This window comes from Phodopus roborovskii, unplaced genomic scaffold, assembly GCF_943737965.1.
Source record: "Phodopus roborovskii unplaced genomic scaffold, PHOROB, whole genome shotgun sequence".
Lineage (NCBI taxonomy): Eukaryota > Metazoa > Chordata > Mammalia > Rodentia > Cricetidae > Phodopus > Phodopus roborovskii.
The window spans coordinates 48,153,331-48,297,509 of NW_026126517.1; the positions used below are offsets into that span (position 1 = coordinate 48,153,331).

General features: G+C 38.4%; 1 protein-coding gene across 3 annotated transcripts; it reads left to right on the forward strand.

Moving 5' to 3' along the window:
• Window positions 1-7,100: 7,100 nt before the first annotated feature.
• Window positions 7,101-90,882, forward strand: Znf280d (zinc finger protein 280D). 3 transcript variants are annotated; one of them, XM_051197915.1, is made up of 22 exons: window positions 7,106-7,255; window positions 21,309-21,351; window positions 22,358-22,419; window positions 25,023-25,169; window positions 27,957-28,022; window positions 28,122-28,261; window positions 35,285-35,402; window positions 39,285-39,452; window positions 39,831-39,940; window positions 46,388-46,611; window positions 49,765-49,922; window positions 50,336-50,436; window positions 51,097-51,243; window positions 53,651-53,785; window positions 55,500-55,807; window positions 55,927-56,067; window positions 59,537-59,599; window positions 63,150-63,268; window positions 63,410-63,446; window positions 76,516-76,561; window positions 86,898-86,953; window positions 89,035-90,882. In XM_051197915.1, the coding sequence occupies exons 3-22, from the start codon at window positions 22,392-22,394 to the stop codon at window positions 89,636-89,638; spliced, it is 2,916 nt and encodes a 971-aa protein (XP_051053872.1). In that variant the 5' UTR covers window positions 7,106-7,255; window positions 21,309-21,351; window positions 22,358-22,391; the 3' UTR covers window positions 89,639-90,882. The 3 variants fall into 3 exon arrangements, with proteins under 3 accessions (XP_051053875.1, XP_051053872.1, XP_051053874.1); XM_051197917.1 differs by lacking the exon at window positions 22,358-22,419; XM_051197918.1 differs by lacking the exons at window positions 21,309-21,351; window positions 22,358-22,419 and having other exon boundaries at window positions 7,101-7,255.
• Window positions 90,883-144,179: the final 53,297 nt, after the last annotated feature.

Here is a 144,179-nt window from a genome sequence, read left to right on the forward strand (position 1 = left end):
AAACAAATGCTTTACCAGTTGGGGCAGAGTTCAAACATTTGAATAAAAGTTTTACTAGGTAAGGGAGATAAAAAGATTTGAATTTGAAAGGTTTTAGTGTTTTGATGGGGGCAGAAAAAACAACTACTGTTTAATGTTTCTTACTCTCCTTCAGGCTGAAGGCAGAGGTAAGTCATCATCATTGAATTTCAGGGAGAACAAAGCCTCATTGGATGGACCTTCTGTAGACGAGGGCCTGCCTGCTGGAGGATGAAGCAGTTCCCTGAAATAGAAGTGGCCATCTCCTGAAAAAAAATCAGCTTTCTCTTGCAAGCAGTAAGAGCTTCCTTAGACCATTTTGCAGGACAAATGTTCTCAACCTGTGGGTTGTAACCCCCCCAAAAGGGGTCAAATATTGGATATATTGCATATCAGATATTTACAGTATGATTCATAACATTAGCAAAATTAGAGTTAAGAAGTGGTAACAAAATTTAATTTTTTTTTATTTATATGCTTTGATGTTTTGCCTGCATGTATGTATGTCTGTATGAAAATGTTGGATCCACTAGAACTTGAGTTGTGAGCTACCATGTGGGTGCTGGGAATTGAACCTGGATCCTCTGGAGGAGCAGCCAGTGCTCTTAACTGATGAACCATCTCTCCAGCCCACAATGAAATAATTTTATGGTTTTGGGTAGTGGCAGCTATTCTTTGTTGTAAACCTGACTATATCTGGAATGAACTTCCATCTAGAAATGGAGGGCACACCTATGATCTGGGTCTTGAGTTGGGAAGACAACATGACTTCGATCCAGATCATGAGGCAGGAAGACACACCTTTATTTTGAGCCACACCTTCTGCTGGAAGTCTATGTAAGGTTGGTGGAAGAAGGAAGGGATTGTTGCTTCTTCTCCTGCTTGCCCTTACCTTGTCAGCATATCCATTCCTTCACTGGCTTTAGAGCCTAATTCTTCGGGATTCCAGCATATACAGAAGACCAGCTAAGACATCTGGACTAAGCAACTACTACTAGATTCTTGGACTTTCTGTTCACAGCTAGCCATTGTTGGACTGCAGTCCGTAAGTCATTCCAACAAATAAGTGTGTGTGTGTGTGTGTGTGTGTGTGTGTGTGTGTGTATTCATTTTGTAAGTTCTGTGACTCTAGAGAACCCTGACTAATACAGGGGTCATGACAAAGTAAGGAACTATATTAAAGGGTTACAGCATTAGGAAGGTTGAGAACCATTGAGCTAGATGGAAACAAGGAACAGTAAGACCATACCTAGGACTGCTTAATTGTGTATATACTTTGTCCTTGTCACAGTTCTTCCTCTTTAAGAATTTAAAGCTCATTTAAGTTATATATAGGGAGTGGAGGGCAGTGTCAGGGGTGTTATAATTTAAAAAGTAGGGGAGAGGAGACTCCATGCCACAGGGCTGGCTCACTGGAGGATTTTATTGGGGGAGGGAAAGGTTGTGTTGACCTGCCTCAGTAGACAAAAAGGAAAGAGAGGGAAGGCAGCCGGGGCCTACCTTTTGTGTGTGTGGGGAGGGGGGTGGGGGGGGGACACAGCCCATGTGCGAGACTATGTATGTAGTGACATGATCATAGGACCCTGGGCTAGCCAGGTATCTGCTTGAATGCTGACATTAGTGGCTACAGCTGAGGGTCCTGGGGTCAGGCTAGTGTGATGTCTGAAATGCTAGCAAGCACATACATGTAGGGAGTGGTTGTGGTTGACGTCTCCTGCCAGGTCCCCAAGGGCAGGGCAGCACAATGCCTGAATGCTAACAACTGGACCCCTTGATCTGTTCCTCTTCCCAAATCTTTCTCAGTTTTTCTTATCATTACCCATCTCATTTATTGGCAAACTAGGATGGGTGGTTCAGCCTACCTTGTTGGAGTTGCTGAAGACTAGGTTTTTAACCAAAACCCAGCAGGGTCATCTGTGAAACCTGTTTGGGGCATTAATTCTGCCCTCAAACTACATGGGTGAAGACAAAAGAACTGTGGGATGGAAGCTGGAAAACTGTATTTGTCACAGAGGGAAAGGTGTCCGGCATGACCTCACATAAGAAGAATGCATGTTAGTGGTTAGAGGAAGCAAAGCTCTCAAAACACAAAAGGGAGGTGTGGAAGTGAGTCAAGAGAACCTCCAGAAGAGGTAGTCTAGTGAAGCAAGATCCTGGGGCATGCGAGGGAAAAGAACTTCAGAGTCTGAAGCATTTCACCAACTGAGGCTCAAGAACTGCACAAAATGAACAATGTTTTCTGTGAGGTCTGTCAACACAAATGCAACATTCCTCTTACTTTAAGACATATTCAGGTTAGGAATGTTAAAATGGGAATGAGTCATATGTAAAGTCTAAGGCTGTGTGACCTTCAAGTAAGGGCTTATTCCTTTCCTGGGGGTTATCTGGCATCTGGAAAAAAGTTTAATCCTTTGTTTATAATAAAACTATTTCAGCTTCCCCTACAAGCCAGGTGACACGATTACCTACCTTATCAGCTGTGATCCCATCCAATGTCTATCAGAAACCACCCTGTGATCTCATTTACTAAAAGAAAAGGTTCCTTAACAAGCTCTTGAGATACTTTACCCAAAGTGGTATACATGGCTTCTGTAAAACACTCAACTGTGACTTTCTTGGCCTTTGCTCTTGTCTCTGTGTTAAGAACAGAGGACTGTACAGGCCAGTTTATGTTTAGATCACATAGCAGGTAAAGGCATTCATTATGTGCCAAGATGGCGGGCAAATGCTACACTTTGGCAAGGGGTGTGAGGTGTGAGTGGTAGTAAGTCAGCACAAGAAGATTCATATCAGATGTATGGGGAACCCAAGTGGAAACAGTGATGCTGAAATGTAATGGCATAACTTCCTGGCAGAATGCCATTTTCTTTTGTGTGTGATTCTGTATAAATTTGTCTCGTTGTCTGAGCATTGGCCTTTGCCTTGGCCAGTCTGCCTGTAGGCCTTTATACAAGTCTTTCTCTTTCTGTCTTTTTGAGTGTATGTGTCTACCTTTGCATGGCCCATGTGTGCTTTTCTGTTCCGAGTGCTTGATGTATCTGTGTATCTAGAGACCTGTGTGTGGGCAAATAAGTTATATCTTATGTACCTGCAACTCCTTGAATTCTTTTCAACCTCCCAGCTTTGAATAACACCCTTTCCTGACATTGGAGTGTGGGCTCATAATACATACTACTGTAAGAAGTAAATTGTTGTAGTCCATTTTTTCAATAGGACCTTCCTTCTATAGCTGTGTGTGACTATGGAAGAACTCTGTTAGAAAGTTTTGTGATTGGAGCAGGATTGGAGGAGTGTAGTCTACACTTCAAATTATTCATTGAATGAGGCTTTGTGTCCTAGGCCTTTGATATGGGGAGTGTAAGGAGTAAGGTTTTTCCTCCTGCCGCTGGTCTTGTCCCGCCGCCGCGCCAGCCCCAAATAAAACAGAAACTCTGTATTTGATATAATGCTGTTGGCCAGTTACTAGTTTCTTATTGGCTAGCTCTGTCTTAATTATTAACCCATTTTTATTAATCTAAATATTTCCATCTTACAGGAGAGAGGGGACTGCTCTCTCCAGTCTCTCCATCCTGACTCTTCCTTCCTACTTCCTCCCTGTCTAATAGTTCTGCCTATCTTGCTTTCCTATTGGCCAACAGTGCTTTACTCATTAACCAGCATGAGAAACATATTTACAGAATGACATCTCCCATCAGGGGAGTTTGGGAGAAGTGCATGTTCAGGGTTATAGAACAGGAATTCTTATGATTGGAATATTATAAAATCCACTGTTTAGTGCCTAGAGGTCATTTTTTGGCCTTTTCTCTAAACCAGCATCTCTTCTGCATAAGTGTATGTTAACTGCTTTTTTTCATATTAGTCTCCTGAGCTTGTTATTTTCAATACTAGTATTACCTTTCCCCAAGTCCTACTCTTTCTCTCAAGTCCCATGAATAAACTCCAATTCTGTTTTATACTGGCTCATCCTGAAATCTTTTCAGGGGCAAATTGAGAAATCACATCTTCACCTGACTGTGTCCCCAGTACTCTCTTGCTGCTGCCACTAGAAGCCAAAAAGGAGTTTTCAGGATGCAGTAATCAAAATCATTCAAATGTTGTTTCTTGGAAGATTAATCTGGAAAGGTAATCAGCATATTAGCTACAGTAATGAGGAAAACCTTGGGAAAAGTTTGGGGCTGTACCGAAGAAACTTAATCAACACAGGAAGACAGGTTCCTAAGATCCGGTGTTTGATGGGTGTGGAAATTAAATATGTGGGAGGCGAGAATTTAACAACTGTTCACACTTGAAAATTGGGCCACTACTGTCATTGACATTTCAAGAGCTGTCAGTGTGAAATAGAACTGCTGTCTGATTAGGCTATACCTTGCCCTGATTTGTTCCATCTTGAGTACAAATACAGAAGCAGAATAAAACGGCATTTTATTGGTACATATAAACACTGTTATGAGGCAGACTGATACTTTAAATATTTATTTATCTTGGGGTTTTGAGACAGGGTTTCTCTGTAGCCTTGGCTGTCCTCTTTAGACAGAGTGTACTCAGTCTTCAGACCAGGATGACCTCTAACTCAGATATCCACCTGACTCAGCCTCCCAAGTGTGACCCAACACTGCTGTAGGCTGACCCTGACCCTGAACTCATCTATCTCTTGCCTTGGTCCCAAGTGCCCTACTAGCGCCCATGCTATGATCTGTTCCACGGATCGGGCAAAGGCCTAGAGATTGAAATAAAGACAAGACAGTGGGTCGTTCGTTCAGTGGCAATGTCGGAACGCCAAATGCCGAATACAGATTATTGAGGGGAAAGAATGGGCTTAAATACTGACTTACAGCACAGTGGAAAATTACAGGAATTTTAGGCTTTGCTTCTCCCCACGAGGTGTGTTGTCAGGAGGAATGTGTTATCAAAACAGGAAGAGTACCAACAACAGCCTTGAGGCAAGGAGTTTCAGCCAACAGCTTCAGGCTTGCTCAAGGTGCCTCCCGGGTCCATGCAGGGGCCTACACCATACCACTCTCCAACTGTGGCAGAAAGATAAATAAGTTATATCTGCAAGTAAAATAGCTGGGCAGTGGTGGCACACACCTTTAATCCCAGCATTCAGGAGGCAGAGACAGATGGATCTCTGAGTTTGAGGCCAGCCTGGTCTACAGACTGCATTCTAGGATAGCCAGGGCTATACAGAGAAACCTTATCTCAAAAAAAAAACCCAAAACAAAACAAAACAAAAAACAAACAAAAAAAACTCAAAACAAAACAACCAACCAACCAAACAACAAAACAAAAAACAAACAAACAAACAAAAAAGAGGCAACTCCTATAAATTGGATTAGGAAAGTATGGGTAGATAAGTATATTAAAAATCAATAAAAAATACCAGTCCTGAGGATTTATGGAACACACCAGGTCAATAGGAAGCAGCAATCCATGTAGATCATGTAGTGTAGGGGCACTTGGTTGTCAACTTCACTACATCTGGAATTAAGTAAAAACCAAAAATAGAGGGCATACTTGTGAGCAATGTTTGCTTAGTTTGAAGTAGGAAGATCCACTTCTAATCTTGATCTTTGAGATCTTTGGTCCAGATCATTTGAGCTGGGAAACCCACCTCTACCCTTCTGCTGGAAGCCTATATATGAACATGGAAGAAAAATGCTTTTGCCTGCCTGCCCTTGTCTTGTTAGTGATTTCATCCCTTTACAGCCTATTTCCTTGGAATTCCAGGGTATACTAAAGACCATCCCAGACACCCAGTTGGGCTTGAACAATTAGTGGATTCTTGGGCTTTCTAAAGTTCATACCCAGTTGTTAGATTAGTTGGACCTCTGTAAGTCATTCTAATAAAACCCCTTTCTATATACATTCTAGAAGTTGGGTTACTCTGTAGAGAATCCTGGTTAGTTCAGGCAGCTAACACTGAGATGGTGACTGCACTGACCACCTGTCACTGAGCCACTTGGTGTCTGTTTCACGGTAGACAACTATTCACACTGCTTAGCCCACTTTAAGTGTCATCTTTCTATCTTCCTGATGAGTCTTGCTTCTTGCTTGCTTCTATGCCTAGACTCTGAGGTCCTCCTTCAAGGTTCTACATACCTTTCCTAACACCTGCAGTGACTCAGTTTGCATAGATACTAGCTTTCTGCTTTTGTCTACTTTGAAATCTGCTGTGACCTCTTAAAACCTTTTGTAGCCATTCTCTACGTGTGAAATGTATCGTGTGAGTAATTAAGACTGGAATTAAAGAAGTTGTGATTGCCTACAGACCGCTATCTACAAAATATAGGCTACTTGGTAGGAGGTAGCTAAAAAATCCTCACAGTATTTAAGTCTATTTTACATGCGTTTATGTTTTTCCTGCCTCATTGTTTGTGCCTCACTTTAGTGCCTGTTGCCTACCGAGGCCAGAAGAGGGCGCCAGATCCTCTGGTGCTAAGGACAGTTGTCAGCAGCCATGAGAATGTAGACAAGAACCTTGACCCTCTGGGAGAGCAACACGGATCTTAACCGCTGAGCATCTCCAGCCCTCATGAATTTATTGTTATTCTTAAAAACTGCCATCGTGAAGGCACAAAAACGTCCATCTACGTTTCTGACACAGCACGGGGCCAGCTGCTTTGCAGATCTGACGTGCAAAGTGTTCTTATAAATGCACTGGCCATATTTTCCCCCCTTTGCCAATCACAGGCTACTATTCCTACGACAGGGATGAAAAAGACATCCAAACAAACACGTACGTTAAAAAAAGAAAAGAAACTGGCAACATCGCAGAACCTGAATTTCTTTTCCTCTCAGGTTCACTCTTGCGTGTTTTAACCCTGGCATACCGGAGTCCAGAACTCAAGGCTGAGTGCCCACAGGTTCCAGGGCTGGGGTGGCCGAGGAGCACCACGGCCAACGTCATCCGGGTCCCAGAGTGGCCTCTCCTGCTGCCAGGGCAAGACCGGCTCCGCGGCCTTCGAGAGCCCGCGACACGGAGCACATGGCCGCGCTCGCCTCCCGCGTCGGCGGGAAGGCAAGGCTGGGAGCGCGGACGCGTGAGGCCGACTCAGAGCCTACCCATGAGGCAGCGCGCCGCGGCTCGCGACGCCCCCTCCCCCCGTCGCGGCGCTCGGCAGCCCGCTCCGCGATGGGAGCCGCCGCGGTTGCGGCGCACAGCCCGCGCTCCTCCCTCGCCTCCTCCTCTTTCTCCTCCTCCTCTGGGCTCCAGTCAGGCCGAGCCGCTCCGCTCACGGTAAGCGCCCCCCGCCCCGTGCGGCCGCCCGCCCGCCCGCCATCCCGCCCGCCCGCCCGCGAAGGCCCTCCCGCGCGGCCGCGCCGCCGCACTCCGGGGGCGCAGGGTGGGGGTCTCGGGCCGCAGAGCGTCGGCGGGAGCACCCGGGCCGGGCCGGGCCGGGGCCGGCTGCGCGTGGGGCTGGCCCGCCATCTTGCCGGGCCTGGCGCGGGAGGTATCCCGGTGCGACGAGGCGAGGCGGACGGCTGAGCGGCCGCCCACACGCAGTGCAGGCCGCCCGGCCTCCGCCTCGGCTCGCCGCCGCCTCACCGCCGCGCAGGCCCGCGCGTCGCTCTCCCTCCTCAGCCGGGCTTTGCTCTCAGGAGACGACTGCCCTCGGTTCTTTGTACCTTGTCGGCGGGTGTGTGGCGGAGACCCGAGCTCCTCACAACGCAACCCACTCGGCTTTCACGAAAGAGCTGAACCCCAATGGCGTCGGCAGGAACAGCCACGGAGGCCCTGCCTTTGCTACAGGACCGCTCCTTCCCAGGCTCACATCTTTTTTCTTATTAAAAGGATATCCCCACTTTGTCACACAAGTCCCATTATTGTCTACACCAGAAGGGCTTTGAGGAGAAGCGAGTCGGACAGATTTTGTATTTTGTTTTTTTTCCTCCAGTCAAGCTTTGTAGGTTTCACTTACTAAACCACAAACGAGTGATCGCATTATTTTTTGAGGTTATAGGCTGCTCAAGAGATGGTGTTTTTCACGACTTAACTGTTGTAAAGCATTAGGAAATAGTCTATAGAGAAAAATGGACGTTAACCTGCTGCGAGCCTGGAGACCTTTGACTTTGCGAAGATCTGTTTTTCTATTAAGTCTGCCATACTTAAACATTTGGCTTTATTGTTTGCTAGTCTGGACGAAATCAGTCTAAATCATTGGACGTCTTTTAGTGCCCTCAAGCATAAAACCACACGAAGGAAATAGGAAGTACAATAGCCTTCTTTTGGCATTTGTATAAGGTTGGCATTTGGGAAGTAACTGTACCAACTCAGGCTGTTTGGATGGAAAGAATGGGATGGTGATGGGATTGGTTTGAGGACCTTGTGTTTTTGATTGTCCAGTGCACATAACACCGGTGTCATTTTCTCTTGCATTTGTATCTGTCATTGATGTCACTTAATGTATTCCTTTGGACCCCTTTCCAAAGGGGGAGAGCTATTTTGAAGGTCAGCCTCAGAGATGACTTCAATGAGAACACTTGCCTACCAGGGTCAGTTACAGAACCTTGAGTTTAATGACTCGGGTGTTATTATTCAGTGCTCACCTGTCTATTGTACACCCTATTTTCATGACAGTGAGGTGGTTGAGAATAGGCAAGGAAGCATAGGCCTCCATATTTAAGGAGTTCTCTTTGATTTACCATTCTTTTGCATTTTGATTTTTGAGATCACATATTATCTTTGGATGTTATTAGTAGTGATCATTTTTTTCAAGCATATTGGAAATTTGAATATAGAGCCTACTACCTAGTGTGAATATTTGTAAATATCTTGCCACATTTGCTTTGTCTCAGTCTGCTGAACATGTGAATGTTTGTTGCAGATGTGACAATTCACCCCTAAGTACTGGATATGCACATTAATAAATAAAGAAAAAGGTTGTTTTCCTGTATACCATAATAGAGTACCATGAATAAGAAAGATAAGATGTTTGCTAAAATTCAGTAAATCTGTGTGGTACACATTTTTATACTGTTTTATAATCCATGTAGAATACTTTGTATTTTAAAATGTAGGGAGACTTTTAATAATCCTAGCTTTGATCTCTTAGTTAAAATGTTGACTCTTGAGACTTTTCCATTTGTAATTAGCATGGTTTTAGTGCTTAGTATGAATTTACCTGCATCTGTCTGATTGAGTAGAGGGAGGAGTTCTTTAGGAATAAGTAGGAAGAAGAGGAACAGTTTTGGAGAATAGAATATGCTCAGTTCAAGAAACTTGGAATTGGCCAGATGTGGTAGGGTATGCTTCTAGCACTCTGGGAGTGGATCTTCCTATGGGAACTAGGCCAGCAAGCAGGGTGGTGTAGTCCTTTTCTCAAACAAACAAAAATCTTTGGAATTGTTTCTACCCTGTAAGAGGCAAGGAAAGAACAGTAGGAAACATTTCCATTTGAAAGTTTGGAGTTCTGTAGCAGTAGTGAGCCATAATGGGTTAAAAATGTAAGGTACCTTGCTGTGGGATAGCTATAAATCTTAGTATCTCATTTTTTCTAGTTTAAGAGTAGTATGCACTCCTTCAGGCAAGTGTTTTTCTTCTCAACATTACCTTTTCTAGTAGAGAAGAGTAAAAGAATAAATAGCATACCTGTTATATTTATTCAATAGAAAGTTTATAACTATACATTTTTCTTTTTCTTTTTCTTTTCTTTTTTTTTTTTTGAGACATGGTAGTCCAGGCTGATCTAGAACTCACAGAGAACCTCCTGCCTCTGCCTCCCAAGTGCTGGGATTAAAGGTGTGTACCACCAACCCCTGGCATAGCCTCTCTCTTAAAAAAAATTACTTATTCATTGATGTTAGAATTTGAGAGTTTATCTTGTATGAAGCTTCCAATATTTCCTTTATAAAGTACATTTACATATTACTGTCGGATTCTGTCTTGCTGCTATATTCATTCATCTTCTGATTTATCTAATTGTGAATTGTCAACTTTTTGTCTATTATAGGCAAAGAGTAGTAAAAACAAATCTGAGAGTTTGATCACATCCAGTGAAAACTAAAAGCAGATGAAGATCAGTACATATCACAAAATATGTCACTTTGATGTAAAGAGTATTTTGAGTTAAAGGCAATTGAGAATCAGCAGATGCAGGAAGAATTCTGCTCTTTGCTTGAGGGCAAGACTCGAATTTCTCTCCTCTGAAAGAGGTTAATTAGTATCAACATACCTTACTAATAAAGTAGCTCTTTTATTTTTAGTTTTTTGTTTTGTTCAACAGAATCTTAAGTAGCTCAGGCTGACCTTGTAGCCAGAGGCTTTTATGTGTCCTGCCTGGTCCCTCAGCTGTAAAATAATTGCTCAGCCTCAGTATCAACTATAATCCTTTGGCGATGCCTCAGACTTATTACTAGCTAACTCTTACATATGAATTAACCCATTTCTATTTATCTGTGTATTGCTTACCAGTGGTGCTCTCTCTCCCCCGCCTTCTTTCTCCCTGTTATCTCTGCTTGGATTTGTCTCCTAACTATATTCTGCCCTGCCATAGGGCAAAGCAGTTTTATTCATCAACCAATAAAAGCAACACATATTTGCAGTGTTCATAAGGATGTCCCACATTATGGCCTGGTTTCTGAAGTTTGAGTCATATGACACCATATCCAGCTTTCCAGGGATTTTATTCTTGCTCAGATCCTAAACTCTTTCTGGTAAAATGATACATAAATCCTGAAATCTAGCCATTTTTGTAAGTTTCAGTGTTCTATGAATTCTTGAGCATGAGAATATGGATGAAGTTTATGTACCTTTTATTTTCCTAACTTTAAATTCACAAACCTTTAGGTACTGAATCTGTTTGTGAGTAGAAGAAAAAAAAAGGTTGTGTTCCCTGACACAGACTATAAGGATGATGTCAGTCTTACCTGTTAAATCAATGTGACATTTTGTGAAAACCCAAAAGGAAACTGGAAAGTGAAAGATCTTGTATTAGTCAGATTTACTTCACTTTTTACCCTTTTTCTAAGCAATTGAATCATACTTCAGTTTTAATTTTCTTTGTTTTTAGCATATTAAGATTGAGCATGGTGGAAGTAGAACAAGATTTCAAGATGTAGGGAAAATACAAATCAGTACGGTCTCACAGTATATTTTAATTATGTAAACAGATACTCCTGTAGAACCATGTAAGACAGGATGAGTTTGATTCTATTAAAAGCAGTAAGGGCTGGTGTGATGGCTCAGTGTTTGCTGCCAGGCCTGTTGATGTGAGTTTTATTCCCTGGACCAACATAGTGGAAGGAGAGAACTGACCCTGCTTGTTGTCTTCTGACCCCCACATGTGTGCTATGATGCATGTGCATACACAAAAACAAATGTAATAAGTTTTATTTTAAACCAGTCAGCAAATTTCCCCTTCTTGTTTGAAAGTCTCTAGGAAACAAAAAAGTCATTAAGTACTTGAAGAAGGAAAAAAATTTAAAGTATTCTGTGGACACTAATAATTTGGGACTGATTGGTTAATTATACAGAGTTCTACCTCTAATACATGAATTAAACCTATTTGTCTGACCACCTATGTTAGACTCCCCCCCATTTTTTTTAAACTTACTGTGATTATATTTTTAAGAAATTTAGGCAGTATTAGAAAGTTGTTCTTGAGAGATCTGTTCCAAATTATTTTTCTTGTTAGCAGTTCTTCCTTTCATTTACCTCTGAAAGTAGATGGACTTCACCTTCAGAGATCCTCCATAGTGAAAGATGATAAACTGAAATCTTAGAATCAAGATGCTATATTTAGGCCTTTTGATTGTGCCTAAACCAAAATATCCTTTTTTAAAGTCATTTTTTAATTTAAACAATACTGTTCTTTGACTTAACATACAATAATGAACAGAAATTATTTAATACACACACACACACACACACACACATATGGTTTTACACAGATAATTCTCAGTAAAATGTATTGCTCTTACCACTTGGATATCTGTTTATTTTGGAATTAACTAAATTTATGTACCCTTCTAATGTTTAATAACATGATTGTTTTACTCCTTGGATTTTTGACCATTCTGTATAGTAATTTAGCCTTCCATCTGTTTTTCACAAAGATTTACTTTGTGAAAGTAAAGTATGCAAGCATTGAGACGCTTAAGAGGGGTTTGCTTTCTTCTCTTTTACTACTTGTAAGTAGTTCTCTATAGCTGTGACCAAATTTCAACACAAACAAGAAAAGAAGGATTTATTTTGGCTTATGATTTTGGAGGGTTCAGTCCTATTATGGCCAAGGGATAGTAGCAGAGCATAACATTTCACTTCATGGCAGGAAATTGAGAACATTCAAGTTCTCTTTCTCTATTTCCATCTTTATTCCCAGCACCTGGAATTGCCACCCATGTCTTGGATATGTCTTCCCTACTCTGCTAGTCCTGTCAGATCAGACATACTTAAGAGATTCTGAATCCAGTCAAATTGACAATGGAGATTTAACCATCATGCCCTCCATTTGTTTTATGAGGCTGGATTTTTTGCATTTCATTAATCACAACAGTCTAGTAGTCTGGTAGTATAAACTACCTATGAATATCTGGTCTCTTTGAGTGTGATTTGCTACCACTCACTGCACACCCAAAACTAGCAGTAAGAGAGCCCAGCTGTGCCTGGGTTGGTGTAAAGTTACTCATGTTTGATATTGATTAAGACTCTATTAAATGGCTGAAAATCTTACAGAGTGACATGTATGTCAAGAGACAAAGAATAAAGTCTACCTTAGAAAGTAAACCTGTTTACTTTTGATATAAAGATTCTAAGCACTTGAATGAGACCAAGTAAATACAGACTTTGAAGGAAAGCTATAAGATTGAAAAATTGAAGCTGAAGCTGGGCAGTGGTGGCACACTCCTTTAATCCCAGCACTCAGAGGCATGTAGATCAGGACAGCCAGGGCTACACAGAGAAACCCTGTCTAAAATAAATAAATAAATAAATAAAATAAAATCAGAACATTGGCTAGATAGGCATAAAAAAGAGACTTTGAGAAAAAGTAGAACTCCAGAGATTCATCATGAAGGAGTAGTAGTAGAAAAAGGGAAATACGAGGTGAAACTAATTTCTGTCAAATATAGATTCACATAATACAAAATTAACCATTCTAAAACATACAGTTCAGTGGCATTTAGTGTAGTCATCATGTTATCCAACAATTAATGCCATCTGATTCCAGAATATTTTCAAGTCTTCAAAAGGAAACTTGGTTCCCATTATGTAATCTCCTCAACACCCCCTCCTCCATTCTTAGACATCATTAACTGGCCTTTTTCTCTGAAATTTCCCTAGTTTGAATATTTTAGGTAAATGGAATATGTACATCTAATTTTACTTAGTATGTATTCTTCTTTTGATGTCCTCTAAAAATTATTTTTTGAGAATTTCATACATTTTGATTATATTCCTTCCCCTCTTCCAACTCTTCCCAGATTCTCCTCTTCCAACTTCCCAGTTTCTCCACTACGTCCCTGCCCCACTACATGTTTTCTTTTAGGAAAAAGAAAACCCAAACAAAAATTACATTAAGAAAACACATGGAGTCTGATTTTTGTTGTTTTAATATTGCTCATGGAGTCTGCTCAGGAGTGTTGTTGATATGCCCAGTGTCACTCTATTGATGAAAACTGATTTTCCCTCTCCCAGCAGCTATCAGTTGCAAATGGTTTGCTGGCTCAGGTAGGACTTCCTCTTCTCCAGTCTGGGATTTTGTTGGGCTTTAGTTTGTGCAAATTGTTGTTTCTGGAAAATGCTGTTTTTTACATGGAACAGGGTTTTGGCTTTTATAATTTTATAGTTTTTCTGCCTCATTTCTTCTTTTGTATAGATCTGTGAGTCTTGAGGGGACAGGTGTAATAAAGAACCCATTTAGGGCTGGGTGAGTGTTCCAAAAGTCTCATTCTGCACATTGTCAGTTATTGGTCTCTGTTAGTTTCTGTACTACAAAAAGAAGCTTCTCTGATGAGGGTTGAGTGGTGCACTGACCTGTGGGTATAGCAGTATGTCCTTAGGAATTATTTTATTACTTAGCATATTTTCAAAGTTTTGAGGCCAGCCTGGTCGAGCTAGATCCAGGACAGGCTCCAAAGCTATACAGAGAAACCCTGTCTCAAAAGCAAAACACACAAACAAAAAAAGGAATTCAGGTGAATTTAAATATCCAGATGGCAAACCAGCAAGTGGTGGCGAATGCCTTTAATCCTAGCCCTCTAGGCAGAGGCAGAATTCTGTTTCAAGGCCAATGTGGTCTACTGAGTGAGTTCCAGGACAGTCAGAACTACACAGAAACTCTAAAGAAACAAAAACAAACAAAAACCAGGTGGCAGTTTTCAGTAGGGATTAAAACTACAGGTGAGATGCCAAGATTAGAGGCTCATACTTGATAATTTTATAGCTGAAGCTGTGGAATTTACTCACTGTCTTTTGGGGATCAAATGTTACAGAAAACCCATTTCTACATGGTTTAAGAGTGAAAGATGGAGTATCTGTAAAGAGCTCAAAAGGAGCAGCTGCATGAGAACTGAGCACATTTGTAACAAATGGAATTAAAATAATTATAGGTAAGACATGAACATTAAAGTGGTTTGGCTGTTAAGGTTTTGGGGGTCTTCAGGTGGATACTTTTAGCAGAGTGGTGAGCAGTAGAAAGCCTTGTAGCTGTGCAGCTATACTCAGTTCATTTTGGCTGATAAGTGAGTAGCAATAAAATGGTAATGGCTTATAGCCTATATCAGGTTCTTTTGTAAAGAAGTTTTGGTTTGGTTTGGTTTTGGTTTTTCCAGACAGGGTTTCTCTGTTAGCCCTGGCTATTCTGGAACTCACTCTGCATACCACCAGGCTGGTCTTGAACTCATAAAGATCCATCTGTCTCTTCTGATTATTGGGAAAATTGTATGTGCCACCATGCCTGGCCTGATCTACTCTTGATAAAATAGGTTATATTTAAAAAGATCGTTGGGTTTAATGTTACAACACTAGAGTAGGTTAGGCAAAGTACACCTCCCAGACCAGCCTATCAAATAAAAAGGGTATAACATGTTTGTGTTCAGACTATAGTTTCATTAAATACAGTCTTGCATGTGCATGGATGTCAGTTCCACCAGGCACAAACCTCATGTTGCACCAATGACAAGCTTTTTATTGAATCACAGTGAGAATAACTGCAGAATGAGCAAGATCTTCTAAAGTTCCCGAGTTTTCTCTTTTCTGCAGTGGAAAATTCTAAATCTAGAGCAGATTACTGGGGTAGTCAAGGCTGGAGCAAGTCTTGACATGATGCAGGTGTGGTTTCAGCAACAGTAAGACCCTGGTTATTGCTGCTAGGGTAATTTCTTTAAAGTGATTCAGGTTCAACAAGGTTTACAGCCCTCAGAAGGGTCTTAGCACTTAAAAACAACAACAACAACAACAAAAAAGGGGTGGATGGATGGCAGTAGAGACCCATAAATGATGGGTCTGATGGCTGTCATCATAAGGGCTTAACAGCTAACAGTTTTACTCAGAAGCCATACTTCCAAAACACAAGTGGTACTCTCAACAAACAAGACCTAGGAAGCTCATATTCTAACCAGTGTTTAATAAAGCCATTAACCTAGCTACATGTCCTATGGAGGAATTCTCTGATCCACCTCTGTGTTTTTTGGGAGTTCTAATTTAGACTATCATGCAGCTTTGCTAAAATGAAATTTGTGTTGCTTAAGATTTTGAATTATTCTTCCTTCCTCTTCAGTAGGAAAATTCCTACTGAATTGTTTTGGGTAGACTTAGGTATAATGTTGGACATCAACTTCTTCATTCATTATACGTATTGTACCTAGAGGCTTCTAGAAAAAAAAAAAAAATGAAAGTAATAGCTTGACAACCAAAATGTTTTGTCCTAAGTATGTCATTACAAGAAAGTGATCAAATGAAAGATCCTCATCTGTCAGTTTAGGCAGAAATTTATATTCCTGGACTAGATTAGAATTGGCATGGTCCTTGAGGTGATCTTGAAAGTATCAATTTTCAATTCCATAATGGTTTAAAACTTATGTTTTTTTTTTCTCATTTGGTGATGTGTATGTTTTTGTTTTTGTTTTGAGACAGGGTTTTTCTGTGGTTTTGGAGGCTGTCCTGGAACTAGCTCTTTTCGTCTTGAACTCACAGAGATCTGCCTGCCTCTGCCTCCCAAGTGCTGGGACTAAAGGTGTGCACCACCACTGCCCGCCAGTGTTGTGTATTCTTTACAATTAATTTTTTGGAAGCCTCTTAACATTAGTATGAAATCTTCCTCCACCCAGTAATTTTGGTCTTTTATTCCTCCTCGTGTGTATTGAAATAGTGGTGTTTGAAATCTTTGGCCTTTGAAATGAATGGGCTTGAATTTTGTTCTTTTATTTATTTATTTGTGTATATGTATGTGTGAGGGTCGATGTGTACTCAGATATATCTTTGTGTAGGCCTGAGGTTTATGCTGGGAATCTTCCTTTTTTTGTTTTTCTCTTTTGGTTTTTCTCTCTGTGATTTTGGAGGCTGTCCTGGAACTAGCACTTGTAGACCTGGCTGATCTCGAACTCACAGAGATCCTCTTGCCTCTGCCTCCCGAATGCTGGCACTAAAGGTGTGCGCCACCACTGCCCAGCTGATACTGGGAATATTCTAATTGCTCTATCTTATTTTCTGAGAAAGAGTCTTCCAACAAAACCAAGAGCTCACTGGTTAAGCCAGTCTAGTACTCCATGGTCGGCTAGCTTACTTCGGAATTACTGGTATGGGTGCTGGGGATTAGAATTCAGGTCTCCTGATTGCAAGACAAGTACCTTAAACACTATCTCCCCAAACCTTGAATTTTTATCCCCATCACTTAGTTGTATTATTTTAGAGAAAGTACTTACCTGCCTCTATAACTCACTTTTCACAATGATGTGGTGTGAGCAGTAGATGAATAATATTTTAATTAGGGCAGCTATAGTTGTATGATTATTTTATAGCTATAAATTAAAATTATTTATAGTAAAATATAATGAATGGAAGTAGTTGTGTTGAAACTTGATATTAAGAATGAAATTGTATAGTTTACTCAAAGATGATAATGGTTTGTTGTTGAGGCAGGACCATTCCCTGTAGCTCAGGCTTGGTGTTGAATTAAAAATTCCTCTGCCTTAATCTTCCAAGTAATGGGATTATTGACACTTGATTTATAATTGTCCCAGTCACATTTGAGAAATAAGAACAAATAACCCTCTCCTTTTTCCTTCATAATAAAATTTAAAATACAATGGCTGAGGGGGTCATTCTGAGAAATTTTTGTATAGGCTTTTTTTTTTTTTTTTTTTTTTTTAAATCACTGTTAGGTCAGCTTTTGGTATGACTTTTCTGTATAGTTAAGAGAGATTTTTGTCTACACAACATGTATATAGCTGCTGGTTGCCTTACATTGGATGTAGTGGTTACATTCATTGTAAACTTTTTTAAAAATAATAAGTAGAAGATTCTAAAATAATGTTTAAAAAGGCCATGTAGTGAATATATGTATACACATAACCGTTGTTTATTGTTGTTGTCAAGTATGATGTATGGTACATAATTGTATATGTAGTCTGTCAGTACTGAGTCCTGTTTTCTATTTGTCACTGCTAAGTTCTTCAAATGTATAATTTTTTAAAAATGACATTTGGTGTGTTTTTTTTTAATTTGTTGTTAGTGTGTATACAATGTATGCCTGCATGCCATAGCATGCATATACTTTGTAAAGTCAGTTCTCTAGGATTTTAACTCAGGCTGCCTTATTATATAGCAAGCACTCTGCTTTCTGAGGCATCTTGGTGGTACCAAGCTGTTGAAGCATTTCAAAGTTTATGTTACTATTAAAAGCAGAGAGGAAGGGAGCATGCAGGAGATCAAACACAAGGTCTTGAATAGGCTAAACATGCACTCTACCCTCCAGCTTTACTCTCAGCTACAATAAATAGTTTTTCATAACTGTTTTTTTTTCATAATTTTTCATCATTAAGAGTTTTTTTTTTTGATTGAATCCAGGACCACCTGCATGGTAGGCTAGCATTCTACCCCTGAGCTATCGCTCTAGTCCAGAATTTCATAAATTGGCAAACATTAGTAAGAAATTACATGTATTTAAATTTTCCATTGACTTCTAATAAAAAAAACTTTTAATCTTATTTATATAAAAGCTAAATAGAAATTATAATTGTTTTTATCTACAAAAGGTTAGATTGTATTTTGAAGTCCTAACTTTTTTTTTTTTTAATATTTTATTTCTTTGGTGTGTGTGTGTGTGTCTGTATGTCTGTCTGTCTGTCTGTGCACACATATTGGGGAGATAGGAAGACAACTTGTACGAGTCAGTTCTTTTCTTTGGCCATGTGGATTCCAGGGATCAAGTTAAGTTTTTAGGCTTTATGCACCAAACCGTCCCCCACCACTGAAGGATCTTTACTAAATCAGTTACTTGGAATTCCCAATAAAACATTCTAATCAACATGAGCATGAAATCTGGGTTTGACTCAGTAGTTAAAGTAGAGTTTACTCTTTCTGGCTATTTTAGGAGCAGCTTGAAGAAGCAAGAAAACTTTTGGAGCTGTGAAATGCAAGCTAATGCCTTTGTTGGATATTCTGTTTCTCTTTTAGGTGATTTAGTTTTTTATTAAATTAGATCCTTCACTCTGAAATTGTGAAGCATTTTTCATGGAATTTATATGACAACTTAGTAGAAGTATATGAGTCTGATAATTGTAGCGTTTGGCTGCCAACTAGCTCCCAACTCAAGAGACAAACTTATTATTTGTTAGGAATGCTTGACCTTAGCTTAGGCTTGTTCCACTAACTCTTACAACTTAATTTAACCTGTTTCTCTTTGTCTACATTTTGCTTTAGGGCTTTTTATCTTTCATTCTGTATGTCCTACTCCTTTATATATGTCCTATTCTGTGGCTGCCGGGCTGGCGGCTGCCTGGCTGGCCCTGGACATCTTCTCTTCCTCCCTTATTCTCTTCTTATTCTTCTTGTTCTAGATTCCTCCTATCTGTTCTCTCTGCCTGCCAGCCCAGCCTAGGTCTCCTCTGCCTAGCTATTGGCCATTCAGCTTTTTATTAGACTAGTCAGGTGCCTTGGACAGGCAGAGCAACACTACATTGTTAAACAAATACAGCATAAACAAATATAACACATCTTTGCCTAGTTTAAGTAATATTCTACAAAAGATAGTATAATTGTGATTCTTAATATTGGTACTGTAAGGCCTTAATGTTGAACAAGAATTATCATAGATTTAAATTAGGGGCAAACTGCAACTATTTAAGTAATTGAGTTAGAGCCCAGGGTGGTGGTATACACCTTTGATCCCAGCACAAGGTAGGTGGATCTTTGTGAGTTTGAGGCCAGCCTGGTATACAGAACTAGTTCCAGGACAGATAGGGCTGACTATACAGAGGAATTCTGTCTTGAAAAACCAATATATAAATAATTGAGTTAAAAAGTTATTCAGTTGTTTGTTTAGTTTTGGTTTTATGAAACAGGTCTTGAAATGATAAAGTCTAAGCTAGTTGGAATTTACTGTGTAACCCAGCTTGGCCTTGATCTTGTATTTGCTTCAGCCTCCTAATGTGGCATCATTCCCGACCAATTATAAATTTTTGGTGATGTTTTTTGTATATAACGTTTCTCTTGAAGACCAATGAGTTATAAAGTGTGGATAATTGTAAATTTCTTACAGATCTTTATTTTCACCTAAAAATTTTAAAATATTAAGTTCCACATAGGACTACCTATATTTTGAATGAATAAATAAATCTCTGAGGAGCTATATCCAGCTGTTTTTCTATTTCTTTTTAATTAGTTGATAAAATCAGAAAACTAATGACTAAAATGTTGTGGGATATTAGATTATATTTTGACATTCTGAGACTTTTAATAAAGTTAGAATCTGCCTGACCAGAATTAGCCATAGAGAAGCCAGGAATTTGGAAGGAAATGGGGGGACAAGAGTTTGGTGCTCTTTTAGTTTTTGGATGGTCTAAGGGATGTGTCTCTTGTTGTCTCTCCAGCAAAAAGTGTGGTCAGCTGGTTGCTTCTAAGCTTCTCTGAGCTAGTTTTCATCCCAATGTCTTTGACTCCTGAGTCTTTATGGTAAATAAAATGATAGAGACTTAGTTTACAAAAGCTACAAGACTGGAAGACCCTCTGGGCCACGGCCTGAGTAGCCAGTGGGGCTCCTGACTTGGGGGTCAAGGAGTCATAGGCAATAAATAAAATATTGGTAGGTTCCTGTGCAGCTGCTAAGCTGACAGAAAAACATTTGGTGTCCAAAGTGGGGCACCACATGTTAACAGGTCTTTCTTGTCAAGTTCTTTGGACAAACAGCCCCCAAGTAATGATGCAGAGATTTCTTAATTATGAAAGCTTGGCCTTTAGGTTTGTTCCCAACTAGCTCTGTTTTTTAACCCCCTCCTCAGTTTTTTGAGACAGGGTTTCTCTGTGGCTTTGGAGGCTGTCCTGGAACTAGCTCTGTAGGCCTCAAACTCAGAGGTCTGCCTCTTCCTCCCGAGTACTGGGATTAAGGGCGTGCACCACCCAACTAACTCTTACAACTTAAATTAACCTGCTTCTACTTATTAATCCACATTCTGTCACATTGCTTCTTACCTCTCTTCCATTCTGTATATCCAACTTCCTCCCTGTCTCAGTGATATCTCCTCTCTTCCCAGCATTCCTATCTCTGCCTAGATGTCCTGCCTATTTTCTCCTACCTAACTATTGGCCATTCAGCTTCACACAGTGCACAAATATCCTGCAATACTGAAATATATTTGAAATTATGTCTTATTACTGAAATATGTTTTTGTGTGTTGAATAGGTAACAGATTAGTGTCATTTAGCATTTGAGAAGTGACATTTACTAAAACAGTGCATTATGAGGAAATTATTCCTTTTTATTAAAGGCTATTATTTACGCATATATTTTGTTATGTATTTGTTTGAGACAGTGTCTCACTATGCAATCTAGGCATCAAATCTTGCCTTAGCCTCCCAAGTATCTGGATTATAAATATGTTTCACATGCTTATCACAAATAACTTAGTTTTAATTTACTAATGTATCAGATTTATTGAAATTGGAAGTACTTATTGAAATTAGAACTACTTACTATCATCTTATTTCTGAAATTTGGAATTATTCAGGAGTGAACCAGTTATTTTAAATAAATTATATACATAACAAACATCCAACATAAACAGATTTTTAATAAAAAGGATAAATTGTACATACATTGTAATCTGCCCTAATGGTAGTATCTTTATTTTCTAGAAAGGCAAACTGAAATATAACTTGCTGCTTTTTGTGGTCACATGGTAAGTTCAAATATTTAAATTTGATCCAAGAATTTTTTCTTTGTTTTAAACATTTTGTAATGATTTATTTATTCTTATATTTATGTGCATTGGTGTTTTGACTGCATGTCTGTGTGAGGGTGTCAGATCCCCTGGAACTGGAGTATATAGATAGTTGTGAGCTGCCAGTGAATACTGGGAATTAAACCCAGGTTCTCTGGAAGAATAGCCAGTGTTCTTAACCACTGAGCCATTATTTCTCTAGCCAGTGTGGAATTTCCTCTTTTTTTAGTTTTTGTTTGTGGTGAATGCAGGTGTATGCTGTGTGTTTGGACAGAGGCCAGAAAATGACATGGGGGGGTTCCTGTTGTATCACTCTCTGCCTTACTCCCTTTATACTGTGCCTCACTGGTCCTGAAGCCCATTGCTTTGACTAGACTGCCTGGCTAGCAAGCTACTGAACCATATCTGTCTTTGTCCCCCAATACTGAGGGTAAGGGTACATATTTTCATGCCTGACTTTTTATATAAGTGCTGGGGATTTGAACTGAGGTCTTCCTGTTTGGGAGACACATGTTGTTAGCCACTTTTCCATCTCCCAAACTACTTCATCAAGAACATCCCCCCCTCCCCGCAGGGGTTTTATATGTCTTTTTGAGACGGTTTTTCTGTGTAGCCCTGGCTGTCCTGGAATTTACTCTGATCAGGCTGGCCTCAGACTCAGAGATCTGCCTGCCTCTGCCTCCTAAAAAAGGTGTGTGCCACTACTGCCTGGTCAAGAATTTCCAAGATTTATATCTTGATATTTGCAGTTAAAATGACTCAAAATTGTCAGGCAGTGAATTTGAGACTAGCCTAATCTACAAGATCTAGTTCCAGGACAGGCTCCAAAAGCTACAAAGAGAAACCCTGTCTTGAAAACCAAAACCAACCAACCAACCAACCAACCAACCAAACAAACAAACAAAAAAAAAAACCAAAAACAAATAAGACTCAAAATTGACTGATGTCATATATCAATACTTAGGTGACAACTTATAAGAAGTCAGATCTGCAACTTGATGGGCGACAGTTCCTTTCAACCAAAAGGTAAGTGTTGCTTCAGTAACTGATAACTCATGTGTAGCTGTTGTCATTACACTTTATGATAAAGAATGAGAAGTGGGGCATATTTTAAAAACCTGGGAACGGTTGAAGTAACTTAGTAAGGAGTCAAGTAGAAATGAAGTATTTTATCTTTACTAACAGAAATAGCTAGTATTTGTCAGTTTCGTATACATTGACACATATATTTTCCTATAAAAAATTATAAGAAAGTGTAGCTTTTTCTGAACAATCTTTACATATTAATAATGCTAGAGCCTTGTTAAAAGTGTGTGTGTGTGTGTGTGTGCGCTCGCGCGCGTGCGTGCACGTGCATACTGTAGATCATATTAGCTTACAAGGTAGAAATTTATTTTTGGACAGTTTTTGAGGGTAGAAAGTCAGGATCAAAGTATTGCTAGGCTTCATGTCTTCTGTGAGTGGTAAGAGAAAAGCCCCAGGCCTTTTATAAATGATCATGTTAAATTTGTGATTGATTATAGCCGTATTATTAAGAACATGGTAGAATGTTGTCCCAATTTTGAGTTAAAAGAAGAAATGGCAGTCTTTGGTATAATAGAAAAAATGCTTAGAAATGATAAAAACTAAAGATTATTTAAACTTGAATCTCAAGATTATTTCTTTGGTAGTCTTACTCTCTTCATATGTCCACAAACCCACTGAAGGTCATGTACATAGCTGTCATATTAGTAGAGACCCTTAACACTGTTCCTTCTGTACCTTGCCTCCCACTGTTCTTGCATTTCCTTTCTCCATTACAGTATGAAATAATATATGCATGTAAGTTAAAGAGTCAAATAATAGTCTGAAAAGACTTTAATTGACTCTGCCAAAGTTTCATGAAGTTTTGTTTGTATACATGTATGTGTGTATATTATTGCATCCCTTTTACTTACAATGTTATATATTTAAAGATGGATATTTTTACTTTCTTTAAAAATGTATCTTTTACAATTTTTATTTAATTGTATGTGTGTGTCTGAGTTTATATCTTGTGTATGCAGTGCTTTTTAGAGACCAATAGAGGACATTGAATTTCCCTGGGGCTGGAGTTACACAGGATTATGAGCCACCCAGTGTGGGTATTTGGAATAGAGCTTGGTACTCTAATAGTGCAGCAAATGCTCTTAGCTGTTGAGCCAAGTCTCCAGCCCCTTTTAGCTTTCTTTTTATATATGTACTTATTTATTGTCTTTAATTATGTCCAGTGTGTGTTTGTGAGAGGGGTGTTATGCTCATCTGTGAATGCAGGTGCTCACAAATTCTAGGGGAGGGTGCCAGATCTGTTGGGCCATCTTCAAAATGGTATATACTCTTAACTGCTGAGCAACCTCTAGCCCATTTTATTTTTTATGTTTTTTTGTAGCCCTGGTTGTCATGAAACTTGCTCTCTAGACTAGGCTGGCCTTGAACTCAGAGATCTTTTGTCTCTGCCTCTGGTGTGCACCACCACTACCACCTGACCTATGAAGTGATCTTAAAGTTAACCTTTTAATCCTTTGATTTCCTAGAGAAGTCCTCCTAAAGTGCTGTTATCCTGCATCCATCCCATTTAGTTATTCTCTAGACTTACTCTCTGCTGGGGCTTTATTTTGTATCTAATGCCATGTCCTGTGCTTCCTATGTCTTACTTTTCGTTCATTATGTTGTGTATGCATGACAAGTATGTGCATGTTCACATGTATGCATATGTACAAAGATGTATGAGTAGGGAAGTCAGAGGACAGTTTGTGGGAGTTGGTTGGTTCACTTAGGGACTGGGGGTCGAACTCAGATAATCAGACTTGGCAGCAAGCACCTTTACCCATAAGCCATGTCAGTTTTTATTGGTATTCATACATTTATTTCTTTGTTTGATGCCTCTAAATATGCCAGTTTCTTTTTTCTTACTTTTCTTGCTTTGTGTTATCTCTTTGTTAGAATTCTTTTAATTTGTTTTACTATCTTTTGATCTTTTAGATATGAAGCTTTCCTTCTTAAAATTCCTGGTACTTATTTATCCATGTTTATAGAGAGGTGTTAGTTGGTCTGAATTTTTAAGTAGTTTTTACTGTAGGCATTGCTTTATTCAATTTCTTTAGGGAGAAATGTGTAATTCGTTCCACTTGTGATAAACCTCAGTCCTTTCCTTTATGTTTCTCTACCACCACATCCCTTTTTTTTTTTTTTTTTTTTTGCTATTGTGCCCTTCATTTCTAAGTTTGGTTCATTAATTCTAATTTGTTTCCTACTTGTGGCTTCTTACTATTCTTACTATAGTTCATCTCCCTTTTGTTAAATCTTTTTTTTTTTTAACAGTGCATAGGATATAATTCTTTTGTGTGTGTGTGGAGATAATCATTATAGATAAATGACTGAAACTCAATTTTGACTGGATTTTCTAGCTGCTGTAAATAACTATTGTCTCTCTGAAGCCAAATAGTTTAGTAGAGCTTAGATAGTGAGATCTCAGTTTCTTACTGTTGTTATCATGTACTCATCACAAACACCAATTTAGAAATTGTTACTAGGATTATTAAGTTAGATTTCTAATATGTATAGCAGATACTTTTTTTAATTAAAAGAAAGTTGTTTCTTTTAAAAATTAGATAATTTTAAAATGGCAGAACTCTTTATGGAGTGTGAAGAAGAGGAGCTAGAACCATGGCAGAAGAAAGTGAAGGAAGTTGAAGAGGATGATGATGACGAGCCCATCTTTGTTGCAGAGATAGCAAGTTCAAAACCAGCAATTTCAAGTAAGCATTTGCTTTGAATGAAGACAATTGGCTAAGTTTTTGTCTTAGGGTTGTTGTGAAAATGTCCTATTCCACCATAAGAAGTTAGGAATAAGATAAGGACTGGAAGACAGACCTGTCAGGGTTGACTGATTGGAGCTTAAAGAAGGGGTAGATGTTTGTTTGTTGTTTTGTTTTCTGAGTCAGGGTTTCTCTGTGGCTTTGGAGCCTTTCCTGGAACTAGCTCTTGTAGACCAGGCTGGCCTCGAACTCACAGAAATCCACCTGCCTCTGCTTCCTGAGTGCTGGGATTAAAGGTGTGTGCCACCACTACCCAGCAGAATGCTTAGTTTTAATGTCTGAATTATACTAGATAAATTTTGTGTTAGTTTGAGATGAGAATCTGATATCCAGACCCCACTATAGTGTCATCTCCAACTGCTACAAAATGCAAAGAGAATGTGTGATAGTGACTTATAGCTTGGGATCATAGCTGTCTTTCGGCAGCTAGTTATAGATGTGATACGCAGGGTGTTGCCTATAGCCATTGTATTTTTACTGTGTCACAGTTAGTACACTCAACATCTCAGGCCTTTTAGTACAACAGCCTTTGGATTATTAGCTTCCAGGTAAAAGTGCATGGATTTAACATTGTCACAGTGTTAAGGTAAGAAAACTGGTAGTTGTTAAACTGCAGCCAGGTGTGGTAGTGCACACTGTTATTCACAGCATATTAGTATAAATTTACCTTGGTTTAACAGTGAGTGTGAAATTTTCTGAAAGCCTACTTCTTACTTTTCTTTTTTGTAGGATTGGAATGGCACTTTTATACCGTCTTATTATAGAGAAAATAATTTAACCAAATGAAATGTCAGTATCATTTCCTGTGATAGATATGTCATTTCCCATGAAATGCTAAGTGGGATGCTATTTGGAGTATAATAAGAGTTTAGTATGATAGTGTGCATGTGGCTAATATCAAAATGGCCTGTTTTATTTATTATTTCCTAGGTATTGATTATCTTACACTTAAATGTTATTATATTTCAAAATTATTATTCAAAATATCTCAGTAAAATATGACAGGATTCAAGTTGAATTTATACTGATTATAGATAGCTGTTAAGTATACTCAATTATACAATGTATATTAGTTTAGAAAGAAATTGTAAGATTGAAATTGTAAAATTGAAATGATCGTGTTATTTTATCTGGAAGCCATAAGGAGTTTCAGCATAGGAAATATGTATTAGATGTTTAGGAACTTGTCTTTTATAGATCACAACCACTAAAATAGTATAACAATAGTTATTTGATAGTTTGGTTTTTTTGTTTTGTTTTGGTTTGGTTTGGTTTTTCAAGACAGGGTTTCTCTGTGTAGCTTTGGAGCCTGTCCTCGAACTTGTGCTGTAGATCAGGCTGGCCTTGAACTCACAGGGATCCTTCTGCCTCTGCTTCCCAAGTGCTGGGACTAAAGTTGTGTGACACCACTGACTAGTGATAGTTTGAAAAAAATGTCAAATGGTTTGTTTAAGTAGCTTCTTTTCCTTATAAAATTAATGTAGTACATGATTAGTAGGCACTGTCCTAACATTACTGAAAAAATGTTAACTAGTTTTAGTTATTTTAAAAAGATCTTATTAGTTTTAGTTTATGTGGATATGTATTTGCCTGCATGTATGTATGTATGTATTCAATGAGTAGCTGATGCCCATGGAGGCCAGAAGAGGGTATTGTGACCCCTCAAACTTGTATTACAGGTGGTTGTAAGACAGTATGTGAGTGTTGGGAATTGAACCTGTGTCTTCTGCAAGAATAGCAAACACTCTTAATTACTGAGTCATCTCTCTGGCTCTGAAAAACAACTATTAAGTGTACCTTTATACAATTATTTAGTGGGATCTAGTTCTTTCCTACTGTGAAGAAAAATAACTTGTAAAGGAATTTCAGTACATGTTTTAACTTTTTCCCAACAAGCAAATTTAACCAAATCTTTATTCTTTCAAATTTTTGTTTGATTACTGAATAAACTAGATGTTAAAAACTATGCATTCATATTTATGTAAGAGTAAGAAGTTTAAATCAGTCCCTCAAAGTCATGCCAAATCTTAACTTTTGATGTGATGATAGACCTCAATCAGGAAAACTTTAGATAACTTCTTGTAGTTTCCCTTTTGGAACTCAGAGGGAATGGTAAACAGTCCATGGAGATTCTCCTTTATACAACTTCAGGGCTTTCAGAACTGTGAATAGAATATGGAGGCTGGATCAGGGTTTATTTAAGTCATAAGGAACCCAAATATGTATACAATTCTCTCACCATCCCAAGGAAAGTATAGACTTCAACTGCATGCAGCTATATTTAGATATGTTTTTATTAGGTGTTTTCTTTGTTGTTGTGTTTTGTTTTTATTTTGGGGGTTTTTTTCTTGGCATTTTGAGACAGATTTTTCTCTGTGTAACATCCCTAGCTGTCCTGGAGCTCTAGATAAGGCTGGCCTTCAATTCACAGAGATCTTCCTGCTTCTGCCTTCTGAGTACTGGGATTAAAGGCATGCATCACTATGCCTGGCTTTTGGAAGACAAAAGTTTTTTGCTTTGAAGAATGTTTGGCTTATATGCATTTGGATTTATTGATCTACTTCTGGCCTTTGGACATTTAGTTACAAAGAGAGTTCTATAAAACAGTTAATGCTGATAAACTATTTTCAAATTAGTAATAATATTCCTTCTAATATCTGTTTTTAGTTCATAATTTTTAATATGTCAGTATATATTTCATTCAAACCAATTTATATATATTTTTAGATATTTTGAACAGAGTTAACTCCAGCTCACATTCACGAAGAATAAAGAATGGTGCGCTTAATCGAGGTACAATTTTATCATATGTTTTAATTTTAAACTAAAATATTTTGAAAAAGCTGGTTACATAGGTATGCCTTCAATGTGTTGTGTAATTTTAAAATGCAGGTTTCACTACTTCCTTCAAGCCTTCAAGCCAACGCTTCCCGAACCCAGCGGCAAATCCTGTGGCTGTCTTACCAGTAAATTTCCATCCTGACTCTAGATCTTCAGATAGCTCTGTCATTGTTCAACCATTTTCTAGACCTGTAAGTGTTTTCAAACCTACTGAGTCAGCTCAGGGAATATTAGCAATACCCAATTAAAATTATAGCTTATCAACTAGTAGTCACCTGTTAGCATAATGGCTATCAGAAAAGTTCACCATTTTATGACTTTTTAGTAAGATGGGGAGTATACTTAAACTGATTAGGTACAGCTTTGAAAACTTAAGACTGTCAAGACATAAAAGGATTATAATGAATATCATGTGACAATAAAATATTTATGCATGTAAACTAGGCCAGGTATTTTTAAATTTGAAATTATGGAGAATTCTTGATAACGTTTTGTCCTGAGAAATGTAACTTCATACTTGTGTTAAAAATCCTTAGTAGAAAATAATAGATAATGGCAATAATTAAAATTTATTAAGATAAATGTAAATATTTGTACTAAGTGCTATACATAAGTTAATCTCATTTAATTCTTAAATATACCAAGGAAATGGACGTTGTTACTTCCCCCATTTTGTAGTTGAATAAATCCTGAAATTTATAGTGATTAAATGATTAACTCAGAACCCATAGCTGGGTGGATCTCGGATCTAAGTATAGGCTAATCCATAGTTTACATGTATATGCATATATACATGTGTATATCTTGTATATGAATGTACAGTTTAAAAAGTGGAATTACTGCCTCAGCTCAGCAGTTCTAAGGAGGGTTCCTCAAGTGTTTGGGATTCAACACCATTTTGTGAAGATAATTGAAGAAGACACTTTCTTCTTTTTCATTGTTTTGACATTTGCATTGATGACACAAAAGCATGCTGCTGAGTATGAGTCAAAACAAGCACTCATCTGCACCAAAGTTTCCAGGTTAGCCACATACCATATACTCCCAATGAAGTACTCCAGCTATAGGCAGTTCCTCAATGAAGTTTTGCAATGTATTAAACATAAACTTCCATTAATGTTATTTTGTTAACTATACCCTTGAATATCTCTCCTTTTAAATGTCTGTGTGAAGTAGGTAGTATACATAAAGCATTTCTGTGTATAAAATATCTTGATGATTGTCTTTAGGAAAAGCATTAGCAAGCTGAAAATACCTGCTGCATTTTAATTGAACACATTTTTACTTGAAATAATGGCTGACAAGCTATGTTATTATTTCTTCACTTCATTATTGTCATAAACGATGTGACTTAAAACAACATACATTAATTATCTTACAGTCTTACAGTTTCTGTTGGTAGGAAGCAGGTGTTAGCTTAGCTGGATCCTCTATTTTAGGGTCTAATAGAACTACCATTCAAAATGTGGTCCACAGAGCAATCTCATCATAAGCATTACTGGGGAAGTATCTTCCAAGTTCAGGTAGTTGTTGATAGCATTTGATTTTCTAAGAGGTTGTCAGACTGTGTCTCAGTATCCTTCTGGATTTTGGCTCATTCCTTGTTATGTGGGTCTTCCAAAATGACAGCTTGCCTCCTGAAAATAAGGGTATGTTTTTTTTTTTGTTGTTGTTGTTGGTGGTGGTGGTGTTAATAGTGATTTTTGGTTTGCTTTTAGTCAACTTTTCTTTGTGTAGCCCCAGCTGTTCTGGAGCTCACTCTGTAGACCAGGCTGGCCTGGAGCTCAGAGACCTGACCTCCTCTGCCTCCCGAGTGCTGGGACTACTGACCGACATGATTTTATATTAGTTAGTCTTTTTATTTTTTATTAGTCTTAACAAACAATTTATGTTCATAAAATGATAATATATACCTTGCCGTCTTAACAGTCTCTCTCTCTCTCTCTCTCTCTCTCTCTCTCTCTCTCTCTCTCTGTGTGTGTGTGTGTATGAATGTATGTATGTATATATGTATGTGTTTACATAAGAATCAAGTCAGCTCTCCTAGCCACATTAATAGGAAGGGAATCATATAGGATATGAATATCAGGAGATGGTATCATGGAGTCCACTTTAGAATGTAGTCATTCAGTCCTCAGTTTGGTACAAATTTCTTCAGTATTGAACAGAGTGTGCCTGCCACTTCATCACTTTATGGAAAACAGCTCATAGTAGTGTTTTCTTACCTATGAAAATCTGAGCTGTCAAGCAAAAAATTAAAATGTTGAAAATCTTTAATTTGCTCTTTTGATCTTGACAGCTTCCAAATATTCTTATGGGTGGTATAAATAAATGGATTTTTTGATGATGTGTAGTGAACTTTTTTCAATTTAAGATAGTTCAATGAAACCAATAGTTTGTAAATAACCAAAAAATAGTTAATGAAAGGTCTGATTAACAGATCTATTTAGAGTGTATTGTGGGTTAACAATTTTAACAGAACAGGGTATCAGAAGTTCACAGATGAAAGTTTCAGATTTCATTAGTGATAACACCTTTGAAAAAGTACTGCCTGGTGAGTTTTGGTAGGATCAAAGTAGTATATCCACACTACTGAAATGCTCCTGCTGTCAATTACATATTGGCACGAGTACATATTCTCTTTGGGGATACAAATGCAGGAGGATCAGGTGTTCAAGTCCATCCTTGACCAAATAGCAAGTTTGAGGTTAACTTGGGATACCAGAGACCCTGGCTTCCAAAATGAAAATAAAAATTGCCAAGATATAAAATAAAACTACTTTTATGTATCTACAAGTAATTTTGTTTATAAAAATACTACTCATGCTGATTCATGATGGATTTAATGTAATTAAAAAAAAAAACATTTAGTATATTTCTGTTTTAATTTCTAGTTTGGTAAGTATCTACAGATTTTACCAGTATAAACAGTGTTGGGTTTAGTTATTTTTAATCTTGATGCTGGAAAGTTAGGTGAGTCTGCCTAAGTGAATAGTAAATCTCTCTGTAAATATTTCTTCTCCTGTGAAGTTCCAAAGGCTATGTGTTATTCATGTTCTTAAGACAGTTAACTCATTGCTTATACTTATCATTAGTTGTTTTCTGTTTAGAGGAAAATACTGGAGAAGGAAAAAATTGACTAATATAGTTAGATAAACAAATCTCCCAGTCTCAGGAAGAAAGTAGCAAAGGGATGGTGATTTAGTTTTTATAAAAGTTTGAAACTAAAATCTTTTCATTAAGAATATTCTATGGGGGCTAAAGAGATGACTCAGCAGTTAAGAGTACTGACTGCTTTTCTAGAGAACCTGGGCTCAATTTCTAGCAGCTTCACAACTGTCTATAATCCAGCTCAAAGTGATTTTGATACTCTCATACAGACATAAATGGAGGCAAAATACAAAAAAAAAAAAAAAAAAAAAAAAGATAAAATAAAAGAATATTTTATGTCTGTGGTCATAAAATACCTCAGTTGATAGTTTGTATGTAATCCTGGAATCTTGTTGGAAAAGAACAGATTTGCCAGTTGCCAAAGCCTTGAAATCATACATTTAAATCTCTGTTATCTGTGTGGTTGAAGCTACAAGTCATAGCCTTTTGTTCTGAAATGAATAGTCCTATTTTAAAGGCTTTCCCCATGTTAGAAGCTAATGGCTTTAATAAGTTATTATTTTTATTGGTTTTTAATTTAATAAATTATAAGCAATAGTTTAAAATTTTATGTCATTTTTTGTTTAATTTTTCATGGAATATTTTTGTATGTCAACTCAGGCAGGGATGGAATATATTACTGTTAATATCATCAATAAAATCAACATGCCTAACGAGTATGAATATCATCGATAAAGTCAATATGATGTATGACTAATGATTATGAATTACTTCATTTAATTTTAGATTTTTGAGACAGATTATCTCTGTGTAGTCTTAGATGTTCTAGAACTCACTTTGTAGACCAGGATGGCCTTGAACTCACAGAGATGTGCTTGCATCAGCCCCCTGAGTGTTGGGATTAAAAGTGTGCACGACCACTACCACCCTGCTCTGAGTACGAATTTTATGTCTTCATTTGGACTTGACTTATAGTTTCAACACCATCAACAAATGATGAAGTTTTGAGAGACTTCTTCAACCACACCTAACTTGAGCCTATCTATCTCCATAATTTGAAAGAATATTAGGTCTTCATTAATATCACTGCGATAACTAATTGATGCACATTTACTATAGAGAACAAGTTAATTAATATATAGGGTGGCATTTTAGTTTGAAAGGTTAAGTGGTTAAATAAATGTTGACCATCCTAATTCTATTGTAGTATCTACTTATAGAGTCTGTTTGAAAATTCTTTTTAGCCAGTTATTTGTTGACTAATGTGTTGCTTTCACTGTAATACTAAGGGTACTTAATAAGCTACTTTGTAGGGACGTGTTAAATACTATTAACCTTACTATAGTTTTGTTAAAGAGAGACTTAGTTTTTTTCATTATGATCTTGACAGTGCACGTGAATACTTGAAAGTACAGTTATTTGGAGAAAGTTTTTACTTCAGTGAAGATTGTACTTGACTACTGTTAAGTCATGGAATTAATGTTTTTTTTTTTCTTTACACTCTTAAGATTCAGATGCTCATGTCTGCCTCAAATTCCTTTCTCTCCCTCTCTCTCTCTATCTCTATCTATCTATCTCTCTTTTCTTTTCCTTTTCTTTTGGTTTTCTGAGACAGGGTTTATGGCTTTGGAGGCTGTCCTGGAACGAGCTCTTGTAGACTCACAGAGATCTGCCTGCCTCTGCTTCCTGAGTCTGCCTCAAATTCTAAGTGTGGTGTTGCTTAGGATTATAAATTGTTCTTATGATCTTAAAACCAATAAATGCCAGTAAAGTTGGTAATAATGAAATTCTTAATTATCCTTTAATAAGCAGAAAAACAAAACCTACATGTTTGTATGATAAACATCTGAGGGGAGTTTAAAAAAGGAAGAAGAGTTTATTAATAAAGTCAGTGTATATGCCATATGGAGCTAAATTGTGCAGATCAGCACTTTTACTTTTTCATGACTATGAGGAATATGGCGTACGTTTTGAAAGCTTGATAGTGAAGGTTATATGATAACTCATGTTTAGCTCTTTTCTCTATTATTGAAAATACAGGATTTAATTTTGACTTAAAAAAATTATTCTCTATTGAGGATTACCATAAATTCTTGACAGTAGAATAAGGGGCCCTTTAGAGACTTTGATAATAATTTTAAGGTTTTTAAAGTCATACCAAAATATAACTTAGAGTTTGCCAATAGTGAATATTATCCTTCTTTTAACTTTATTAAAACTAATAATAATCTTGCAGAAAAGGTAGTAGTTTCCATATTTTTCTCCTCAGCTTCCATCACATGAACATCCTACCTGTTTGTTATGACTAACAATATTAACCAAACATCAGACTCATCATTAGAATGTGACCAGATTTTTTTACTGATGCCCTTAGATCTTGTTTATTATTCTACCTTGCAGTTATTCATAACATTTTCATAGTTTTAAAAGTTATACTTTTCTATTCATGACTTTGACAATTAAACATTCTTTAATTGTTTTAATAGACCTCATTTTTAAACAATGCCAGTATGATTTTTAAATATTTTTATTTGCATCTGTCTAGTAAACTAAAAAAGTGGTATATCAAATATATTCGCTTTTATTGTTTTGATTCTGAATTAGTATATATCCTTTTACTTTTTTGTTATTAAAATAGCTTTTTTTTTTTTTTTGAGACATGGTTACCCAGACAGTCCTTGAGCTTGCTATGTAGCCAAGGAAGGCTTTTAATTCCAGATTTTACTGTGTTGACTTCCTGAGTGCTGGGATTCCAGCTGGGCCTGGCTTTTTTTTGGGGGGGGGGGCAGTGTCATTTTGATATTTAGCATTGTTTAACTTAAAACTCTTGGGTTATGCATTTTAACATGAGGAAGGTCCAAAAATCACCTAGCTTACTTTGCAGAATGATTATTGTTCCTTATGAGCCCAGTTGGATTATATTTGTGTGTATATGCACATACATTAATATGCTTACTGTATAGTATTGGGGCTTATATTTCCAGTTGTATTGAATTACATAATTATACTGAACATGCATACAGTTGCATAAGACTCCTGTATTGCTCTATTCTTGACCATATTACAGTCCATCTCATATGTCTGCCTCCTTTTCTTGTTCCTAGATCTCTGTCTCCTCAGATTTCTACTTCTCTTTATTCTTTGTGCCTACCAGCCCTGCCTATCTTTTCTCCTCCTAGCTTGCTATTGACCATTCAGCTCTTTATTAGGTCAATCAGGTGTTTTAGACAGGCAAAGTAACACAGCTTCAGAGTTAAACAAATGCAACATAAAAGAATGCAACATTAAACTAATATTCCACAGCACAAATAAATGTAACACATCTTAAAATTATAATCACACCTTGAAGCTAAAGTATATTTATATAAAGTAATTCATTAACTAGCTGGTTAATTTCTCTTAATGTTTACATAAAACCTAATTGGAATGCATACTTCATTCTGTGGCATTCCTTGGCTTAGGATAGATTTCTGAGGGACAACTAGAAAACATGGCTTGAAAATTACCTTTATGGTGATATTTGGGAGTAGGATATAGGAGTTACTGAAGCTAGCCAGGCAGTGGTAGAACATGCCTTTAATCTCACTTGGGAGGCAGAGGCAGGCAGATCTCTGAGTTACAGGATAGGAGTGCTGTTACACAGAGAGAAACCCTGTCTCAAAAACTAAAAAAAATACAAAAGAGTTTCTGATGCATTTTTTACATTCATGTCACTATGTTTTCATTTTTCCTCTCTATGCAGAGTTTTACTAAGTTGTTATTTACTTCTTGATATTACAATTTTAGAACCTCTAAGAATGTATTGATCTTACAGATATAAAGTAAATTTACATTTCTTTCACTTTGAAAACACTGGATTAGAATTTGTTGCCCACATTAGGTGATCAGTTTTAGCTGGGCTGACAGGAAGAAATGAGCTCTATTAGTTTGCTTTCAATTTTGATAGTAATTTTGTGTTTTTTTTTTTTTTTAACTTATTGAATCATCAAAGGTTTTTATCTTAGTGATATAGTTATGCCATTAAATTGTTTTTATACCTGTGTTTAAAACAATAATTATAATTATGTCCAGTACATATAATATTCTTTCTTCAAATTTGACAGGGTTATGTAACAAATTCTCCACCAGTTGTGTCTAACAACTCCTCAGAGTTACTGTTTGACCTGACCCAGGATACAGGATTACCACATTACCCAGGGGCACCAGCACTTTCTATTGCAGGTTGGTGTCATTACTATTTATTTCTTAAAATAGTTAAAAGAAACTTGATGGATAATCATATTGAATTAACTTTCTGTTTTGAAACCTGTATCTTTGCGTGAAAGTGTTTGTATATTGTTATACGGACTGCTGTGAATAGTTTTTAAAATGTCTCTTTGAGGCAGTTTTATGTAAAGTCATCCTAAACCACATCATGCTATGAATCCAACCTTAAAAATGCTTTAAAAAAACATTAGTGAATTAGAGAAGGCTTCAGTTACTATAAACATTTTAAGAAAAATTAGTTTCCATGACCACTAGTATAAAAAAGTATGTGGTTGTAATTGAATTCTTAATTAGGTTAGTATCTTTCTACTTTAATAAGTGATTTCAGTATATAGTTAAATATGATTTTGTGGTGCTATAAAGTAGCCACAATAAAGAATAGGTTTTGGACTAGTGACATGACTCAGCAGCCAAAAGGCACTTGCTTCTAAGTGCCTGACCTGAGTCCCATCCCTGGTACCCACATAGTGGGTTGAGAGGACTGGACTTGTAGGAATTTGTCCTCTGACCCTCCACACGTGTGCTGTGGCATGTGTGCATCTTCCATACCCTCCTGTTCCCTCTCCTCCTCTCATAAGTAAAAGGTAATATAAACAAGTAGTTCTTGAATGTGGTGGTGTACACCCTATAATCTCAGCGTTTGAGAGTCTGTGGCAGAGGATTATTGGCAGATTGAAGTTAACCTGAACCATGTAATGATTTCAAGGCCGTCTTATGCTACATAGTGAGACTGTGTCTTAAAAACAGACAGACAGATATTACTAACTTAGACATAGTAAAAAATGGCCTTTAGAGGAGTAATGAAATTTACCTATTGAAGATTTAAAGTTCCTTTAGTACATATGATAAGTATTCTTCATTAATTTAAAGTATATTAACATTCCATGAAATAATTTTGTCTTTGTGAAAATTCTTCATAGTCTAGGCAAGGTAATTCTTGAACACTAGCAATTTGTATTCAAGTATCTTAACTAATATGTACAAGGTATTTTGGAATGTTTAGATTGTTTACTAAATTAATGAGGTGTTTACCAGACTTTCCTGCACTTTTTTTTCATAATAGGGCTTAAAGTGCTTTTCCATTTTAAAATTACCTTATATGATAAACACGTCTCTGAATGTCACTTACATACATAGTTTACTAAAATGTTTACTAATATCTTGTTAATAAAATAGGTACAAGCGAAAAGAAACGGAGAAAAAATATTTGTATTAAATCTGGCATTAGGAAGCTCATAGACTTTACTCATAGGAAAAGTCTGCAGTCTTGAAACTTCTGGGAAGAAAGAACCAGTAAAGACTCCTATTCTCCCTCTCAGCTTTCTACTACAGTGAGTGAAACTTCATTAAGTGGGATAACTAGGAAGTTTTAGGTTTGAACCTCTGCTCTTAAGAATGTTTAGTTTTTATCAGATCAACTGACCTCTGCGTACTTTCGATTTTTCCTATTAAGAGATGGGGTTATTCGATTTTCTTGTGTATCCATTCAGTTCTCCACACCTGAAGCAAGGCACGTGAAGATATAATTTGACTCTTGCTATAGATCACATAGGGCTTTTTTGATGCCCAAATAAGATAAATGAAGTGTTATAAGTATAAGATTCAAAGGACTTAATAACAAATAGCAGTATCATTCAGTGCTTATCATTCAGTAGCATGGTTGATTGACAGACTACTGTCTGTGGAGATTATGGGGTTTTGAGTTTGACTCTGAAAGAAAGTAGGATTTTTATTGGCAGAGCTAGAATTATTTGGAGATAGAGAGATAGCACAAGCCTAATAAAACATGTAAAAAGAGTCAGAATTTAAAAACACATGCCAGGACCATTGACATGGCACAGTTGATAAAAGAATTTGCTCCCAAGTCTGATAACTTGAGTTTGATCCCTGGAGCCTACATGGTAGAGGAAGAGAACAGACTCACAAATTGTTCTGGATTTCACTCAAATACTATGGCTTGTGCATACCCTCACTCATGCACACAGATAAATAAATGTAAAGATGGGAATGAATGCAGAGTGGTTTTATTTAGTATTGAGAGTTCTCATGTTAAATTCTTACATTGAAGTCTATTTTTGCCATCTACTCTATTTTATAATTAGTTGATAATTAAAAATGCTACCACCCATTTGTTTTTCAACTAACATAAACATGTTAATATAATTATACTACCAGAGATCTTTTTCATGCACCTGCAGTATCTAGTATCTGTCTCTGATCAAGTATTTTGAAAATGAGGGGAAAAAAATCATTGTTATTTTTTGTTTTAAAAGATGAAACAGTGAAATGAACTAGCCTAATATTCTTATTTTCTTGGCAAGTTTGTCCTGTTAAAAATAATGATAGGCATTTTGGAATAATTTTACCCTTTAAAGCCAGTTAATGTATAAAGTGTTTTGTTAGTAATTATTTATTTTTTCTGTGTACCTAGTATTTTATGGTTCTTTGAATACATTGTTTGACCTTAAAGTAACTGTAAAATAAGGTATCATAACTTATGTTATGAAAACAGAAACTGAAGCTCAGAGAAGTTAAGTAATACATAAATAGAGATTGACAGAGTCTGGGTTCGATCTAAGTTATCTGACTTAAGTGCCTGGAATATCTCTAACATTTATTTATTGTTTCAGTATTTAGTGTACAGCTGATACTATTTAATGTGCAGTTTGGGAATCCTTTGTACAAAGTACATTATGTATTATTTTAAAAAAAGACTTTGGCTTAGTTATAGTCTAACTGTCCCTCTTTCTCTTGCTGATACTCTAAGGTTTAATCCTTTAGTTTTATGGTAATTTTTCAAGTGGAAAATTATTTTTAAGAACAAATTCTAAAGCCAGACGTTGGTGGCCAAGCCTTTAATCCCATCACTTGGGAGGCAGAGGCAGGTGAATCTCTGAGTTCCAGGCCAGCTTGGGTGTGGGGGGGAGAGAACAAAATCTATGTAAACTCAGACATTCCTTAATATCTTCCCTAAAATGGGACACAACTCCCTCTCTTATATTCCTTTTCATTTGAGTGAGTAAGATATGATTCGGGCATAGAAATTTCTACTTTTTACATAGCAATAACTATGTATTGTCTCAAGCTATAAAGAGGTTACTTTGTTAGGTGGGAAAGTACTAATAGCACAATAGGCATTTTAAGTAGTTACAAAACTTTAACTTGGCATGGTGGTTCATTCCTTTAATCCTAGCACTTTGGAGGCAGAAGCAGGTAGATCCCTGAGTTCATGGCTAGCCAGGTCTACTGAGTGAGTTCCAGGACATCCAGGGCTGCTCAAATTTTAGAATCTATAACTGGAACAAATTATTCTGTGTGTCATTATGTGGGATATATGTACATGTGTAGTACAAACTTAAATGTATTAAGCATGTGAAGATTATTGGGTCTTAGGAACTTGAGAATATCTTTCTCCAGCTTTAATTTTTTTTCCCAAAGTATATTGAGAATGTTCTTCCATAGAAAGGTAATTCTACAAATTGAGTAAATGCAGTCCTTAATAAGTTTTTATGCTATTTCTTCATACTCTCTAAGTTTGTATCATTTAATTTGTTTGCTTTTTTTTAAAGACAGGGTCTTACTATGTAGCTATGTCTGGCCTGGAACTAATTAGGTAGATCAGGCTGGCTTCAAATTCTCAGAGCTCTGCCTACCTCTGCCTCCCAAGTACTAGGATTAAATGTGTGTGCCACTGTGCCCAGCAATATTATTTAATTTTTATCATTGATTATAGCATGGTTCAATTATATATTTTAGTTCCCACACATTTAGATTTAAGTTATGAGCAGTATTTTATAATTTCTTAAAATCTTTCTCCCACTATTTAATTCATTTTAGGTTTGAATGAAAGTTCATTTTCATCAAAACGTCCTTTTCCTGACATAAGCAGTGTTAACTCAAAAAAGCCTAAACCCAGTGACAGTATTTCTGGAGCAGATGCCTCTTCTGTAGTCTCTTCAGAAAAGTCTCCATCAGTGTCATCTCTGCAGGTGGTGCCATTGCAAGGTAAATGAGAATGAAATTACTATAATAGTTAAAGATAAGCTTTATAGATTATTACAAGTTCAGAAATTAATAATGGTTATTTAAAATTAGAAAGTGCTGGATTTTGGGGTTGGAGAGAAAGCTTATTGGTTAAGAACATTTAAAATTCTTGCAGAGAACCTGGGTTTGATCCCCAGCACCCACATTGAATGGCTTACAACTACCAGCTAACACCCACTCCAGGGTACCTGACATTTTCCTCTGCCCCCATGGCCACCAACACAAATGTGATACTTCTGTACATACATGTGTGTGTACCCACTAGTAATTATAAATAATACATGGAAAAAATTTGAGAAGAGATAATTTTGTTTTAATACTAATCTAAATTTATTTTAGGTGCAAATTGCTCATCAAATCAATCTAAAAATGAAGCAACTTTTCCAAGAGCATGTCCTAAGTGTAATATTCACTTCAATCTTTTGGATCCTCTGAAAAAGCACATGACGGTAAAGTTTTTTCAAAATCTAATTTTAAAAAGTTTGAAAAATCCTTAAAATTGTTATTAGCCAATTTTTAGTAAATGATGGTTTGTCTTAACAAGTTAGGTATGAAGTCTCATATTGGATATATCCATAATGCTTATGTAAAAGTTTATATTCAAATGATTCTGTAAGATAATGAAATTCTGCTGGGCATGGTGGTATATGCCTTTAATCATAGCGCTTGCAAGGCAGAGGTAGATGAATCTCTATGAGTACAAGGCCAGCCTGGTCTTCAGGACAGTCAGAGCTACACAAAAAAAAAAAACCTTGTCTCAAAAAAAAAAAAAACCAATCAACCAAACACACAAATAAAAAAAGACAGTAAAATTCCTTAGTATATATATTTATAATATTTGCTCATTGTGTTCTGATTTTAAACACAGTATATTGATTAAATCATATTCAGACTTATAAACCATTTGTGTAAATTTTATAACTTAAATTCTATAGTGTATGCATATGTTAATGTGTGCATTCTACATTAGGTGATCTAAGATATAATTGTCAGTAATCAGACATACATTTCAAATGCTCATGTTTTTCATATAGTTTTGATAAAGTCCAGAATATAGTTTGTACAATTATTATAAATTAAACTAATTTGTACTAATTATTACAAATTAAACTAAGTCTTTATTGGGGTAGGAAGCTTTTAGTTTAGATTTTAAGAAAATTTCAAAGTATTTATGAAGCATGAAGTTCCTTCAAATAATTAGCTTTTACTGTGCTCTGCTATACTTTTTAAAAATGTTCTGTAACCTTGTTCCTACTATAAATGGCACTTAGGCAGAAGAAGATAAGAAAACCAGCAATGTAGAGTACAAAAGGAAGAGAATGAAAGAAAATAAATAGGTATTGCTATTTCAGAGACTGACAATTTTTAACTCATCATTTTCAAAAACAAACAACAACAGCAGGAAATCAGTGGCAGTTTATGAAGAAAGGGGAGACACTTTTGTTAGTTAATTTGCCCATACTCCTCTAAATAACCCTTCACTTATAAAAGTAATCATAATCAAACTTATTGAGCAAAAAAAAAAAAAAAAAAAAAAAAAGCTGAAGACAGGAGGACTTAATATTTATTAGGAGCAGGCAGAGTACAAACAATAATAACAAGAGAAGATAATTAGGGTTAAATTTGAACAAAATACATTATGTACAGATATGAAAATGTACTGAAACCCATGCTTATGAATAATTAATATAGACAGAAAAACTTAAAAAATTCCAAACCTAGTCTTTTTATTCAGAATTGTATTTAATTTATACTATTTCCAGATCCCAGAGTATAGCCTTGAGAAGTGTACTTTGTGCATTGCTCATACAGGAAAGATAACCTGTTCAAGTGATTTCCACTTTGTTTATGATGTTTTGGTAGGACTTATGATAGTTTATATGTTTGACATTAGAGATAGAGGAACAAAAGGGAACTAAGTGTTGTAATCATATGATTCATAAAAAGCCTACAAAGGGATGCAAGTGAGGAATCTGGCCCTGATTCATACCTGCCTGATTCATAAGGTGACTCTAAAAGAAAAATAGCTTCATATTAGTTTACTTTATGTGCTCTCTGGTTTTCATTTTGTGTTATCATTACTAAAAGTAATATAGAAAGAAAAGATTTTATGCTAGTTTATAGTCAGTATATCTTGAAAGGAAGTCAGGGCAGGAACTCAAGGCAGGAACCTGGAGGTAGGAACTGAAGCAGAAGCCATGGAGGAGTGCTGCTTACTGGCTTGTCTCCCATGGCTTCCTCAGCTGGCTTTCTTATACAACACAGGACTACTTGTACAGGTATGGCACTGCCCCTAGTAAGTAGGCTAGGCCTTCCTATATCCGTCATTTAAAAACAAACAAACAAACAAAAAAAAACAGTGTGATTGAGACATTTTCTTAATCGAGGTTCCCTTTTCCCAGGTTTACAAAGCTAATCAGGACACTTCTGCTCTAGGAGAGATTGTTGACCTCTGTCCTAAATGTGTTTTTATATTTTTTTTTAGCATTATTTATGATTACTTTTATTGGAAATTGCCAAAATGTCATGTAATAGTCAGATAGCCCCATAGCATTTTATGAAAGTAACAAAATTCATGTAATGTGAATATATGTATTTTATTGTATAAATATATATATATTCTTTATTTCATAATGAATACAAACATAGTCATCAAATCTAGGAAGCGTAACTAAAACCATGAGATAATTTTTTTAGGGACAGAAAGACAAATATCACATGATGGAAAAAAAGTTATCTCATAAGTTGAAATGTTTTATTTGAGGCTATGGAGGTTACAGAAGAAGAGAATGAAAAAGTTTACAGTTATTACTGTGTTATTTAGAGTGGAAGTAAGTTTTTATGTTGTATAGGACATAACATGGTAGGATGAATGTAATCGAAAGCAACATATTGTATATCAAAAAGAGGAAAGGCTTTTTGAATGTGCTGATAAAGAAATGATGAGTTAATGGGTATAATAATTACTGTTATTTAATCATTACCCAATGTAAAAATTAGTCAAATTATGCAAAACTTTATAAAAATTACAATTGTAGTTCCCATTTCAAAAAAAAAAGCTTTAGTGGCTGAAGAGATATGTCAGTGGTCAAAGCACTTGCTTCTCTTGCGGAGGACCTAGATTTAAGTCCCATCACCCACAAGGCTGATCATAACTATGTGTGACTCCAGTCCTATAAGGAGCCTGGCACTCTAATCTGACCTCGAGAGGAACTACACACATATGCACATACATAAATGCAGACAAAGCACACACATAAAAATAAATCTTTTAATGAAAATATAAGTTGCAGGAACTTTTTTGCTTGACAGGAATGAAATATAAATGTTGTGTGATAATTAGTCAAACTACAGCTACAACACTGAAGGTATTTCATATTTACAGAATGGCTTAACTCATAAAAAGAAGGGTTAAGTGAGAGATTGTAAAACAGGGCTTAGAGCCAAAATATTTTTATGGCCAAACAAAGTTGTTCAGTTAATTTCAGATCCTAGTATTGTTCTGCCCTTCATAGCTTACTATCTTTAATAAAACCAAAATCTAAATTTAATCCTTCCTTGTTTTTAAAGTTGTTATTGCCTTTTGAATGTTTTAGGATATTTTGATTTTCCCCAAGACCAAATCCATACTCCTTTCACTATTACCTTGTCTATTTTTACTTGTCATTTGTTTTTCATCTGTTTTAACCCCTGAGGACCAAAATTAAAGTATTTCTTGTGAACAAGGAGTTTGTGCTAATTTTAGACCACTGATCTTGTCTTTCTTATGATTAGAAAATATAACATCAATTAGTTTATCATCTGTTGTATTATAATTTACAAGGATGTTATTGTCAAGATTAACTTTCATAAATAGTAAAATAGACATTTTTGGAGAACATAAACCTTGTAACATACCTTTTCGGAAAGTCATTTCATAGGTTCAGAAGAGAATTACATACCAAATATAACATGGAGTGGATTTTGCTGAAAGCCAAATCTTAACAATTTTAGGGCGTAACTTTAACCCACTATTTTGTGATTTTTTTCTACACACCCCCCAGGAAGGTTTTAAATAAAGGATAGTGCTTTGTCAAAATAATGCCATTGATATACATACGTAATACATAAATTTTAAGTAATTTCCTTCTTTAAATCTCCCTCCTGACACCCGTCTTTCTGTGATTGGATCCAGGGCCCTGTGCATGCTGGCATGCTCTACCACTGACCTAAAGCCATAGCTCTCAAATGATTTTTCTGTAGAGTAGGTTTGCTCCATGCCATGCTTCTTTTTTCCTTAAAATTAAAAGTAGCATTATTTCTACTAGTTTTTTAAAAGTCCTTAAAAATGGCTTGATTTTTCCTAATTTTGAGTTCATATATGTTAACATGTACCTCAGGAGGGGGGGGAATTGAGAAATAAGGCTGAACTTTTAATACCAACACTCAGAAGCAGAGGCAGGCAAATCTTTGTGAGATCAAGGTCAGATTGGTCTACTTAGCAAATTGCCTGCCAGCTCTATATCAAAAAAGAAAGAAACGAAAAGAAAGAAAGAAACATAAATAACAAACTTTTTTTTTTTTTATGTCTCTTTCATCATTAAAAAGAAAAAGTTGGGATGGGGTGGGGTTGTGGTTCCATTCTATCAAAGAGAAAGAGCTCATTTTATTAGGATTCTTAAAGACAAGGTCTCACTATATGGCCTTGGCTGACCTGGAACTCACTAAGTAGAGCAGGCTGGCCTTAAAATCACAGAAATTCACCTGCCTCTGCTCCTTGAGTGCTAGGATTAAAGGTGTAAGCCACCGTGCCCAATTAATATACTTATTTTAAATTAATAAATATAAGTTACATCCCTCTCTTATGAGTCAGGTCCTGTGTCCATCCGTCTCCGTCCGTCCCCCGTTCCCCCCCCCCCCCGGGTATTTTTCCTACTTCTTAGATATATTTTAAATGGTTTTTGATGTTTTTATTTATTGAGAAGTGGCCTGTGATGATAGCTGAAGCAATCAGTTCCTTACAGGAGGACCTAAACTGAAGAACCTACATTTAAAATGTTTAAAATGGCCCAAGTGGTGTTTATGTTCCACTACCAAGCTAGGTGACTGCTGCTTGAGGAATGGCAGCAAGCTTGTTGTCTGGCATACATATACATATACAGCAAGCTTATTGTCTGGCATACATATACATATGCATATACATGTACATGTATCTGTACCTGCGCTTGCACCCATATGTGCACACCTGCATGTACATGAACACATACACAGAGTATAAAAGAAAGTTGGCAGTGAAATGAAGTAGGATGATGTAACCTTGCAGAAAATTCTGGTCATCTGTCTTCTATCATAGACCTGGCTCCTGGAGGTATACTGAATGTTTCATGAATGGAATGATCTAAAGACTCACATGTGGCAGGAGAGGAAGTGATTGTTGTGACCCCAGCATAGAATAATTGTGTTAAGATTTTCAGATGCTGATTTAATAGCACACTTAAGAAGCATTTGCATTATAAAAGAATTGCCTGTGTTTCTTGCTTTAAAAAATAAGCAAACAAAACACCTATGCTTTTTCCTATAGGGTAGTCCCAGGAATTACCACTTTTTTAATTAATTTATTTGATTTCTTTGTTGTTATTTTGTTTTTTTTTTTTTTTTTTTTTTTTTTTTTTGAGTGTAGCCCTGGCTGTCTTGGAACTCACTCTATACACCAGTCTGACTTTAACTCAGTGATATGCCTGCCCGTGCTGGGATTAAAGGCACCACCTGGCAGGAACTACCATTTTAATGAGCTCTTCTGGATTTCTGATGCAGATTTTTCTACGTTTTCTAAAGAAAAGCTTCACTACTAAAAATTATGTACAATAAATAAATTACTTACATCTTTATTTTAAAAGTACATATATGGAAATTTTCATATTACAACCAATTTATGTGACAACTTGATTTTATTACTGAGAAGTATTTTCTTCAAATATTTAAGCATTCTGGATTCTGAGATGTACCAGATGCATTTGTCTTTGTGTCCCAAACATTTTCTAGTACTATGAATCTAGGGAATGGCAGTTTAACTGTGTAAAAGCCTAGTTTTACCCAGCTTAGGAAGTTGTGGCTTTTCTTCCTTTCTTCCTTCCTTCCTTCCTTCCTTCCTTCCTTCCTTCCTTCCTTCCTTCCTTCCTTCCTTCCTTCCTTTTTTGAGACAGGATTTCTCTGTGTATTCTTGGCTGTCCTGGAACTCACTTTATAGACCAGGCTGCCCTCTGCCTCCTAAGTGCTGGGATTAAAGGCATGCAGCACCACTGGCAGGAAGTGTCCATGTAACCTGATACATAAAAGCATGTAACACTAATCTTTCTCCTGCGTTATTGACAGGTTATGAATGATTTTTGGTTATGAAACAAATGGCTATTAAAATATGTATATATAAACAGGCAAATTGCATGGAAAAAGTTTAAAATCTATAGCCAAGTCCTAGTCTTAAGGTTTTTTTCATCTCTTTTTAAATTTTTGTTTTGTTAAGATAATGTTTATGGGCTGGCGAGATGGCTCAGCTGTTAAAGGTGCTTGCCGCCAAACCTGACGACTTGAGTTTGATCCCTGGAACCCACATGGTGGAAGGAAAGAACCGACGTCCGCAGGTTGTCCTCTGACCTCCACAAGTGCACTGTGGCACTCACACTCCCATACATAACATATACGCTAAACAAATAATAATCTACTTTAAAAAAGATATTTACTTTCCTAAACTTTTTTGACTATCCACCACAGACTTTCACTGTTTCTTCCAGATATCTTACCAAGCATAGTTTTATGTGGTTTAGACTTAGATGAAAACATAATTGTTTTTGCTATTATTCTGTAATAAATAAGGCATCTTTTTTTTTTCTTTTTTTTTTTTTTTTTTTTTTCTTTTCTAGTATTGTTGTCCAGACATGATAAATAACTTTTTGGGGTTGACTAAAATAGAAATTTCAAATACAGCAAATGAAGCTAAGACTCTTGATTCAGAGAAAGGAAAATTGATCATGTTAGTTAATGACTTTTATTATGGAAAACATGAAGGAGATGTCCAGGACGAACAGAAGACTCACACAACCTTTAAATGCTTCAGTTGTTTGAAAGTTCTCAAAAATAACATTAGGTATGTAAGTATGTAATCTTTATTTAATGAAAGTTGAAATACTAAAGCTATAACCATTGTGTCTTCATCATCTTGCCATTCTTGATAGCAATTTCAGTGTTTTCTCCTTTGTTGTATTTTCAGATCCTCCTCTTAAAAGATTATTTTAATTTGGAGAAAAATGAACTTATAAGTATTCTAGGAATTTTCTGATGTCTCTGAATAGTATAAATAAAAGTAGTTATCCCAAAGTTCCCAGATTAACTTCTTCTTTACTAATACTATTTACTCAAACTTTCCACTTTATATTTATCATCTGTATAATGTATGTCTTATGGGACTTGTCTGGTTTAATTTTAAAATTTAAATAAAAATTAGATATTTCATTCTTAATGGAATTAAAAAATTTTATATACAAATATTTTAAATTTTAGTAATTTATACTTGTAATCTCTGAGTGGCATATGTTATAAAAATACCACCTATGGGGGTTGGAGAAATGGCTCAGTGGTTAAGAGGACTGACTGCTCTTCCAGAGGTCCTGGGTTCAATTCCAGTTCCATGGAACCTGATACTCAGCAAAACACTGATGCACATAAAATAAAAATAAATTTAAAAAATATCACTTCTGTCATGTGTGGTGGTACACACCTTTAATCTAGCACTGAGGAGGCAGAGGCAGGTGGATCTCTTGATTTTGAGGCCAGCCTGATCTACAGAGTGAGTGCCAGGACAGCCAGGACTACATAGAGAAACCCTGTCTTGATAAAATAAAACAATAAAAAACTTACAAGAAGTCACCACGCAATAATAGAGCACACCTTTAATCTCAGCATTTTGGGAAGCAGAGGCAGGCAAATCTTTGTAGTTTGAGGGTCTACATAGTGAGTTCCAGGACGGCCAAAACCATACAGAGAAACCCTGTCTTGAAAAACCAAAAGGAATAAAAAAATAAAAAGAAAGTAACAAGATACACTTAATGATGTCTCATTTATTATATAGTCTAAAATTTGTGTTTTATTAGGTAAAATTTGTCATCAGAAATTTTATAGTTTTACATTGGAGATTTGCCACCTTGCTTCTACCATTACTTACTACACTTGTTTTATTGTTTTCCTTTATCCTTCTTTTATACAATCTGATTTTTAAAAATTAAGCTGTTGATAAAAATGATTTTTCTTTTAAAGTACAGTTCAAAAAAAGTTACAGACATGAGTGTACATATTTTAGATAAGTTATACTTCAGGAATGGATGGGGGACAAATTTGGAGAGAGATGAGAATATAATAAAAACATACACAAAACTCGACTCTCAAAATAGAAGACATTGTATACAAATATGCATACACTTTTGTGTTTACTAAAAATCTTGTGGAATTAACATTTTATTCAGCTAGCCAAGTGCTAGTGGCACATGCCTTTAATCCCAGCACTTGGGAGGCAGAGGCAGGTGGATCTCTATGAGTTGTAAGCCATCGTGGTCTACAGAACAAGTTCCAGGACAGCTAGGGCTACATAGAGAAACCCCATCTCAAAAAACCAAAACAAAACATTTTATACACCAAAAGTTTTAGAGTTCATTCACTTTTCTGTGACTTTCTGCAACAATGATGCTCACAAATTTCTTTGTGGTAATACTTTGTACATTCCACAATAACTTTAAGAGCTAGTAGTCCCAGTAGTTCAACAGGGAACTTGTTCTTTGGATGTAATACTGAAGCAGTATTCAAGTGAACCTCCACCACAAGAACCTCCACCACTTAGTTCCATAATCTTTCCATTACAAGATTCCATTGGAGATAGGGTGTGACTCACTGTTCTCATTCCCTGTTAAATGTGATACATACTGCAATTTATTTTAGCAGAAGTGTTTTTATCTTTTAAAATTAGCCCATTTAATATAAAAGTAACTTTTTCTAGGAATTATTGTAGGACGTTAGTTTCCTATGTTTATATTATTAGAACATTTAGAAAATCTAAATAATTACCTTTAGTAACATACAGAAACTGAACATAGAAAATTATTACTTGAGAAATGTAACCTTAATGGTACATACCTCTTGACCAAAGGAATTAAATATATAATATTTTGCCCCAATTTTTTTTAAAGATTTATTTATTATATATATACAGTGTTCTGCTTGCATGTATATTGCACACCAGAAAAGGGCACCAGAAGTCATTATAGATGGTTGTGAGCCACCATGTGGTTGCTGGGAATTGAACTCAGGACCTCTGGAAGAGCAGCCAGTGCTCTTAACCTCTGAGCCATCTCTCCAGCCCCACCCCAATTCCCCCCTCCCCCCCCCCCCCAGTAAAACCTGGGAAGGTGAAATGGATTTTTGGTATTTTGTTTTTAAGATAAAAATCTTGCTATGTAGCCCTGGAAGGTCCCAAACTCACAAGAAATCTGCCTTCTTTTGGCTTGCAAGTGGTAGGATAGGTCTGTGCCACCATGCTTGTGGTATTGTTTATAATTTATATAATGATAAGAAACATATCAAGATTTCTGTTCTGACTCATCAGCACAGGCTTTTCATTACTGTTTTCTTTCCTATTAGATGTAACTTAAAAATTGGTTATTGTAAGAAGTTTGCCTTTTTCTCCCTGTTCCCATTGTATACCTTGAAGGTCTTAAAGAATTTTCTCCATGACTTTAGCTGCTCTTGCTGATAGGATTCCCTTCTAGTATTAAATTTTACAATGTAAATAGTACTTCACATGGTAAAGAAACTGTTATTTTATCTAAAGCAGTCAACTGAAACTAGTGACATTTGAAAAAAAAGATGAAAAAAAAGTTGTTGGGCAAGGGTGTTCGTGGCACATGCCTTTAATCTCAGTACTCGGGAGGCAGAGACAGGCGAATCCGAGTTTGAGACCAGCCTGATCTACAGATCTAGTTCCAGGACAGTCTCCAAAGCCACAGAGAAACCCTGTCTTTAAAAAATAAATAAATAAAAGGTGTCTCCATAGCCACTTCAGTCAGAGAAACCCTGTCTTTAAAAAATAAATAAACGGTGTCTCCTTAGCCACTTCAGTCATTTAAAACATGCACTTTTCTAGAGACATTGAAGACTCAAAATGTAGAGTAGTATTCACTATTTTCCTTGAGTGGGTTGGAGGTTTTCTTTGGGTTTTAATGCGAGTCTTTGCACCTTTGATAATCTTGTGCAGGTTTATGAACCACATGAAGCACCATTTGGAGCTTGAGAAGCAGGGCAGTGAGAGCTGGGAGAAGCACACCACTTGCCAGCATTGCTACCGCCAGTTCCCCACCCCCTTCCAGCTGCAGTGCCACATTGAGAGCACACACACGCTTCATGACTTTTCCAGTGAGTTACAGCCACGTTTCAGTGCTGAATGTTCCCGGTTTTTATTGTTGATGCTGAGCAATTCTTGTAGAAACTGCTAGAAATAAGAACAAGAAATTTGAATTTTGGGGTCACAATTGAAAAAGTTAACTTATTCCAGCAGCTTCAGTTCAAATCCCAGATGTGTGTCGTGGTATAGCCTCATGAATTCAGCCAGGTTATTTGGTACTGAGACAGTTGGATGATGAACATGTGTTTGTGATAGTGCTAAAAGAAGAATTAGAATTGCAGAGTTACGTTTGTGTATGTATGACTGCTCACTATTCTACCTGCGGCTTCTTTTTGCTGATAAACTTACTGATATTGTTATCCAAAAAAAACCTTTTTTTTATTTATGTATTAAAGTGTTGTTATTACTTTCTTCCTATTTATAGCCATTTGTAAAATCTGTGAGCTATCGTTTGAAACTGAACAGATTCTTTTACAACATATGAAGGATAATCATAAACCTGGTGAAATGCCATACATCTGCCAGGTACATCCATGTTTTATGGTTTTATTAACTATTTTGTTGTTTTGGTGTTAAGGTTTGTAGGTGTTAAATAAATTGTTAGAATTTTTTTCTTTTAGTTAATGGTCCAAACATTGATAAATGTTTAGTTTTAGAGGGAATATAGTCTTTATCACAGCCAGTCAACTCTCCCATTGTGGCAACTCAACAACGAGTGAAAGAGAATAAATGGATGTGTTGTGTTCTAATAAAACTTATGGACTCTGGTTTTTAAATTTCATGTTATTTTCATGTGTGGTTATATATATATATATATTTATATATATATAACCATTTAGGTAAAAATGGTAACTAAAGTTACAGTGCTTCCTACTTAATTTACTAATACTGTTTTATGTAAAGAAACGTATTTTAGAGGATTCCAAAACCTTTAGAAGTTTCCAAAGCTTCAATATTCAAGACAAGATGGGTTGATAGAGAATGATAAGAACACAGGTACCTATTTTGGGGAGCAGTCTTGAACTCTGAACTCTGCTCCTTGATGCCTTCATTAGTGAGTTTCTTGCATGAATAGGAGTCAGAACTGGATTGGTAATATATAATCTAATAAATGAATCATTGTTACTCTGTAGTTGCAAATCAGTTACAAACTTTTCATTTTAACATCACATTTTTTATTTATAGGTTTGCAATTACAGATCATCATTATTTTCTGATGTAGAATCTCATTTTAAAACAGCACATGAAAACACTAAGAATTTGCTATGTCCATTCTGCCTCAAAGTTATTAAAATTGCCACACCCTTTATGCATCATTATATGAAGCATCAGGTGAGTTTAATAATCCTTACTTTTTCATGTTACCTGATTATCACTCAGAACATTAAGTTTGATTGTCAGAGGGAGTGAAGTTGTTGCACATATACAGGTGATTTAAAGTGTGTACAGAATTACTTGTAAAACTTCTAGTTCTTGCTAATTTTCTAGTGATTCTTTCTCTATAAATAGTGATGTCTCAAAGATGACAAGAAATAGGAAGCCTAGGATTGAGACAAAACAGAAGCAAATGGAATATGGGAAAGATTGGCTACTTTAGGGTCTTGGTAGATATGGGATGATTTTGAAGTGCCCTCTCAAGCAGAGGAGGAAAAATGAGTTAGAATTGAGAAAGAATCAAGACAGAGAATTCTTAATTTTCTTTTACTCTTGTTTTGTGTTTTCTCCCCACTGTCTGACCCCTAGTATTATGATAAGACATGTCATTATTGACCTAGAGTAATATTTCTTTTTCACATGACAAAGGAAACAAGCTATGACTTATGTTAGCTTTAGTTATGTAATTTCTGGAACTCATTATTAGTTGTTGAATCTTTCCTTGCATTTCTGATGTGATGCTTATCGGTTCTTTTCCTGGGGCAATTAAGCCATACTTTGAGCTAACAATCTTGCAGCAACACTGAAACCTGTCTTTAGCAATAGTACTTTTGTTGGAATCCATGTCTACATTGGATCTGATGGTGTGGTCGGGTTTTGCCAGCTTACTGCAAAGTTCAGTGTATTTGTGCTTTTTAAAATTCTGCACATCAGGAGATGTGAGTGATTATAGAGAAAAACAGTTCTGGGAGATGAACTCATGTGAACTGTCTTTCCAGCCTATTTAGTTTCTGATTCTTGACCATATTTTCTGTTTTAAATCATCCTCTTTGAGTATACAATAAATGAATTTGTGTTGTCTGCATCTATGAGAAAAATGAGTGAATCGTGCTTATAAAATAATCTAAAAATGAAGCTAGAACTCTAATGTCCTACTATTACTGCTTTGAGTATTGTAACTTGTCAGTTCTTTTAAAATACATGTTTAAAGAATTAATATGTGTTAATATTTTGCCTGTATCTAAATCTGTGTACCATGTGTGTGACTAGTGCTGCAGAGGTCAGAGAAAGGCTTCTATTGGGTCCCCTGGAACTGGAATTACAGATGGTTGTGAGCACCATATCAATCTGGAAATTAAACCCTGGTCCTCTGGAGGAGAAACTGAACTGTGAAGCCATCTCCCCAGCTCCTCTTTTAAAATACTGTTTTGATGTGTAACAGTTGTTCATTTTGTGGGATATACTGTGCTAATTTGGTATAGTTATACAGTGAACAATAAGCAGATCAGGGTAATAACATTTTCTCCAGTTCTTTTCACTTCTTTGTACTCAGTACTCAGTACTTTGTACTCAGTACTAATGGTACTGAGAGCACAGCCACAGAATGTTTTCTTACTATAGGAAGTTTATTGAATAACACTGATTTCATTTCTTAGATATGTCCAGTTAAATTTATTTGGTCCTAGAGAGATCATTTTTATCTCCATATAGACCAATGGAAAATAGGAAAATGTTAAAAATAACATTAAAATTTTCTGTGTAAGTGTAAGGGTCTGTGCACATGTTAGGAATTGAACTTGGATTCTCTGGAAGAGCAGTACAATCACTTAACTGCTGAGCCATCTCTCCACCCCCTTCTATATAAAAACATAGAATAACTAATTTTTTCAGTGTCAGGTCTTTAAATGCTTGGCTTGTGACTAAAAGATATTTCATACCACCATTTTTGAGATTCTTGCTTTGCTGATTTGTTGTTTGTTTTTGAGACAGAGTCTCACTATGTAGCCCTGGTTGTTCCTTGAACTTTGCTTTGTAGACCAGGCTGGACTTAAATTCAGTGGTCCACCTATTTCTGCCTTCTGAGTGCTGGGATTTAAAGTGTGCCCCAGAAATCTCATTAGAACCTTTTATACAACTTTCATAATTTTGTTTTAAAGATTTGTTTATTTTATTTTGTATGTTTGTCTGTGCACCATATGCAGAGGCCATAAAAGTGTGTTGTGACCCTTGGAACTGGAGTTTCAGACAGTTGTTATCCACCACTGGGTGCTGTCAATCAAACCCAGGTCCTCTGGCAGCGCAGCTAGTGCTCTTAAACACTAAGCCATTTCTTTAATCCTCATGTTTGATTACCATATAACAGATACTCTTGAGATCCAATACTAATTAATACACGTTTTAAAAATGAGATGATTCTTTGATAATTGTTTATGGTAGTAAAGTATCATTAAAATTAAGAGTTTATTCCAAAGCAATAGAAACCCTGTTTCAAAACAAACAAACAAACAAACAACAACAACAACAAAAAAAGAGTTTCAAAATGGGATTTATGGCTATCGAAATTATTTTCCCTTTTTTCTAATAGAAAAAGGGAATACATCGGTGTACCAAATGCAGATTGCAGTTTTTGACATGCAAGGAGAAAATGGATCACAAGACTCAACATCACCGAACATTTGTAAAACCCAAGCAGCTTGAAGGACTGCCCCCTGGAACAAAAGTATGTTCAAATGCATGGTATTATTTTATTTGTATACTAAAAACTTACTCCTGCCTAGTTTTATCTGTGGAACAAACTATGTTAGAAATGACATGATTTTTATTAAGACTAATTTTAGATTTTATTGCTTTTGTGCTTAGAAAGAAAAACATCTAACCATTGTTTTGAGTTTACTGGTGGGTGTATTCCTTCATAAAATTTGCAATTGAATAAACTCCTTTTATCAGTGGGTTATTTCAATACTGTATGGCTGTTTGAGCTTTTCTAGTTAGTAGTGTATGTATTGGTTTTAATAGCTGTGGACTGAGACATTTGATATCAGGAATCATATTCTTTCATTTATCTTTGTATCTCCAGCATCTTTTAGAATACCTAATGCTACAGGTTCTCAGATGTTTGTTGAAGTTGTTATTGCTGAGTCTACTCTCAAAGAAGGAAATTCTGTTGCTGGACAGCATTGTGAGCAAGCCCTTGTCTGACTGTAAATTGATGATTGTACTATACTGTTCCCTTTTTGCCTTATATACACCTGTTTTCTCTGACTTCTTTATATACAGTCAGCTCTTGAATATTTGCTCCAGTGGAGGGAAAACAGAGGCATGGATAATCCAAAGTGAAACAATCCCCAATACCTTTATATTTGCCTTTGGGTACTTACCTTTGAATGTGGGTATGTCTTTTATTTGAATTGACTAATTGATATAAAGCCTTGCTCTGAAGACTTAGAGCAAGAGGAGCTAGCCAGCTTCCTTCCCTGAAGTCCATTCATTTCATGCTGGGACTATACATGCATAATACTAATGTAAGCAGTGCAATCCTCCCTCATTTCTTCCCATATTAATAGTAATGATATTAATGACACTAAATGGTTTTCTACCACCTTAGAATTACCTAAGTCTAAATGTGCTTTTTCATATATTCTATTACTTAATCCATACAGCAGTAAATGAGATACCTACAGTTGGTATTACCCTTTGTGACAGATATGGAGAGGCTTAAGATTCAGTTACTATTTCAAGGTTATGTAGCTAAGAAGGCAGATTTACCTTTAGGCCTTTTGATTCTTGGTGCAACGTTTTTGCACATTTCCCAAGCACTTGTGTTAATAGGGCTTCATCATTGGCTGTCCCTTGGATGTGATGAGAATATTGTCAAATGATTAATGAAAATGCATTTTCATTATGAACCAACAAATGTAACAATATGTTTCTGAACAGTAAATAATAAGCCTTATTAGTTCTTTTAAAGAATTTTAAAATATATAACTTTTTTTTTTTTTTTTTTACAGAATAATGAATTGATATACCACTTGTACAAATTCTAGGCAGTGTGATCCAGAAAGAATAAGTCACTCTTGCTATCTATATTTGTTTATTACTAATAATTTCAAAGGGTAACAGTCCTTGCTAGGACCTGTTATTTTTTTTTCAGTCTTTATTACTTAAGTTTTGGGTTCTTATTTGAGAATTACTTTTAGTTATATCAGAGCATAAAAATGGCTGTGAAATGTGATCTTCTTAGAGTCATACAATTTGTATTAATCTTATTTATTAATAACAGTTAACATACAACTGATAATAATATGAATTGAATTCATTTAATTGGCTCAATATTTAAAGTAAATAGATAACTAAGCCTAGTTAGTTATCTGTGCTTTTTAAAATATACTTAAGATTTAGCTTATTTTAAGTGACTGTTTTCTTCATTTTTGTAGGTTACTATTCGAGCTTCAGTTGGACCTCTTCAGTCAGAGTCTTCAGCTACACCTCCCGTTAATGCAGGCACTTCCACCCTCCAGCTCTCGCCTCCAAGGACTGAAAATGTAACTTCTAAAAATCCCACTGCATTGAATACAAGTACACTGAATACAACTGTATCTGATCCCAGTAAACCTAATGAAAGCAAGTCTAATGGAAATAAATCCAAAAACAGGTCAAAAGTCTGTAATACACAGAAGAAACAAAGCACACTGGCTAATAGTAATAAAAAAAGTAAAGTGAATACAGCTTTGAGGAACTTAAGGTAATGCTCTACTCCTGACACACATTCCCAGTTTAAACTCAAGTATAGCAACATTATATTTAGTGATAGCCCTCTCTGATGATTTTTGTTTTAAAATATCTTTTTTATATCTCCACAAGGTTGCGTCGAGGTGTTCACGAGTGTATTGAGTGTTGTTCTGAAATAAAAGATTTTGCAAACCATTTTCCTACATATGTCCACTGTAGTTTTTGCAGATACAACACTAGCTGTAGCAAAGCCTATGTAAATCACATGATGAGGTAAGATGAGTTCAGTGTTTTGCCTATTATAATTCTAATCGAAGAAGCTTTTGTTTTGAAAACATATCGTCTATATTAGAAGCCTAGTAGTCTTTTCTAACAGAGCAAATCAAGAAATTACTGTATGAAATGGTTAATTAAACCAATGAAATTAAGATAGATTTGTTAAATAAGTAATTATTCTTTTGGATTTACTTTATTCCCTGAAAAAGTTAAAAAAATGGTTCTTTTCAAATATAAATTTAAATTTATTCTAAATATCATTAACTGACAAATCCATGTATTTTCATGACTGTTACTCTTTTCAAAGCAGACTTCAAGATTTTCAGTTATGCTAGGAGCTTTATTGCCCCCCTCCCATCTTTCTCTGTAGCCATCCATTAGCAGTCATCCATATGTCTCTGAAGCTTTATGTGCTTACATCTATTCAGTGAATGTCATGATGCCACTGTTGGAATTCTTTCGAATAATGCATTTATTCTACATTGAGTACCTGTCATTTGCTCTATGATAGATTAATTCTCACAGTCCACATCTGGATATTACTATTATTGAACATGTTATTTTTCCATATTATCTTTTAAGATTGTTTTTATTTAAATACATGTGTGTTTGTCTTTGTGAGTATATGCCACATGTATATGGGTGCCTGTGGAAACCAGGAAAGGGCGTCTAGAGCTAGAGTTATAGGCAGCTATGACCTGCCTTTATGGGTGCTGGGAACTGAACCTGGGTCCACTAAAGAGAAACAAACAACGTGGTTTTTTATTTTTAAAGAATCATCATAGTTGTCCTTATATAAATAAACCCGATATATTACTTATTCAGAATGATGCTGTTCTGAGGTTATTTGGATAGAATTCATGTATAAGTGAGTTTTTTTTTTTTTTTTTTTTTTTTAGGTCATAGTCTGGCTTTCCTGTTGCTTTTTGATTATTGCCAAATTCTGCTTTCAAAGGTCATCCTACCTTTATGGTGTGGCTTCAGTAATTTGCCAGTTTTCTGCCCTTGGTAATTAGTATTTTATCAGTGTTTAAGTCTTTTTTTTTTTTTTAATAGGACCATCCAAATCTCTACCTGTGCTTCATTCCTTTGAATTCCTATTAGTCTATGATGTTCAATACCAGTTAAGCTCTATTGTCACTGTACCAACTGGGTCATTATTTCAATCCTGTTTTGTTTTCTCATTTACTCTGTACTCATGTTCACTTGTCATAAAGGCCAACATAACATTGAACCTTTTCTCCTTTCCCCTCTTTAAATCATGTTCAGTTCTGAAATGTCCGTGACATTTCTACCAGCCTGGCTTCATACTATAAAATTTTAATTAGTGTGTGTGTGTGTATCACACACATGCATGGGTGCACCAATGAGTTTACTAAGGTTGTACACAGGAACATGGTGAGGGTGCAGTGATACATCAGCCTTTCTGGTTTTGTTCTGGATTATTTGGTTATCTGAGGTTATTTGTGCTTCCAAATGTATCTTAAGGATTTTTGTTTTTGTTTTGTTATTTTTGTTTGTTTGCTTGTTTGTTTGTAGTCAGTTTCTCTGAAGAATGGTATTGTAATTTTTGTTGTTGCTTTTGGTGAAATGGCCATTTCACAATATTAATTTTTCCAGTTCATTAACATGGAAAGTCTTTCTGGCTTCAGCTTTCTTCCTCAGTTTCTACTGTATTTCAAAGTTTTCGTTGGAGAGGTCTTTCAGTTGCTTTGTTGTGGTCATTCCAAGGTTTTTGTTTGTTTAAGGCCATTAGGAAAATTATTTCTGTGCTTGATATCTTTCTCAGCACCTTTTCCTTCTTTTATTAAAAATTCAACACAGGTGTTTCACTATGTAGCCCAGGTGGGCCTTGAACTTAAATTCTCTTGTTCTAGCCTCCCAAGTACTAGAATTACAGATGTGTGTTACCACATCTGGCTCTCTACCCACCCTTTTTTGTTAATATACAAAATTGTGGAACTTGTGTTTTAAATCTAGATAATACAAACAGAGGCAATATAAATTGTGTTATTATAGCTAGGGGTCAGATTAATTAGAAATTATTATCAATATTTTAATGTTATAAATTGTAGACATATTTGAAAGCCATCAGAAAAACCTTAAAGTGTAATTTTAATGCATTTTTCTAATAGACAATAAAGTAAAAATGGTATTCTTGTCTAAAGAAAGGTAATTTTTGAATTTTATTTTTAAGGTAATATATGATTTATGTGTCTTATGAATCAGACAAAATGTTAGACTGTTCAATGGAACAGTCATGCAAATTTTTGCAAATATTTTTGAGTCTTCTCAACTTCTTGTTGATTTTAAAAAACTACCCTCATATTTATACATGTATAAATTCTTTACTAATACTTCTACTTAAATTGAAGAAATAACCATTTGACCTCTTCTGAGATCTGAAATTTTTGAAGAATACTTCTTAAGTCTGTAGTGAGCCAGAATAGTTATTTTTCTGCATACAAAGCCTGTGTGATATAGAACCATTTACCTAAGCATACTTTATAATCACTACAAAATTAAAGCCCCACTGCCAGAGATGAATTCAGCAGATTTGTAGGTAACGTAGGATTTTACATTTCTAAAAGTTCTCAGGTGATGCTGATACTGTGATGTGATTTTACTTTTAGAAATAACTGGTAAACCAACTGTGGCTTTTAGTACAAAAGAGTTAAAGGGCATGTAAGAACTATGATCACATGGCTAAAAGTATAGTTGGTAACCTTTTCTGTTCTGTGTTGAGCGGAGGCATTGTTTTAAATTAGGAGTCCTTATTTTCATTTTGTTTTTAGAACTGCTGCTGGTAATCTTAAAGACCTCTATTGAAATATTTGACATTAAAAATGTAATCAGTAGCTTTTACTTAAAGTAATTATTACTTCTGTATCATTTATATTTTTTGAAATTAATTTGGATCCCCTTCCATCTATGTAAGCATGCTGACTTAAAAGTGGTACATTGTTGCTGGTAATGGTTCATATCATAGTGAAATTATATCATTAGCAGAAATTAATAATTGTTTTCAATGGTTAACATAAAATTTTAGTTTAATTCTCTATTTATTCCCCTTTTTATGTAACACATATAGATGTCAATAGAGAAAACACAAAGGTATTACCCACAGGAATGCAAAGATGTCTCAGCAGTTAAGAGGACCCATTGCTCTTTCAGAGGATTAGGGTTCTGTTCCCAGGATCCATGTGGCAGTTACAACCTTGCGTACCTTCCTTTCCAGAGTAAAGTAGGAGACCCATAAGTCTTGGCCCATAAGTTTGAGATCAGTGTGTAGAAGTCCCATCTTGAGAGGAAGGTAGGGGATGATGAATTAAACAGAAAAGAGAGCAGTATTCTCATCCGTGCTATTTTGTTAGAAACTTAAGTATAGACTTTAAGTGTATAAAAATCAGTGTGACTTTCTGTTCAGTAAAAGAATTGTAATCATTTTTTTTTTTTTTCTTTTCAGCTTTCATAGTAACCGTCCAAGTAAAAGGTTTTGTATATTTAAGAAACATTCAGATAATCTCAGGTAAATGAGTGATTTTTATAAAATCTTCTATTGAACAGTGATTGTAATTTTTTTCTTATGTGATAATTTTTTACAGCTAGAATTCACATATTGTGTTAGTTGCTTTCCCTGTTCCTATGATATAAATACCCGACAAGCACCTTAAGGAAGGAAGGGTTTATTTTGGCTCAATCTGTTGTGGAGAAGTTGGGTGGCAAGATATTGGGGTGACTGGTCACATTTTACCTGCAGTCAGGCATAGTTTGATGAATACTGCCACTTGGCTCTCTTTCTTCTTTTTATTCTGTCCAAGACCAATCTGTGGGATGGTTGGTATACCTACACATAGAGTGGGTCTTCCCACTTCCTCACAGAAGTGGTGGAGGTTTGTTTCTTAAACCCCTTAGATTAATAATTAAGATTAACCATTACACATGCCATATTCTTAACTTGTTTAACATGTAATTTTAATACATTTTAGTATGTTCAATTGTGTATCTATCAGTCATAGTTAATATGTGCACATTTTCAGTATTTAAAAAGTAATCCCATTTATTAGTACTCATTCCCATTTCCTTTCAATTCTGCCCATTCCCAAGCAACTGTAAATGTACTTTGTGTTGATATAAACTAGTTCATTCTGGATGTTTTGTAAATAAATGGGATGGTATTTTGTGTGGTCCTTAATGACTGCCTATCAAGGTTCATCCATGGTGTAGAATATTGCATCCCTTATAGAAACTAATGAATAGTATTTTAGTTTACTTTATGGATAGACCATAGGTTATTCATTTGGTTAGTTTTACATTTTGACGTTATTATAAATAACGTCAAATTATAAATATATGAACACTTTCTTTTTTGTATAAGTTTTTACAAACACTCATTTCTCTTTTGTGAGTAATTAAGATTAGGTTTGCTGGGTTAAATTCTAATTTCCTGATAACCCTTTGAGAAACTCATAGACTTTCATTAGTTTCACTGTTTTACATACTCACTAGTACTATGTAAGAGATACAAATTTTTGTATCTTTCTAGCATTCATTACTTGTTTTTTATTACAGGTATTCTATACTTCATCTTATACTAAAGGCCAAGAAGTGGTATTACAGGCATTCTAATATATACAAAATGCTTTGTCATTGTAGTTTACTATATTTTTTTAATTAACCCAGTGCCAGTGTGTCTGTTGGTTGCTTGTGACTAGATGTTACTGGGTTGTGTTACTATAATTAGATCAAATGTATGTCATAGTACTCATGGTAAATTCATTGTGGTAGTGACAGATGGGCACCAGATGAAGTACATTTGCATTGTTTGATGAGAACAAAAATAAAGCTTTCCAATATTTTAATATTCCAGAGTCATCATGGATATATAGGAAAATTAGAGCAGGGTGGTGGTAGTGTATTTCTTTAATCCAAGCACTTGGGAGGCAGAGGAAGGAGGATTTTTGTGAATTCTAGGCCAGCCTGGTCTACAGAGCTGATTCCAGGACAGCCAAGGCTACACAAACCTTGTCTCAAAAAACTGAAAGGAAAAAAAAGATATATGGGAAAGTAAATAAGTTCTTTATTTTGTGTATTTTTGTGGGTGTTTGCATGCACACATAGAACAGCACACATGTAGAGATCAGAGGACAACTTTCAGAAGTTGGTTTTCTTCCTTTTGTGGGTTCCAGGGGTTGACCTTAGGTCATCAGCTTATTCATGCCAAGTGCTCTTACTTGCAAAACTATCTCATCAACTGGTTTCAGTTTTTAGTAAATGGATTGCACTGGGATGTTTTATATCAATATATATATTACTGAAGGAGGTTGAGTTCAGCTTTGTATGAGGTGAGTTGTAGGTGAGTTAGCCATGTAGCTTGGGGCTGTCAGAAAGTTAGGACTGAATTTGTAATGATGTGAATCAGTGCACTGAATATGGGCTTTATTTCAAACCTATTTCTGGCCCTTGTCAGCTTTGTCTTTGGTAGACTATTAAGCTAATACTAGCTAAAGAGATGGTAATTATAGCATCTGTTCTTCAAGTTGTAAAATTTAGGTGTGATATGTTTAAACCAAGCATACACTGAGTATTCCACTACTGATAAAGTATTCCACTACTGATAAAGTGCTTCATAGTAAATATTTTAGGAAAGCAGAGACAAGTTGGAGCCTCAGTGTCAAGTAATGGCATTAAAACACAACCAGCCAGGAAGAACCAATTTGGGGATTTTTCACTTGTTTTACCAGTGCAGCCTGTAAGTGGAATACACAGTATGTTAGAATTTCAGGGGAGATAGAGTGAGCTATTTTCACATTCAGAAAATTAATTATTTACTATGTGTATGGTGTTGTACCTTCATGTATGCCTATGCACCATGTTCATGCCTGGTTCTTGCAGAGGTCAGAAGATGGTATCTGCTCCCCTGAAACTGGTTTTTTACTGATGATTGTGAGCTTCCATATGGGTGTTAGCAGTTGAATCTAGGTCCTCCAGAAGAGTGGCCAATGTCTTTGCTGAGCTCTTTCTTCTGCCCCTAGTTTCACTTAAAAAAAAAAAAAAAAAACCACACACACTTTGTTATCCAAGACAGGGTTTCTCTGTGTGACCCTGGCTGTCCTGGAACTCACTCTGTAGACCTGGCTGGCCCCAAACTCACATCTCCCTGCTTAGTGCTGGGACTGAAAGGCATGCACCACCACATTATAAAACACTATGCTGTGACAAACTGCACACATGCATGCTTTGTTGTTAAACTGACAGTAACAGTAACCACATTGCATGGGTCATTTCTTTTTATCACCTAAACAAAAATAATTTATTAAAAAGTTTGTAAAGAATCTTATAGTCTGTCAGAACATGGAGCACATGCCTTTAATCCCATCATAAGATATTCAAGGATGTATACTTCAGTGTTTTAGTTAATACAGTATTAAGTGAAGATAGCACCAGTTGTGGTGTGAACATTAATGCATAGCATGCACTTGATAGTAACTCATGTGATGGATTTTTAGGGCCTTTACATTGTTTTCTAATTTTATCTCTGCCTAAATGAAACCCTAGATTGCAAATTCCATTAAACATGGACTACACCTGTTTTTTGTTCACCGTTATATTACCTAGTGATGTGGTATATAGAGAACCTTATTCAATGTAGATTAAGGGAATGACTGTTATATCTTCTCCTTTGATGGCAGAGGAACAGTGTGGCTTGCCTTTATTAATGCAAGTTCAAACAGAGCCAAGACTATTAATGGGTAGACTCCTGGCCTTTTCAGCTGTACAAAAAGTGGATTTCCTAAAACATAAATACCTTTGGGGGAAAAAGGTGTACTGGGAATGAACTCAAAAACTGAGCGTTCTGGGTCTGAGCTCTTCCACTAATCTTTCCCCCATATTTTAAACACAAATGCCTCCCATAAATAAAGATCATCATAACTTAGATATGGCTATATAATTTCTAAAGGTTATGTAAAAGTTATGGCACAAAAAAAAAAAAAAAAAGAAAAATAGTATTGACTATGTATGATTTCATAAAAAATAAAACCTTTTATTGCCTTTTTTTTTTTTTTTTTTTTAAATAGGGGCATTTCTCTAGTGTGCCTTAATTGTGATTTCCTAACTGATGTTTCTGGCTTAGATAATATGGCTACACACTTAAGTCAACATGAAACTCATACTTGCCAAGTTTTAATAGAGAAAGGTACGTATACATAACTATTTCAGATATTTTGTATTTACTATTTTTGGTCAGCCAAAATACGGGCTCTTTACTAAGTCATTTTATTTCACTCATTGTTGCTCATATACTCTTATAAATGTAAAACTTTTCTTCTGATTTCAGTTTCTGTTTGTATCCCAACTTCTGAACGTCTTTCTAAGTAAGTGTAATTTTTATTAAGTGTATTTTTCTTTGGTGTGTTTCAGCACAATTGCATTGTGTGCCTTTATGAGAAGTGGAAAAAAAAAATACTGAAGTCTTTTGTTTTTATTTTTTAAGCTGCTTGTTGAAATAGGTTCCTGCTCTATGGAGCTCATGACCTGGTTCAAGAGAAGTTGGAATTTCCCAAGTTCAAAGTTCTGAGATGTTTCTTACACAAAGGCAGTTACACACGTCCATAACACCAGTGCTCTCTACTTAGCTCTTCTTACCTTCCACATGCGCTTAGATTCTTGTTCTGCCTTATCTTTGTGTCAGATTCACATGTCTTAACATAGCTTTTTTTCCCTCTTCAGTTGGTTCTCTACAAATAACTTTTATTGCTGTGGTCTTTTCTTTGCTTATTTTCTCTGCCATACTTGCCTCCAGAGTAATGTATTCCAAATAATATAGCTGTTTATCTTTTTTGTTTTGTCTGCTTCCTTCATACCTTATGCCTTGAGATTTTAGGCCAGACAGTTGTCTTTTTCCTCGTTCGTTGTCTGTCATTGTGCTATCTTTCTTATTTTTCAGATGCAGAAGCAGCCCAGAGATTTCAAAACATGTCCAGGGTGTACCTGGACAGTGTCCCCTTCGATGGACACAAGTGCTACCTGTTCTCTCTTTCCCAGGAATGAGAATGAACTGACTGTGGGACCTGCTCTAGGTTCTGGCATACCATCAGGCTGAGGCTAATTTGGCCAGAGGCAGCCTAAAAGCCAAACAAATTGAGCATGGCTCCCATTGGTGGCTTTGGCTCTTGATCTTAATCTTGTTGGCCAATTGTGAACAAGAAAAGTCCATTACATTAGTGCTTTGATATCCAAATTAAAATGTAGTCATTTTGGCTCCTGCCCTTAAATGTTCCTCTGCACAAAGGCAGTCCAGAACATGCAAACACCCTGGTTGTTGGGAGATAATGGCTTGTCTAGTCCTCAGACAACATTTCTCAATGACGTGTTCTAAAATTGTAGTTACTTTTACTGTCATTAAAAATATATTGTTCCATATTAACTATAATTTTAATATAATTCTCAATTCATTTTTAAAATTTAAGTTAATTCTGATAGTTTGATCTTCTGTTCTCTAAATTTATTGATGTCTGTTTTTCTATTCTCTAATACTTTAATGTTTGTTTCATTTTGTCAAGATCCTCAAAAGTTCATGTAGGCCTGTTTGTAGCTTTTCAATTAAGGTGTTGCTTAGACCACTATGTCCTCTGCCTTTATTTGGGGATTATTAACCTAAAGTAATTGGGAGTTTTAGGGTGAGACTTCTTGAAGATTCTAAAAACAAAATTTAAAGTAACATTTAATTAATATGTATTTTCTTATGGGTCATTAATATCATCCCTTTGGTTAAAATTATATTATAGTGTAACCAGTAATGCATTAGTGTCTTCCTACTTACATATTAAACTTGCCACTTTTTATCTTAGCTACATTGAGTTCAAATCAATTGTTTTGATTTTAATAAATCTTATATTTTTGTCAGAAATTATTTTCTAATGAGTAATTTCATATAAAACTAAATTTTATCCTGCAATAGGAACAATAGGAGTCTGGTGGGATGACATGTCTACCGAGAGCACTTAGCACATTTGTGTTCCTCTCAGCCCAACTAAAAGGACTCTGTTCTTGCAGCACTGATTGTGTGGATTTTGGAGACAAACGAAGTGCTTTTTATGATCTTAACAGGATCAACAGGCTCTTTAATTATAGTTTAAGCCTATTTTTCTTACATCTTTAAAGTATGTACTTACCCATCCCAATATCAGAGCTTCATGTGTGCTTTTGGAATAGAGATAAAGCCATTTTCAAATGACCACTTTTTTATTGTGTTCCTTGCAATTAACAAAAACAAGTTGATTCCATTAGTTTTAAGCTTCTGAACATTTTTATACCATATATGAAGCATTTCTAAAATCCCTAATAATAGCTTGTATTTGACACTACCCTCTATCACTTTGTAATTTCTTTCAAAAATTGACCAGAAAAAAATGGGCTTTTTCTATTTTTAACAATAATTCTGTATCATTCACAGAGTAGAGAATCTGTTCTTCCTTGGTCATGGTTGGGTATTTACATATTATCTTTCACAGAACTGGTTTTTATAATGTGCACCAAGTTCACTGTCTTGTCTGCCTTTTTTCTTTCTTTCTTCCTTTTTTTCCCCAATTTTAAATGAGACAGTCTTGCTATGTAGCTTATTGTAACTCATGGTCCTCTTCCCTCAGCCTTCCAGTTGCTGGAATTACAGGCATGGCTACAACACCTTGGTATATTTTGCTTGTAAAGTTCTGACAATGATAACTTTTTAAAAATGCTTTAAAGCAACACAAAACTTTATTATAGGCCTTAGTCAAATTTGTTTAGTACTAGTCACCTCTTAATTCCAGCCTGTCTTTACCATTCAGTTTTTGAAAGTAGTATATATACTGGTCACATAAAGCCATCTCATGCCTATGTGCTTTGGAGTTACTCCTGAACAAAAGATAGTTTGTACACTATCAAGATTTGCCATTCTTAGATTTGTATAACTTTGAATTCTTAATGTTTCTGGAACAGTTGCATATCTCTTGGATTTCTTTTATTCATTCATCAGATATTTATTGAACATGTACTTTATGCCTGTTCTGTGTGCTAGAAGTATAGACTGGAATTCTGCTCTCGAGGAGTTTATGCTTTAGTGTTGAAAACAGGCTATTAAAAAGTAAAATAAACAACATGCTAGAATGTGCTTAGTATTAGGAAGAAAAATGAAGTAGAGATAAGGGAAATATGAAGTGGGATTTGGAAGGGGTGCCATTTGATGACCAGAAAAGACCCCACAGAGAGACAATATTTGAGCAGACACTAAGGAGATGAGGAAGTTAAGGTGTGAGCACTCACTGGGTTATGCCTACATGTCTTTACTCTTCCCCCCCCCCCCTTAAGATGTATTGAATTCAGAATCCAACATATCCCTCTTCCCAAGAATAGTAACTGGGTGCTTGGTGTTGAGAAATTAAATGCCTATTTTAGCCTTGGATCAGTGTCTTCTTATAAAAAGTATCCTAAGTACTTAATAAAAGGTGACAGCTGACTCCATATCTCAACTGTACAACTAATGTCCATAATTTATACATGATCTGGGGAAAATCTTCCTAGAGTCAATAAAGCAAGGAGATGTAGGTTAAAATTAGCTTGGTGTGGTGGCACATATTCTTAGTACCGGCACTTAGGGAACAGAGGAAAGTAGATCTCTATGAGTTCTAGGCCAACTACATATTGAGTTCTAGGCCAGCCAGGGCTACATATCAAGACCTTGTGTCAAGAAGTGAAAGTGAAAGGGGGGGATTAATTCTATAGGGAATGTCTTAGAGAATATTGGCCTACTTTTCCATCAACATTCTTGACATTAATCTCCAGATGTTAAAATCTAATGAATCATGTAAAGTCCTAATGTGTAGATTTATCATTTTTCTTAATTGAATCTAAAAACTAATTTTTGTATAAATACTTGGCTTGGGATTCCCAGAAAACATTCCTAAATCATATAAGGTATAGTGTATAATTAAATGCTAGCAAGTACTTATATCAGGAAAAATGATATCCTCATTTATAAAATCAAAGTAGTACATAACAGAGGCAGACTGATTATTAGTACATTCTGCCTCTGATTGTAGGCACAAAGGATGCTGTTATTTCAAGAGCATGTTTACCTTAGTAACCTTTTGAGACTATTATTATTTCTAGACTTTATATCGTCTGTTATAAGTTTCTTTAATTTCTTTTAACTTTATAAAGTTCTGCTTCTTTCCTAAATGGCTTCCAGATTTAGTGCCCAGTTCTGTATTCTTAGACCCTTAAACAGATTCTATGGTGTAGTAAGAGTGTAGACTTTGTAGTAGAGTACAGAGTTGGAGTTCCTGCTTTGTTTACTAGATATGAACGACTCAGTATATTTGACGTCTCTGCCCCAATTCCTCATCCTTAAAATGTAAATCACAAAAGAGGTTGAGGAAATTAAAAGGAATTAATATATGCTTATGGTCTCTGAGAGTGCATAGCATATAGGAGACAGAATGAAAGTAAGTGTGTAGTTGTAACTGTTGCTATGTTGGCACCTGTGGCTTCATTTCTGTCTACATTTTACTGAAAGATAATCATCCTGATTTTCAGCCCACCCATGTCATTTCACAAATCATTACCTCTGATTCTCCTTTCTTACCTTGTGTACAGAGTTAGTGTTGCAGAATGTGCAACCATTAGATTTTGGTGTTTAAGTGCACTACATTGTATTTTGAGTGAGTATTTATGAGTATTCTAGGTTTGTTTTGGATAGTACTATCATTGTAAATTTTATTACAGTCTTCCAAATTATATTACTGCCTTGTACTTGATACTTTATGGCCCATCTCATACTTTCAATCTACTTACTTGTGATTTTTGAGATCCTTCTTGAGCCTTTCTCTTACTAGCTTGGTATTTGACTCTTTTTCTATCTTTGACTGAAATATGAGACCCTAGTGATGTTAATCTTCCACACTGAAAATCTGTTTATCCACACCACTGTGATGAATGGTGCTATGAAAAGAATATCTGCCTGAAATAAAGTAGACAGATGGGCTTAGATCCTAGTTAAATACTCTAGTTCCAGTAAAATTTAACCCTTGCTAAGCCTCAGGTTTCTCATTACTAAAAGAAACTTATTCTTTGTAGGGCAGCTATAACAAGTAGAAACAATGTATGGAAATCAGTGGGTCATGTTACTAATTGAAATAATTTACTTAAACACCAGGCACTTAGGAACTGGCCATTGCTACCCTTGCTCTGCTGCTGTCTCTGCTTCTGTTCCTGCTGCTGCTATAGCTGTTATGCTGCTTTTGCTGTTATTTGGTGATGACAGGAGACTCTGGTGACTGGTTATCTGGAATCTCATGGATGAGAGTTTTAGTGACAGTCCATCTGTACTGTAGTTACAGTTTTGACTTACAGTTCAGTCGGCAATATGTTCTTCTCAACTACTGGTGAATGGCATTACAGTGCTTTAAATAATTATGAACTTTTCTAACACCAGAATTGAATGTGGTTTTGCCTGCCTTTTTTTTTTTTTTTTTTTTTTTTTTTTGGTCTGAAGACTATGGAACAACATTGCCTCATTGAAATGTAGCAAAGAATCCTCTCTGCTTAGGACAATACTCCTTTTAAAATGATACTTTCTTCCTTAAAGATAACCTTTTTATTAATTGACTTCAACTACGCATTTTCAAAATTCCCTAACTGCTTATACAACCAAATTTTATGAAAACGCATTAATTGTACTTTCTTTCGTAGCACTGAAATAATTTTGAAAAGTGATACAAGTTTCTCCAGTGTTAAGTCATACTGAACTTTGGCATGAAGTTGCTGGATTTTTCCCCTCTTTTCTCAGTTTTCCTCCTCCTGTGTTCTCCAGTGAGCCTATGTAGACTCACTATAAAACAGAACTGAAGTCAACTATTGCTATATTTTCTGAGATGCTTGTTTTTGGCTGAAAAAATTAAGAATAGAAAGATGAGTCTCTCACCTGGTCTGGTAGTACATGCCTTTAACCCCAGCATTCAGGAGGCAGGTGAATCCCTATGAGTTTGAGGCCAGCCTGGTTTACAGATTGAGTTTCAGGACAGCCAGGACTACATAATGAGATTGCTTCTTTAGAATAGTAAAAAGAAGGAAGAAAGGAGATCTCTTAGCCTATTTCATAACTGAAGAACCCATGGTAAAATATTATCTATAGCTCAAGTCTAGTTCATTGAACAAAATATCATATAAAATACCTTTTGAAATAGCTTTCAGTGCTTGCTTAGTTCTGAGTGTGCTTACTAAGTCTGTGCTAACCAGAAACTCCACTGTCTCACTGTTAATGGAAAGGCTACTTTATTTTCATCAAATTAAGTTGGAGGTTGTCTTTATTTTGAAGATTTAAATGATATAAAATACATTTACAGATGCAAGTAATGTTTATTATACTTTATTAACTTCTCAAATATAAAGACTACTGGGAAGAAATGAAAATTGAAAACTGACTTTTCTTGAATTCCTTTCTGAGTACTGAATTTTATGCTTAGCACCAATGGTACTCAGTGTCAGAAATTAGAATTGGAGACATAACTGAAACATAACCAAGGTTATATAGAAAAAGGGAGTCAGAACAGTAAACAGGAACTCTACACTGAATCCATGTTGTCACAGGGACACATGGTTAGCTGATTTCATAATTACACAAATATTTCATACTAAATATAAGTTACATTGTATGCTTTTTGTGTAATACTACATTAGAAGGACCCCAAAGTGAAATGCCATTTTATTATACTACCGTTAACTAAATCAATATTTATCATTTTTCATGTGTGCAAATAATAAGTAACTTTTATTGGTGAAGGCAACCTTTTCCTTTAAACATTGCACTTGAAAATACTGATTTGGTTAAAAAGCACTCTTGTTGAATCTGTGGGTGTTGAATAACATGTAAGGAGCTAATCCATTATTTCTTGTTAATTTCTATCCTCAGATGTTAGAAAGTTCTGACTCTAGTCATAATCCAAGTGTAGAGTTTAAATGTCATATTCATTTCATATATTTAAATTAGTACAGGGTGAAAAGCAAACCAGGCTGATCTGTAAGGTCATATGAGGCTCTTTCATTCTGTGAACCTCTGTGTGGTGACTTTGGTAATTGGAGATACTGAAGATCTTCCTCCTGGATCTCAGTCATTAGATCTCAAACCAAATCTTCCAAGAACTCAAGCTGTGTTTCTTTATCAAAGTAGATACAATGCATTTGGGTTCTTGTCTGTCTGTCTGTGTATTTCATGTGCACTGGTGTTTTGCCATAGATGTGGGGTTCCCTGGAACTGGAGTTACAGATGGTTGAAAGCTGCCATGTGGGTGCTGGTAACTGAACCCACATCCTCTGGAAGAGCAATCAGTGCTCTTAACTGCTGAGCCATCTCTCTGGCCCCCAGATATAATGCATAGGGCTTTGTGTCTAATAGTATGACATATATATGGACATAAAATGGTTTCTGCAACTTAGTTTTCTGCACAGCATCCTGTGATAAGCAAGGAACACTGAGAGACCAAGTGAGATGGAAAGATAACTTCCTTGTAGTCTGTCCATTTAGACAGTCTGTAGCAGTCTCCACCATTAGTTCTGAGGTCAGTGTCACTCTTCCAGACCTCTGGTTAGAGGACTTTGTTATAGGTAATAAATGGGTGGAAAAAGTAATTTGGAGGTATGCTCTACTGTTAACTGAGCCTATATTATTGATCTTAAATTTTACATTTTTATCATATTTTGTTTTGTTTGTTCCTTATGTCACTTAAAAAACAAATCTATCACCAGGTGGTGTGGTGGTGTATGCCTTTAATCCCAGCACTTGGGAGGCAGAGGCAGGCAGATCTCTGTGAGCTCAAGGCAAGTCTGGCCTACAGAGGGAGTTCCAGACAAACCCTGTCTCGAGAAACAAAAAACAAAACAAAAAAACAAAACAAAAAAAAATAATCTATCTAAAATTATATTTCTGCTCCTTAGCATGTATTGACTTCTGTGCTGGAAGTCAAACCTAGCGTTTGAAACATTCTGACTACTTCTCCAACTGTTCACCAGTCAAGTACCAGAGCCATGTCTCTACAACAGAGCAGTAGTAGCCCCAGCCCAGCACATTCTAGAGAAAGTGCCACCACTGACCATGTTCCCATGTTCTGGATAACTGAGGTGATAGTCTAGCTTTAGATGATCAGATCAAATCCTCATGTTGAGCATGGATATGACATTTTGTACTAGAGAAAATAAGACTAGTCCTAGGGAATATCAATGGAAATTAATGCCTGCTATGTTTGAGGGTATGGAGGAAGCATGGCAGAGTATTCTAGCAGTGGAGTTGCTCAGGTAGCTCTTGTAGAACTCTGAAGCTCCAAACCAGGCAACAACAGGTAACATTTATTGATGGCAGTAAGTATGCCAGGTAGTCTATAAATAATTTAATCATTCTGAGAAATTGTTACATGCTCTTATTATCTTGAGCTTATGGTAGTAATAATAATAATGGTAAGCCAAATAATTTGCCATAGGTCATGTGACTGTTAAGTAGATAATCTCAATTCCAGTTTTGACCATCTGCTTTCAGAAATAAAACTACTAAGAACTGTTGTTTATTTGGTTGTACCTATGATTCCAGGTGAATTTCTTCCGCCTTGGTTGACTAGCCGTACAAATGGATAAGATACAGCTTCTCTTTCAACATAAGGGCAGACAACAAGTGATACATTCCTAGCGTTGGGACATATTGAGGGCAGCATTTCTGATGCATGGCAACAAAACAAAGAGTGATATGGAATCAGTCTTTTGGCAAGATTGATCTGACAGCCACACTTTTGTTTTAGGGTCAGAAACATTTTGAGGGATAGAAATTTCTCCTTCTTCTTCTTCTTCTTCTTCTTCTTCTTCTTCTTCTTCTTCTTCTTCTTCTTCTTCTTCCTCCTCCTCCTCCTCCTCCTCCTCCTCCTCCTCCTCTTCCTCTTCTTCTTCCACTTCTTCTGGGAACCAGTGCAGTAGGACTGTGATGTGCAGCCCATCTGTTTAACCTGCTTTTTGTGGCTTCTCAGCTTTAATACTTTAGGTTTCAGATGCTTTTATCTGTAAGAGTAAGGCAGTTGTATAATGAAATCTTGGAACTCCTAGGTAAAACCCTATATTTTTGTAATTTTGTAACAATTGAATTGTTAGCTGATTGGAAATAGCTAAGAAAAATGGCATCATCTTGCTTTGGGCTTTGGATGTTGACGGTGAAGTTACCTGTATAAAAATTATGTTAGGAGTGAATGGTACCTGCATGTGGATGTTTTGCAGGCATCACAACATCTCTGCGTCCAAAACTTAATTTGCCTTCTGCAGAAATGGCTCATTTCCTCTGAATTTCTTATCTTACTTAGTTAATGCCCATCATTGTTCTGATTATTCAAGGCAGACATTTGTTCTGGGTTGTGTTTCTTTCTCCTCATATATCTTTGTCTGATAGACTTAAATTCTTCTGTTTCCAATTTAGTTACAGCGTCCTAAAGTCTTAACTGTCATGGTCTTCTCTGAACTGACCGCTGCAATCTCTTCTATTTTGTCTTTTGACTACTGTTTTATTTATGTTCTGTCCTCTGTGTCTGTGAGATGAGTCTGTACTGTTTAACTTATGTCACTGCTATCTTGTTTCATGGTATTTTTATTTTTTTATAAATATCTTTTTTTGCTTTCTCTTGGGTTGATCTTCTGCTTTGCTAACTTCTGTCCCTACTAAAGAGCCAAGTTTCATCGTGCTCTTTGCTGTCCCTTTCCTGTCTCCTGATCATAGTGGCTCAGTTCTTCAAGAATCCACTCTATCACATAGATATTTCTTTTCTACACATTTTCTTACATATTTGTTTCAGTGCATTTCCTCGACAATGACCTCCTCGAGAGGAGAGACTGTTTCTTGGGCCCAGAACACTTAGTACATGGGTTTATGCACAACATGGTAAATGTCTAGTTCTGGCATCTAATCTAGTGCATATATCCGTTTGTTGACACGTATCAGAAAAAATGGTCAGAAAGATGTTCTTGGGATTTCACTGTTCTGCAATAGTCTGATGCTGTGCTTTTTTAATCCTCACTGTCTGACATGGTTCACATTACTACTGAAGTGTATTTCTTTGTTTTTAACATAGTGCTGAGAATCTGAGTTCAGTTCCCTTATGCTTGAACAGAAGGATCTTCTTTGCTGAGCCATCTTCACAGCTCTCTTTTAACAAAAATCCTTATATTGAAATTTACATTGTATAAAACTAGGGTAGATGGATTTTTAAATATTATTAGAAACAAAAAAGTGTGGCCCACTTAAAATAAACCTGAATGTTTTTGTCCCTGTGGGTCCTTCCTTGACTCATGTCATATTTATATTATGAATGAAGTCTCACAAGAGTGTAATTCTATTATCATTGAACCAGAATAGTCTCTTCATGTTGAGCCTTGTGCTGAGCACGTGACCTGTAGAAAGTCGAGAAAGGGTATAACTTGGTAGAAATTTATCAGATCTATTCAGTGGGTTCCCATTGGAGAATAAAAAATAACCTCACTTGCAAATATGGTTACTGATGTTGAAATCAATGCTTCTGTTCTTTGTAGTGAAATCTTAATGTTTGTTTAAAATACTATATGGCATTCTATAAAAACATAGTACACATACATGTAATTAATTGCCTAGTAGCAGGTCATTAGCTCAGAACTTTGAGCTTAGGAAAATGACTACATCTCAAATTAAAACTATTTCAGCAAGTATCTTTACTGTATTTAATTTAGCTACAATTATTTTTCTATAAGTGTAAAAAATGTATTAAGTATATATTTAAGTTTATGAATCTTAAAGTATGCTTTTGTCATAAAATCTTAGTATACTTTTCATTGATAAGTTTATAGTGATGAAATTTACAGTGTACATTTCTAATTTAGAGTTGTTTTTATGAATCCTAATGATTGTTACAATTAAACAAGATTGTGATAATAAGCCTCTTAGTGCTAATTATTTCTTGTATTCTGGCTTGTCAGCCTCAAGAGCTACTATGAGTCTTTCACCAGCCTCATTTTACAGAGATATTGAGAGGAGTCATTTTGACCTGGTGAAATGCTAGAGATGTGTCAAATGGTATTTGCTAGCATTTTCAATAGAAGAGTAAAATGGGGGGAAAAATTTGTTTTAAAATACTTTCTGAATGGTTTATTGCAGGTTTTCAGACTGAATTTAAGATGTTTAAATGCTTAGAAATAGAAGTCAATTACAATAGACAAATGTTTAACTTAAAACTTAATATAAGTTTTTGCTTTTTTAGAGAACTGTTTTCTTATTTATACATAGTATTAAAGCTTTTTAATTTTTCCTACGTACTTCATTAAAACAGTGAAGTACTATATAATATACATAGTATCTTTATTCATGATTTACTCTCATTTAGCTATTTAAAATAGTTAAATAATCTTAACCCCAAAAAAGGAATAGAAATTTAAGATTCTCAATTTTTATTGCAAATTTTATTTGTTCTGTTTTAAACTAATTATTAATTGTTAAATTATACTTCTAACATGGTGGTTCATTAAAAAAGTATGTTATTATGATTTTATAAGTACAATATAGATAAATTATAGATAAATAATTTCTGTACTTCATTATTAATAACCAGGAAAACAATTACAATTCTCTCTCTTTCTCTCTCTCTATAGTGGCACTGTGGATTAAGTGCAAATTTGTTTATGTGAAGTAGATTCTTTAGCATGTAGCCATACCCATTTGCATGTACCCTGGTTTTAAATTGTATCCTTACAAAGGAGGGTGTGTGCTAACTCCATGTTTCATTGACTATTGTAATTTTTAAAAAGCAGCTCCAGAGAGAAAAGACACCATTGAATTAAAGCAGAGGTTTTTTTTTTTTTTTTTTTTTTTAATTAAGGGAAAGGGATTGTAAAAAGGGGGAAAGGGGTGGGGAGATTGGCTTCTGAGGACAGGAGTGGGGGCTGGGAGGAAGGGAGAGAGGGAGAGGAGAGGAGAAAGGAACAGAGGGAGTGATGGGAGGTGGGCAAGACCCTTTTAAAAAGGGAACATAATGAATATGCACAGGTGGTGCTCTTAGTGGCAGCAGTTGAGGGCATAGCCTGTCAGAACTCCAGAGGCAGGCCAGTACAGACGCCTGAGAACTAACACTAACCACTGAAAAAGCCATTAGGGTAGTTGATAGTTTTGTTAGATATCTTAATTTTTGCACATTAAATTTATCATAATAGTTAATCTTAAATATCTTATTCATTATATGTAGCTACTCTCTAAAATTACAAATCTCTTAACTCTTCATGATGTATTTAGGTAACCTACTTAGGCATTTTAAAAATCAAACTCAGTGTCCTCGAGTTTCTAAAACCAAGGACCTTTAGAAAAAACGTACTTTATGTTAGGTTGATTTTTTTTTTTGTTTGTTTGTTTGTTTGTTTGTTTGTTTTCTGAGCAGTTTCTCTGTGTGGCACTGGTTGCCCTGGAACTTGCTCTGTAGCCAGGTTGGGGTCAAATTCATAAAGATCCCCCTGCCTCTGCCTTGTGTGTGTCCTTGTTAAAATTAGAAGGTTGTAATTAACAATTTTTAGCGTTGTAATTAACAATTTTTAGCAGTCATGAACTTTTGTAATTATTTATTATGAATACAATGTTCTGCCTGCGTGTTCATTACAGATTGTTGTGAGCCTCCATGTGGTTGCTGGGAATTGAACTCGGGACCTCTGGAAGAGCAGCCGGTCGGTGCTCTTAACCTCTGAGCCATCTCTCCAGCCCAGCAGTTGTGATATTTTAAAATGTGCTTTGAATGTCAATTCTTATGAGGATTTACCCTCAAAATTCTTTTTCTTTTTTTTTTAAGTGCCTTCAGAATAAGTTATTATAATATATATATTACAGTACGTTTGTCACATTGTGTTTTTCAATAGATCAAAATCATCTTTCAGGTTTTATGCCCTAAGATCAGTAAACATTAGTACAAATTGCACATACAGGTCTTTCACTAGCTTTTCATTCTTAAAGTATTTCTTGGAAATTATTTTACTAATGTTTTATTTTCTTTCTTTCTTTCTTTTTTGTAAATATACTTGACAAAGAGACAGTTTCTTAAATTCTGTTGTTCCTAGAGTGGAAGGAAATACATATTCTTTATTCTTGTTCTGGTGATCATACCAGATGGTTCACATATGGCTTGGTGAGCACTCCACCCCTGAGTCAGGGTCTATCCTGAAGTATGTGTCATTCATTTACTTTGCACATCCTTTGAGCCTGTTGTTTGTTGTCAGTACTTTATTTTACATTAAGTTTTACAATGTCTTTCAGTTCTATTGTAGGCTGTACATTGCTTTAGAATTACAATTTTAATTTAGCATGCCAAAAACCTAATTCATATTTTCTAAATGTAAGTATAATATAAAATAATCAATACTTATTTTGTTTTTAAGATTAAAAACTGAAGCTCCCACTAAGGGACAAGAATCTGTGTCTAAGGTAAAGTTTGTTTTATTTCATAACTTCATAACTTTTTTCATTTGAAAGAACTGTTGTCATGAATTTTCAAAAATTTCAACTGCAAATGAGTATCAGTAACAATTACCGCTGTTAATAGGATGAAAATAAATGAGACTTAAAAAAGTCTCATTTAAAGTAAATTGTAAGGTGTTTATTTTTTACAAAAACATCATATATTTTGATTTGCCTATTTAACTATTGAGTAACAGTGATAAATTTGTAAGTGAAATCTCAACATCAGGTAAACCTCAGGAATTTGACACCATGAAAAATTAATATTTCCAGATGACTTAATAACTTGGGACATTAATAAAATCAGGAAGAACATATACATTTTAGATAAAAGTTTCTTGCCTGTTTTTTATTTTTTCAACATGAATAGAAGCCTAGAATCATCATGTAACATTACTTCCTAGGTGACCTTCCTGATTGTCTAGAAGCAGTTTTGAGCTAGCTTTAGCCTTTGCTTTCTTACTGGCAGTTTTTCCTTTTTCCGTTTTGTTTTGGTTTTTGATTTTGTGTTTTGTTTTTTGAGACGGGTTTCTCTGTATTGCTTTGGTGCCTGTCCTGGAATTAGCTCTGTAGACCAGGACTCCCAAAGATCCACCTGCTTCTGCCTCCAGAGTGCTGGGATTAAAGGTGTGTGCCACCAACACCCAGCTGGGCAGTTTGTTTTTGCCTCTTTGTGAGTAGAATGAAGAGAGGCAGGTTTAAGAATTGTTTGAGCAACTTTTTTTTTTTTTTTTTTTTTTTTAAACCATAGAACGTGTTCTTTGGTTTAAAAGGTCTTTGCTAAAATATATTCTTGGGCTGGAGAGATGGTTCAGCCATTAAAGGCTAGGCTCACAGCCAAAAATTAAAATATATTCTTTATTGGATATGAGATTTTTAAAATTAGCTTCTTGAATGACTTCTGTGTTTTGGTTTTCAAGGAAATTGGTACATTTTTACCTAAGATGCTGAACTATGTTCAATACTGTGTTGCTTGTGGTGTCTGTATTTGTCTTTTTAATACCTGTGGGGGGTGTAATGCTGCTTCTGCTTTTGCTCTTCATAGTGAACATTTGACCCTCCATTGTCATGCTTTACATTCTTATACACTGTAAATACAAAGAATCAAATTTTGTGCTTTACATGGTTAATCTTTTAGAGTTGTTAAAAACTTAAAATCAGTTTATGTTTTTATTTTACCATTTCTAATGCTTTTCACTTTTTTTCTCTCTTTGACTTGAGGACCTTTCTTTCATATATCTCATGCTATACAGCTTTTTGCTATTTTTGTTTACAAAAAACAGTTTTTATTTTGAAGATACTTTTGTTGGATAGAGAAGTTTGTCATTCCCTTCAGTTTTTTAAAGAATTTGTTACCTTCTGGTTTTTGACAATATCTCTGATCACACACACACACACACACACACACACACACACACACACACACACACACACACATAATTTGTCACTTTTTTTTCCCTTAAATTTTTGTCACCTGTTAGAATTTGATGTGCTTAAGTCTTTTTGAGTCATTTGCTAATATATGGTTGATTTGTATCTTCTATTATTTTTGGCATTTATGCTAATTGAATTTTTTCAAGTGTCCCTTTGCTGCTAGCCTCCCGTTTTGTATCTATTAAAGCCACTTGATGTTAGCTCCTACTCTTTTTTTAAATATCATTGTTTTAATGACATGAAATATGAGTACAAAACATTGTACAAGTATACTTTTTACTACATGGAGATAGTAACATGCATGTGTTTTTAGCAGAATCTCTATTGCCAAGTACTTCTGTCACAGTAGTAATGGCTTTCCAGAGATTTATCAGTCCTATTCAATTTTAATCATGAATGAGAATGCTTACAACTCTTTTCAACCAAAGCAGATCTACACTTACCTTAATATACCTGTTTAAGTTGCGTTGGAAAACTGTTACATAATATAAAATTACCTTAGTTTAAAGTATTGAATGGGTAGTACCCTCTCACATTGATCAAGTCTCCCTTACACTGGCACTGCAAAGACACAGTACACTTATTTTGGGGTCTATATATGTCCACAGCTTTCAAACTGTGTAGGAAGTTAAATAATCATTTTCTGAAAAGTTTATAGAGTATCATAAAGGCTACTAGTTATGCAGAAATGCATGAAACCACATTTACAGAATACAACAGCAACAAAGGATGATACTGTTCTACAAGTACTAACAAAAAACAAGTTTACAAATATTGAACTGTTGGTTTTTCTTGCCTCTAAAAGGTTTACCACACCAAGTGAGAGTAATCTCAATCAATACAGAAAAAATTGTGTAAACTGTGCTGGTGCCCAGCATTCAGCAGCCTCCATAGTATTCATCCATTTTACTTAAGAGTTGTCTTAGATAAAATAAAATGAAAACAGTATTACTTTGCAGGGAAATATGAAAAAAATACTGTTAATTTCATAAAATATTTGGAAGTAATTGTTGTTTTCATAAATAAATAAAATGGTGTTTTTAAAGTTTTAATCTTGCTGTGGGAAAAAAAAAAACACTAAAAGTTACATCGATCTTTAAGGATAAACACTGGCTTATGTAACATGTTTGGAAACCTGAACCACATTTTCAATTGCCATTGTTATGCTTTGCCCTTGGTAGAATCATCTTTCTTTCTTCTTTTTACATCACAATTATAAACCCTGGCCATATTTACTTCTGTAGTAGTAAAATGATCTCGAAGAAAGTTAAGGTCTTCCTCAAGAGAATCCATATTCTTTGTGGCAGTTGGTAAATTCTTTTCCAACAATGCCTGAGCTTCATCAATATCATATTCAAGCATTACATTAGCCCTCAACCGTAGGCACACCTTATCAGTAGGTGGAACTGATGCTTTGCAATACAGTTACCTGCCGGTAAAAATCTGGTCTCCATCGAATTGGTAGACTCTTTTTTTTTTTTTCTTTTTTTTTTTTTTCTTCTGCATGTATTTTAGAATTTCCAAAGTCTGTTTAATTTCAGGGATCTGACCTTTCAGCCTTCTTTTCCTCCTCCTCCTCTTCTTCTTCTTTTTTTTTTTTTTTTTTAAAGTAAGGTTGAGTTCCATAAACTTATACTTCTGATATTATTGTTCACCCAGCTTCTTTAACACTGTATCTGCAGTCTCATTCTCATCTTCCACAAACACTGCTTCAGGAATCCCTAGGTGGATCGCCCCCCATTTCCAGCAGCAGCTTCTAAGCCACATCCGTCCTGAGCCGCCATCTTAAGAAAGCCCTACTCTTAAAAGCCTTGTTCTGGTTTCTACTACCCAACTCTTTCTTCTTTGTATTTTCTTTGTTTTTCATTTTGGATTGTTTTACAGTTTGGATATTCTCTGTGTCCTGACTACCCATAGTTATACAGCTGAAGATTCAGTTGTCCCATTATATTGACAAGTCTACCAATGCTATAAAAATCTTTTACTGTTATTTGATTATCATTTATGATTCTCTGCTGAAATTCAGATTTTGCTCATGTATGCTCTGCCCTTTCAACTAAAATATTTAATATATTAGTAATTTAAACTTCTAGATTAGAGAGGTGGCTCAATTCTTGTTGAGAGTATTTGTTAACAGATGCAGACTCTTGCAGTACAATCAAAGTGAGGGAGGAGTGAAAATATGAACAAAGGAGTCAGGACCACGATGGGGAAACCCATAAAATCAGCTGACCGGAGCAAGTGAGAGATCAATGACTCAGGTCTGACAGGGGAACCTTCATAAAGACAAACTAGACTTCCTTAATATAGGCGACAGTGGTGCAACTGGGACAATATATGAGGCCACTGTAGTGGCACATACAGATCTAACTATAACGCACAGATTGACTTAGTGGAGCTCAATCTAGACACAGGGTTGATGGGGGTTGGGAGATGACTTGGTTCTGCCTCAACAAGATGATGGGACAGACTCAGTAGACTTCCTAGGGGAGGCCTTACCCTCTCCAATGAGCAGATGGGAGCTGTGTCAGGAGTAGGGGGAGCAGGAGAAGAGGAGAGAGGGGGAATTAGAATATAAAAAGTAAATTACTTAAAAAAAAAAAAAAGTCACATGGTGCCTTACAATCAACTGTGACTCTAGTTTCTGGGAATCTGATGTCATCTTCTGGCCTCCATGGGAACCAGGCATGGACATAGTACACAGACATACAATCAGGCAGAATGCCTAAACACATGAATATTTTTAAAGTTTTAAAGGGGATGGGAGTGAATGGAGAGATGGATCAGTGCTTAAAAGCACTTATTGCTCGTACAGAAGATCTGAGTTTGTTGCCTAGCACCCATCTGGCAGTTCATAACCTAGAACACTAGTTCCAGAGTGTCCAATCCTCATTTATGAACTCTCTGGATACTAAGCATGGATGTAGTACATATACATACATATAGGCAAAATACTCATGCACATAATAAATCTTGAATGAATATAATTTTTTTGTCTGAAGTACTGGGAAGAAAGCTCAGCTGTTAGTGTTTGTCAGGCTTGCATGAGAATTAGAGTTCAGTCCCCAGCAGCCAGTCGTGGCGACACACACTTCTAATCTCAGCTCTAGGTAGGCAGGGACAGGTAGATCCATCCCTGGGACTTGCTTTGAGCCTCATTAGTAAGCCCCTACATCACAAGGAAAGTCCCTGTTTAAAAAAAAAGAAAAAAAAAAAAGAAATAGAGGCCATTTGAGGAAAACACATGATGTTGACTTTGCCCTCCACATGTTTGCTCATACATATATATACCTTCATCCATGAATATGCAGACGCACAAAAGTGCAGTTTGTCCCTCTGATAATTCCGGTGTCTGGATTGTGATGAATTTAGTTATTTATTTCCTATTAGTGCACACACACACCCTAGTTTTTCAGTTACATATTTGATTGAAAGACATGTTCAGGCATGAAGAAAACAATCTGTGTATTACATGTCTTTTTCTGTTTTAGGCCATTCATGTGAGGCTTGGGTTCATCTAATCAGGGATTGACCTCAATTTGAATTTTCTCATTGCTATGATTACTTAAAGGCTATGCTAGACATTGAGGATAAAAGTTACTTACATTGCTGTATAATTTCTTTGCTGGCATACTCAGCTCTTGGCTTCTGTGAGACTGAGCCTCCTAGAGTGTCTGAGTGTTTATAGCAGTACCTACCACTTTTGTTAGCCTGAGTTCTTAAATTAACTCTGGGTCTTGAGGGTGGAGTTTTTTTTGTTTGTTTGTTTGTTTGTTTTTGTTTGTTTTGTTTCTTTCTTTTTCTTTTTTCCTACAGCTGCAGTCAATCTCTGTTCTTCAAGGACGACAGGCTTTGTTCTTCTCCTTTCCAAATATGTGAAGGTCTAAACATGAAGAAACTATGAATCTACTACCAATTGCATCATTCATTTATTTTTCCTTGTTAGCATTCATATTTAACTAAAATAACTCATCAAACTTCTAAATTTTATTTGATTTCCCTGCTTTTGATATCAGGGAAGCCACTTTTGAAATACATGAGTTATATTTCTTTTTTTGTTTTTTGTTTTTTCAAGACAGTGTTTCTTTGTATAACAGCTCTAGCTGTCCTGGAACTAGCTCCGTAGACCAGGCTGGCCTCGAACTCACAGAGATCTGCCTGCCTCTGCCTCCTGAGTGCTGGGATTAAAGGCATGTGCCACCATCACCCGGCTCATGAATGAGATTTCTTAATTATGCTTAAATAATACATGCATATTGACTCTTTGTTAAGCTTTATTTTATTCACAATTTATGTTTTAATTTATTCATGTGTGTTTGTATCTGTGTATACCCATGTGTGTGGGGACCCACAGAGGCGAGGAGGCAGATTCAGTATCCTGGAGTTACCACTCATTGTGGGTGCCATGATGCGATCAGAGTTGCAGACCTATGCAAGAGCAATAAGCTGAGCATGTGAATTTCTTGGAGGGTCTTGCTACCCTCGTCGATTTTATGCAGTAACTGCTGAGCATGGTGATCTTTGCTAGCAGTTATTTATTCTCAGGGTTTGGCATAATGTCTCATGTTTTCCTGGCTTTCAGGATTTCTACTGAGAGGTTTAACTTTGTTCTTATGTGTTTGACTTTGTTGGTTTTTTCTCTTAATAGCCATTAATATTATATATATGTTCTGTAGCCTAGGCATTTCAACTATAATGTGACATTTTTTTTTTATTGGTCATGTCTGTTAGAATTCTAAACTTGTCTTGAATTTGAATGTATCTTTTACTTCACTTGGGGCTTTTCCTGCTATAAATTATTGGATAGGTTTCTGTGTCTTTTGTTTATATCTCAGTTACCTATGATTCTTAGGCTTGGTCTCTTGTTCATGTCCCAGAGTTACTGAAATTTGTGATAAAACTTGATATCTTTTTTGTTCCTTTTTCCTTTAATGACATTTTCCTCTCTTGATACTCTTTCCTCTGCTTGATCTAGTCTATTTGTGATAAGTTTGATTGTGTTTCTTATTATGTTTTTCATTTCTAATGTTGCCTTGCTTTTTAATGTTTCTTGTGTGTCTGAGTTGTTGCTTGTGTGTCTGTTGGGATGGATAGCTTTCCCAGTTTAATTCTGAAGTAAGCAGCCTTCTCTTTGAGGACTCAGTATGTAGCACTACCTCAAGAAAAGAAAACAAACTGCCTTAACAACAAACAAAACCAGGCCTGAAAATATAATGTAAATCAATTAGAGCCAACTACTATACCACCAATAACTAATAGAAAATATAGTGTACAGGCCAGCAAGGTGGCTTAGGAGGTAAAGGTGCTTGCCACCAAGCCCAAAGGACCTGAGTTTGATTCATGGATCCAACTCCTGCAAATTGTAAATTGTCCTCTGACTTCAACACATGCATCATGATATATACACATGCATGCACATACACACAAATAAACAATGAAATAATAGAAATAGTGTTGATAGGACTTGAAGCTAGAAATTATAGACAGTTAATACGGATAAACAAATAAAATTAAAGGAATAAATTAAAAAATGGACAGGTAAAAAGGGTAAATAAAAAGCGGTAGACTTAAGTCAAAGGAAAAAACAAAGAAGGATGTAAAGAAAGAGCAAAAAGTACAAAGAGAATCTGATTACACAGCAAAAAGTAAAGATGTAAACACAATTAAGTGTGACTATAAAAGGAAAAAAAAAAGAATAGAGTGCAGTAAAAAAAAAAATGACAAGTTTTTTAAAGGGTGAAGTATTTTAGAGCCTCCTTTCTGGGGTCTTCTGACACTGGAGACTGGTAACTAGTGGAGTGGACCTGGAGTCTCTTCTCTTTTCCACTGTTCTGTCCTGAGCCTGGTATTGCCTTTTGCTTCATTCTCCTTGGAAGCTTCCTTTCTTTGTGCACTAGAAACTACCGCTTGACCTCATCTTAGCTTTGTGGATTGTAGGGTAGACAGGATCTTCCTTGCTCCAGAGATTTTCCAGTTTATGTGTACTTTTTGTGATGAGCATCCAAATCAAGGAATTCTCCCAAGGGCATCAAAGAGTAGAGGAAGCAATGAAAATGATATGTGCTGAAGAGATCTGAGGGAACCCCACAGATGCCTACATAGCATTGAGCCACCCTGTGGATGGGAAGACAAGCCTCATTCTTGCTAGCATCAGACCTCACATAGCAAGAGGCATCTCTAGAGACTGAGCCAGCCACAGGCAGAGGACAATCACCTCCCCAGTATGTCCCTCTTCCATCTCCTTGTCTGTGGTAGTGTCTCCATTCACCCTGACTTATGATTGTCTCTCTCAAGATGGCTCTATTGTGATGCAATATGGGGTATAGTAAATGGATTTCTTCTCCAGTGCTGCTCTACTGCACAAGAGGAGTTATTATCCTACCAATTACCCTACTGGATTTAAGGCCAGTGAGAATTGTGGGCTTATCCTGGGGCATGTTTGCTACTATCACTTAATGTAGCCTTTTTGTGTCTTCAGCACTACAGCTATCCATCTTTTTAATTTCTAATGTTTTGCCTCTTCTTCTCTTGAAAATAAAATCTAATTGTCATTTGTGGAGTCACCTGTAGGTTGCTTCAAAGAATTTTGCCATTTTAATCCAGATACCCTATATCATATTTTGAATAGATATTATTATCTATGGGTAAATTTTGTACTGCTTATTTGAAAAATTTTGTTTCACTGAGTTAGATCTACAGAATGTTGACAAGCATTGTATAATGTCAGTCTCATTCATTAATACTGGTACTAAATTTATTTGTGATGCATAGGAGTTTTTTGTTTTTTGTACAAGTTTTTTGCTTGTTTTTTGTTGTTGTTGCTATTGCTAGCAGTAAACACATGATATTTTTCCCTTCATGTAACAAACTCACTTTACTATGAAAATATCTACTCAATATAATAATCATTTTATTTAAAACAGATGTGATGTTCTATGAGGGTGGGGGAGAGTCTGTGATCAGCTCACAACTCATTTGTAGACCCTGGTGCTTTGGACATATGCACAGAGCATTAACAAGATATGAGTTCGAAGTCTGAAACCTAAGGCTGTGGGGTATAGCTCTCAGTAGAGCTCTGTCTACCCTAACGTGCACATAGCCGTGGGTTGATCTTTCAGCACTGTAATAATTAATAATAGTAAGTTAGTTCTGTTTGTGCATATGTGGTACAGTTGGGTTACTTTTGTCTTGATTTATGTTGTAGTGCCAGCATTTTTATTCTCCACTGCTCTTGTATTATACTAAGAATTGTGACTTCACTTACTTCCTAAAAAGTGACATGGATTCCTTGTATGTCTGTGAATCACACTTTTAGACCCACTGATATAAATTTTAATGTGAACTTGCCTCCTGGATTTGTGTACATATAACCTCCACACTGTACATGGATATTGTTTAGACTCCATTGTAGTGAAGTCAGATGTGCTGTGCTGAGCTGAGGGATTCTGTGAAGAGATTTTTCCCACAGTCCCTATGGGAGATATTTCTTTGGGACTGATTATTTTCTACAAAGAGAAATCCAGATCTTTCTTGTTTTTTGTTTTCTCAGTCCCTCATGTTGGCCTTTGCTATTCCTGGTTCTCACAAGTCTTGATTAGGTAGTTCAGAAAGCTGACTATTGGTCTCTGTGGTCAGGTCTCTGTGTGCATTGGAAAAACAGCAGTTGGACTCCAGCTGTTCCTCTGCTTCCGTTTTCTCTTTCATATGTTCAACATTAGACTGGCTTTCTCTAAAAACATGCCTTAGGTAGGTCCTTTGTGACTCACTTCAAACACTGCCCTGCTGCAGGCATCTCATTGCCATCTCTACCATCTCAGTCTTTTCTGCTACTTCAGCCACCCTCCATCTCCTAAAACTTTGTTGAGATGCATGTTTGGTATTTTGGTTTTCATGGATGAAGAGCTGTTATTTCTAGGTTCTAATTTTAGTAGAATTGGGGGACAATAAAGACTTAATTGTGTTTGACTTGTTAGGCCATTACTCATGAGTCAATCTGATGTGGGTTTAGAGCAAGACCTGGACCTAACCTCTTCTACTGTCTGTATTGCTTGGCCTTTTGGCTTTCTCTGATTAGCTCTCACTTGAACAGCTCATTTGTGATCTCTCGCCTGTGTACTAAATGATTAATTTAATGTTCTTAATGCACTAACAGCATATGTGCTTGGAAAGTGGTAGTTATGAGGGAATGCTAAGCGGCTTGCTCTGTACAGAGGTTTTTTTTCTAGTATTGCTTAGCATTTGAAATAAGCAAAATAGTTCTTCAATTTTGGCTTGACAGAATTATCATAATCTTTTATCATAATTCCTAAGTATTAAGTAAAAATTTCAAAGGTTTTTTTTCCTAAGTATCTGCATTTTATATAAGATTCTGAGGCATCATCATTTTGTTATTTATATTCAGACTGCAACTAGTTTTCTGCTCAAGGAACTATGGTCCACATTTGAAAATGTTAGTGAAGAAAATAGGCAACATCTTACTATGTAGCCTGTAGTGACCTAGAACTCACTCTGTAGAACATGCTGGCCTGAAACTCACAGAAATCTGCTTGCATCTGCTTCCTGAAAGCTGGAATTAAAGATGTAAGCCACTACATTCAGCTGGAAAATAGCTCTTAGTAAAGTTGGTGCTGCTTCTTGACTTTGATTCAAAACTTTTTGGCACACTGAAATTGTTAAGGATTTGAAAAATAAAAATGTCTATTATATATTACAGTAATTACTCAGTGTACACTTAAGATTGGAAAGGTCATTTTCTGTCCCTTTAGTGTATTAGCTTGTACACATAAGTTCCTCCTATCCAGGATATTTAGTATAATAATAATAATAATACTTAAGTTTAGCCATAAATGTAAAAGTGTTATTGTTTCAGGAAACAGCAAGACATAATACAGCTGAAGGAGAAACAGGAGCATCACATTCTGAAGGGTAAGAATAAGGAACAAACGAGTCTCTTGGTCAAGTTTACTGAAATAATTAATACTTGGCCTAAATTATATTTCATTGGCAAAGAGTTATTTGAATTTTTGTACATGACACTACTTTAGTAATGACTTTTAATTGAAATTTCAAACTTAACAAAACAAGATTCATGATTTTAAAATCTTTAAGTATTGTCAATTATTTTGTAAATTTTAAGTTTCTTAAACTATTATAAATAGGCCAGGGATTGGTGGCACACACCTTTGATCCCATCACTTGGGAGGACAGAGGCAGGCAGATCTCTATGAGTTTGAGGCCAGCCTGGTCTACAGAGCTAGTTCCAGGACAGGTTCCAAAACAATACAGAGAAACCTTGTCTCAAAAAAAGATTGTGTGTATGTATGTATGTATATATCATTTAAATATTATATTTGTTAAGTATTTGCCTCTTAAATGAAAACAGTTAAAAGATATTATAGATTATAAGATTAGACAGTTACATATGTAGTTTTCTCATTTCTATATTTTTATATTTTATAGGAGGTTACTTGCTAATCTGAGAATAATCTTCCTCCCTCCCAAAAAAGTAAACCATTGAGTAACGGCCTTATCAAGACGTTGTTTGTGCTTTTACTTGTAAAATATTCTTGCCTCCTTACACCTTTGTCCTAGAATTCTGAGCAAAGAAGTTGAACAGTCATCTTGAACAGTTAGGGAAATAAATACATCATCTGTCAGATTTTCTATGAATTATAGTCTGTCCAATATGATCTGAACAAAAAATTAATTTTACAAATATGAAAGGAGTATAAGGGTGGATTTTATGACTAGTGAACATAAGAAAATGAGTTCAGAGTGGGTAATTATATTTTAACTAAGATGGTTGGATGTAAAAATCAGAATCTTTCTGAGAGACTAATAACATATAATAGCATGATATATGGACCAAAAGATCCTTCAGAATAGCAACACAGATGAGATATGCATGGAGACAAGCAGATGTTTGCTAAGCTAGCTTTCATGATAGACCATTTTCCAAATTTTTCATTAATCAATGCTTACTTGAAGATCTCAGTGGGGCGTGATTTGGAAACTATCAGAATTGTGCCAAGGTCAGTCAAAATGCAGATCAATAAAATAAATTGCAAAGAAACTGGCTTGTATGCTTAGTGGTTTCATAGTAGATGTTATCTGAGATCCTCACTGGGCCAGTCACTCAGCACATTGAGAAAAAGTCTAAACCTACATAAATTAGTTATTATAAATAGGAATATGTGGTAATTTATTTGTGTTAAAGTAATCATCCCTATCACAAAGCTGTATCTACCATTTTATGATTCATTTTATTATTCCTACTTACATACCAAGATCAGAGAAAACATATCTAAATATGTATGTAGCTAAACATGTACTCTGCATGTATGTATTCTTTGCTTGTTTTCAAGTATATGAGGTTATCAAAAATCAGGGAAATGGGGGCTGGAGAGATGGCTCAGAGGGTAAGAGTGGCTGTTCATCCAGAGGTCCTGAGTTCAATTCCCAGCAACCACGTGGTGTCTCAAAACCATCTATAATGAGATCTGGTGCCCTCTTCTGGTGTGCAAATATATATACAGGCAGAACACTATACATAATGAATAAATCTTTTTGAAAAAATTCATGGAAATGTTTATGAATGCTGATTTGATTTTATATAGGAAAGCATAGAGTATATAAAACATAAAAGAAATTAACTTTTCCATCAATTCCTTATGCTAAGTACTTTTACTTACTGTTCGGGACATTTAAATTTGACCTAGACACAGGCAGAGCTTTAAGCAGACAACAGCAGTCACAGCTATGACCAGGGCATCTGGTAGGCACTCAGGTTCCAAGTTCCTTTTGATTTGTGCCTTCAGTATTTCCTACAGTTTTGCTAGCAAACAGCTCTCTCCCAAGTTGTAAGAGAATAGCCAAGGCTTAGGGCCTTATATCTGTTTGGGTAGGCAAGTCTTTTTACTTGTGTTACTTCTTACAGTGTGCCTGTGTTTTGATAGCTTTGAGTTACATTGTTTTACGAATGGATAATAAACTGCTTTGTTTTTCAGTAAGCAGGATAAAGCTCCTTCATCAGAAGAAGACATTGGGTGTGATGCAAGTGTATGTGAAGCTGCAGCAGCAGGAGCAGCAGCAAACTGTGAAGGAAATGTAGCAGTTTCAGATGCAGAAAATGAAAGCAGTTCAAAGAACATCTTCAGTCACAATTCAGATGCTGGAGCAGATAAAATGGGAAAGGAAGAACAGATACAGCACACCTGTCAGGAAATGGAACTGAAGTTGCACCAGAGTTCAGAACACATGGATTCATGTGATCAGAGTAAAGAGCATCACTCCCCTGCACCTGAGTTTTCTTCAGAGTCTGGGCAGGGTTTTCAGTTAACGGCAGGGACTGCCGGCATTGACCAGTTTCAGAGGCAAAGAAACAAACTTGAATCTGTGGGTTCTGATGATGCTAGTGAGCAAGGCAGTGTTTGTTTGGAACGTTTGACACCATCAGAGGTACTTGAGTGTGAAGCCACAGAGATGCTTCATAAGGGTGATTATTCTTCAGCCAATTCCAGTGACACGGTGTCTGATCAAACAGGTGGCAGTCCTGGAGGGAGAAGAGCAGAGACAGCAGTAGACCTGGCAGAAGGAAAGGAAAGAAGCTGAAGTGATGTAGTCGTTCCGAGTTTAGTTCCCAACAGAAGCACTTAGAGCTGTCCAGTGGGCTCAGTAGTGCCGTGGTAGAGGTCAGCAGTGGGAGGTCTTTCATACACTTCACCTGAATGATCAATCCTAAGTCAGTTTGCCAGTAATAGCATGGCTAGTATGAATTTTGAAGCTTTTAAAAACCAGAACACCTTTAGTGAAAACTAAGTTTGCCGTCCAAGGGTCTCTTAGCACTTTTTGAAGAAATCTTGTTCACCAATATGAAATTATTGTAAGAATATTACCTATGTTAATCGGACTTTTCAAACTTTCATTAGTCCTAAACTTAAAATCCTTATCACCTGTATATTCCTTTTAGTAAACTTAAAGAGATTTGAAACGATGCATATTTTGAAAATACCTTTAAACTGACCATCAATTGTTACTGTTAATGAAGACTTTATTTTTTAATATGATCCTGGTAATGAAGCATGCTTAGAGTGCTAAATTGACCTATTGAGAATTTGGATGAATATAAACTTAAGTTTGGACTTAATACAACATTCCAGTCTGTCAGAAGCATGCGAACAGAATTTTAGAATCTGTGCACCTCCATACAAGTGTTAGCCTGCCAGGCTGTCAACTTAACCTTTATAAAACTTTCAGTGAAAGTGAAATTATGAAAATATAAGTTTATATTTGTGCTTTTAGTCAGTGTATAAGCTGTGCAGAACTCCACCCCACCCCTGTGGGCTAGTTGTATAAAGTAGAAATCTGTTACTGAAACTCTTGTAGCTACTATGCTTTTAATATTGTTTCAATGAATTTTAGCACTAGACCCATAAAAATGGGTCTGGAAGCCAAACCAAAGTGTGGTTGAGTGTAGGTGAAAAGCATGGAATTGAAAACATGCTCCGGCATATACTCTACCATGTTTAAGGGACTTTTATAAAAGTAGAAACTTCAAATGGGACCCTAAAGCAGATTTTTAAAAAATTGGTTGTGGAAACTAGCCTAATTTACCCATAAGTCAGCTACTAAATTGACTTTTCAGATCTAGAAATGAATACAACAAACAATAATTTGCTTTGAAGTACTAATAAATTTTTATTTTAAATGCTGCATTTTTAATTCTTAAACTGTTTCACTGAGTGTTAAATGTTTTCAACACCTGTTAAAATTCTGTTGTATATAGTAGTTTTTGAGTAAATATTTGCAATAAAAACCTGTCTTTGGATAATTATATTTTCAGACCCCTGCTTGGTCAGCCTGTCTTTGGTGCTGTTATTGTGTCAGATGCAGTAGTGTTTTGTACAGCAGACTCCATTCCGTATGCTTTACTGATACAAGATTGAGAACTGAAAATACAAGGGATGTACTGCTGATAGTTACACAGAGTAATTCTTTCACATCAAGAGAAACTGTTATTGTACATTGTGTTCTCATCAACTTAAAAGAGGTTAAATAGGGGGGGAAATGTTTGACTATTTAAAGAGAACTGCTGTTTTCATCTTTCCTGCTTCAAAGACAAAGTTGTTTTTTATTTTTTTCTTTTTTGGGTTTATGTTTGTTTTTGGGTTTTGTTTGTTTGTTTGTTTGTTTGTTTGTTTTTGGTTTTTAGTCTCTCTCTGTCTTTGGAAGCTGTCCTGGAACTAGCTCTTATAGACCAGGCTAGCCTCAAACTCACAGAGATCTGTCTGCCTCTGCCTCCTGAGTGCGGGGTTAAAGGTGTGCACCACCACTGCTGGGCTCAAGACAAGTTGTAACACAAATCCACTGCAGGGAACTGCTTTGGAATAATATAAACCTTTAGAAGAACCAGGGCATAGAAGCAGCAAGTTTGTCTGTATGAAGTTCATTTTCTCAGTAGCACTCAGTTTCTTGTCAAACCTGTTTCCATATGCTATAGAACTCTAATGTACCAAACCCTTAGAATCAAAGTAAGCCCCCAGATTATCCAACACCTTGAACCTTGTAGAGTTTTCATCTCTGTCCCATATACCTTTAGAATAGTAGAATTCAAAGTCACTGATCAGTGAACTGTTTATCCTTGTCTTAGATGAGAAGGAGCTGGTACTGGACTCTTAGGCTTCTTTGAGAAAGTTAAGCAGCCAGGGAGGGAAGGTAATGAAAAAAGCCATGTATTTGGTAGTAACAAGTTCTGTACATTCTTATACAACCTCCTTCCCAGTCAGGATCTGACAGTTCAGACATGCAAAACAGTAGTGAGCCATCAGAAGCAAACTTTCATACGCAATTAATATTGAGGCCTATATGGCTTATCACATGAGAACAACAGTGGAGAATATGTAAATATTAAGCCTGTTGTGATCCAGTATAACTTTTACAAAGGAAGATGCTGACTGGATGCAGCCTATAAGTTCACATATATCTGCTTCGTGTTTGGGTAAAGGTTAGTGATGTACTCAAGTGACTTTACATCAGAATACCCATTTGCCTTATAGGTATAGTTCAATGGCATTAGGAAACATTACTTTGATTTGTAGGGTTTTCTTTTTAAATTACATTAAAACTGAATACCTTGTGTTATTTCTTCCCTTTTGCATCCTTTCAGTGTTTTAGGAAAGACCTTGTAAAGTTTTCACCTATGAATTTAAAAAGAATATTGTGTACATGGGGTAGTGCATGTGCTGGTGGATATGTGGAAGTCAGAGGAAAAGGTGAGTAAATTCTCTCTACTTTTATGTGGCTTCTGGGGATAAACTCAGGTCACCAGGTTTCTTGAAGAAGCTAATGAGATATGTTACCTTTGCTATACACATAAAAGTGAAGAAACCAATGCCCCAGGAGGTTACTATATAGGGTCACAATGCCAGAACGTGGACCTATCTTAACCTGGTTCTAAAGCTGGTGTTTCCACTCCACCTATGATACTAGGCACTAAGTATTCTCTTGTTATTTTTCAGATAACTCTTACTGGTGATTAATTACAATTTAATTTATCATTCTACAGTAGTTATACATATGAATTCAAAGATTTAACCAGCCATGTGTTCGTAGCACATACCTTATAGCCTAAGTCCTAGGGAGCTGAGGCAGGAGAATCAAGTGAGACTCTGTCAAACAAAACAGCAGCAAGTCTTAAAATGAAATAAAGGTAGCCTGGTAGTACTTCCTATTAATAACAATTGAGGACTAAGTGGAGAGGTTAGCTTGTAATTTTATATTTAGAAAAGAAAGTATATAATTTAAAAATGTTTTTATAATTTGTTGAAATTTAACATAATTATACTGATGTATCTGTTAGTTATTTTTGTGATTAACACGTCTATTTCTGTTCCCATCAAAATTGTTCCTCTGATGCACCATGTAAAGCATCAGCTGCACAAAGATGAGCAGAGTACAGATTTCCAGCACCTACATAAGTGTAGGGTGGGCATGGTCACAGCCTGGAGTTCTAGCTCTCAGAATTTAGTGGTGGAGATGGTGTCCCCAGAGTGAGCTGGCTAGTTGGATTAGCCAAATCAGCAAGCTCTGGGCTCAATTTAAAGGCCCTTTGGCCTCCCACACCTCCTCACACAAATATGTGTACTTGCATTCCATCACATATACATCATCACACTTGTTACTTCAAGACCATTTGCTTTTATTAACTATATAATAAAGTACCATATGTGTATTATATGCTTTAAGGAGGGATTACAAACATCTGTTTTTACTAGATTATTACAATTCCAGTGCTTTTTCAGCTAAAAAATGAAATGCCCATTTCTAAAGTTCAGAAAAAGAAACAGTTGTTAAATGTATGTGCATGTGTGTGTTTGTGAACACCGCCAGAGGCCAGAAGAGGGGCATCGGATCCATGGATCTGGTATTTACAGATCATAGCTGCATAATGTGGATGCTAGGTTTTCTGAAATTGTTGGACATTTATCACTCATTTACTGTTTTGGAGGGAAAGGCTCTTGTTGAGTAAATTTTATTTTTTAACCTATGAGTCAGTGCAAGGCCTGTCTGTATATATGAATGCAATAAAAGACAGAGTGTTTGCCTCACCAGCTCCCTTGAATTGATGTGTGGGCATTTGATTATGAGTGTCTCCATCACTCTGAGATAATGAACCAGGAACAATGAAGCAATAATCTTTTGACAGTGATGGCATCATTATTCTTTTGGGATAGCCTATATATACTTTGCAAGCTTATCTCAATCTCACAAAAATAATGTGAGTGGCATTCAAAATTAGTTAAGGTGAAGGCTGAAGAAATAGCTTGCCTAGTGGCCAAGCATGTATACTGCTCTTTCAGAGGACCCAAGTTATGTTTCTATCACCTATGTTGGGTGGTTTACAATTGCCTGTTAAAAACCCCAGTTCCAGGGGATCCTGTGCCTCTGACCTCCAAGAGTACTTAAACTCTCCCATACACACCTACACATACAGAGTTTTTCATTTTGTTTTTTGGTGTTTGTTTGTTCTTTGAGATGGGGTTTTACTGTGAAGCCCTGGCTGTCCTGGAGTTCTTGCTTTAGACCAGGCTGGCCTTGAGCTCAGAGATCCTCCTGCCTCTGCCTCCCAAGTGCTGGGTTTAAAGGCATGTGCCACCACCACCTGGCTGAGTTTTTAATTTTAAAAAATAAATCTTGTAAAAGATTTTAAGGTGGAACTATATAACAGGAATTAAGCACTGAACAATGAAAATGTGCAAATAGCACTTAGTGTGTTTCCCAAGTTGTACAACCCTACCTTTATCAAGTTCCCAACCTTTCTAGCTTAAGTGAAGCTGTCTTGCCAGCTAAGCAGCTTCCCCCTTTTGCCCACTTCCCTCAGTCTTGAAAACCACTAGTGCCCATGTACTACAGTTGTTTTCTTTTCTGGATATTGGGTATCTTAGAACCATATAGTAGGTGACATTTTGGAGTCACTGAACTACATCTGCAGCCTGCAAACACAACTGGAAAGGTATCCTATGTTCACCAATACGTAATGCTGTCATTAATGAAATCCCTAGCCAAACCCCAGTGACATTAAAAAGCAATTAAAAGCAAAGACATTTAAAACTCCATTGAACCACAAACACCACTGAGTAGTTAAGGCAGTTTGGGGCAAGAACAAAGAAACATTATACTCCCTAATTTTAGAAAATATTACAGCTACATCAATCAAAATAATATACTTGTGTAAAAGTAAACTTACAGACCAAAAGAGTGGAGAACTAAAAAATGTGCCCATGTACTGTTAACTGATCTTACCCCAAGAAAACACAAGAGGGAAAAGGTTGTCTGTTCAGTAAACTGCCTGGAAGATTGGACATCTTGTGCAAAGGCATGACACTGGATCTGACTTCACACTGAGTGCAAAGTCCTACACTTAAAATGAGGATCTATAGGCAGTTGATGGCTTCCATGAGTGTCAGTTTTCTTTAAGGGTATAGGGCCTAGCAAGTCAAACACTACAGTGAGTAGCCCCACAACCAGAAGTATGTGGGCAGCATAAATCAGAGTTAGGGGGTTTTAAATTTTAAAAAGACACAATAGTTGTTGGGGTTGGGCAATGGATGGATGAGGGAGAAGTTGGGGGTGGCTATTATCAAAATACATTGTAAGGATTTTCCAGAGAATTAATAAAAATATTCAAAAACAAGAATGCAAGATCTGAATCTAATAGACTATGTAAGGCAAAATATTTCTTGACATTGTTTTTGACAGAATTTCTTGAGTCTGATATCAAAAGCACAGACAAAAAGCAGCCAAGTGAAATTAATCAGACTCAAAATCCAAACAGCACAAGAAACAATGAAATGGAAAAAGAAAAGACTGCCAAAAAATAGTAGTCAAAAAGTCGATGCAATTTAATAGTGAAGCACTAATGCTATTGACTGAAAATTTAAATTATTTTATATGTATGGGTATTTTGTCTGCATGTGTCTGTGTACTATGCATGCAGGGCTCACTGAGGTCAGAAGAGGGTGGGTACTGGGTCCCCTGGAGCTGGAGTTAGAACAGTTATAGCCTCCCATGTGCTAGGAGTCAATATGGGTCCTCTGGAAGAGCAGCAAGTGATCTTGAGTGCTGAGCCATCTCTTCAGCTTCTGTGACCAAAAATTACACAAAGGAACTGAATAGAAAGTTTGTCCACGATGACATCTAATTGATCAGCAGGTAAATGAATATCACTGGCTGTGATAGATAGTTTGTCAACCTGAAACCATCTAGAACTACACGGGAAGGGAGTTAATAACAGATTGTCTAGATTTGGCTGGCCTATGGGCATGTCTGTGGTGCGTGGTTTTGATTAATGGAAAGATTTGCCCACTGTGGGTGACACCATTCCTTAGACAAGGGATCTTGAATTATATGATTGGAGAAAAACAGCTGAGCACAAACATGCATGTATTAATCATAGCTTTCTACTCTTGACTATGGATTTAATAGGACTAACTGCTTCAAGTTCTTGCCATCTTGATTAACCTTGAACTGTGAGCCCCGCCCCCCCCAAAAAAAGCCATTTCTCCCTTAGTTGCTTTTGTGAGATTGTTTTATCAATGCAACAGGAAATACAACTAAGACATCATCAGGGAAATGCAAGTCACAGCCACATGAGGTAGCTTCTTACATCTGTTAGGGGTGCAGAGAAAAGAAAAAGGGGTTCCTTGTACACTGCTGGATGTGAATTCTACAGCCTTTATGGAAAACAGTATGGAGCTTCTTCAAAACATAAAACACATAACCACCATGTGACCCAGCACTCAACTTCAGAGCATATACACAAAGCAAAGTCAAGGTCTTAGAGCCAACTTCACTCCCATGGTCATTGCAACACTATTCACAATAGTGAAGACAACATGGAGGCAACCTAAATGGCCCATTGACAGATGAACGTATTTAAAAAAAAAAAAAAAGTGCATATAAATACAATGGCATATTGTCGAGTCTTTAAAAGAAAGATCTCTTGGGCTAGAGAGATGTCAGCAGGTAAAGGCAGTTGCTTTGAAAGTTTGATGACCCAAGTTTCATGTCTAAAACCCATGTAATGGTGGAAAGAGAGAACTGATTCCAAAAGATATCTTCTGACACTGCATTCTGGCTATGGCATGTGCGTGCACACACACATACCATGATAATTTTTTTGTTTTCAAAATTAAACAACTTAGGTGGCACATGTCTTTAATCTCAGCACTCAGGAGGCAGAGCAGGCAGATCTCTGAGTCTGCTGCCAGCCTGGTCTATGAGTGAGTTCCCGGTCAGGGCTCCACAGAGAACTCTAAGGCTGGGGAAGTAACTTAGTGGTGGATACCTGCATGGAGTGTGCTCTGCTTTTGACTCATTACATTACAGAAGGAGAAGGAGAGATCTTGTTTTTTGTGGAAACATCAATGACATGTTGAATGAAACAAGCCAGTCACAGAGGACAAATACAACAATGTACAATAGATACCAATGGAGCTCCACTCATCTAAAGTCTGAAGTCCAACATGGCCTAAAACCAAGTGTTTGAGCTGACAGAGCACTTCAGATGGACAGTCTCACACCTGACCTCGTGATAAAATACAAGTGCATAACATGCTTTTCTAAGTACCCCCAAAGGACAAAAGGCCTCCTAGCCCTATCACCTGCAATATACAAGTTTGTTAAATATATAGGTGAGCAAAATAGTGTATAAAATTACCTCAGCCAATGTATGTAAGGAATATAGAAAACACAAGTGAATTTCATATATAGACTTTGGTCTCATCTTCCAGATAGCTCATGCTTATGCAAATATTTTGAAAACTTTCTGTGGCCCAGATGTTTCAGATAAGGGACACACACCTTTTATAAGGAATCTTAAAATAAGGGAATTCGTAGAAACACAGAGAAGGAAAGATGGCTCCCCAGTGGGTAGAAAAATGTCAAACTATGCGGATACTGCGTAAAGTGTATAAAGTTCCAGAAATGCTAGAATTTAGGTAAGAGAGTAGACACCTGTAGAGAATAGCACTGTTACTGGGTGATGGGAGATGCCATTATGTATATATAGTTCTCATACTGGTTAATGAATAAAGCACTGTTGGCCAATAGGAAAGGAAGGTAGGAGGGACTAGGAGACAAGGAGGAAAGATGAAGTAGTAAGGAGGAGTCAAGATGAAGAAACTGGGGAGACGAGACGCCTACCGTATTCCCCAGTAAGATAAGACCACGTGGAAATACATAGAAATGGGTTAATACTTAAGACAGAGCTAGCCGATAAGAAACTAGTACCTGGCCAATAGCATTATATCAAATACAGAGTCTCAGTGTGTTATTTGGGGCTGGCATGGTGGCGGAACCAGACTGGCAGAGGGCGGAAAAACCATACTTCTTACAACTGGGGGCAGGTATTCAAGTGCCCAAAGCCCACACTAGGCTCAAAATCTCTTCTCTCTCTCTCTCTCTCTCTCTCTCTCTCTCTCTCTCTCTCTCTCTCTCTCCCTCCCTCCCTCCCTCTCTCTCTCTCTCTCCCCCCCTACCTACCTACCTATGAATCAGGGTGTAAACTCTAAGCTACTGCTCCAATATTGTGCGTGCCCGACTGCCTGCCACCATGCTCCCCACCATGATGATTATGGACTATCTCTGAAACTGTAAACAAGCCTTCAATTAAGTTCTTTCTTTTGTAAGGAGCCATGGTCATGTTGCCTCTTTGCACAGTCAAAAGGGTAGTAATTAAAACAGTCAGTTACAAAGATACAAATATTCTATGAGTCTGTTTATATGAGGTACATAGCATTAAAACTCATAGAGGGAGTGTGTAAAATGATGGTGTCAAGGAGTTTAAGAAAAAGAACAATAAAGAACATTGAGTGTGTGTGTGTGTGTGTGTGTGTGTGTGTGTGTGTGTGTGTGTGTTACTCATGCAGCCAAGTGGGGAAGCCAGAGGTTGCCATAACAATCTTTTCCTTAATCACCTTTCCACCATTGGTTTTGAAACAGTGTCACTCAATGCAATTACAGATTGTAATTCAGCTCCACTGACTGATCAATGAGCCTCTAGTGTTTGCTCAGCCCCCAGCCCTGAGGTTACATCCAGAGGTTACAGGTAGGCACAGTAGTCCATGTCTGTTCTGGGGATCTGAACTCAGTTCCTCATTTTTGCAAAGAAGTTTGCTAGACACACTAAGCCACCTTCCAGCCTCTGGAATTATTGTTTAAAGGGTACATAGTTTCAGTTTTGCAATATGAAAGGAATTCTATAGATAAATCTTGTGAAAGTTTAACAACAATAAATATGGATTTTTATACCTCAAAATGGTTTAGAGTGTGTATTTGTTATATATATTTAACCACAATTTGAAAATTGAAAATAATCAATTACTTAACTTACAATTTATTTCCTTGGTTTACCCTTATATTAGGATCACAATTAAAAAAAATTTAAGTGCTTGGGATTGAACCCAGGGCCTGGCCTGGTGCATGTTACACAAGCAACCTACTCTTGAACTACACCTGCTGTCCCTGTTTGATTTTATATTCATGATGGTGCCGTGAATATATTGCTTACTGTCTGTCACCTATCACTCTTCTTTCTTTTCTTTCCACCCTCTCACAACCACATACATACATATGTACATACATACATACATACGTACGTACGTACGTACATACATACACACACACTGAGAAACTAGAAATAATTGGCCAACAAGTGTAAGATCTGTAATCTGCAAATTAGGGAACCCCAAGAGGCAATGACACAGTGTACATCTGAAGGACGAGGACCAGGGAGCTAAGGGAGGCATTTCCAGTCTGATCTGAGATGAGGGAAACAGGAGAGAGAGCATTTTCTTACTCAGTGTCTTCTCCACGCCTTCACTGGATCAAATCAGGGCTGCCCGCCTCAGGGAAAACCACCTGCTCCCCTTCTTCTAATCCAAATGCTGATCATATCCAGACACACTCTCATAGACGCACTCAGAAATAATGTGTAGCCAAAGTTCTTGGTGCCTCATGGGCAATAAAGTTTCTTGCCATCAGCCAAGCTGAGAGCCACCGTTAAAGCTTGGACACGGATGTGGCTTAAAGCTCTGAACTGTCTTCAAAGAGCCAACAGTGATCTAAATGGTCAGGTGTATGTTTTTAAAGTATTTTTATTATTTTTTAAATGTGCCTATATGTAGAAGGTGAGTACATTGAGTGCAGGTGCCCAGCAGAGTCTGGAAGAGGGATTCCGACCATCCAGAGCTGGGGTTACAGGAGGCTTGTGAGCTGGCTGCCTGCTGCAAGTGCTGGGAACAGAACTCAGCAAGAGCAGCATGCGCTTGTAGCCAGTAAGCCATCTCTGCCCTCAGTGGGTATTTTTAAAATAAAAGTTAAAGAATGACTGAACAGATCATTTGGGATTAGCAAATCAGAGGAAACGGAACTCTAGTGAAGTTTCACTTGGTTTGAATCTAGAGGCATATCCTCGAGAAAGGAAAGATTCCAAAAACATAAAAGAAACAACCACTTCAAAATTCTAATGCCGATTTGCTACAGGAAACAAGAAAGATGACTTTAATTTTCCAGCACAATTTGAAACCTTGCCATTTGGTTACTAAATATTTTAAAAACTTTTCAGTGTGTCCCCGCTTGCACGATTATAAACTTTTTATGAGTTTAGGGGAACACCCGGTGTAGCATTCATAAATAAGTAAGTAGCAAGTCTGGATTGATGCACTCCATGATCATCACCGTTTTCTCCATCATTTGGCAAAAAGAATAAACTCAACACATAAACATAATTATTTAACTTGTGGTGTTTTGTTCTACAACTGTAAATTTCAAAATACAGTTTGTCATCTGTGTTAAGGTAAGAGCCAAAGCTAGGCTGTTGAGTGAATCCTGGTTCCTGCTGGTCAAGTGTAGGCCTACTTCATCATCGTGCCTGAGAAGATGTACCTCACAAAATGGGAACCGTCGACTGTACATCCTCCTCTCAACCAAGGACAGATGTCATGCGTGTGCTTGGTTCTAACCAAGCGTTACCCACTCAGACCTGACCACTCCCAGCAGGATGGAAGCACACCAAGCAGGTACAGTTTGAAGTGTTTAATCACTCTGGGTAAATTGGCTGATTTTGAGAATTATTAAAGCTTTCCCAAGAAATAAGTGTATATGTCACATATTATATATACATAATATATAACATATAACATCTATGTGTATAATGTGTATTATAAATTATGTATGATATATATGTATATATATGTATATGTATGTGTGTGTGTGTGTGTGTGTATATATATATATAAAATTTTCATGGGGTCATCATAAATATTACATGGCAGAACCTGTGTATTCCAAAGTGGATTTGTGTAGCTAAGGATGAGCTTGAACTTCTGACCTTTCCACTTCCACTTCCGAAAAGCTGGTGTGATCCACCAATCCCAGTTGTTCTTTTGTTTGTTGTTTGTTTGTTTGTTTGTTTTTCAAGACAGGGTTTTTCTGTGTCACTTTGGAGCCTGTCCTGGAACTAGCTCTGCAGACCAGGCTGGCCTCGAACTCACAGAGATCCTCTGCCTCTGCCTCCCGAGTGCTGGGATTGAAGGTGTGTGCCACCAACACCAGGCACACCAATCTCAGTTTTATGTGGTGCTGGGGCTGGAACCCAGGACTTCATGCATATTAAGCAAGCACTCTAACCACCTGAGAAACATGTAGAGCCCTCTTCAGAGATCAGTTTGCTTCGGTTCTTCCATGTGTCTGGAAATTTCATGTCATGTTCTCTTTTCCTGAGTTTCATTTGTCGACTTCTATATCTATAGCTTGGGCAATACAGGATACTAATCTGAACCTGAGGTTGAACTAAATTTGGGGGAAGAAAATAACCCAAACCAAATTCCAGTACTGAAAGGAAGTGAAGCTGAGGGGGTACAGGAAATTGTAGGTCAGAAGGACTTTAGATTTCCTCTGTTCAAATTCTTAAAACTAGGTGGTTAAGTGCAGGCAGAGAAAAATTGGGAGTAATGGAGAAATAAGAATCTCCTCTTCCTTAGCCTGGCAAGGGTTGACCCAGAAAAAGAAGTCCCTGTGGGAGCCGTTTTAGCCTTGTTTCATGCCGAACTATTCAACTTCCCTTGTGGTCAGAGTTATTTGAAATACCTAATAAGAAGCAATCTTGAGAAATTAAGACCCAACCCAAGAGATCTGTCAGTGGGAAAGTCCTCACCCAGAAGGGCACAGTTGCTCTTGCTACCTTGAACCTAGAAGATAAGGTTTCTGTCTGTCCCTTTCTTCATTCCCAGCATCGATTCTGGATCTGTAGGTAATGAAAGCTGTGAAATTTACATTGTGATCATGTTATTCAAACCACTCCAGAGGACCCAAGCATCTACAGATGCTCTTCTTTCTGGGCCCTTGGTAGCTTATGGGGACAATACTTAACAGCTAAATATAGATAATTTTGTGTTTTGTTTAAAATAAGCAAGGCAGGAAGTTTGGGACTGAGGTATCCTTGATATGTAAAAAATTAATTTGAAAATATTCTTAAAGGTCATATGATCAATTACCTAATTCCAATATATCCCAGCTTACCTTTCTCCTTGTATATTTAAAAGTAGGTCCCTTTTGTCATCAGGTTCTTCTGATCCTATTCTATTGTTCACACTTTGATAGTTGAATATGATCTCTAAGGAAAATAAAAATTAAGCCTGTGAATTTCTATGCTTTAGCTTCATATTTTGCCTTCCTTCCAGAATGCCATTACAACTACAGTAAAGGGATAAAATGACAATAAATGGGCACACCTCTCCCTAATTGAGACCTCTTCCTAGCTCTCTAAAAGGTTAATCGTTATAGTCAACTTTTAAAAATAAGTCACGGTAGATACATGTACCATCTCGATCATTTCACTGTAGAATTTAGTGGCACCACATCCCAGTGGTGCAACCTTGGGAAACTGAAACATCCAACAACTACCCATCCATATCATCTCCCCAGCCCCAAGTCCTGTTTTCTTTCCAATCCTGTGCACCAAGTCCCTTGCATCAGTATTTGTCTTTCAGACTGGCTTGTTTCATTTCCTGTCACTTCAGTTACTTTTCTATGACTATGAAGAAACATCATGGCCAAGGCTATGCATAAAAGAAGGCATTTATTTGGGGTCTTGCTTAACAGTTTTAAAGGGTGAGTCCATGACCATCATGGAGGTGGAAAGCATGGCAGCAGACAGGCAGGCATGGGAAAGAGAGGGAAGAGAATGGCCTTGTGAAACCTCAGAGCCCACCCCCAGTACACAGTTCATCCAACAAAGACACACCTCCTGATCCTTCTCAAACACTTCCACCAACTTCGGACCAAGCATTTAAATATGTGCACATATGTAGGGCTCATTCAGACCACCACAGATGCCTTTAGGTTTGCTCATGCTGTAGCATGTGCCAGGACATTGGATATGCATGCTACATTTTGTTTATTTTAATCACCCAGTGGGTGATATCTGAGTAGCTTCCACTTGTCACCTGTTGTCACTGATGGTCCTGTTTTTTCACCTATCTCACTTAAAATGTTTTCTCCTAGCCCAGCAGTGGTGGCATACGCCTTTACTCTCAACACTTGGGAGGTAGATGGATCACTGAGTTCTAGGTCAGCCTAGTCTACAAGAGCTATTCCGGGACAGCTAGGGCTATACAGAGAAACCTTGTATTAAAAGACCAAAATTACACATACAGACACACACACTGTTTTATTTATATGTATGTATGTATGTATGTATGTATGTATGTATGTATATGTGTGTATATATGTATGTATGTATATATATATGTGTGTGTGTGTGTATGTATGTATGTATATATATGGACTGGGCTTTTGGTTTTGTTTCATTTTTTTACTTTGTTGATTGTGTTTTTGGATGACCAGAAAATTTAAATTTTGGTCTATTTTTATTTCTGTTGCCTGTGTTTTTGATGTCATATTATTGTCAAACCTGGTATCATACATTTTTTCCTTCTAATAGTTTATAGTTTTAGCTCTGGGATGGAGGGATAGCTTAGTAGTTAAGAGCACTAGCTACTCTTGCAGAAGATCTTGATTCAGTGCCAAGCACCACAGGATAATTCACATATGCTTATAATTCTATTTCTAGGGCAGCTGACACTTTTTAGGCTTCCTTGGGTACTTCATACGCGGCACACATACACACATACATATGTACATACATACATACATACATACATACATACATACATACAGGCAAACACTCATGCACATACAATAAAAGCAAGTAACTGTTTTGTTTAAATTTCAGTTTCCTGCTTAATTTCCTTTTTCTCCCATGGACTTTTATTGTTGAAGAAACCAGATTAGTTGGAGTTATACTGAGTTTCTTAAATTGTGAAATGATTCCATCCCCAACAGTGTTAATGAAGACATTGTTCTGTTTCATGTTTTCCTTAAAACTTGGCAGTGCAGTCTAGGACCTTAATCTGATTTGCTTTTTATTTTATTTATTTATTTTTTATATTTTATATATCGATCCCAGTTCCCTCTCCCTCCCTCTTTCCCTCTCTTGCACCCTCTCATTCCACCAGCACCCTACCCTTCCCCCCCTCCACTCCACATGTAGGGTGATGCCCTCCAGGAGGGGTCATCTAAATCTGTCAAATCATTTGGAATAGGGACTAGGACTTCTCTCCTGCCTCTAGGTTAAGGGAGCATCCCTCCATAGGGAATGTGCCCCCAAAGTCCTTTTGTGCATCAGGAATACATCCTAGTTCCACTGTTCGAGGTCCCTTAGACTGCTCAGGCCTTCTAGCTGAGACCCATGTTCAGGGGATCTGAATCAGTCCCATGCTGGATTCCCAGCTATCAGTCTGGAAGCCCATTAGCTCCTCCTTGTTCAGGTCAGCTGTCTCTATGTATTTCTGAAATCTGGTCTTGTCCTCCTTCTCTGCATCTGGATTCCAGTTTGGCTCAGTTTAGTTGTGGGTGTCTGCTTCTGTTTCCATCAGGTACTAGATGAGGACTCCATGATGGTGTATACGTTAGTCATCAATCTCATTATCAGGGAAGGGCATTTAAGGTAGCCCTTCCACTGTTGCTCGAATTGTTAGTTGGAGTCAGTCTTGTAGGTCTCTGGACATTTCTCTAGTTCAGTTTTCTCTTCAAACCTATAATGGCTCCCTCTTTTATGCTCTCTCTTTCTCGTCTGTCTTCTGTTCCTCCCCTGACTCAATCTTCCTAGTCCCACATGCTTTCCTGTCCTCCCCTTCTCTTTCTCCCTCTCTCCCACTGCCCCCCCCACTCCTCTGTGCTCTGGAGAACTTGTCCCTTCCCCCTTCTGTGAGGAACTTTATATGAATCTCTTAGAATCTACCTTGTATCCTAGTTTCTCTGGCAGTGGGAATTATAGGCTGGTGTGCCTTTGCTCTATGTCTAAAATCCATATATGAGCGAGTACATACCATGTTTGGAGAAAGAGAGAGGTTAAAATATTGCAGTACAAACTTTACCACTGTGTGCTTTAAACAAAATCTATTCAGTGACAGTGATTACATTTACAGGGTTTGTAACCGTTGTCTTAACCATTGTCTCTAAGAGGAAGCCTGTGCTGAGTAAATCCTCCCTCTATCTCCTTTGATGCCAGGACAGTAGTTCTCTCTCACTGTTAGAGAACATATTCTAAATTATACAATGGATGCATGAAACAACAAAGGGTTAGTACCATCTTCTCCTCTTTTCCCTTATGAGGAGATCACTATGATGAATTTAATTAGTACATTGAGCACAGTAAGATTTTTAATAACCAACAATGAAAAAGATTATAACAATATAACAAAACTTATTCAAACCTTTAATAAGCTGTAGTTTTACCTGTAAAACAAAATATCCTTAAGACCCACCAACAGTGACCCATGTCCTCTAACAAGACTCTGACTCCTACAATTTTCACAACCTTCCACAGATCCACAGCTGGGAACCAAGTGAGCTTATGGGTTCATTCAGATTTAAACTGCAACACAGTCTTACATTGTTAAAAGTCTACAGTGAGTGGCTGAAGAGATGCTCGGCAGTGAGGAGCACAGGCTGCTCTTCCCGAAGACCCAGTTCAGTTCCCAGCACCCACATGGCAGCTCACAACCATCCATAACTCCAGCTCCCAGGATCTGATGCCCTCTTCTGACCTCCCAGGTCACCAGGTACATGTACATAAACACATTCATACTCATGAAAAACAAAAAAACAAAAAAAAATCTAAATCAACCTTAAGTAATTTAAAAATATTTTAGTTTTCTTTTTATTTTATTTTATTTTTTGGAGACAGGGTTTCCCTGTGTAGACCTGGCTGTCTTGGAACTTACTCTGTAGATCAGGCTGCCCTAGAACTTGGAGATCTGCCTGCCTCTACCTCCCGAGTGCCAGGATTAAAGGCGTGCACCACCACTGCCAGCTGATTTTAGTTTTTCAATCATGTAACTCAATAACTTGAAATCAGTAAAAGAAAAAAAAAAGCAAATCTCAAGCAATTAAAACAACAAGAAACAAACCAGTAGTCAAATAAAATAAATAAAATAGAAACTATGATGTGGTGGGAAATTAAAATCATGAACAATCACCAGAAATTAACATTAAAATGATTTTTGGAATATAAAGACTGCCAAATGAATTTAAAATGTAGTCTAGTTACAAGTTTTGTAAAAATACCCACAGAACACAGGATGGCAATAGGACCTCAGGTGGCTACCTAAAATGGCACCATGGTGGTAAACCCATGGGAGTTTACTCTCAGTGATAGATCTCAGGCTGGGGATGTGTCTCCCTTGGGAAAGATCTTGCCTGAAGCCTTGGATTCTGTCCCCAGAACTGCACAAGACAGGCATGGTCATATAGGCTTTAATCCTAGCACTTGGGAAGTACAGACAGAAGGATCAGTAGTTCAAGATTAGCCACAGCTAGTTCAAGACCAGCCCGGGCTACAAGAGGCTCTGTCTTTAAAAAACACCCACCACCACAGTTAAAAACAACAACTCCCAACAGCAGATATTCAAAGAAATAATTCATGTATTCTGATTCCATTATTAAAAACAAGATCCTTTCCTCACACGTTCCCATTTTATCATCTTCACTTTATCAAGGATAGAGATATGGCTAATCTTTTTGATATGTAAAGGAACAGCTGTGGACAAAGGCACCTTTGGGTTTCTACACGCCAACTTAGAAAGGGTGCCAAGGTCCACTTACTTCCAGAGTAATTCAAAGCATGTGAGGTTTTTCTAGCCCTCTCCTAATGAACTCCAGTGGTGAAGCAATCGGAGAAGCTAAACATAATTACCCCTCGTCCCTTGGAGGGAACCATTAAAAAAAAAAAAATGACAAAAAGATTTAGTTATGTTAGAGGTCTTCAGCAAATAATCCCAATAAGCCCAATAAGGTCTATTCCTCTGGTTCATTTGATGATGTCAGGCATTAAAGTGCCTTCCCACTGCCTGTACTTTCATAGGTTTTGCTGTGAGAGTTTTTACTTTGAATTCCTGGGAGCACAATGGGCAATAGGTATGCAGCAGTACATTTCAAAGGCTGTTGCTTTGCTTTGAGTTTATTAAAATATTAATCTAGAACAGGAGTGGTTGTCCACAGCTTTAATTCTAGCTGCTACATTGGCAGAGGCAGGTAACCCTCTATGAGATCCAGTCCAGCCTTGTCTGCATAGTGAGTCTCAGACCACCCAGGATTAGAGTGAGACCATGTCTCAAAAATAGAAAAGAGGGAAAGAAAAGGCTAAGCTGAGAAATTCCTCATTGTCTCATATGAGCAGAAGATATATAGAAGCATCTCATTTATCAACACTTAGAAGTAATATCCAAATAGAAGATAAATGGAATAGAAGGACATCCTTCAGTAGGGTCCCACATGTGGGAATTTGGTATTGGACGAGTGTGGGTTATAATGAAAAGACTGGGTCTCCAGTAAGTCAGACAACCTGTGCCAAAGTAAACTATATGTGCGGTAAAACATAATGAAGATAAGGACTCTATAAGTACAGAGGAAACAAATCATTCCATGTCATCTTGGAGTATCCATAATGTGCTTTATAAAACCGGAATTTACACAAGAAAGATGAACGCAAGTGTAAGAAAAAGTTAAAGGAGCCCTATAAGAACTTCCCAGTCATGTTCTGGTTTATCTTCAGATGGTATAAGTCTTTCCCCCCTAGCTAAAGGTCTCTGGGGTAAGGAGCAGCTCTTACTCTTATCCACTGTCCCCTCTCCATTTTTCCCCCATTCTTTGCAATAGCAGGGCTGTTAGAACTGGAGAGAAAGTTCAGTCCTGGGAAGCTCCTGGCTGCCTTAACTCCAGCTCCAGAGATACCTAACACCTATGGCCTCTGCAGGCTACAGGCCACATATATAATTACAAGTAAATAAATCTTGGGGCTGGAGAGGCGGCTCAGCACTTAGCACTTATGAGCACTGGCTGCTCTTCCAGTACCCTTGGTCTCACTTCTCAGCATCCACGTGGTATGGCTCACACTCCTTGTATCTCCACTTCCAGAGGACCTGGCATCCTCTTCCTGTCTGTGTAAGTGTGAGCATACATACACATGGTGCACAGACATACACTCAGGCACATACACACAAAATAAATCAACAAGAAAGAAATATGGGAAGTAACATATTTTATATGTAAAAATGGCATGAATAAAAATATGTGTTTATGCAACATATAGTTCAAAGTATGAAATTTTAAAAGACAATGGATACTTTTTTAACCTATTAGCATAGCAAAAATTAAAAGTCTACTTAAAGTTGTCCATTGTTGGTGAGATTATACATAGGTATCTTTATCCCATCCAGTGCTAATATGAGAGATCAACAAAGTTTCAGAATATCAACAAAGTAGCTATTTTTATGCTCCAAAAATGAACATGTAAGCACCAAATTTAGAAAATAAAGTTTTATTTACAACCACAGGAAAAAAAATACTTTCGTGGAATCCCAACAAAGCATGTATAGGACTTAAGTGCTGAAGATTAGAAACTGCTAGAGAATGAAGAGCAAGGACCCTGTCTTGAAGGAGTAAACCAGTCCGAGGGTCTACGTGCACATATACCCTGTAACGAGTACGGTTTTTCCACCTGCCACCTGGTCTTGTCCCGCCGCTGCGCCAGCCCCAAATAATGCACTGAGACTCTGTATTTGATATTATGCTGTTGGCCAGGTGCTAGTTTCTTATCGGCTAGCTCTGTCTTAATTATTAACCCATTTCTATGTATTTCCACGTGGTCTTACCGAGAGCGGAGGAATGGCAGTTTTGTTCTCTCCAGGCTCTCCATGCTGACTCCTTTACTACTTCCTATTTCCTCCTTGTCTCCTAGTCCCTCCTATCTTCCTTTCCTATTGGCCAACAGTGCTTTATTTATTAACCAGTATGAGAAACATATACAGAATGACATCTCCCATCAGTACCCAGTCCTTATCTGTGATTCGAGGATCTGTGTGTATGTGTACCTGTCTTTATCCATCCTCCACGGATCTTAGTATGCTGATGTACCTGGTCTTTATCTGTAACAGTACAGCGGATGCGTTTTAGAAGCAGGTGAGATTCTCTGCAATTATGTGAAAAGAAAAGCTGGATCAGTGAAAACAATCGAGACTTCATGGATGCCATTGCTTTGTGGTAGTCACATGTATTAAGAAGAAAGAAAAAATGCCCAGCTCTAGGTCCACACAAACGTATTCCTCAAGGTTCTGCCTAATGTGTGACTGTAGCTCAAATAACGCATGATCAGTCCTCTAAACAAATTCCGATGCAACAAAAGAACAACCAAGTTTTAAACAATGAAACTTGACCTCCGATTCACAGCCTACACAAATTAAGTTGGAATGGATCTCATACTTAAACATAAAGCACAACCTAAAAGACTTTTAGGAAAATAGGAGAAACCCTTCAGCATGTAGGAGAGAGTAAAGAGTTCTTAGGTTTGTCACCCAAAGTATTATCCATGATGGGAAAATTAGCCTAATTACATTAAAATGCAAAAGTCCTATTCTTAGGAATCTCTTAGGAAGAAATGACAGCTGAGGAGAGTCATTTTCAGACCTTGTTTCTCTCAGCATACTGGTGCCTAAAATGTATAAAGAACATTCAAGCATCAGTAATCAGAAATGGCCAAAACACATACAGAGATACTTTTAGTTTTGGTTTTGTTTTCTCATTGATTTGTTCTTCAATATTTTAGCACATGTCTATAACGCGTTCTGGTTGCCCTCCTCCCTTTCCAGCGGCCACATCCCCAAGTCCCTATTCTATTTGTTTCATTTTTGGTTTTTGCTCCATGACCCACTGGATTTATCCAGAGCCATCCACAGTGGCAGGGATGTGGAACTACCCACCAGGGCAAGAGAAACTCATCAATGACTCTGTCGCTAAAGACAATGGCTTCCTCTCCTGCAGCTAATAAGACCCTTCCCTAGCCACGACTAAAAGTTAACAGCCTCATTCCTACATAGGCAGCTACCACCGCTGTGAATTCATAAGGCCAGAGCCTTGTCACATCCATATGAAGATTCATTTCTCTCAAGAGACACATACATGGATGACAAGAAGCGCATGGCTGTGTGCTCAGCACAATTCAGTGTAAATGAACTGCAAATCCCAACCACAATAAAGCATTACAGTGCATCTGATCAGAGCATCTAAAGATTGCCTGTGACAGCCAGAACCCAGGCCACTCTATTGCAAGGGGAATAGTGTGGTGGGAGGTAGCATGATAGAGTCCCTCTGGAAAAGAGTCTGGCATCGTCTCAACAAATGGAACATGCATGGAGACACAACTCAGTGACTGTCATCATGGCTGTTTATCCCAGAGGAACGCAGAATTGTGTTCCTTCTGTCTCCATAACACAACCCCACTGCCATCTATAAATAAGCAGCAGGCCATAGTGGAGGGTCCCAGTATTACCACCAACATCTATGAATGAGTGTGAGGGCTTGCTGGAGATTCCAAGGCTTGCTGACCTTAACATCAAAGAAGTCCAAAGGCCTGGGGCATTAGTAAGAATATCCTCCCCAGGGGCCTCCTGGAAGCCAGCTGGAAATAACACTTGAGTTACACAGCAACTTGGCCAACTTGTGTGATGTCTGTGACCTTCCCTAACAGTATAATTATGCAGCCTTTCACCCTCTTACAATGTATTTCCAATATGATATAAGAAAAATGGTAAAGCTACTTCATTCTCTTCTACCATTTTGCATAAGGCTGAGTAGTTGTCTTTGCTATGAATTAATATTCAGAATGAGAATGAAATGCTTCATTGGGAATGAGACAGATGCTGTTTGTCTGGTCCACTCCTTTCTTTTGTAATATCTATGTCTTACTTTATTTTGCTTTGGTATTGCTTATTTTAAACCCCATGTCAAACTCATTCGGGGCTTCTAAGACCAGTTCTTCTCTTTACTTGCAAGATAAAAGGACAAGCAGGTAAAACTCCTTTAATCCCAGCACTCAAGAGGAAGGGGCAGGCAGATCTCTGTGAGTATGGTCTACATAGTGAATTCTAGGCCTGCAAAGGCTACCCTGGGAGATGTTCCCTCAAAAACAAACAAACAAATGGCAAAATAGATTATTTGTATTCAAACTACTCCTACAACAGAATCTCAACATATGACAAAGATTAAACTCAGTTGGCAGTGTTTGTCTAGCTTGCAGGTTCTGTCCCCAGCACTGTATACTGCAGCAGTGCAGACACATGCCTGTCTTTCCAGCTGTGGAAAAGGTAGGAGGATCAAAGCTCAAGCTCCTTCCCCTTCTAGGCCAGCCTAGGCCACATGAGGCCACAGGTTGGTTCAGTCTTTGTTTTGTTGATGTTGTTTAGAAGGTTTTTTCTTTTTGTTTTGTTTTGTTTTTGTTTGTTTGGTTTTTTTTGTTTGTTTGTTTTGAGACAGGTTTTCTCTGTATTGCTTTGGAGCCTGTTCCGGCACTAGCTCTGTAGACCAGGCTGGCCTCGAACTCACAGAGATCCTCCTGCCTTTGCCTCCCAAGCACTGGGATCAAAGGCGTGTGTCACCAGTGCCCAGCTTTGTTTAGAGTCCCCCCCTCCCCCAGAGGACTCCTGATTCTCTTTAGTCTCTAAAAGAATCCTAGGGAATTTATTAAACGCAAAACAATATGAGCAAGAAGCAAGGTTAGCAAGGCCACAGAATATGAGGTCATCCTAACAGTTCTTCCAAGTGGGAGGGTGTGTATGAGGCAAACATGTGTAAGATCACAGAATATAAGCCATTCTAACAGTTCTGTGTGTGTGTGTGTGTGATACATGTGTAAGGTTACAGCTATAAATCATTCTAACAGTTCTTCCTTGTAGTAGGTGGGTAAGAGGCATACATGTGAGCCTCAGCAAGCTTGTGCAGGTCAGAGGACAATTTGGAGTAACTGGTTATACATTTTCACTATGTGGGTCCCAAGGCTTGAACTTAGGTCATGAGGCTTGCTGGTAAGGGCTTTGACCAGCTGAGCAATCTCTCTGCCCCCACTTTTATCTTTTAACTTATTTAACTTTATTTATTTTCTAATGTGACAATTTAATAATGAAATTAAGAAACCCTTCCCATTCGCAACAGCATTTAAAGAATAAAATAATTAGTAATCAGTGAAGGAATCAGGTTATCACATTGAAAACTTTAAACCCCTTGTCAGGAGAAATCAGTGAGCTACAAGAGTAGACCTATAGGCCATGTCATGAATGGCAGGCATTAGTTGTGTTCAGATGGCAATACACCCCAAAGTAAAAACTAGAGTCAATGGAGTTCTCATGAAGAGTTCAGTAGGCTGTTTATAGTCATTGGCAAATCGATTTTTAAAATGTAGAAGAAAATGAAAAACACTTAAAACAGCAAACAAAACAATAAACAAAAATAAGTAAATAAAATGGTGCAAAGAAGAACATAACTGTGGGGGCTGGTGTGTGTGGGGGTGTGTGGGGGTGGGGACGGGACATCGTACCACCCGATTTCCTGACTTAATGCAAAGTTTCAGAAATCACTGCAGTGCAGTATTGCTGGAGATAGACTTTCACATCAGTGTGAAGGAAGAGACAGTTCAGAAGTAGATGTATCTGTTGTCAGTTGATTTTTGAGCAGCATCAGGGAACGGGTCTCTGAAGAAACGGTGTTCTTTTTTCCTTAGGAAATGGAGTTGAGATGGTTACATATTCATCAACCTCCTTTCTTGACTAAAGAACTTGAACCCTTACCTCACAGCACATAAAAGTCATCTCAAAGGAATCAGAGGCCTACCAGAAAAACAAAAGCTGTATAATTCTAGAAGAAAGCACAGGCAGGGCCCTTGTGACTTTGAGTTACACAAAGACTTACCGGGTAAGACGGCTATACCACAATTCATTTTAAAACTGGCCATGTGGGCCATATTTTAAACTTTTCTTCTCTAAGAAACACTATTAAAAACACAAAAAGTCTTCCCTCAAGCTGGGCAAAGTATTTATAAATAATACATGTAGAATGAACAAAATTTTACAACTCAATAGCAAAATGCAACGTGGACATATTAAAAATGTAAGCAAAGAAAATATGCAAATGGATTCTAAGTGCATGGAAAATGTTCAAGAAGCAGTGTTTTGAAAAGACATGAAATATCTTAGATATCATCACCTTGTTCACATAAGGAAAAAAAATCTAGACAAACTGAAAAACAACAGCTATTTTAAATATTGATTTATGTGTTTATTTTGTGTGTGTGTTTTGAGCCAGTGTCTCATACAGCCAGGGCTGGCCTCAAACTCACTATGTAATTGAAGCGGGCCTTGAACTACTGCCTCAGTCTCCTGGATGATGGGATTACAAGCAAATTGGTTTTAACTTAATGGACACATAAAATTGGTATGATTTATGGAGTACCACATGGAGCTTCGATATTTATGTACATCGTATAGTGTTCAAAGCAGCAAACATCTGTCTCTGTGAGGACTCCTTGCTCTCTTATGATGAAAACACTCAAACGTTTACTTTTATTAATGTTCTATATTTTTATGCATTATGAGTGTTTTGCCTGCATGATTGTATGTGTATCACACGTGTGCCTAGTGCCCACAGAGGACAGAAGATGGCATTGGATCCCTTGGAACTGGAGTTAAAGACCCGCTGAAATTTGGGGAGATTTTTGTTTCTGTAGTAAGAGCAATCAGTTCCCTGAACCAGGGATCATTGTTCCAGCCCCACCTTTTAAGTTGTTTTTTTTTTTTTTTTTTTTACTTTGTTTTGATTGTCTTTAAAAACACTGTCATTACTTATGATCACTCTATGCAACAGAATACCAGAGCCCCATTTCTCATCTCAATACTTTTAATAATCATCAATGGTTTTGTAGTTTTCAGTGTAGACATCTTTTACCTTGTTGGTAAAATTTAAAACTGGATATATCTTGTAGATATTGTAGATGGGATTGCTTTTCTTATTTCCTTTCCAGATAGTTCACTGTTAGCAACGTTGCTGAACGTATTAGTTCTATAGATCTTTGGTGGGGTTCTCAGGGTCCCTGTCAACTGCAGCAGTGACAATTTGACTTCTTATTTTCCAACTTGCATGCCTTCTTTTCTGTTTTGCCTAATTGCTCTGTTTTCCTGAGTAGTGAAAGTGGGGGTCCCTATCAGTTCCAGGCTTCATGGAGAAAGCACTGAGCTTTGCACTACATTGGTGATGTTCTCTCACCAGATATGAAGTTTAAAAAAAAAAAAAAAAAAAAAAAAAAGAGCTGAATGAAGCTTTACTTCATTTTTTATTATACAGAAATGTTAAATTTTATCAAATGCTTTTCTGCCCATGTTGAGATGATCGCATGCCTGTGTCCTTCATTCTGTTGATATGAGTAGTCAAAAATCAAGAGCAATTGTTTCTAGGGCAACCAAAGCCAATCTGCCATAGCTTTCTGCTGGGATGAATGAAGAGTTATTATTGTTTCAACAAACAACTCTGAGGATGTCCCATCCATCCATCCTTTCTTCCTTCCTTCCTTCCTTCCTTCCTTCCTTCCTTCCTTCCTTCCTCCTTTCAATGTCAGCACAGTCAGTGTGAGAGAATAAAGAGCTGGATAGGGCACAATTCTTCCCTCACACAATTTGCAGTCCAGGAGGGAGAGGCACACATAAGTTAACTGGTGAAGTATGAGAGCATCCAGAGGAAGAATGAGCAAAGAGGAAGGGAGACATCTACTGAAGTCTGTGTGCCCCTGTACCTGGGATGATGGCCAACATTACAGCTGCAAAGCTGTGGTTAGAGCATCGAAGCAACAGCCAGAGGACAAAGATGAGGCCAAGACAGGAACCACACCGTTGTGGTTAACAGGTGCTGAAGCAAGTACAAAGGAGATCTGTGATGCAGACACGTCCAGGTATGAGAGGCAAAGGTGCCATCAAATGCAAGAAGGAGCATCCTGAGCTAGCAATGCTGCTGTGCCGTTAATTAGATTCACCTCCAAACTGTCAGGGTCTCCAGCCTGGTTTTGCCAGGTTGCGGCACTTGCCAGGATTAGAGCTCTGAAGTGGAAGGGCAAGGAAATGTTGAGAATCACATGTTTGGAGATAAAAATTGAGCTGCTGTGACAAAGAAGCTGGAGCTTTGATTGGCACCTTCCTAATGCTTTCTCAGTTGTTAATACCTCATACTCTGTCCCATTAAAGAGTGACATGGGGAATGGGGAGATGACTTAGTCAGTAATCACGGTGCTTACAATGCCCAGCGCTGCCACAAAGTCTGGCAGTGCACACCTCTAATCGAAGCATGTTGGAGGCGGAGATTGGTGGATCTCTGGAGCTTGATGGCTGGCCAAACTAGCCAAATCAGCAAGCTCCAGGTTCAGTGAGATCTCTGTCCCTCTCTGCTTTCCTTCCATTCCTCTTTCCATCCCTCCCAAGCGTATCCTCTGTCTCCAGTCTTCTTTCCTGGTCCCTTCATTCTGTAGTCTGAGTTAGCTTCCTGCAGAACCCCTTTCCCCGGCTTCCATTGCTCTGAAAGTCACATTAAGAAACACAGTGGCTTCACTGTGCTACTTCTGAAGTCAATATATTCAATCTTAGCAGAAGTCTTTACTGTTTTGCATAAAACCTTGGATCTAGTAATTAGGCATATGCATATTTGTGTATGTGGCTATGCAGGAATGCTAGGGACAGGAAAACAGACATTTCTTGGTCTGAATCCATCACCCCACAGTGAGGAGCTGGTGGCCTCGACCATCTTGATGTCTAATTTGGCTGTAGCCCAGTCACCTGTAGATTGGCAGTAACTAGCTCTGCTTGAATAGGGTTTTGGTGTACAAGGTTCTTGTGTCTGAACTCCTACGATAGGCTCTGTTAAAGCTGTGGTAAAGCTCTGGAGAGATGGATCCACGGGTAAACGTGCTTGCTAGGCAAGCATGAGGGCCTGAGGTTGGGTCCTCAGCAGCCACGAATAAGCTGGGTGCAGGAGTGTGGATCTGTAAACCCAGAGCCAGGGTCAGAGGCACAAGGCTTACTGGAGGCTGCTGACCAAAAAAGGCAAGCCCGGGGTTCAGTATGGGAATCCCTACCTCCATAATAAGGTGGAGAGCAACTGTTAAGAACTCACACACTCAGGTGCACATATCTGTACAGACATGTGCACACACCACACACATACACGCAAAAGCTGTAGTAAAGGCTGGGAATTTGTCTCAGAGGATGGAGTGCTTGCCTAGCATGTGTGAAGGCCTGGGTTGGATCCTCAATTCTACATAAATAGGGCAAGATGATACACACTTGTAACCCCAGCACTTGGAAGAGAGAGGCAGGAAAACCAGAAGTTCAAGGCTAACCTCAACTACATAATCAAACAACAAAAAATTTCATTCTTAAAATCCATCCATATCTTGAAGAATTCATAGCTTGTTGTAGTAAGAATAACTAATATTTGATGGGGTACTTTGAATGAATTAAGGAGATAAAATACAAATAGAGTTTAAAGTATATGATGATTTTGTTGTAAGAGTTGATCCATGGTTTCCAGGCAGAAGGATTTTTATCAGAATTTAGATTCTTCCACATCCTGCCATCTTGCCTTTTTAAAATTGTTTGTTTGTTCATTTGTTTTGGATTTTTCGAGGCAGGGTTTCTCTGTGTAACCCTGTCCTGGAACTCAATCTTTAAACCAGACTGACCTTGAACTCATAGAGATCACCTGCCTCTGCCTCTCAAGTGCTGGGATTAAAGGTGTGCACCATTACAGCTGGGCTTATTGTGCCATCTTTGACTAACCCTAAATAATAATCCCACATAGCCATTTCAGGAGATGTATATTCCTAACACACTCTGTGAGTCCTAATTGAGGTTCTAGAAGATTCCTAGAAGATATTCTGGGTGTGTACTATTGTTAGTATGCCTAGGGGAACACAGGTCTCTCAGTGAAAGCAGAAAACCTGCATTGTTACAGTTCGGAACACTCAGCGTGTACAGTCTGATCCCTGTGTGGTCTCTGCTTGGCACAGTTGGGAGGCACGAAAAAAAAATGATGCTAATTAGCTATGATCTTGCAGAAGCAGAAGCTTTTCCAGCTGGGCCCAGGGACTGAGGCTGATGTTAAATTGTGCTACCCCCTCCTCTACAAAGAAGTAGAAGTCCAGAATCTCACTCTCTAATACTCCTGAGGGTCTTTGCTTAATGAGCAAAGGGCTATCTTATAAACTAATACCTTAAACAGGTCCCCTGAAGAAATTACATACAGTTGCATGTCATTGAGAGGGGAGGGTTAGTCAGAAAGGCCTGGTGACTAGTTAAGTGGCTTCAGTTTTGGCTGTGAGGGAGTGTTTACAACCACTAGCTGCTGAAGGGGTTGAGCCACCCTCCATGCAGTCCTGGGAAATAACTTCTGGAAGCTGGCAGGACCACCTTGAAAATTCTAAACATGCATCTCTTCTCCTGAGTGAGTCTCCCCCTTTATCTGACAGTTGCCATGTACAAAGTAAATTAACCCAGCGCCTTGGGTGACTGAAAAGCCAAACGGGATCCATGGACGCCTCCTCCATCTGCGGCTTGGGCATGGCTCTTACATATTAGTGCAGACCCCAACAAGCAGCAAGAGAGCTGTTTGAGCTTGGGTTATGTTTGCTATGTTCCAAAGCAAAGGTGCAATCTGGTCCGGGATCCCTGCGGTCTAACTAATGCAGTAATGAACTGCGACAGCATGATGGGCCTTGTTTCCACCCAATTCCCAGCCTGTTCTGTTCTGGGAAGATATTTGCAAAGTGAAAATGGGGTCCGTGTAATGAGTCCTACTCAGAAATGACAAATTTCGTTGTAAAGTCACCTGTAAATGAATTGAGCTAATGACGCCTTAAACTATTCCTTTGCTTCTGAAGTTATATTCGAGAGTCTTATTGTCAAGAAAACATGATGGGTTTATTAAATACCCTATAGGCTACTGTTCTAGAAATGCCTGCTTAGCTTATGCAATTTTTCTATTTAATCTGAGTTGTATGTATGCTGCTGCGGCTTCAAAACATCTGGGTACAGCAATTTTTTTTTTCTAGCCTGCACCTGCGAGGGTAAGTACACACATAAACAAACAACAACAAAAAAGAAATTAAATCTTCCATAGAGCTGGGGGTAGGGGGAGAGCCCAGCCAGCCATGAAGCTCCAGGGGGCAGAATGACAGGCTCTGAGCTGTAAACAACCTTGAGAGGGATTTAATTCTTATGACAAGTGCCCGTGGTGGCATCTCACATGGACTTAGCATATGCACACACTTCAGAGAAGAGCCACACAGGATTTCATGCAAATGGCAAATTGGAAGCCAAGCAGCAGCGCCTCCCAGCTATAAATAGCCATGCAAATCAGGACCAGCTCGGGTTGTAATTATCTTGATTTTTCAGAATTTTTGCCACTCAGAAGAGATTTTTATCATCTCATCTCTGCTTATAATTATGGCTGCTGTTTCAGCCTCTGCCAGAGGGCTGGCGATTGTGACCCAATATTCACTGGGAGGCTGCTCGGCAGCTGAGAAGATAACCATGTTGCCTTGGTGGGTCCGGCTCTGTCATTTCAGAATCAAATCAAAATTTCAGAGGGCAGCTACTCATCATCCTGTGACAACCACGTCTCCAATGTCGCTTGTAACTTCTAGACTCTGGCACAGGGGGACCCTCTGTACTGAGTCAGTGACATGCCCGAGATGCCAGAGAAGCTGAGCAAAGGCACAGACACAGCAGGGAAAGATTAGAAGCCAAGCAAGCCTACAACAATGGATCTTTGCAAATAGAGAATGTCACACTTTCTGGTTCATGTCCTTTCTCCTGGTATGTTCAGGAGCTGCGGTATAGGATTGGGTGATATTCCAAAGCTCTGTCTCCATAAGCAGATGAAAGTCTCCCACAACTTGGAGACCCCCAAGATCCAGATGAGGCCCCCACAACTGAAGTCAACATCTTCATTTCAGTCTGGTGAACAGAAAACCCAGTTCTGCTGACCTATGCCTGGATTCCTAACCCACACCAACCAGGAGCCCATACAGTTCTGTTGATGTTACTTTGTGGTCATCTGTTCAGCAGCAACAGAAAACAAAAATACAACCACAAATACGAAGCCTGTGTCTAAAGCTGGGTATGGTGGCACATGCCCATAATTCCAGCGTTCCTGAGGCTGAGGCTGGAGGATTTGATGAACCAGCCTGTCTCCACCTTGGGCTTGAAAGCCATCTTACAATAAAGACAAACTAGGCTCATTCCTGATTATGACTGAATCTGTTTCTCAAGGATTGGGCTGTGCTCCACCTGTACCCTTAACTGCAAATGGTTCTGAACTGTCTGTTCCAGGAAATGGCGACTGTGTCTTTGTTTCAAAAAGCAGTACTGACCATTCTGCAACTCTACCTTTGTTTCAAAATGATGTTACAGCCACCTTGTTATGATGTTCTGCTTCTGTAATCCTGCTCATTTGCCCTCCAGATCCCCCATTTAGAACCCCTGCCCCTGAGCTATGAAAACCTTGTCTTCCTCACATCCAAGGCTGACTTCTCAAACCCTACCTTTGGGGGAGGCAGCCCGTGGAAGGCAGAGGCAAGAGTTAGAGGCCAGCCTGGTCTACAGAGCGAGTTCCAGGACAGGCTCCAAAGCAATACAGAGAAACCCTGTGTGTGGGGAGGGGGAGGGATGGGGGACGGACACCAAACAAATAAACAAACAAACAAAACTAGCTTTGATTAATTGATTGTTTTAATTAATTGTGTAGGTGCAAAGGACTCCTATAAAAGACAGACCTGGGGCAGGCAGGACTTTTCCTGTCACCCTCTTCTCTTCTGTCCTCTCTCTGTGTCTCCATCTCTTTCCACCTTTCTCCCCTTTCTAATAAAACTTTTCACTTAAGGTCTGTCTGCCTAGTATGTTTGTCTCCCGCCTCAGTCACCCTAGCCATCCATAGAATCCATGCAAGGTCCCTTCAAGCTTTATCATAACAGGTATGACTTGCAAACAGTTTATTAAGCTCTCCCCCATTTCTGTAATGCTCAAATGGGCTCTTCTTTTCTGAGACCTCTAGGATACAGCACTTATCAGACCTTCAACACTGGGTATTTTTGAAATTACTGGATCAGGAAACTGAATTCTAGACTCAGTTCACTCTCTACCTAGCAAAGAACAAGGGCTTTCCTGGGTACTTCTTGCCTGCACAATAGAGAGTGAAGTCTCACTAAGGTGTCCACCAGGTCTCAGAATCTGCAAACGGATAGGTGTGCCCTGTAAAATTTACACCTGGGAAGTTCATAGCTTTGTAGTTCATGTACCCATCACTAATCGGGACTTCCGTTGGGAAAATATGTTTATGCTGATTCAGTGAACAAATGTAACCCCTTTACACAGCACATTTGTAGGCAAAAATGCTTAGTCTTTTGTCTTTCTTGGTTCAGTCTCAGGGTCTAACTCTGTCGGCCAGACAGGCCTGGGATCCCAGCTTCTCTCCTGGATGGTCTTGTGTGTCTGGAGCAGGGCACCAGCTTTTGTCCTTTTGTCTTGTGACATGACTGAAGGAAGGAATCAGTCTCCTCAGGCTTGCTATGTCCCTGGCTCCTGCCTCTCCAAGGCACCACCTCTCATCTGCCTATTTGTCCTGCTGACTTTAATAAGGCCTGGAGGGCCAGGGAGGAGACATTTTAGACACTGGAGAAGTGTATGCTCTCTACTGGAATCACCTAATTCTGCAGCCCCAGCAGCTCTCCATGTCATGGAAAGGAGGGGGTGTTCGTTTACAGAAATGGGTCTGACCCACAGGCCTTATTTCATCTACTCCTAGAAGTCTCTTGGCTCACACAACTGTGTGTGTGTGTGTGTGTGTGTGTGTGTGTGTGTGTGTGTAAGAGAGAATGAGAGAGAGCACATGTGTGCCTGTCCATCTGTATATGTGTTTATCATTACCATACAGGGTTTCAAATGGCATCAATTGGCTCCTTGGTTCAAGGGGTCCACTCAAACCCTGTGCCCCGAAGTCACCTCTAGAATTCCAGGGTAAATCCTCATGGGCCCCAATGCAGAGCCAGGTCATGTGGCAACAAAAGCAGGTTCCAGTGTCATTCTACATACCTCGTCTTTGTCTTGTGTCATAGCAGCCACTATTGTCTTCATCAAAGCAGCTGTGACAGGCAACACTCAAGATCTGACATTTCCTCCGGGGGATGGGGGGACTAGGGAGGCTCATTGGGTCCTCATCTGAGAATCCAGACATTCTGTTTTGCCCCTCCACAGCATCCAGCTGGATATGATTCTGGCCCAGCTACATGTAGTGTTGGGTGGTGCTACAGTATGTGGTTCTCAACCTGTGGGTCGTGACCCCTTTAACAACTTTATCTCCAAAAATATTTTGCTTGATTCATAACAGTCGCAAAATTGCAGTTATGAGGTGGCAACACAAATACCTTTATGGCTGGTGGGGGGTGGTCACCACAACATGAGGAATTGTATTAAAGGGTTACAGCATTAGAAAGGTTGAGAACCATTGATGTAGATAGAGTATGGGAGGTTAATTTAGGAGGAGTGGGAGAGTGCCATCTACTGCGGCTGTGGAGAAGTCATCATCCATACTGGTAAGATTTTGGTGATGCTGTTGTTTCAGGGCCACTAGGTTCCTGTAAGGAAACCCAATAAACTCAATTGTTTCATTAGGCTAGACTTGGGTTGAAACCTTTGGTTTGTCACTGGTACTGTACTTAGGGTGAATAAATGTTTTACATCTATCCAGGTCAGGCTTATGTAACACTTGGTACCCAGATAGGGACAGGACAAAGCCAAAGATGTATTGGGAAACAGTAGTTACATTGTTCCTGTTGTACCCAAATTCTGGACCCCCAAATCACTAAGAGGCACATTTTGATGCAAAAACAAAGAGTCTTTTATTGTTGTTTAATGAGCTAACTGCATTAACTCTGGCCCTTCATCCATTCATAACTGTGGATGGCAGGAGAAGGACCCCAAGAAACCGAGAGGCAGGGAACTTATAGGACAGCATAAGGGGAGTGTCTAGGAGCACACAACAGTCTCAGGATTGGTGAGCTTCCAGGCTTGGATGACCTGCCTAGTGTTGATTGGCCAGCTGGTTATTATAGCCTATAGGCCCTCCCAGGGCGGTTGCTATGCTCTGCACGTCACTGTTGTGCACTTGTACCATAAAGTACACCCAGAGCCATAAAGCACAGCTGGCCAGCTAACTTCTGATTGGTTCCTTGCCACCGGGAGTGTCTGACCACCTAGTGACTAGGGCAGGAGGGGAAATGTCAGGCAAGCACATGCTGAATCTTTTCTGTAGCCTGCCATGGCTGCTAAAGCAGGGGACTGGTCCCTTCAGTTCCTGCTGTGGGAGATAAGACATTGCCAGTAAAGCTAAGCTAAGGTAAAGAGAGCATCCACAGAGGGAATCTGACATGACCATCCTCCATGTAGTGTGGAATGGAGTGTCTCCTTGGTGTAATACCAGTCAATCCCTGCATGCAACAAGGCTGTCTTCCCAAAGGGAAAGTGAAGATGAAAAGTCCAGGGTGAACCTTGGTAGAGACATCTTCCCTGTGACCTATGTGTCCTTGATGGTTGTGGTTTGACATCCTGATAATGGTCGATGGACCAGAGAGTACATTGCAGTTTCTGAACGTAGTGTGTGTAGAGTAGGGTTGCCAGAGAGCTCAGGCAGACATTACACTGCACCTGCTGTTGTCCTAGAAAGAACTTGCTGGTATAAAATACAGAAAGAGACATGAAGCCACTCCCCACCCTAGCCTCTGAATTGACATCAGTGGAAGGAAAGGGAGCAAGAAATGGAGATGTTAGTTTGCCAGTGCTTAACGCTGAGGTGACACAGAAAAAGACCATGCTATGCTTCTGTTTTGACACTTCATGTGACCCCAAAACCTGGAGCCCATTGAAGCATTCACTTATATTGTTCTGTTGTTAAATAAAACTTGGGAATCAGGTATCAGGGTAAAAACCCAATTGATCAGAGAATTGTCAGGGAACTGATCAGTGACCTCTCTCTCTCTCCTTCCTCAATACAAAATGCCCTCGAATCTAAGCCCCTCCCTACTACTTCCTGTGTCTCTCTATTTGTGTCCTGGGCCCTCCAAAACCTCTATGGCCAATTCTGGTCCCCCTAGTTGACAACTCTGCTCTCTCATTCAAGGTAAACTTTATTGACTGTCTCAGAGTGTCAGTGGGAACAATGTCCAGCAGCAGTCCAACCCAACGACTCCGAGGTGAGGGGCAGGGACGAAGTAGAAGTGATTGGGAGGGAAGCGATTGGAGAGATGGTGTGTGGTGTCAGATCACAGGGCCAGCCGGATGGTGTGCACTGGCGACCAGGAAGGAGGGCCAGTTCTGCCAGGGCCTCAGCAGCTTGTTAGGTTTTGTCGAGCCCTGTGGTGATTTCAATAGGGAGGAGAGGCCTGGAGGATCTGGGTAACTTGGACATGGAAGGTGGTTTTGTAATGTGCCATCAAGAGTGGGTAAGAAAGGGGGGGAAAGGAAGGCAGTGAAAGGGACCCTGTGGTGGTGGAAGAGCACTGTGGGAGGGTCTTCATTGAGCCAGAATTCCTGCGGGGAAATGACCGAAGGCCAGCGCTGGTGATTTTAGAAGGCTCTAAAGCCCACAGCAGGGAAACACCCTTGAGCCCCCACTGTGCTGACTGGAAGGGGTCTGTGGGGGAAGAGCCACAGCAGTAGCATCCCTAACTAGGAGGGGGAGCAAAGTCTCTTGCAGGCGAGGACCGTGCAACCAGAAGCCCTATGCTGAGTTGAGGAGGTTTTGGCCTTCTACCTCTATGTATGCCATTTGGACCTGTGTGGAAGCCAGAGCCAGGGGCCTTGGGTCCAGTGGCACCCAGGAGCATCTACATCCATGGTTATCAGCTGGTGTAGGTAGATGGGATTAAGTTGGACCCAGGAGTAACCCTCATCCCCACATTCCCAGAGTGTGGTGCACGTTTATTCCCTGGGTGTGGAGATTGTTCATCCAGCCAGGGCCACTTTCAGAGTCAGGTGTGGCTGAACAAGAGGCCTCAGCTGGCGTCTCTGGCCCAGAGACCACAGTGTGCTGTGTACTTTAGCTGGGCATCTCTGTGACTTCCTCCCTAGGAAAAGAGAGGGTGTGGGGGGAGGGGGAAGGGGGAAAGGATGGGGAAAGTGACCTCTACAGCCTAGTATTGAAAGACCTGCAGAGGGCGTGGACCCTCACACCCTGACTCAGGAAAGGCACCCCCCCCCCCAATCACTCAAGAGAAGCGGTCTTGATGCAAAAGCATGAGGTCTTTTATATTCCAGGGCACTGGGGTCAGCAGCCATACTCCAAGTGGGGTAGAGGACTGGGAACCCTGGGGACAGGGTTCAGACAGCTTTTATAGGGTTACAACAAAGCATCATAAACCAATCATCTCATAGCATCCAGTTGGGACCAATCAATTTGAACTATCCAAACCGAGCTTAGCCCAGGAAGTCTGCTTTCTCTAGGGCTTCTGGGTAGTATGACAAGGTTCATTTCTTGTGTTCACTTACTCACAGGTGCTGTCGTAAACAGCCCTGTCATAAACAGTCAAGAATGTGACCTTTTGCCTACTCACTGCTAGGGGGAAGAGACTAGGGAGGGTTAGGCTAAATTTTTCCATCCTTACAGTATCTAATTCCCTTCTTAAATTTTCTCTGTGTGAGGATTTTCCTCCTGAAGCCTCTTTTTCTAGCGTATTCTTCTTTAGCATAAAACAATATATTTCTTGATGTAGCTGTGGAGTAAGTATATACACAGGTGTGTGTGCGTGAGAGTGTGTGTGTGAGTGTGTGAGAGTGTGAGAGTGTGAGGGTGTGCATAAGATTGAGTGTGTGTGAGAGAGTGTGAGAGTATGCATAAGAGAGTGAGAGAGAGAGAGCAGAATGAGAGAATATTCTTTGTGACATAAGCATCTGAGTGGCTCCTCCACACTCAATTGTTAACATGGTCAAAGGGAAGTCAGGTTTCTTACATTTTGCTGTGATTAAATAGTTGGATCTGGGGACTGACATCTTTCTGCCAAAGTCTATTCTGATAATCAAAAGCTCCAAGTATCAATTCCTTCCCACCTTCTCCCCAACATGCATGTATGAGCTTCTGCACACGTGTCCCAAGAGAGATGGGGGAAATGAACACATTAACATTTTTCTAAACATCATCTGTGTTATAATGAAAAAAAAAATAGCAAACTGAGGCTCTGTAGAAAATAACCAGAAAAACAGCCAAGTTCTAAAGCAGGCATGCTTTGCAAAGTTTGTCAAGTTCCTGAAAAACTGCTGTTGAAATTTAGATCCAAAGTTTTTTAAACAGGTTAACTTGAGGAAAACTGTCGTTTTAAAACACCCACCCATCAACATGTATGTCTTTGCATTTCTTTAGGTGTTTTTAATGACCTTTAAAGGTTATAGTTCTTGGTAGTTTGAATGTAATTGTTTCCCATAAGCTCATAGGGAGTGACACTATTAGGAGGTGTGGCTTTGTTGGAGTAAGTGTGGCCTTGCTGGAAGAAGTGTGTCACAGTGGGAATAGGCTTTGACATCATATACATGCTCAAGCCGTGCCCAGTGTCTCAGTGTACTTCCTGTTGCCTGCAGCTCAAGATGTAGGACTGTCAGCTCCTTCTCCAGCACCATGTCTGCCTGTGTGCAACCTTGTCCCACCATGATGATAATGGACTGAACCTCTGAACTGTACGCCACCCAATTAAACGTTTTCCTTTATTGGAGTTGCCATGGTCATGGTGTAGAAACCCTAAGACAATGCTGGAGAACAATAGCAGTTAGGAAAGAGTATTGCTCTTCCAGTGACCCAGGATGCATGTACGGTGGCTCACAGCTGCCTTTACCTTCACTTCTAGTGGATCTGATGCCCTCTTTTGGTCCCCTTGGGTGGTGCGTGCTCTCTCTCTCTCTCTCTTTTTCTGTGTGTGTGTGTGTGTGTGTGTGTGTGTGTGTGTGTGTGTGTGTGAAAAAGAGCTAGTTCCTTCTCCACATTGGTCTTCTCTGTGCTTTATTATTTCACTGTTAGATATTGTTTAACAGTTGTTGCAATCATTAATTTTCAAATTATATTTTCTTCTTAATTATTATCGGTATGATGGGCACACTACTGGGTTTTTATGGATTGGTGCTGTATTTGGCAGATCTCCAAAACCATGTTTTGATTGTTAGAATTCTGGCAGGCTGATGATTCTCTGGGTTTGCCATTCTGTATTGTGACCCAGGATATGTGAGCAGTCTGCTTCTTTTCCCACTGCTAGACACCGCCCCTTTCATGGGGTTAGGAATTGGAATTTCTACAGAAATTTGGTGGAACTTGTCTAATTCTGGAGCTGGAGGTTTCGTTTTGTTTATTATGGAATAATAAGTTATGTTTCCAATTTTCACTGAGTCTATTTTCACTGTCTATTTTATCTTTTATCATTTTTTCTGCTACATACTTTCTAACACAATGGTTTTGCCTATATTTTCTCCTAGATGAGCACTTAAGCCATACATTTCCCTCTAACTCATGATTTAATAAGTCCTGCAGGTTTTCCCTGGTATACACCATTTCATTTTTCAAAGGGGGTTGTTGCAGTTTTTTCGTTTCTAGGCATGTATCTTTAAATTTTTCTTTTCCTATTATTGACTTTGCATTTTATAACTTATAGTCAAGTAATAGGTCCTTTGTTTTTTTGGAATTTATCATGGCTTCCTCTGTGTTCTGTTATGTAGTAAGAAAGTTCTAGACTTCTGGTGGCTTTGTAGTTCTTGCTTTGTGTTAACTAATCTCAAATTCACCAGAAATGCAGATGTAATGTGCCTCCCACATCAATGGGGTGGCTGGGCCTGAAATTATTATTTTTTTCTTCTTTTTTTTTTTAATGCCCATGGATACTCCTGGGACACTTAGACATATTTTGAGAGTTTGACTTGGTCAAAGCAAAACTCATATAATTAAGCAAAAGGGCCCAGGGCCATTGTCACCTGGCTATTAAATATTATCATGGCTTAATCGGTGACTTGGTAGTTTTTAAGTGTGTATTTCCATTCTGTGTGTATTTGGAAAATGTAAACATCCATATAATTTTTTCACAGTTATGTGTAGATATGTTAACTTGCATTGGGCACTCAACATTATTCATATAGTATAACAGTGAAAAAAATTAATAATCTACAGCCAGAAAGAGTGAATATATTTGAAGACATTAGGTATCCATACACTAGCATTCTGTCTTATCAGGCTCCATTTATTTAACAGGGAAGTATCCAAACATTTAAGTATGCAAATGTGTAAAGCCAAATGAGACATCATTTAATTCTTTTATTGTCTTACAGTGAAAGGGAGCAAATGAGCACGTGGATGGCTTCTTGCCAGTTATTTTCAGTACATTGTCTTTTATGCTAAGGTATTGCTGAAAGCAAATTCTAGCAGTAGCAATAACATGAATATTTTAGGGGCTGTACAATTTCTTTTGTGGGTTATGGTTGGAAATAAAAATTTTAGGTTGCAAGTGCTTTGGCAAATACATAATAAACTGCCAAGACTAAAACTCTGTGTGGCTTTGGTCCCAACTCTGTTCCTCCAAGATAGGATGTGGCTCAGGTGCCTGCCCAGCATGCTAAAAGCTCTGGGTTCCACCCCTAGAGCCACACAAACTGAGCAGGGGCTTCCAGCACATGAGAGGCGAAAACAGAAGAAACAGAAGTTCAAGGTCACCTTGGCTACATAGCTGGTGTGAGGTTGGCCTGGGATAAGTGAGACCCTTCCTGAAAAGCAATCGAGAAAGGAAAAAAAAGAAAGAAAGAAGGAGGAAGGAGAAAGAGAGGGAGGGAAGGAACTCTTGGATTTCAGAGGGTTTCCATAGTGTGACGGTCCTGCCTATCTTTCCACAGTCATCTTTTTCCTCACTGTGGTTGAGTCAGCATCTCCACCCCCCACCCCACATCCCCAGTGACACACACTGGGGGAATGCCTAGGCCAGCAACCACACAGGACAATGACAGTAGGGGTAGAACGCTGAGCTCAAGGGAACAAGGCTGACTAGGCCAAAGGTCGTGGGCATGTCAGCTGTTTTCCTCTCCCCTTTCCCAGAGACCCTGCTAACACTGCTGCATCCTGCAGACTCTAAGTCACAATGTGGCACCATGAATCCCTCCCTCCCTTCAGCAAACCCCAGTGCCTTGTAATAAAGCAAGCTGGAACATCCCTTCGAATCCAGGGAGCTGCTATGCTATCCTTGAGGCTAACCAGTGACATGTCTAGCCCATTTAATGATGCTTCCCTGTTCTAGAGGAAGGTTAAGTACCAGATTTCTTAGTTGGAGGCACTTCAAAATTCCTTGACCTTGCAGCCTAGTCAGTCTAGTCAATCAACAAGCTCCAGGTTCAGCAAGACCTCACACAAAATAAAGTGGACTGGTGGTGAGATAGCTCAGCACGTAGAGGCTACCAAGCCTGACGGCTGGAGTTTGATCCTGGGGACCCACACAGTGGAAAGGGGAGAACAGAGCCTTCAAATCATCTTCTGACCTCCACATGCACATCGTGGTGTTGAAAATGAGTAAAGTGGAAAACAAGAGAGATGCTGTGCATTGACCTCTGGCCTGCATACCCCCCCCCCCACACACATATGCCTGTGCACACATTCACACTGACATTCACACTGCTGGAACACAGACCCACCCCTAAAAGGCAATAGCCACTTTTAAAGGGCCAGATCCACAGCCTGAGATCTCTATGGGACAGAGTTAGAAAACAGTCTGTGCGATACCCTGACTGCTCTTAATTTGTGGTCACAAGCTCCTCCATGCTCTGTCACATACAGTATGTTTAACTTATGTGATGTGACACCTCCTGTCTGCTCCCCAAAACTTATAAAAGAATGAGTTTTCCTTTTTTTTTTTTTTTTCTTAGAATTTGTTCAGGGCTATTGCTCTGGAGGTTCATCCCAAAGTGTCTCCTCTACCCTCCCTCCTCCATCCCTCTCACACACTCCCAACTCTCAGTGAAGCTCCTTAAAAATGTATATGTGTGAATGTTTTGCCTGCATGCATGTCTGTGGGTACACCTGGTACCCACTGAAGTCAGAAGAGGGTGTTGGATACCCTGAAATTAGTTAAGGGTGGTGAACAGCCATTTGGATGCTGGGACTGAAGCAGGGTCTTCTGCAAGAGCATTAGGCGCTCTTATGTGCTGTGCCTCCCTCCAGCCCTGTCCCTTCCAGGTTTTAAAGGGAAGCCTTTCTCCATTGTGCTTAGATCTCTCAGGTTGTGTTGTTTCTGTCTGATGCTCTGATCTTGGCTTCTCGACCCTTTGCATCTTCTGAAGAGAACTGTGTCTGCTGTTTACCTGGTCCAACTGTTCCTATTTTATTATTCCTTTATTATATTTAACACAGATGTGAACATATATGAACTTGTGTGCACATACACTCTCACACAGAAAAAAGCACACATGAAGACTGCAGGAGGCAGTTAGGTAATCAAATGTTATGGTAACAAAAAGATTCACGTATCCATTAGACTTTGAATTTTTAATATAACATATGTACAGCGTTAAGTAATATAAATAAAAATATAAGTACTTTTTTGGGGGTAATTTCAGTTTTATTTCCTGCTAATCAAAAACAAAAATGCAAGACAGAACTTTACCTGACTGCATTCCCTTCCCTTTCTCCACGCCCTTCCCACTAGTGGAAGCTGAGCTACCCTGTGAGCAGGTCTCATATGGCTCCCTCAAAGCAAGTCCAAATTGTTTCATCTTCTTTACACATGCTTCTCTGGCTCCACAAAACCTTTTTAGACGTTGTTTCTACCCACAGTGTCTGCCTTGAAGCCTCATATTCCCTTCCATTCTATCCAGAGAAGGCTGGTTAACCAACCCCTTCCAGAAAGGCATATCTGGCCAGGCCCATCTGGTTTCAGGCATTCTGGTTACTTTGTTAAACGTGGGTACTGTATGGATGCACACATTGACTTTTGTAAAGAATTCAGCAAATGTTTGATTGGCATGGGGGGGGGGGGTTACCACACATGTCCACTTGGGTACAGACTGACAGATTAGCATCGAGTGGCTGGCTTTGCCTTCATTTTGTAAACCTTCCACCTGGGAGCGGAGAGCATCGGTCTGGATCGGAGCGCCATCTACTGGTACAAGTGCTAAGCACTGCCAGCTACATGGTATCCTCAATGGTCTCATATACACATTACACACACTCAGTCATGAACCGTCACCTAGTTGAATTAAGTGATATGGAATGTGCTACAGCCAAGTCAGACCTCATCCCCATTTTAGTAAGATCAATAGGGGCACAACAGTGAAAAAAGAAAACACTTCTACGCGTGAGACAAATGAAGGTTCCGTCTCCAAAAGGTGGGTGGGAATCCCGGACTTGCCCACTGGCTGTTCTGCAACACAGCTTTTTTTTTTTTTTTCCCCAAAAAAACATATGTGGAGTGAAGACCCGGAAGCAGTTGGTTGCTGGGATGGGTTAAGTCCCTATGATGTGGCTTCAGTTATGAAGAACACTAGCTGGTTCCTCTGTTTATTCTAGGATCTTCGTTCTTCTGAAAGGTGTCCTACAGAACTCGCCACATTTATGCCACAAACTGCTGAGTAAGCATGAACGCTCAGTGTAGATAGAGGAGTAATGCTAGCGATTGTTAATCCCTAATGGATGGCTATAAAATAATTTATCAAGCCTAATCAATCCCAACTTTCCTATTTTTATATATATATGTAAATGCCTTGTGGGTAGATTTAAATAAAACTCACAGAAGTTGCTCTCCACATTGAGAGAAAACTTTTCTTTGCTCACACAGGGGCAGGTGTGGATAACAGGATCGTTAGCACCAAACAGACGATGACTTCCTCTCTAGCAGAGACGGAGCTCAGCTGCAGAAAGCCCCTTGGTTCCAGCAGAGAGGTGAGTTCAGAACTTGTCACTGGTTTCCGCTTGCACTTAATCCTTCTCTTTATTCTTGCTTCATTAAAGCCAATCTCCACAGGGCAGACTGTCATCCGAGCTCTGCCCATCCTGCTGTTGGGCTCTCTCCAGAGAGCATGCTTCATCCTGATAAACAGGCTGTGAGCTGAGCACGTGACTGAATGTGGCTGAACTCCTAAAGATAAATAGGTGACCTAGAGGTGCCCCTCCCACACCTGCACAGCAGAATTTGTTAAAGCAGGATCCTTGGCCCCCTCTCAATGGGGACGATACTTTCCCAAAAGACAGGCTTCAGGTTGACTGCCAGAAGTGAGATGGAGGGTACTTATTTTTATCATTGCATGACACGAGGCCTTTCAGTTTGCTCTGGCTGCTGTCATTCATCTGCTAGGCATCTCCCTTCAGATTTGGTGTCATCTAGAAGCTGTCTCCTGAATGCTAGGCTTGCAGGCAAAGATGCTGTCAGGACTAGTTACTTTCTCATTGCTCTGGCCAAGTGTCAGACCTTGCCAGTTTCCTCAAGATCACAGTGTAAGAATCAAGAAAGGCCTTGAAGGCTGGACCCTTTCAGTAACTGCTAAAAGTTCTGCTGGGGGCTTACTACCCAGCCCCAGGATGTGGCATCTTGTTCTGCCAGGGACTACTCTGGGCTCTGGGCTGCCTTTTGGTTTTCTCCGTGGTAAGAGTGAAGGGTAGGATTGACAGCTCTGCAGAGGTGAGGGCTGCCACAGCCTCTGTAGCTCCTACACTCAAAAGCTCAACACTCTTACTTAGCACCCGGCTCCTCCCGTAGACCACATGTGTCGCTCCTGTTTCTTGGCACCTCTTAGGGTTGTATCATTTTGCCCTTACACTTCTCAGTCTTAACATCGAATTGTGCCTCATTTGTCATGTACATCTTTGATATCCAAAACACATGGGACCAATATATGGTTGGTGTTCATTCCACAATGTGGAAATGTTTATACAGCCTTTTCCTTTACCAAGATGGGGAATCGTCCTAAGTGAAGTTTCTCTGCTGGGTGCTGTTAGCAAACAGAGACATCTGAGAGGTGAGCCAAGTCTCAGACACAGCTAGGGTGAGGGACTTGATTGATTTTATGGGGACAGTGGCACCTGAACTCAGTCATGAAGGGCTTGCTCTGTAGGGTGAGTACTTTAATTTTGTCATTGTCAAAAGCAGGGAATGTCACTTTGCACAAATTGCTAGCACAAAATGTTAAAAGCATCATTAGAACAATTTTGGCTAAAGCCAAAATTTCTTTGTGGGCTTCTTTTTTTTGAAAATCAATTCAGCCATTGTTACAAATAAGTTTTAAAACCAGGCATTCTAACACAATACAATCCTACATTATGATAATTTGATGTTCATATGGTGAGGAATTATGGGATAAAAATATTAAATGTCTATATTTTCTGAGATCAAACCATTTTGTCTCTGTAAAAGTTGGGGACCTTGTATGGGTACAGTAAAAACACAACTCATAGAATACAATAGCCCTGACCTGATCCGAGGTCATTCAGACAGTGGTCACAGTGAACACCTGGTACAGACTGGCACACTGTTCAGATTCGAGGCTACAACAGAGTCACGTGAAGCAGCAAAGGCGTGCACTGCCAGAAACATGTGGATGCATTACATGCTTCATTGTGAGTTCTTCAAGACATGTAGTGAAGCCTTCTGCAGTTGTCCAGATTTTCACAACCCAAATCCAGTTACCCTCCTGTGGGGTCACAACCCACACGTCTAAGAAGCTATACTTTAGGGTCAAGTATCTATTATGTTATCTTTTATTTATATGTCTCAAGTTTTAGGATAAACCCACTTTAAACAGTGGAAAAATAATCGAATGCTCTAGCAGATGTATAGTTTCTCATCATTTAAGGAAGCATTCTGAAGGAGGGTAATGTGTCAAGATCTGTTCAATTCACTCTTCCTTTTTACTTATGTTACTTGGCCATGAATAGGAACCTCAGCCTTGGTCTGAGCTGTCCATCAAGACTCAGGACCAGGGTTGTCTGATGCTGATGGACAAGGATAACTCATTCTGCTGCCCAGAGCGTCCAGATCCTTTGAAACATTACTGTCTGTGAGCCTGGGTAGTGTGAAGGAGATGGGGGTGACTTGACCTCCATGCCATCTGTCCCACAAGCTATGTTTCAGAACATGCAGAAAGAAATGGCTGGACTTCAGCCCTGATAGCGTGTGACCATCGAGGATTTAGGTATACTGGGACAGGGTTTAGGACAGCCCAGCTCTGGGCTAGTCTGTAAGGGGGAGGTACAGTGACTGCCTCCAGCCCTGAAAATCCATTAACAAGGTGTTGTTTAATGCCAGATTAGTTAATAGTTAAGATTCAAGAGGTAGCTATTGGCCAAATCAACATGAACAGCACAGACATTAAATAGTTAATATTTGTCTCCTCATAAGAGGTTCAGCACCAGTGAAAATAGAAATGAGACCCAAATAGCAAGCATTTGAATGTATGGTGAGGATTTTCCTGGCCAAGCTAAGTGAATGTTTTGGGAGTCTGTGAACCTGAGGCTGGAAACCTTCTTTCCAGTTCAGATACCCTGGCTCCCTCTAGTGTCCTTGCCTCAGCCTATGCTCCACAGGATTAAAGAGTTCAGAATCTACACATTCTACTGAATGGAGGATTCAAAGCCCACTTCAGCTGCTGCTTCTCTTTAACACTCTGCAGCCACTCTTAGATGCTGCTGTATCCATAGCAACTGTGCGAACTCCTGTTGCCTTCAACTTGTCTTCTCTTCTAACTAACATCTATTCAATTAACGTCTTCTGTTTCTACCTTCCCCCCACCAACCCCAGATCACCACTATACCTTTGAAATGAGAACTCCCATTGTCAAGGCTTGCAGTAAGTAACTAGCACTTTAAAAACCATAAAAGGCTGGTGTGAGAAGCCAGTGAAACTTGCAGTTACCTCTCTGGAAGAGGTGCAGATGTCTGTAGATTGGCCCAGGTCTCACAGACCTTTCAGGAAGGTGTGGAAAAGAGGAGGCTATGTACATCAACCACCAAAGACAGAAAGCCACGAGGAAGGTGAAATATAGCCCAAAACACTCCGGGGAGAGGGGAGGTGTCAGCTCAAGGCCTTGAAGGCAATGATGGAGCTGGTGGCACTAAAACTTGACCTTGAAAGATGTGTAGGATTATGTGGGAACAGGAGGAAGTGTGGTCCCCTCCAAGCACCTTCAGGGAAGGACTTCAAAAGGAAGAATTCTAGAAGCTGCAGCCAGAGAGGTTGAGTTGAAGTGCAGGAGGCTTTGGAAGTCCAGCCGAGAAGACCACGTTTTTTTCAAGCAGAAGCCCATTTCAGCTTCTGGAGCATGTGTGGAAACTCTTTAACAAGTGGCATGCTCAAGGTCTGGAGTAGGAGAGCAATTGCCTATTATGTGCAGGACCTTGGGTTTGATCATCAGATCCAAAGGGTTTTTTGTTTTGCTTTGTTTTTAAATGCAGTGAGGAGTGGCATTACATGCCGTAGACCTAACACTTGGGAGTTGAAAATGCCCATCATTGCATGTAGCGTTTAAGGTAGATGTGCATTTATTTAGCTTTCTGCTTATTTACAGAGAGTCCTAAAAAGTAGATTCATTAATGAACTAGATGCCTACTAAGGATACACATGATTATGCTTAAGACCTTTGAAATAGAAATTAGCCCTACATTGGGAAGATTTTTTAAATTTCTTTTGCACTTAGTAGGTACCCACTAGTGCTTCTTCGATATACAAACTATACAAGTAGATAATTTGTCAATAGTTTTTAAGCTATATTACTGAGGCAGGTGAGACAGGATCTAAGTGGAAGGGTGAGGATTAGATTAATGGAAATGAGTGAGAATAGATTTATACAGTGGGTGTGGAGCCAAGATCATTGCCTTTTGTGGAAATTACATAAGAACAAAAAAGGCATATCTATTTTTAATGTTATTTTACTTTTATTTCTATGTGTGTATGTTCACTTGTGTGCAGGTGCCCATGGAGGCCAAAAGAGGGCGCCAGAGCCATTGGAGCTGGAGTAACAAGCAGTTGTGAGCTGCCTGATGTGGGCTCTGGGAACTTAAATCCGTTCTCTGCAAGAGCAGTATGCTCTCTGAACCGCAGAGCCATATCTCTAGCCCCTATAATATATATCTCAATGGCAGCTTACAATATGAGCTAGTTGAACATAGTCAATTAGTTTGAGAAACCCTGTTGCTTGATAACCTGTTGAGGATACTTGGATTAAATGTAGCCAAAGAGACTAAAAACCAAGTCCAAGACTTAGGTGATCCTGATCTGTGGTAGGAGGGGACACGAGACAGCAGCTGTGTTCTGTGTTCATGTCTTCAGTGTCCACACTTCAACCTCTGCAAGCAGGCCTTCACTCTTACAAGTGTCCTCAAGTCTGTGTCCCCAACACCTGACCAACCCTCTCGTTGTGTTTAGCTTCATCCACACCTGGCATTATTGACCATTTTATCCATGGAACAGATGCTCACAAAGCCTCCAGGACGCAGAGGCTTTTCTTTCTGTCTCTTCAATGATCTCTTTTGTTCTAACTGTTCTGGTTTCATCTCCCATCTATAGATCAGTGGTCTTCCACCTCACCTGCATTGAAGAACTTTGACCTGAGAAGGACTGGCCTGGGGATGTGGCTTAATTGGCAGAGTACTTGCTCAGGATCCATGAAGCCCTGGGTTTGAGCCCCAGCACAACAACACAAACCAGATGTGATGGCACACTCCGCTATTCCAGCAGTCAAGGAGGGGCAGGCAGGAGTGTCTGTCAGAAGTTCAAGTGCATCCTCTGCCCTGTAGTAAGCCAAAGACTGGCCCAGATTCCATGAGACCACATTGAATTACTGAGGTTAGAGTTACTGAGGAGTTGAAATCTTAACATTTGGGTTCAATCTGAACCCAAACTCAGTAATTCATAACCTCTGAAGATAGCTCAGACATCATGAAAAGGACTCTTATAAAAGAAAGCATTTAACTGAGGACTTGCTTGCAATTTCAGAAGGTGAGTCCATGACCATCATGGCAGTATCTGCGAGCTTACATCTGATCTAAAAGGTACAGACAGAGACTGGGCCTGGCATGGGCTTTTGAAACCTCAAAGTCCACCCCCAAGCAGCACACCTCCTCCCACAATGCACAGCTCCTAATTCTTCCTAAACAGTTCCACCACCTGGGAACCAAACATTCAAATATGGGAGCCTAAGGGAACCTTCTCATTCAATTCGTCACAGTGGGGCCAGGTTTTAAAAAGTTAATCAATGGATTTCAGCAGTTTACTTCAGTCCTCGTGGGCTGCTTTGAGAGGATTAAGACTGCAGATGTGGAGGAAAGGGCAAGTGAACCAGAGGTGGGCCCTGAGGAAAGGATGGGATCAAGGCAGGCTCATCATCACGCAGTTCAGGAAGAACTGTGTTCCTGAAAGCAAAGAAAGTGATTTTCCTGGGGCAGAATCACCTTCTGAAGATGCCCTGAACACTGATGAAACAAGAGAGGATTTAGAACCACACATACAATCCCCCAAACACAAGTTAATTAAGTTAAATTTTAAAAGTGGCGGTGGTGCATGCCAGCATTCAGGAGGCAGAGGCAGGCAGATTTCTGAGTTCAAGGCCAGCCTGGTCTGCAGAGCAGGACAGCCAGAGCTACACAAAGAAACCCTGTCTCAGAAAACCAAAAGAGCAAAACAACAACAAAATAGAACCACACACACTGAGTTGATCGAACAGTGCAGCTTTGTGAGGACAGAGTTCACCTTTGAAGATGAGGATAAGATGCTCCCAGATAGTCTTGCATGCCACAGAGGACTATTTTTATGAAAGGAAGGTAACTGTCCTTATTGTTTGATTCTAAGAAATTATCACAGATACCCCAGCCTTTAAGTTTGTAGTACCAACATTAAGACAAGATCGCCCACCATCAAAAGACACAGTATGGTAAAAGTGAAGACAATAGCATATTTTTATTGAATAAACTTTTTAAATATAATTTATTTATTTTATATGCATTGGTGTTTTGCCTTCATGCATGTCTGTATGAGGCTGTCAGATCTTAGAGTTACAGGCAGTTGTGAGCTGCCATGTGGGTGCTGGCAATTGAACCCAGGTCCTCTGGAGGAGTATTCAGTACCCTTAACCACTGAGTCATCTCTCCAGCCCCTTAATAAAGTATTTTTAAGTTAAGGCGTGTGTGTGTGTGTGTGTGTGTGTGTGTGTGTGTGTGTGTGTGTGTGTGTGTGTTTAAATCATGGTCTAGAACTCACTCTGTGGACCAGGCTGACCTTGAAGTCAGATCTGCCTGCCTCTGTGTCCTGAGTGCTGGGGTTGAAAGTGTGTTCCACCATGTCAGACATGCACAGTTTTTAGACATGTTATTGCATACAAAGGAATCTTATTACACACAGAGCACAGATGGCTTTGATCTCCTGTAGAAAGCAATGCTGTGTGTGGCTTACTGATGACGCCAGTCTCCGTATTCTGGTGTTCTGAAACCAAACCTGCAGTGTGTCCACAGGATGCCTGTAGTAAAATTGGGCACCTGGCTCATATTCTAAATGTGTACAATCCCAGGTAATCTGACATCATGTGTACAATCTCAGGTAAACTGACATCATGTCTTTAGAAGTTTCATCGTCTCACATTTTACAAGGAATCTTAAAAGTAAAAACAAACAAATTCATTTGGTAAACTTGGCTATAATAAACTTACACTTTCTGTGCGAAATGGTATCACATATTTTAATTTTAGTGATTATCATTGTGAATGTATGTATGCTGTGTGTGAATTCTGGGATCAAATATGTCAGTCACCTCTATACCCAGTTGGGATTTAAGTTGTTGTTGTTGTTGTTGATGTTGTTAGTTGGATCTTTGAGACAGGGTTTCTCTGTGTAGCTTTGGAGCCTGTCCTGGCACTTGCTCTGTAGACCAGGCTGGGGGATTTAAGTTCTTAAGTCTAAAATAAATATGAGCTATAATATTCAAGAGGGGATACCAGTACTGTTTAATTAGATGGCCATTAAAAAGAGATTGAAATAGTTTAACTGGAGATCCAAGGCTGATTTTGTGGTTTTCTTTTAAGAAGTAGCATTTGTTTCCTAGCTACATTTTCACCCACATCCAGGTAAAGCCAAAGTAAGGGAACCCAAGAACTATGGGAGCTGGGGAGACAGCTCAGGGGGTAGGAGCTTGTGAAAGTATGAGGGCCCAGCACCCAATAAACGATGGACACAGTTGTTTGTGCTGTAACCCCAGCACTGGGAAGCCAAGACAGGCAGATCCCAACAGTTTACTGGCCCTCTGGCTTCAACTATACTGGAAGCTTGCAGCCCAGCCAGAGAATGGTGAAGGAAGACACCGGACTTACTGCTGTGGCCTCCACTTGTGTGTGGAGTGACAGGTACTTGCACACTCACACTCACGGACAATCCACACAGCACACACAGACGACACAGAAAAGCAAAGAATGTGGAAAGCATAGTAAGATAGGCTTAGTTAGGCAGGACTGGAATCACAGAAACTGGTGAAGAATTTCACAAGACCATTGTATCGTTTTATAGACCTCTCAAGTGCCTTCCAAGATCTGAATACTGGTGAGAGTAGGGGATGGGGGTGGAGGGGTGGGGGGAGGTAGGGTGGGGAGTCTGCACAGCCACGGCTGTCAACAGAAAAAATCTGAGGACGTGGTGTTACCATTTGTCTGCCAAGGCCTGACTCCTTGCCTGGAACTCCTTGCAAACATGTTAATTTACACATCTTAAAAACAGCATTGAACTTACAAACGAATGTGAGTTGGTGCAGATTACAGTCTGCCAGTTGAATCCAATTTTCTTCTGTGATGGGGCTGCTAAAGGGCAGCCACAGTGTAATTAATTGCTTGAGGCTCAGAAACCCAATTAATCTGTGAGCTGACTTTTATTTCATAAAACGCTAGTGCTAGAAGAGGCCTCGAGGATCATGTAACTCACCCTCTTCACTTTAGAGAGGTGGAAACAGATGTCAGAAAGGTTAAACGACTTACTGAAGGTCAAAGCTGCTATCTACCCTTGCCACTGCATCCTGCAAGTTGATTCAACATTGCATCCTAGGGCCCTTATGAGTGTCTGCGTTCCACAGTGAAATACTGCCGGAAGACTTTGTTGTTACTGTTTTTTCTTTCAGAAGATGGATCTTACTGTGTAGCTGTGGCTGGCCTGGAACTCTTTATATCTCACTGAGATCAGCTGCCTCTGCCTCTCTCGTACATGAACTAACAGTGTACTGCCACACCTGGTTAAGACTTTGTCCTTTTGTAACAGCCTTCCATAAAAGTCATCAGGGAGTTCACCTCATGAATGTTGATTTACAAGGGTCCAAGCCTCCATTTTTAAATTTTGAAGGCTTTTCCCATACTAACTGTGTAGCAGGGTCACAAAAGGAGAGACGGGAGACAGTGGCGGTTATCTTAATTTGCACACCCTAAGGGAAACTCTGGGGACAGAGAAGTGCCTGATGGCAGGGTGGTGGTGGCACACGCCTTTAATGCCAGCATTCGGGAGGCAGAGGCAGGCAGATCTCTGTGAGTTGGAGGCCAGCCTGGTCTACAGAGCTACACAGAAAAACCCTGTCTTGAAAAACCAAAAAGAAAGCAGAAAACAAAAATAAACAAACGAACAAACAACCACAACAACAACAAAAAATGGGCCATGGTTTGATGGCGTGAGTGGTGTCCTGGCCTGGTGACACACATTGCAGGCTGCTCTGTCCCTCAGGGACCACACTTGCCTGCTTGCATGGTGTGGGCAGAGCAAGCTTGCCTATGTAGTTTTAGAGAGGCATCAGTGACAGTGAGGGGGACATGTGAAAATATTAGAGAGGCAGCCATACCCATGATAGCACAGTGGTCAGCCATGTCTGCACGCCAGTCACACAGGTGTGCCGTTCAAACCTGCCCTTAAGAACCTGATGGCCACTTTCCTTCAGGGACTTCTAGCCCCTTTTGATCCATTGCCATATCCATGTGGAGACCAGTCTCTCCCTGAGGATCACCAGTCCATGCCCACAACCACACAACCAGCAGTGGCCCTACGTGGGAACCTTGGCCAGGAAACCACTAATGGCGACTTCCTGGTGGCCCAGCAGAGACTCAGGGTTGTGCTGTGGACACCTCCTGTGACAGGTGTCAGCCTGTGTTATGCTGAAGGCTCTCCCTGCCTCCTCCTCCTTCTCTCCTACAGGCCTAGGTTAAGAGTACTTGCTGTTCTTACAGAGAACAAGAGTTCAGTTCCTAACACCCACACCTATGACTCACAACCATCTGTAATTCCAGTTCCAGGGGATCTGATGCCCTCCTCTGGCCTTTGCAGGCACTGCACTCACAGGCACATAACCCATATACAGACACATACCTGCATAAAATAATCAATACATCAGACATGCAGTAAGAAGCACATTGATACAACATTCGAATTCCGAGACTCACTAAAACACCCCAGGAAGCAATGCCTGGTTTGCAAGGTTGGACACACTTATTTCTGGGGTTTGTGATTCTCTTTTTAGAAATCGCTGGACTCTGGGAAGGATTATGAGCTGAGAAGACTGGTATGTGATGTTGGCTTGTTTTTTTTCCTGTGAATGAGTTTGCCTTGTGTAAAGTGGGTGAGTTTATTCTGATGAATAAAGGTAATTATGTTATATATAAAGTGACTAGCAGGCATACAGTAGGTATACAATACATTGCCCACTCATTTCTGCAGGTATTGACCACTGTTACTTCCATATTATTCTTGCTTGTCGTTTTAATTACTTTGCTCAGCCCCTTTCCCCAATATCTAGCAATGATCAAAGTAGGTGCTGGGTCTGAAGATGAGGTCAACGCGGGTGTTGTTTTTCTTCTTGCTCTGTGCTCTTAGCAAGCTTGAGATCTTCCAGCCCCCTCAGTGGGGACCACTTTTCTTCCCAGAGAGTGATTACATCCTTCTCTTCCTCAAGAGCCTTAGGGCTGAGTGGCCAGCTAGCCCCCCCCCCACCATGACGGTGTTCATCCTGGCAGCAGACACTGCTCGGAGGCTTCCCTCCTGCCCTGCAGATGTGTGCTTCCCAGGCACAGGGCTCATCTATCACAACTAGCTTAGCCGGTGGTCCCTGTCTGTATGTTTACTTCAGCCCCATTTTGCTAAGTAGTATATTTCGCAATAAATAAAAATTTACACTAACTAGTTACATTTTTTTGATTAGGTTCATTTTTTATTAGAGAAAAATATCATAAATATATAAAATTTTCTTTATTTGGGCATTAGCTTTGAAAGAAAAAAGTATATACAACACACATTTTTTTCTTTCTTTCTTTTTTTTTTTTTTTTTTTTTTTTTTTTTTGAGACAGGGTTTCTCTGTGTAGCTTTGTAGACCAGGCTGGCCTCGAACTCACAGAGATCCCCTGCTTCTGCCTTCCCAGTGCTGGGATTAAAGGCGTACGCCACCACTGCTGGCTAACACTATTTTTTTTTTAACCATTAAGGATTTTTCCCAGCACTTGGGAGGCAAAGGCAGGCGGATCTCTGTGAGTTCCAGGCCAGCTTGGTGTATACCGTGAGGCTCTGCAGGGAGTGGGTAGAGAATGTGCACTTTTGCTCTTCACCATACATTTAATCAGACCATCCCCATCTACCCTCACTGCTTTTAGTCTCTGAGCACAGTGACAAGTCCTGTAGCATCTGTTACTGGCCTGGGCCTGTACACGTGGGAAGAATGTGCCTGTCCTAGTGTTCCTACTCACTTGGAGCTTTTTGGCTCCCTTGTCTGCTCTGTCTTCACTCTGTGTCTTCCTCTATGACTTTGAGTGTAAAGTGGATAGCTGAAGTGGTTGTCTGGATATCTGAAGTGGTTGTCTGGATATCTGAAGTGGTTGTCTGGATAGCTGAAGATGTTGTCTGGATTGAGGACATTTTTCTCAGTTGCCTGGTATTTTAAATGACAGTGGCTTTTCAGATAAATTTATATTCCCATCCATGGGAGACTAGCACTCCTTCTATGTGGTGTTCCCATGTCCCAGCAAGTCTGTCATTCACTTCTAATCATAATATTTATATTTTAAGTGTGTGTGTGTGTGAGAGAGAGAGAGAGAGAGTGTATACATGCACACCCATGCATGCAAGTGCCCATGTAAGTAAGAAGAGAATAATGAATCCCTTGAAGCTGGGGTTGCAGGCAGTTGTGAGCTGCCTTATGTGGGTGCTGGGGATCCAACCCTGGTTTTGCTGCAAGAACTGTGAGTGCTCTTAACCCCTGAGCCATCTCTCCAGCCCCCAGTTATAGTTTAAAGTCAGCAATCCCAATGTGTCTGTCTCTCATTGTTCTGTGACAAGATCCTGATGTAACCCTGGCTGACCTGGAACGTTCTGCATGGACCAGACTGGCCTTGAAGCCCCTCATGCCTTGGTGCAAATGCATAGAAGAGGAGAGAGAAAAACCACTATTGACAGATAAACCATTTACTAGTTAGTCCTTTCACGCTCCAAGCAAGTGGTTAGCACAGGATCACATCATCATTAGGTGACCAAACCCATTTCCAGAAACACTCAGGAGCAGAGTAAAGCAACCATGTTTAGTGTGGGAGAGCTGCTTAATCCCAAACCAGTCAGAAAGTTGTCACTTTGTAGCTGCAGCTCTGAGACAAAGTATGAAAGGAAGTTATGTACGAGGAAGCCATTAAGTGAGAATTTGCCACAAGGCAGGATGGTAATGCAGGAACATTATGAAGTGCGAAATCTGCGCAAACACATTATATTTTAAACACTTCATCCATTTAACAAATTTCGTATGCTCTTCAGCTAAATAAGATGAATTGAGAATTCAGGAGGCAGCGCCTTGCTGGCAGGCTCTTCCTAAAGGCGTCCATTAATATAAATCAGCAGCAGCAATTTGGTTTGATCATTTATTTGCAAGAATCATTAAGGTTTATTAGCATAATTATTCCCTGTGGGATTTCATGTCGAGGAAATGAAAAATGGCATTATCAATATTTAGAAGATAAGTGTGTGATGTTCAGAGTGCGTTAACCATCTTCTGCAGGTGGGGGTCCAGCTGCAGCAAATTAGATCAGATTTGGGCGTTTTTCTGAATGAAAGAAAAATTGTTTGATTCTAATTGCTTCATTTGAGGAAGCAATGCATCTTCGGAAATAATTTTTACTGGGTAGTACCAACTTGTGGTGAGAACCCATTGGCATGCTTGATCTCAGACCTGTGACTTGCAGTGACTATTGAGAAGTGTTGATCAGGCCATCCTGCCATTTGTTATTGGGAAAATCTATGCAGTAGCCTAGACCTTTAATGCAGGCTTGTAGGTAAAAAGGTGTTTTCCTAAAAAATACAAGCCAAAATGTACTGTTAAGGCTGGGAGAGTATAAGTAATCTTTTAATAACAAATATTATTTTAATAGTAATTTATCACTAGAAATGATCTTTAAAGGTAATAACTTATTTTCCGTGTGTGTGTGTGTGTGTGTGTGTGTGTGTGTGTGTGTGTGTGAGCCCATATGTAGAGGACAAAGGACAACTTGTGGGAGTCCATTCTTTCCTTCTAGCATATGTGTCCTTGGGAAAAACCAAACTAAAATCATCTCGCTTGGCAGCAAGTGCTTTTACCTGGTGAGTCATCTTACCTACCTGACCAATAACTATTTTTTAATGGTGTACAATGGAATCTTATTCAGAAATAGGAAGAAACGAACTCTCAAGCTACCACAAAACTTAGAAGATCCATATTATCAAGGGAAAGAAGCCAGTTGGAAAAGGCCACATACTCTATGATTCCAATGATGCCATCATACTGTTGGGGCTGCAATTTGACCTGTACATTGGTCCCAGCCAGGAAACTAATACCAACCTGAGAGCAGGCTCTAGTCAACTCTATAGACATGAATTAACAATCATGTGCCAGCAAGAGATGATCAGTTACAGCGTTAACATATGGTAGGAGAAAGTGTGTGGTTGTGGGGGCATAGGGAGGTTACACACAAACTGTCTGTTAACCCCAAACTGCTCCACAGCAGCCCACAAACTTGAGAAGATGTCATCGTTTAGACTTCTCCCCAGATTTCCTTCTTGGATGGTCCAACCATTCCACAACCTCCGGCAACACCCAGGGGTGTTGAGAAGTAAGCAGCCATGACGAAGATCCCTTTCAGAGCCGAAGGTCTTCAGTGAGAAAGG

Bases quoted from the DNA above. Each gene is read 5' to 3' on its own strand.
- Znf280d (XM_051197915.1), top strand. From the start codon at position 22,392: ATGGGCGACAGTTCCTTTCAACCAAAAG. The intron at 56,068-59,536 runs GTAAGATGAGTT...TTTTCTTTTCAG, and splicing joins TATGTAAATCACATGATGAG to CTTTCATAGTAACCGTCCAA. The intron at 59,600-63,149 runs GTAAATGAGTGA...TTTTTTAAATAG, and splicing joins AAACATTCAGATAATCTCAG to GGGCATTTCTCTAGTGTGCC.